Here is a 144,179-nt window from a genome sequence, read left to right as displayed (position 1 = left end):
GGACTCTGATGTGAAGGGGGCTTCTGGTGGGGACTCTGATGTGAAGGGGGCTTCTGGTGGGGACTCTGATGTGAAGGGGGCTTCTGGTGGGGACTCGGATGTGAAGGGGGCAGCTGGTGGGGACTCGGATGTGAAGGGGGCAGCTGGTGAGGACTCTCTGATGTGAAGGGGCAGCTGGTGGGGACTCTGATGTGAAGGGGGCTTCTGGTGGGGACTCTCTGATGTGAAGGGGGCAGCTATTGGGGCCTCTGATGTGAAGGGGGCTGCTGGTGGGGACTCTCAAGTTAAAGTGGGCCGGTCATGATGAAGTCCAAGGCCAAATTTTTGTCCCAGTCCAGCCCTGGCCGCGCAACATGTCCCCAGCATTACAGCGAGAGAGGGTGTTGTGTCAACATCAGAAGAAGAGAAGAAGAAGACAGCGGCGACGGCGAACGAGAAGACCGGGTCAACGCTAGTAAAAGAGCTGGAAGAAGATAGCGGGAGAAGAGGCCGTAAAGCACGGAGAAGTCGGAAGAAGACCCCTGAAGTCAGGAGAAGACCCCCCAGATGACAACAAAGATGAAGGAGAAAGCTGGGCTCCTCTGCTAGTAAAAGAGCAGAAGATAGCGGAGGAGCCCGGAGAGAAGACCCCCGAAGTAAGAAGAAGACCCCTGGAGCTGCCTAATAAACTACTTTTAAAACCTGTGTTGTGCGTTTTTTATTGACACTTTTTTCCCCCAGGTGAACGGGTAGGAGTACGATGTACCCCATATTCATTCACATAGGGTGGAGGGCCGGGATCTGGGGGCCCCCTTATTAAAGGGGATTCCGAGTTTGGTTTGTTGCTCAGTGCAGTGTTGGAACATTAGTACTAATAGATTTGTGTATTGTGTGGATTGCATAGTTGTGAAATGGAAATTGTGTATACATACAGTGGGGCAAAAAATTAATTATACAACTTATGTAATGCTTTTATTACTATGTTTGTACCTCATTTTCTTCAATAAACTTTATTGTGATAAAAAAAAAAAAAAGTATTTAGTCAGCCACCAATTGTGCAAGTTCTCCCACTTAAATAGATGAGAGACGCCTGTAATTGTCATCATAGGTATCACCTCAACTATGAGAGACAAAATGTGGAAACAAATCCAGACAATCACATTGTCTGATTTGGAAAGAATTTATTTGCAAATTATGGTGGAAAATAAGTATTTGGTCAATATCAAAAGTTCATCTCAATACTTTGTTATATATCCTTTGTTGGCAATGACAGAGGTCAAACATTTTCTGTAAGTCTTCACAAGGTTGTCACGCACTGTTGCTGGTATGTTGGCCCATTCCGCCATGCAGATCTCCTCTAGAGCAGTGATGTTTTGGGGCTGTCGCTGGGCAACACGGACTTTCAACTCCCTCCAAAGGTTTTCTATGGGGTTGAGATCTGGAGATTGGCTAGGTCACTCCAGGATATTGAAATGCTTCTTACGAAGCCACTCCTTCATTGCCCGGGCGGGGTGTTTGGGATCATTGTCATGCTGAAAGACCCAGCCACGTTTCAACTTCAATGCCCTTGCTGATGGGAGGAGGTTTGCACTCAAAATCTTAGGATACGTGGCACCATTCATTCTTTCATGTACACGGATCAGTCGTCCTGTTCCCTTTGCAGAGAAACAGCCCCAAAGCATGATGTTGCCACCCCCATGCTTCACAGTAGGTATGGTGTTTGGTCGCAACTCAGCATTCTCACTTCTCCAAACACGACGAGTTGTGTTTCTACCAAATAGTTCTACTTTGGTTTTATCTGACCATATGATATTCTCCCAATCCTCTTCTGGATCATCCAAATGCTCTCTAGCAAACCTCAGACAGGCCCAGACATGTACTTAAGCAGGGGGACACGTCTGATACTACAGGATCTGATTCCCTGGTGGCGTAGTGTGTTACTGATGGTAGCCTTTGTTACGTTGGTCCCAGCTCTCTGCAGGTCATTCACTAGGTCCCACCGTGTGGTTCTGGGATTTTTGCTCACCATTCTTGTGATAATTTTGACCCCACGGGGTGAGATCTTGCGTGGCGTCCCAGATCAAAGGAGATTATCAGTGGTCTTGTATGTCTTCCATTTTCCATTTTCTAATTATTGCTCCCACAGTTGATTTCTTCACACCAAGCTGCTTGCCTATTGCAGATTCAGTCTTCCCAGCCTGGTGCAGGTCTACAATTTTGTTTCTGGTGTCCTTTGACAGCTCTTTGGTCTTCACCATAGTGGAGTTTGGAGTGTGACTGTTTGAGGTTGTGGACAGGTGTCTTTTATACTGATAACAAGTTCAAACAGGTGCCATTAATACAGGTAATGAGTGGAGGAAAGAGGAGCCTCTTAAAGAAGAAGATACAGGTCTGTGAGAGCCAGAAATCTTGCTTGTTCGTTGGTGACCAAATACTTATTTTCCACCATAATTTGTAAATAAATTCTTTAAAAAAATCAGACAATGTGATTGTCTGTCTGGATTTGTTTCCATAACTTCTGCTTATGAACATGGATCACAGCTCTAGTTTGACTTCCACGGCTGAAGCAAGTTTCAACAGGACCCTCATGGCTCCGTCCAATAATCCTTTGACAGACCCATGGATTGCAAGATACTAGTAATTACAATGCGGACGGTGTCATGCTTATACGCCAGTTTAGAAAACTGGAATATTTAATGGCCAAAGAAATTAGGAACTTTGAGACATTTGTTTCCTAACGGAATATATCTCTTTGTCACACATACCGCGAGGTTTGAGAATAAAGAAATTTCCCACGTCAGATCTTTTTGAGGATGCTTCGAAAACAGAATGGATTGACACCCTCAATGCCTGCTCGTTTAAATGAATGAACATTTTGATTGCCTCAAAGAAAAGAATTATGTTTGGAAAAAGCCATTCTCATATCCTAATAGAGCACGGAGGAATAAAGGGAAACAGGTCAGTTTTTCTGATCAGGAATATGATACGATGGATGACACATTTGCCAATACAGCCTCTGACTCTTCACCAGACAGATCCACGGGCACCACAGGCTAGATCAAAGCAGCTAGTGGTCGCAGTCTGGGAAACTATCGAGATCCCGGCCAAAAGAAAAAGAAAGCCAGCACAAGAAAACCAGGAGAGGTGGCCGGCGACATCAAAACCTCAAAGGACAGTCGCTACACTCTACGGGGGAGGTCAAAGGAGTAGTACATAATGTCATTAACCTTTCTAAGAGGTCATTGAATACGGCAGAAACAAATTTGTTATCCAGAGGACTTAATTTTTGTCCTAATAAACATTTTGACCTTTTTAGAACCATTTTGGATGTGAATAGATTTTCCCGGAGTTTAACTCTTAAAAAACATTATTTTCAGGCTCCGTCGGATATTGGTGAAATCCCCGTCGGCGCCCCTGGGCCGGGTGAGTCTCCTCCCTCTTCTCCTATATTATTTAGAGAGATTTGTGCTTTACAGGATTTAACTGATCTAATGGAGGAATCTAGTCCTCCCCTGGTTGACCCGACTGATACATTTATTGATATTTCCTTTAGAGTCAAATCTGACTTTTATCTGGTGGGGTCACGGGGGAAGGACTTGGATCTTTTTCAGAAAATGGCGGAGAGGCATTTGACGCGATTGGCTCGGAGCAGTCAACAGGGATCAGTTGCTCAGAACTTATCCCCATTAGAGAGGACAGCTCTTAAAACACTGGCAGCAGATAAGGATATAGTTATTAAAAATGCGGACAAGGGGGCACGGTGTTTTTTTTTGGATTTGCATGTTTACAAACAGGAGGCTCTTCGCCAACTATCAGACTTATACACTTATCAACCTTTGCCCTCTAACCCTACTTCTGCTTTCAAAAAAGTATTAAACACCTTATTGGAGGGAGCAGTCCGGGCCGGCCTTCTCTCTGACAAGGAAAAGGATTTATTTGTTCCTACACACCCTGTCACTCCTGTTTTCCACCACTTACCCAAGGTTCACAAGGGTCTTTCTCCACTAACTGGCAGACCAATTGTCACCGATATAGGTTCCCTCAATGAACACTTGGGTGAGTGGGTGGATAGTCAGTTACAGCCTCTGGTCCTTGAACTTCCAGGATATTTGAGGGACACCAAACAACTCCTTAATAAGTTACAGAATGTTCCATGGTATGAGAATTATAAATGGATCAGTTGCAATGTCGCCAGTCTTTATTCTAGCATCCCGCACCATCTAGGACTCCAGGCTGTGGCTTTGTTCTTGAAAAGATCCGGTAAACACTCTACTTCTTCAAGAATTTATCTTAAAGGCATTGGAATACCTTTTAACACATAATTACTTTATGTTTGACGGGGGTATTATCTCCAGAGATGCGGGGCCTCTATGGGGGCCAAATTTTCACCCTCACTTGCCAAACTTTATATGAGCTGGTGGGAGAGGTCCCGCATCTTTGGACATGATAGTCCCCGTCGGTTGGATACGTTTTTTTTTCTGTCATTTCATAGACGACCTCTTGTTTATAACCTCTGATAGCAGTATGAGCCTTGAGACATGGCTTTCGTACTTGAATGACAATAATCTTAATCTAAAATTCACTGGGGTTATGAGTTCAAGCAGTATTGACTTTTTTGATGTTAAGTTGACAGGGATTAATGGAGTTTTTCATTCCACACTGTTCAGAAAGTCTACTGCTGGCAATGCCCTGTTAAGAGCTGATTCTGCCCATCCGGGACACACCCTAAAAGGTGTCCCTTATGGACAGTTTCTCAGGTTGATGCGCATCTGTAGCTCTCCTAAGAATTTCCATACAGAAGCAGCAGACATGTCTCAGCGTTTTAGGGATAGGGGGTATCCTGAAAAGGCTATTCGCCATGCATATACAGCAGCTGCGGCGGTCCCCAGGAGTTCCCTTTTGAAAGAGAGCAGGATTAGATCTCAAGGACGCAGGAATAAGCATTCCGTCTTTGATAATATTCTGTTTTTTCTACTCCGTACAGCCTGGAGTATACAAAAGTGAAAGGGATCATTACAAAATACCTTCCTATTTTGTATAATGATCCTAGCTACAGTAACATCCTCTCTAGCGGCATCAAAGTAGTGTCCCATAGAGCACCAACTTTGGGCAGCTTTCTACTCCCCAGCCTTTTTATTTCGGATAAGCCAAAGTTTAGTTAGTTGCACTTTAAGGGGAACTTTGGTTGTGGAATAAGGGGATGTATCTACTGCAAGCATGTCAAAAGAGGGAAACAGCCTTCAACATACCCTGTTTTATCAACTGTAACACCCATTTTCTTATATATGTCATCACGTGTGATGCATGTCAGATACAGTATGCGGGAGGCACCACACATCGGTTAAAAGACAGGCTGCATGACCATCTTTATGATATAGAAAAAGACAGGACCACCAATGCAAATCAAAAATACACTCACTAATGCCCTTTCACCTGTGTATTTACCACTGCGCTTCCAGAAAAAGAACCCTTCCCCACTAAGCAGCCACTTAAAATAATGTGTAATTTCTTTGTATTTGTTCCTATTATGAATAATTGAAACACGTGGCGCTAAACCTAAATAAAGACTATTACACCACTAAATATTATACTACAAAGTGCATCAAATATAGCTCAAAAAAATTGTATACATAAATAAAAAATAAAATTAATTAATAGTAAATAAACATTAAATAAAAATAAATAACCCAGTGAATAAGTGATAGTTCACACTATACATTTAAACACTCCTCAGGGAGTATTGCAGAGCATATGCAGTGTTCATACAATGTTGCAAAAGTCCGTGAGTCTCCAAAACATATTTCACTTTAACAAGCAATATTGATCAGTGCTTTTTTCTCTCTCAAACCGCCTTTCCTTCACCACACCGCAGTGAAATGTGATTCCTCTCCACCTTATGTGAATTAACTCACCGACTAAATCAGCCTCACACTCAACGTGCTTGGCAGAAAAGCACTTTCCAAACCCTTTTTACAGGGATGTGGATGACAGGCATACAATCCTTCACTTCAGCGGGAGAAAAGCTGACCCAATTGACACTTTCATAGACAGTGCTCTCGAAAAAAGGAAATGCTCCCATAGCATGATACTGTAAAAAAACTTTTACTCACACAAGCAGATCCACTAAAAGTTACACTCACATTTAAAAACTTGTAAACACGCCAAAAAAGTCAAGCCACAGCACACTTTAACACAGCTGATTGCCAAAGCATTGGTGATTTTTAGCGGACCCAGGGTATGTGAGACACACTCTTTAAATCTCTCACCACTCCTTGGCCTCGCCAGCACCTTGGTGAAGATAGTCAGCCTCAGTTACTTAGTAGCCACGCCCCGACATGTTTAGTCATTCACTTGACTTAATCATGGGGTTGGCTACTAGGCAGGGCGTTAGACTTTTGATTCCCATCACAGCCAGATCGCTTAGTGAGAAATGCCTGTGCGCTTGCGCACTAACTGTGTCTGCTATCACATCAATGCCTCAGCTTACACTGATTACTATTCACAGTTCTTCTAACAATAAAACAATTATATCCTATATTCAAGCAGCATACAATGAGCAGCAGAGGCAGCACCACCCCTTTATTATATTACTGCAAACCCCACTGTCAGATAATTTAAATTTTAAACTCTGTGAGCGGGAGAAACAACCCATACACCTGCTGATCTCCATCGGTTGTCATAGGAGTACAATATATCATTGTAGCTTCTCACACTCACAGATCAACATAATACTGCATCAAAGGATATGCAGATTTTATGCAAATGTGTTGCTAAACATTGGACCTATCACGCATAATAAGGACGTCACCAGTCTGTCCATCCAGGGCATTGAGAGGATCATCACCCCCATAAGAGGAGGGGAAAGATTCCAAATACTTTGCAGGTGCTAGAATTCCGTTGGGGCTCAACTTTGAATGGGATGTTTCCCACTTCTATGAATAATATACTATTGGCCGTCCAGTTATGATATACTAAAATATCTTCTCTCTAGGGACCCCTGGGGACCTTTTTATTGAGGGTTCTTCTGGATTAGAGTAGTTTATGGGTTCTATTGTGTACTTATTTTTTGCCCGCTTAGAATGAGACTAATATATATGATTAATTTGGTTCTCTTATATCTCTAACTTCGGGTCTTTATTGTTAGTTATTTATGCCGTTCTATTGATATATTAACACAATTCTACATGTTTATTTAAGGATTATATTGTATTTACTTATATTTATATAATTTTTTCTGTTTATTTTGGTGTTTTTTATCACACAGTGTCCCTTTACTGGGGCCCCTTACACAGCTTTAGGCCTGGACCTCCAACATTTTTATTTGTTGGGGTGTTGGTGCTGGAGAAGGTGATCTCTTATTTTTCCTCCTCCCCCTCAGCTGGGCTGTAAAATTTTCTGACAACATGATCTGATCGGACTTTGTCCGATCGTTTGTAGAAAATTCCGATCGGACAAAGTGCCACGCATGCTCAGATCAAATTTCTAGACCAAAGCTATTGGCTACTAGCCTGAACATAGTCCCGTCGTAACAAAATAACGTCATCACGTTCTGAACGATCGGATTTTCCGACAACTTTGTCAGACCGTTTATATGCAACACCAGTTTCGGACAAAATCCGATGGATTTGGTTGTCGGAATGTCCAACCGTGAGTACAAGGGCTTACACATATATTACATGCATATTTATCCATTTACATGATGGTCAGGTTAATATAACCCAGCCAGCACAGAGTTCCTCCATATATCAGAGTCTGCAGGATTCCCCCTTACAGTGCAAGGGAACTCTGATATAAAGGGGAATGCTGCAGACCTTGGTGTAAAGGGGAACTCTAATGTAAGGGGCGGGGGAGCTCTGGTGACCAAAGATTACCTTTATATCAGAGTCCACTGCATTCCCCTTTACATCACAGAGTTCCAACTTGCATTTAAAATGTAAACTCTAATGTGGAGGGGGCTCTGGAGCACCTTCCGCAGAGTGAGAGAGTCGCAGACATGATACAGGAGATGGTCAGAGATGGCAGACATGGTACAAGAGATGGGCAGAGACTGCAGACATGATACAAGAGATGGTCGGAGACAGCAGACATGATAAAAGAGATGGTCAGAGACTGTGCTGACATACTACAGGAGATGATCAGAGACTGCAGACATAGTACAGGAGATTATCAGAGACTGCAGACATAGAACAGGAAATAATCAGAGACTGCAGACATGATACAGGAGATGATCAGAGACTGCAGACACAGTACAGGAGATGATCAGAGACATAGATGTCCATAAAATGCAACCACTGTGCCCATGAAGTGCAGCCACTGTGCCCATCAAATGCAGCCACTGTGACCATAAAATGGATGCCATCCCCTTTGTGGCAGACAGCATCTGTTTGGTTGGGGGAGGATATGTGCTAGGGGGCTTTGGGAGGGGAGCAGACATTTGCTGGGGGGTGGATTTCATATTCAATCCCCCTTGTAGCACAAGTCCTAAAGTGCCCCCTAGCACACAGTTGTGTCACTAGTGTTGGTGTCACCTGGTGCGGTAGAACATGGTGACATGGGATTGAGGGGGGGATAGAGCTGGAATGGGATTGGGGAATGGATGAAGCCAGAATAGGATCAGGGGATAGATAGAGCTGGGATGGGATCTGGGTGGTAGATGGAGGGATTGGCATGGGGGATGGATGGAGCCAGGATTGGATTGGGGTGAGGTGGATGGAGATGGGATGGTATGGGGATGGATGGAGCTGGGATTGGATCAGGGGGATGGATGGAGCCAGGATGGGATTGGGGTGCGGTGGATGGAGCCGGGATGGTATGGGGGGATTGATGGAGCTGGTGTGGGATCGGGTGGATGGATAGAGCCGGGGTGGGGTGGATGGAGCTGGGATAGTATGGGGATGGATGGAGCTGGGATTGGATCAGGGGGATGGATGAGCCAAGATGGGATTGGGGTGGGATGGATGGAGCCGGGATGGTATGGGGATGGATGGAGCTGGGATTGGATCGGGGATGGATGGAGCTGGGATGGGATTGGGGGAGTGGATGGAGCCGGGATGGGATTGGGGTGGGGCGGATGGAGCTGGGATGGTGTGGGGGGATGGATGGAGCTGGTATTGGATTGGGGGGATGGATGGAGCCAGGATGGTATGGGGGTATGGATGGAGCCGGGATGGTATGGGGGAATGGGTGGAGCTATTATTGGATTGGGGAGATGGATGGATCCGGGATGGTATGGGGGATGGATGGAGCTATTATTGGATTGGGGGAGATGGATGGAGCCAGGATGGTATGGGGGATGGATGGAGCTGGGATTAAATCAGGGGGATGGATGGAGCTGGGATAGGATTGGGGTGGGGTGAATGGAGCCCGGATGGGATTGGAGTGGGGTGGATGGAGCCGGGATGGTATGGGAGATGGATGAAGCTGGGATTGGATCGGAGGGATGGATGGAGCCAGGATTGAGGTGGGGTATATGGAACCGGGATGGTATGGGGGATGGATGGATATCCTCTGCCCCAAATCACTCCAAGTAAACTCTTGCTTGTCACCCCTCCCTCGCCCTCTTCTTCATGCCCTCCTCCCTTCCAAGACTCACTTTTAGAGTACACAGACCAGCGCGCCTCTCGGTACAGTTGCAACTTGCGTGACTCGTTCCCTCCTCCTCCTCCGTGCACAGGAAAACATCACAGCAGAGGAGGAGGAGGGGCGGGTTCAGTTCGCTCTGCTCTGCTCGGCACTGTGTGTGTGTCAGGCAGCTGAGGAGAGATGCCGTTCAGCTGCCTACAATGCACAGTGGAGTGGAGCTCGCGGCATGCGGGAACAGAGGCACCCGCACAAGCTGCGAGCATTGCGGGTATCTGATTCTCCGGGACTCTGGGTCGAGAATGCATGGCAGTCCCTGCGAATCATGAGGTTGCGGTATGGGCAAATTAGGCGGCCGTGCCCGCGAGGCCTCTATGGGGGCGAGGCCTAATGCGACCGCCTAATTTGCCTAATTAGAGAGCCGTCTCTGCCTGTGTCTTCTGTCAGACCAGACTGAAGCCAGGCAATCACTTCCCTCTCTTCTGTGCAGCATTTTTTTTGCATTGATACATGTCCCTAGGGGCAGGACCCAGGTCCCCAAACACTTTTTTATGACCATACCATGCATATAAGCCTTTAAAATTAGCACTTTTGATTTCTCTCATAGATTTAAAAGGGTGTTCTGCGGCTTTCGAATTTGCCGCAAACACCCAAAATTGTTCGCTGTTCGGCAAACTGGTGAACAGCCAATGTTCGAGTCGAACAGGATTTCGACTCAAACATAAAGCTCATCCCTGGTTTACAACCACTTTAATCATGCCCCTGCAGTGTCACTTCTCAATTTTCTACCATTTAGCAGTTAAATCACTTTTTTTGCATTTTTTTCCAGCCTAGTCATAGCCCTGCCTTGTGACTCATGCAGCCTTCCTAAAATTTTGCTGTGAAGAAACATCTAATGTTTAGACTTCCTTTATTGCACATTAGGGTTGATTTACCACAACTGGAGAGTGCAAAATCTGGTGCAGTTGTGCACAGTAACCAATTAGCTTCCAGGTTCTATTGTCAAAGCTTAATTGAACAAGCTGAAGTTAGAAGCTGATTGGCTACCACCATGCACAGCTGCACCAGATTTTGCACTCTACCATTTTAGTAAATCACCTCCATTGCTTTTAAAATTTCTCATCTCCTGCACTGTAATTAACCTGCAGGAGCCTCCTGTATGTGATTAAGGTTCAATTTATAGAGAAGGAGATAAAAAACCTCAACAGTGATCAAAATCTGATGGAAAATTAAACCCTTTTTTTAATGATGGCTATGTCAGTCACATCAAAGGGGAGGTGCAATTAGGGCTGCATGGTCAAACAAGTGATTGAACTCCTAAATGGCAGAGAAACCAAAGGAGTATGGTCTATACACATGTAGCACTGACCCCCGAAGGAGCTGCTGGTTTTATTCTGGCTTACCGTTACCTCACCTGCTGCCTCTTCGTCATAGGGGGGTCCCATTGGAAAGTAGCCCAAATGATGATAAATCAGATACTTAGTCCTTTTTGAAGATTTATTTAGGGATAACACCAAAGAAAGACAAAAGACACAGTCCTTTAATAGAGGGTTAGAGGATAAGGGGAGTTCAGGCACCTAGTAATTGCGGGTTAGAGGTATTAGTCACCGCATAGGCCCCTCTCACTTGACCTAGCAGCCGATGAAATGCTCAACAAAGTCTCTGCCACAGACTTGTCAATTGAACTTAGTGGTTTTGAGAGTTTTAGGAAGAACTACCATACGAGACCAGATTCTTTTATTCGACCCAGCGATACTGTAAGGATATTGATCCGGGTTGCGTCCTTCAACTGAGTTTCCAGGCTCCTCCATAGACACCAGCCTTGCGCTCGGTCTTCCACCTGAAAGTCCTCCCCTGGATTCTCCAGTTCTCCTGGCTTCTCCCCGCAGGTGAGACAGCACAGGACCACCCCTTGATCAGTAGGCCCCAAGACATTCCTGGGCCTACACTCTCAGTTGCGAGGCCTCGGGCCAGCCGCCCCAAGGCGCAGATCCATGCGACACAGGCCCCAGGCCAGGAGGGCCATGGGGTCGGGATAGCGGACCCCAAAACAGGGACCCGGGAACAGACAGACAGAGCCCGAAAAATGGTGTCGGTACCTTAACCACTTGACCACTGGGCACTTAAACACCCTTAATAACCAGACCAATGTTCAGCTTTCGGTGCTCTCACATTTTGAATGACAATTACTCAGTCATACAACACTGTACCCATATGAAATTTTTGTCCTTTTTTTGACACAAATAGAGCTTTCTTTTGGTGGTATTTAATCACCGTTGGGGTTTTGATTTTTTGCGCTATAAAAGAAAAAAAGACTGAAAATTCTGTAAAAAAATGAATTTTTCTTCGTTTCTGTTATAAAATTTTGCAAATTTGTAATTTTTCTTGATAAATTTTGGCCATAATTTATACTACTATATCTTTGGTAAAAATAAGTACACATTGGTGTATATTATTTGGTCTTTGTGAAAGTTATAGAGTCCACAAGCTATGGTGCCAATATCTGAAAATTGATCACACCTGAAGTACTAACAGCCTATCTAATTTCTTGAGACCCTAACATGCCAGAAAAGTACAAATACCCCTCAAATTACCCCTTTTTGGAAAGAAGACATTCCAAGGTATTTAGTAAGAGGCATGGTGAGTTATTTTTCCCCACAATTCTTTGCAAAATCAAGATTTTTTGTTTTCTTTTTTTTTTTCTCAAAATTTTCATATGTATACCACAAATTACACCCCAAAACACATTCTTCTATTACTCTCGAGTACGGCGGTACCACATGTGTGAGACTTTTACACAGCGTGGCCACATACAGAGGCCCAACATGCAGGGAGCACCATCAAGCGTTCTGAGCACCCAGGCCAATTATGACATTTCCCTCCTACATGTAAAAATCACCATTTATTCGCTAGAAATTTACATAGAACCCCAAAACATTATATATATTTTTTTAGCAAAGACACTAGAGAATACAATGGCTGTCGTTGCAACTTTTTATCTTGCACGGTACTTGCGCAGCAATTTTTCGAACACGTTTTTTTAGGAAAAAAAACAGTTTTGTGTTTTACAAAAAACAACACAGTAAATGTAGCCGAATGTTTTTGCATAATGTGAAAGATGAAGTTACACCGAGTAAATAGATACCTAACATGTCACCCTTCAAAATTGCACACACTCTTGGAATGGCGCAAACTTCGCTACTTAAAAATCCCCATATGCGACGTTTTACATTTTTTTACTGGTTACATGTTTTGAGTTACAGAGGAGGTCTAGGGCCAAAATTATTGTTCTCGCTCTAACGGTCGCAGCTATACCTCACATGTATGGTTTGAACACCGGTTTCATATGTGGGCGGGACTTACATATGCGTTTGCTTCGGCATGTGAGCACACGGGGACAGGGGCGCTTTAAAAAAATATTTTTTTTTATTGTTCATGTTACTTTATTTATTTTATTTTATTACAGAGAATGTAAACATACCTTGTAATAGGAATATGGCATGACAGGTCCTCTTTACAGTGAGATATGGGGTCAATAAGACCCCACATATCACCTCTAGGCTGGAAAGCCTGAAATAAAAAAAATAAAAAAAACGATCCTGGCTTCGATCGTAGCGGTGAGTCGGTAGAAGCACCGGAGGGCCTGCGGGGGGGACATCCCCTCTCACCTTCCGTAAGAATGATCAAGCAGTGGAACAGCCGCTATGATCATTCTTATGGTGTAGGGAATCGCTGGCTGAAAAAGCTGATATCTGAATGATGCCTGCAGCTGAATTCTGGGAGGACATCATAGTACGTCCTCCCAGAGTTAAGCAACCGCCCTGTAGTCGTCATTCGGCTATGGGCCGATTGTTAAGCGGTTAAATACCCTCTCCCGGAATGCACAGCAGGGAAACCACACCCACTGAACTATTTCCGTGAAAGAGGTGGCATTCAATTCATCCAGCCTGCTGCTGTTCCATACCCACCGATGGTGACAGCGACACCTACGGTCAAGTGGGAATCAATGCAACCCAGCTGGACTGGTACAGAAACCAGAACGACAAATCCCAGACGAGCCCCCACATGTAGCACTAACCCCCGAAGGAGCTGCTGGTTTTATTCATGCTTCACCTGCTCGCCTCTTCATCTTAGAGGGGTCCCGTTGGAAAGTAGCTCAAATGATGATAAATCCGACACTTAGTCCTTTTTTTTTTTCTAAATTATTTATTTATAACAGGGACAGGGCCCAATCGACCCGGCAGGTTACATGGTATCACATGAGGCAGACAACGAGAGAAAGGAAGAACATACGAGAGAAAGGAAAAAAAACAAAACAATATAAAACACAAACCAGATATGACAAAGTAGAATAAGGGAGCAATATGTGATAAGTGGAAAGTCCAACAAATCGCCTTATGACAAAACATACATAATTGTAGTCGTAGCCTTCCATCTACTTGTTATAAGGCAGACTCAAATATTCCTTGATCCGCGCAACTCTTATCCTAGGTCTGGTGGTTGCATGTTCTGCTCGTTCTTCGTCCAATGTGTGTCTATACCCACGGGCGTACTCCCCTCACGGAGAGGGCGTCTGTACGCATGTGTGCTGCGTGGCATATCGTCGGGGGCGTGTGCCCGGTCCCAACTTTCCATTTTATCTGCCCTCCCTACCCCCATCGGAGGGAATCCTCCAGCATGAGGGGGAGAGCGTGGTTAGAAAGAACAGTAAGACAAAGCAAGAAAAAAGGTGGGGAAGGGGGGGATGGGTGGGGTCCCATGAACATGGGGTGTCGGAAAGTGTACATGCTACTCACATTTGTGTATGCGTGGGGGGGGTCAGCCCTGTGCGTTTGTGGTGGTCTCCCTCAGAGCTTGGCCCTCCACTGAGTATATAAAAGTGATCCACAACTGCCATGTGTTGGAAAATGTTTCCTGTCTCTGTTGCGCCGTGAGGACAAGGTCCTCCATGCGTCTTATGTCCTCTACCTTAGAAATCCATGAGGCTATAGTCGGTGGGGTAGTAGACTTCCATTGAAGTGGTATGCAGGCTTTGGCTGCGTCCAGCAAGTGTCTAATTACAGATTTTTTGTATACCTTCTGTGGGGTGTTGGATGTGTGCAGGAGGAAGTACGCAGGGTCCTCAGGTATCGGGCGGTCTGTGAATTCCTGGGTCACTTCGCGGACCTTTTTCCAGAAGTGGCTCAGAACCGGGCAGGACCAGAAAATGTGTAGCAATGTCCCCTCATCTGCTTGGCATCGCCAGCAGAGGTCGGACGTCGCTGGAAAGAATTTGTGTAGTAGTGCTGGGGTCCTGTACCATCTCGACAAAAGTTTATAGTTGGTCTCCTGTGTTTTCGCACACACCGAGGATTTGTGGGTAAATGTAAGTATACGTTGCTTTTGGGCTGTGGTGAAATGGCAATTTAGTGTTTGTTCCCATTTAAGCAAGCCGGGTGGCGTGTAATCTGGCTTGGGTGCGTTTAGTAGCATGTAGGCTTGTGAAAGCGTATGCGTTATGTGTCCTGAAGTGTTGCATAGTTCCTCTAATGTTGTGAGGGGGCGTTCCTCTGCGCCAGGGGGTCCCAGAGAGTGGAGGAAGTGGCCTAGTTGGCGGGCTCTCAAAAAGTCCAAACTGAATGGGCCTGCGGGGTCAGATAATTCTGCTATGGTGAACCAACGTCCTCCAGTACAGAAGTGGGAGGCTTGGTGTAGGCCCATGGCGCCCAGTCTACGGAAGACCGGGTCGCGTAAGCCCGGTGTGAAGCCGGGGTTCCCCAATATGGGGAGTAAAGGGGAGTTGGGGGAGGATATAAACGGCTTAGAAAGGAGGCGGGCACAAACTCTCGATGTAGTACCGAGCAATGGGTGCTGTTTGGTGTCCGCTGGGAGAGCAGAGTAACACCAGGGGGCCCTGCCAAGGGGAGCTTCACTGTGATTTTGCTCCAGTTGCGTCCATAGCTTGGTCTCTCGGTGGCGACACCAGTCTATCAATCTTCCTAGGTGTACCGCATGGTAATACGTACGGATGTCAGGCAGTGCAAGACCTCCATGGTGTTTAGGCAAAACTAGTAATTTATGTGAAAGTCGTGGGCTTTTCTTGGCCCACACAAATTCTGTGAACGCGGATTGTACTTGTTTAAAGTAGGACACGGGTATGTGAATGGGTAGCGCCTGCATGAGGTAGAGGAATTTCGGCACTTAGTCCTTTTTGAAGATTTATTTAGGGATAACACCAAAGAAAGACAAAAGACACAGTCCTTCAATAGAGGGTTAGAGGATAAAGGGGAGCTCAGGCACCTAGTAATTGCAGGTTAGAGGTATTAGTCAGATCCAGAGGACAAACAGCTCCACAGACTGGATCCAGCAGTCACTGGATAGGCCCCTCTCACTAGGAAGAACTACCATACAGTACCAGATTCTTTCATCCGACCCAGCGATACTGTAAGGATATTGATCCGGGTTGCGTCCTTCAACTGAGTTTCCAGGCTCCTCCAGAGACACCAGCCTTGCGCTCGGTCTTCCACCTGAAAGTCCTCCCCTGGATTCTCCAGTTCTCCTGGCTTCTCCCTGCAGGCGAGACAGCACAGGACCACCCCTGGATCAGTAGGCCCCAAGACATTCCTGGGCCTACACTCTCAGTTGCGAGGCCCCGGGCCAGGCCAGGAGGGCCATGGGGTCGGGATAGCAGACCCCAAGACAGGGACCCGGGAACATACAGACAGACCCTGAAAAATGGTGTCTGTACCTTAAATACCCTCTCCCAGAATGCACAGCAGGGAAACCACACCCACTGAACTATTTCCGAGCAAGAGGTGGCATTCAATGCATCCAGCCTGCTGCTGTTCCACACCCACCGACGGTGACAGCGACACCTATGGTCAAGTGGGAATCAGTGCAACCCAGCTGGACTGGTACAGAAAACTGAACTTTTAGAGAAATTAGTCTGAGCCAAACTGCAGCTTCAGACAATTAAATTTGAAGAAGAACAATAGTGTCTGCCCATCAGGAGCAGGGCCCTACACACAAACTGATTAAGCTATTTGTTTTGTTGCCTGTTACCTGTAGGATCCCTTTTAGTAGTGAATTGATGTGTGTAAGCTGCATTTTATGTGTTGTTTTGAAATTTAATATTTTAAACTGATGTGTATTTGGACTTTAAGTAGTGAATTGGTGTGTGTAAGCTGCTTCTGTTTGTATTGGCTGTTGATTACTTTGCGTTATTAAGTATAATAAACATACAACTGTTTAAAAATTTGTATACATACTTTTCTTACTAGAGTCTGACTTTTCTCTTCTGCCAATGTGTTTTGATTTGTGCACAAAGTGGTATGTGTGCATGCACATATTCTATTTTGCTCCCTGCATGAGATTACTACCATCTTAAATATAGGTTTATATAATACTCGGAGTCAATTTCCAATGAACAACCATTCCAAGATTTGATGTCATAATGGGATCATTTTAAGGTGGGGCATTCGGCAGGGGTGAGGGGGCATTGGGTGGAGCTTGGGTTGGACTTGCTTTAAAATATGGGAGGGGTTATCAAATTTACCCTCGGGCTGAAGCGCCTGGTCTTTTTCACACCTAGCAACACCTCTGACAAGAGCCCTGTAGTTCTTGCACCTCAATGACAGCAGAAGAACGGGGTCGGGTACGCCTGACCTTGGCGGGGACCACTACTCCATTGTCAGAGCTATCTGTCAGGGTGTCGCTGCTGTCTACCGGTTCGTATTCTGAGCCTGAATCTGAGTGACTTCCTCTTCACTATGTATCATGCTCAGAAACATGTAGGCCTCTTCACTAGTCTACCTTCAATTCGACATTTTGGTCTCTAAATGTACTGGTACACTAGTGAGACGGACAGGAAAAAGAGCTCCTGACTGTCAGCGACGGCTTCAACCGCTACAAATTTTTTTTTTTTTAGCATTCTCAGGGATCAGGTCTGACTCTGCGAATGCTGCAGTTATGTGTTTTTGTAAGTGACAGTGATCGATTGATACTGCACTTGGGTGGGCTGGGCGGAGGGGCTAAACGTAGGTGATAGCAGGTATCTGGGCTGATCCCACTAACGATGCATTTTTGGGAACCCTAAACTGATGGGGACAATAACTAACTAAGAACTAATATAGTTCTGATCAGATAAGATATTGATCTGTTTAAACACTATACTACTAAGCAAGGCGTATGGGGCGTGTGTGGGTGTTAGCACTACTGGCACTAATCTGATGCTGCCTGGGGTGACGCAGACCCTATTTGACACTAAAACCTAACTGATTTCACCCGTTGGGTAATCAAAGGGAGTTAAACCTTTATTTAGGTAATATGCCCTAATGCTATAAAAAAAAACGAATTAAGCAGCGTCACCTGTGACACTAATACAGTGATCACTAGTGACGGGGTGATCAAGGGGTTAAACCTTTATTAGGGGGGGTTTATCACTGTACTGGTGTCATTAGTGACAAAAATCTGTGTTATGCCGTGTACACAGGACCGGACTTTTCTAGGGACTAGGTCTGACAGTCTTTCCGACTGACTTTTGGCGGAGTTCCGACGGACTTTCCGAATGAACGGACTTGGCCACACACAATCACACCAAAGTCCAGAATAGACTAGAATAAGGAAGTTCATAGCCAGTAGCCAATGGCTGCCCTAGCGTCGGTTTTTGTCCGTCGGACTAGCATACACACAAACGGATTTCTCAGTCCGGCGGAGTTCCGGTGGAAAAATTTAAAACATGTTCTATTTCTAAAGTCCACCGGATTTTTTTGCAAGCTAAGGTCCGAGGGAGCCCACACACGTTCGAATTGTCTGACGGACTCGTTTCGTCGGACCTTTGCTGTCAAAAAGTCCGGTCGTGTGTACGCGGCATTAGGGTACTTAGTGGTAGGCCCAGATAGGGTACCCCTAGACTTATCTGGGCCTACCACTAAGTACCCTAATGCCGCGTACACACGATCGAAAAATGCGCCAGCAAAAATCCGATGTGAGCTTTTGATGGGAAAAATGCGACCATTTGTATGCTCCATTGGACTTTTGCTGGTGGCCTTTCCGACGTGATTGAGAGCAGGTTCTCTATTTTTCCAATTGAAAAAGTTCCTAACGGAAATTCCGATCGTCTGTGGCAATTCTAACGTGCAAAATTCTGAAGCATGCTCTGAAACAATTTGACGCATGCTTGGAAGCATTGAACCTCATTATCTCAGTTTGTTGTAATGTTGTACGTCACCGCGTTCTTGTTGGTCGGAATTTGGTTTGACCGTGTGTAGGCAAGACAGCTTGAGTGGAAAACCTTCAGAGTTTTTTTCTGACAGCAAAACCGGTCGTGTGTAGATAGCATTACATAGATTTTTGTCACTAATGACATCAGTACAGTGATAAAAAAAAATATGAACACTGCACTGGGTGACACAGTGACAGGGGGTGAGGGGGTTAACGGGGGGGGGGGGTGATCGGGAGGTAGCAAGTGTACCTACGTGAACTGGTGTCAGTGTCGTGTTGGTGCACTTACTCTGACATGTCTTCTCTCCTCTCTCTGGAGCGGAAAAGAGTTCCACGAGGAGAGTTGACCTCACTTCCCCCCTGTGTTTTCACTTACTCATGCAGGGGAAGGATCTCATTCACCAGGACCAATCACCAGGTCCAGGCCAGATACCATTGGTCTAGGCCTGGGGATTGATCGGTTCGTATAACTGTGGCGGCTGGTCCGAAACCCGTTAAAGGAATGCCTGGACTTGAGAGGCTATGTCTGTTTTACTTGGGAAGCAAGAGTGCACTTGAGATGCATTATCCAAAAGAGCTGAAAAGTACGCTTATTATAAGGTGACCAGATTTTTTAAATGAAATCTGGGGACATACTTATTTTTTACTAGTAATGGCAGCAATCAGCGACTCATAGCGGGGCTGCGATATTGCAGTGGACAAATCGGACACTAATGCCGCGTACAGAGTAAAGAGTTTTCCCGCCAGAATAAACTCCGAAGGTTTTTCCGACGGAGTTCCACTGATGCTGTCTTGTCTACACACGATCACACCAAAGTCCAACCGTCTAGAATGCGGTGACTTACAACACGTACGACGGGACTAGAAAAAGGAAGTTCAATAGCCAGTAGCCAATAGCTTCTGTCTCGTACTTGCTTCAGAGCATGCGTAATTTTTGGTCCGTTGGAACAGCATACAGATGAGCGGTTTTCCCGCTAGGAAATGGTTCTGTCAGAAATATTTAGAACATGTTCTATTTCTAGGTCCGTCAGAATGAGGCACACACACGACTGAAATATCCGATGAAAAGATTCCGTCTGACTTTTTCTGTTGGACATTCCCCTCGAGTGTACGCGGCATTAGTGACACCTTTGACACTTTGTGGGAACCAGTGACACTAATACAGTGATCAGTGCTAAAAATATGTACTGTCACTGTACTAATGACACTAGCTGGGAAGGGGATAACATCTAGGGCAATCAATGGGTTAAATGTGTGCCGAACAAGTGTTTTCTCACTGTGGGGGAGGGGCTTTTACTAAGGGAAGACATAGATCCCTTTACATGCTTTGCAGGAACACAGGATCAATGTCTCCCACACTGACAGAATGGTGAACTGCCTTGTTTACATAGGTAGACCACTAGGCGAGTCTGCCGGATCTGATGATTGGCTCTGATACTCAGAAATACAGGATCACGTATATAAGTGATCCTGCGCATCGCGACCGTCCTGTAGCAGTAAATCTGCTATCAGGGGATCGGAAACTGGTTAAGATCATCAGCATTATGACAACTCACAGGCAGGTGGCACTCTATCTTGGCTCTGGCTGGCTCTGTCACAGTGTGTCACATAACATGGCTGCTGGGTGCTGATTTTGTTAACTTTTGACCAATAAGTGCTGCTGCCTGTGAGTTCTGATACCATCCATTATGCCAGAGAGACAGACATAGTGCAATGTAGTCTATTCACAGACACCCCCAAAGCTCACCTGTGTTGAAGCCTTGAAGGCACTGGCAGCCCCCCGATTGGATCTGCTTCCCCTCTATTCCTGCTGCTGGACATCGTCAGCTGAGCTCAGTTGCCTCTCTCTGCCTGTCGCCTCCGCCGGCCTCACAGCCTCTCAGGTCTCACTCTCCGGGCCCTGGCTACTACTGGGTGGGGAGCGGAGAAAAATGACCGGGGAAAGCAAGGAGGTAAGCAGGCAGGCGGCTGAGCCAAGGCAGAAGAACATGTGAGCGGAGCTGAATGGGCATGTGCCGGAAACTGAAGAAATAGTCCATCCGCTCCGACCAGCACATCATCATCAGAAAGGGACACAGATAATGGAAAAAATACACCAGCCTAAGCTAGTAGGAGCGGGGGTGTGTAATTCAGATTTTTTTTTATTGTGCACGGACTGTCTTTGAAAATTGCCCCAGCTCCTGTTGAAATCAAATCCGGGGACAAAACCGGGGACAGAATTGGTCCGGGGACAGTGTCCTCCATCCGGGGACTGTCCTCTGAAACCAGGGACATCTGGTCACCCTAGCTTATTAGCACAAGAGAAATTGATTACGCATAGCGTATATTATTTTCTACAACACAACGTACATGAAAGAATAAAACCTGACAGCAGATGAGTCATGGTTGTAAAGTACGTGACGGGTGGCAGATCAACCAGCTATTTCCTGGTTATCAAGGAGGCTGGTGGACGCCAACGTTAAAATACTGCACATTTTCACTTCTAAAATACTGCATCACTTCAAGAAATAGAGAAGTAGAGATTTTTTAGTGCGTTGCATAAAAATGTAAAAAAATAAAAAAAAAAAAAATAAAAGCTGAGCTATTTTACTGCTGTTCTTTTAGATTATGTCAATAAAAGTGTGGTATAAAAGTTTAAATAAAGGTTCCTCACCAAATCTAACCTGATTGTGGGACATTTTAGACTACCTTAATTGGTTGTCTTGGTGAAGGAGTTTTTGACGCTTTGCACTTGGAAATTAATTTTACATTTTATATTTTACATTTCTCTGTAAGATCCGCTTTAAAATATTTCAGAAGCCCCATGTATGGCTTTAAAATAGGGTTGCCACCTGTCCAGGATTCACCCGGACAGTTCGGGTTTGGAATCATGTGATCGGGTTTCAAAACTACCTGAGACCCGGAAACATTATTCAGACTGGACTATGGCTTCCTAGCAGGGTTGCTGGCTGCAGTTGTCGAAGCCGAGAGTGTCTGTTACACTCTCTTTCACACTGCACAAAGCCAGCACAACGATTCCCCCCCCCCCCAAAAAAAAACACACACCAATGGGAGAGGAGAGAGGGCTCGATCTGCTCCTCTTCCTCCCACTCCTACCCCTCTGTGTCTGCCCACATTCCAATCCGTGACACTGTGCCTCAGAAAAGGAAAGTGGGGGCCGGAAATTTGAAGTCCAGCAGCCTCAGATACATCTGGATGAGAGATACTGACTGTTAAGGAGCGAGTGAGCTCACCATCCATCCCTGTCTGTGACTGATGTCTCCCCCCTCTCTCTCCTGCCTCTGAATGAGTACACTAAGGTAAGTCAGGGTTCTCAGAACACTCCTTACATCAGAGTTCCCCTTTACACCAGAGGCCACAGTGTTCCCCCTTACATCAGAGTCCTCTGCATGCATCAGAGTTCTCAGTGTTTCCCCTTAAATCAGGGTTTCCAGAGCATCCCTTATGTTAGAGTCCCCAGAGTTCTCCCTTACATCAGAGTCCGCCCTTACAATGTAAGATAACTCTGCAAGTGGATTCAGACGTAAAAGAGGAACTCTGTGGACTCTGATGTAAAGGGGGATTATTGTGATTAATTTCATATGATTACAAATGTTCCTTAATTGCAAAATATATGTATAGTTTATACTATAAAAGAAAAAAGGCTATGCACCGCTAAAGTGTTCGGGTTTGACTTGAAGAAAAAGTGGCAACCCTACTTTAACCACTTGACATCCGCGCTATGGCTGAATGACGGCCACAGCGCGGACCTGAATTCCCGGGAGGCTGTCATATGACAGCCTCCCCTGTGCACGCTGTATTCACCGAGTCAGTGAGACTCAGGTGATCACCAATCTGAGTAAGGGGCTGGGGCCGACCAATGACAGCTGATCACATGATCAAAACAAAAGCTTGGTGATCATTTTTTTTTTCACGCTGACAGCGGAGGAGAAAAAAAAAGTCGATCACCGGCTCATCTTAAAGGGACATCGGTCCCAAATTATGCCTCATTTATGCCATCTAACAGTGCCCACTAGTGCCACCTATCAATGCCCACAAGTGCCACCTATCAATGGCCACCAGTGGTGCCAATCAGTGCCACCTAGAAGTGCTGCCTATCAGTGTAACCGATCAGTGTCCATCACTGCCACCCATCAGTGCCCATCACTGCCACCCATCAGTGCCGCCTCATCAGCATACATCAATGACGGACAAAAATTACCCGTTTTAAAATTTCATAACAAAATTTTTTTTAAATTCTTTTTACAGTTTAAAAAAAAAATTGCATAGGTGATCAAATACCACCAAAAGAAAGCTCTATTTGGGGGGAAAAATAATAGAAATTTCATTTGGGTACAGTGTTGTATGACCGCGCAATTGTCATTCAAAATGCATCAGCGCTAAAGGCTGAAAATTGGTCTGGATAGGAGGGGGGGGGGGGGGGGGGGTGGTTAAAGTGCCCAGTAAGCAAGTGGTTAAAGTCAGGGAGTTTTTCACATTGAGTTTTTAGAAATCAAAAATTCCCTCTGTACAGATCTTCTCCTTTCACTTTCACTGCATGGCACTATAAAGGGAGGAAACATTGAAGAACATCCATTTACAAGATCCTCCATACAGGACATATCTGACCGAGGAACTCTGAATCGGTAAGACTGCTTTATCTTGCTAAAGTGGAATGATTTACATTTTAAATTTCAGCAAAACAGCCAATATCAAAACTATTGATGGAATTTTATTTATGCCATTGAACTTTGCTTTCTTATTTTATTTTTATTTTTATTTATGCCATTGAATTTTGCTTTCTTTTTTCCTTTTTTTTTTCTTTATGCTATTGAACGTTGCTTTCTTTTTTCCTCTTTTTTTTATTTATGCCATTGAACTTTGCTTTATTTTTTTTATTTTTATTTTTATTTATGCCATTGATCTTTGCTTTCTTTTTTCCTTTTCTTTATTTATGCCATTGAACTTTGCTTTTTTTTATTCTATTGTTTTATTTTATTTTTTTGTTTTCTTAACAGTGAAGAAGAAAGTCAGAGATTTACACATTTACAATTGGATACACATAGGAAATACACATCTGTCAGAAAGGCTTCTACACGGTAAAATTTTACTCTGTCACTATGTGAAATATATATTGTAGATGTATGGATTAGCGGAGGATGTGGGTTTATTATTTTGTGGGAGTCTATGGATGTCTTCACTGACTACATTTTTGATTCTTTACTTTTATGATCAAAAAAATAAAAAAAATCCTTTTTTCATTTCCTTTCCTTTTGTCTCTCTAACCCCCTCACTTCTTCCTTTTTTTTGTTTTTTACTTGTAGAATCAAACATTAAAATGTTCCCCTTTCTTTCCTTTTCTTCCCCCTTTTCTTTCTTTCCTTTTTTTTCTTTTCTTTTCTCTTCCACGTTTTTCTTTACCACCTCACTACTCAATTTTTTCCTTCTTTATTTGCAGGATCAAACATTAAAATGATCCTTCCATTCTCCCCCCCCCCCCCTCTTCTTTCTTCCTTCCCATATCTTCCTAACATCTTTCCTCCCTGAATTCTTTGCAGTCAATTTCAGCGTAGAAATAAGTGCTTCCCACCTTCCTTCCTACTTGCGCTTTTTTACTTGCAGGATTGAACAATAACCACTTAAGCCCTCGGACCATTTTGCTGGCCAAAGACCAGAGCACTTGCTATTCGGCACTGTATCGTTTTAACTGACAATTGCGCGGTCGTACGACGTGGCTCCCAAACAAAATTGACGTCCTTTTTTTCCCACAAATAGAGCTTTCTTTTGGTGGTATTTGATCACCCCTGCTGTTTTTATTTTTTGCGCTATAAACAAAAAAAAGAGCGACAATTTTGAAAAAAATGCATTATTTTTTACATTTTGCTATAATAAATATCCCCCAAAAATGTATAAAAAAAAACATTTTTTTTCCTTAGTTTAGGCCGATACGTATTCTTCTACATATTTTTTTTCCTTAGTTTAGGCCGATACATATTCTTCAACATATTTTTGTTAAAACAAAAAATCGCAATAAGCGTTTATTGATAGGTTTGCGCAAAAGTTATAGCGTTTACAAAATAGGAGATAGTTTTATGGCATTTTTAGTAATAATTTTTTTTTTTTTTTACTAGTAATGGCTTTATTTTACTCCCCTGACCCCATTCGTTCCCTCGGAGGAGACACGCTCTACCCCTCTGCCTGGGGTTCTCAGCTCTTGACTGGATAGATTGATAGCAGCCTAGCCCATGGCTCCCGCTGCTGTGAATCAAATCCAATGACGTGGGCACTGTTGCTGGACTCGGGAGCACACCCACAAGGTAACTTCCAAGGAGACTGCTTCTCCCAGGGGGGTAACGGATGGGAGGAGGAGCCGCCGGGAGACCCCGAAGACGAAGTTCAGGGCCACACTGTGCAAAACTAACTGCACAGTAGAGGTAAGTTTGATATCTTTGTTAGTTAACCAGTTCCCGACCGGCGCACGCCGATGTACGTCAGCAGAATGGCACAGGCAGGCATATTGGCGTACAGGTACGTCCAATCTTTAATGCCGCCCTGACATCCCGAGCGCGCCGCCAGGCATACCCGTGATCATCTCACGGGGCTGCTGAACAGAGAGATGCCGTTGTAAACAGCATCTCCCCGTTCTGCCTAGCAACAAGTGATGCTGATCTCTGCTCCATATGAGCAAAGATCAGTGTTCACTAAAAGAAAGCCCAGTCCCCCACAGTTAGTAATACCTAGGACACACTTAACCCCTACACTGCCACCCACTGGTTAACCCCTTCACTGCCAGTGTCATTTACACAGGAATCACTGCATTTGTATAGCAGTGATTGCTGTATAAATGACAATGGTCCCAAAAATGTGTCAAAAACATACAATGTTTCTGCCATAATGTCGTAGTCACAATAAAAATCGCTGATCGCCGCCATTACTAGTAAAAAAAAAATATTAATAAAAATGCCATAAAACTATCCCCTATTTTGTAAATGCTATAACTTTTGCGCAAACCAATGAATAATCACTTATTGCGATTTTTGTTACCAAAAATATGTAGAAGAATACGTATCAGCCTAAACTGAGGGAAAAAAATGTTTTTTTATATATATTTGTGGGATATTTAATATAACAAAAAGTAAAAAATAATGCGTTTTTTTCAAAATTGTCGCTCTATTTTTGTTTATAGCGCAAAAAATAAAAACCGCAGGGGTGATCAAATACCACCAAAAGAAAGCTCTATTTGTGGGAAAAAAAAGGACGTCAAATTTGTTTGGGAGCCACGTCGCACGACCACGCAATTGTCAGTTAAAGCGATGCAGTGCCGAATCGCAAAAAGTGGTCTGGTCTTAAGCCAGCAAAATGGTCCGGTCTGTAAGTGGTTAAAAAAAAAGGCCCTTTAAACTGAATCTGTTAATGTTTTTTCTTTTCCCGCCCCCACCTTTCCATATTCATTACTAGGGATGAGCTTCGTGTTCGAGTCGAACGTATGTTCGACTCAAACATCGGCTGTTCGCCCGTTCGGCGAATTCCGAACGTTATGGGCCGTTCGCGCCAAATTCGTGTGCTGCTCACGGCCCACAATGCACTGCGTCATCGCAGTGCATTGCTGGCTCATGATTGGCCAAGCATGCACTGTGACCCCGCATGCTTGGCCAATCACAGCGCCAGCAGTGAGAAGAGCCATGATTGGCCACAGGCAGGATGCCTGTGGCCAATCATAGCTCAGGCTGTGTAGTACACGCCCCACACTATATAAGGCCGCCAGCGTGTAGTGTGTTGGCGTCTGAAGCAGTTAATGGGTGTTCTGTGTACCTTCAACACAGTACACACCGATATCGGCCGATTTTCGATCTTGCTCTTCTGTAGTGGTTGTTGTCTGCGTGCCCTGACCGCAGTATACACCGCTATATTCACCTCACCTATATAGCTAGTGATCTATCTTTTATAATAGAGCTTGCAGTCAGTAGTGTTAGTAGCTTGTGCGTGCTGTCTGCGTGCTCTGTACCCAGTACACACCGCTATATCCACCTACATAGCTCTTCTCTATTTGAGCCCACTTGCCATCTGCAGGAGTTATTGGAAGTTGTGTGTGCCTCCAGCACAGCACAGTATACATCTGTATATACCCCTTTATCCCTGGTGTTCTATAATAAAGGCATCTGCAGGAGTTAGTGGGTGTTTTGTGCCTCCAGCACAATATATACCTGTATCTACCCTTTATTACTGTTCTCTAATAGAGCCATCTGCAGGGCTTAGTGGGTGTTGTGTGACTCCATTACAGTATACCCCTTTATCTCTGGTGTTCTATAATAAAGGCATCTGCAGGAGTTAGTGGGTGTTGTGGGCCTCCAGCACAATATACACTACCCAACTGCTGTTTTACCCAACTCCCTTCAGGCCATTACCATGTCTGGAAGGCCAGCAAGGAGAGGCAGACAGGCACGAGCCGATAAAAGAGGGCAAGCAGGCTCTGTGTCTAGAGACAACAGTGCTGGTCGTGGACGCGGTGCATTGTCATCAGCACGTGGCCATGGGACACGCTTGTCCTTCTTTTCGGCAGATGGACATGTTGAACCGCAACATGCCAACGACTTGGTAGAGTGGATGACCAAGCCCTCTTCATCCTCCTCATCCTCTCTCACCCAGTTTCAGGGTACTAGCAAAGCAGCTGCCAACGCATCGTCTTCCCTCGTCTCAATGTCATCATCAGTGACTCCTTCCCTAGACCCACCACGTCCTCCTGAGGAGTCTCCTGAACTCTTTGAGCACAGTGTTGGGTACATGCTCCAGGAGGATGCCCAGTGTTTTGTAGGCTCTGATGATGACACTCAGCTAGAGGAAGGCAGTAGCGTGAATGCAGAGAGAGGGGATGCTCAAGAAGGACAGCAATCTGGCAGTCATGTTCCACAAGCTGCAGCATACTGCCAGGTTTGCTACAGCGATGAAGAGGGAGGGGATGATGAGGGCACTGACTCCACGTGGGTGCCTGGTAGGAGGCACCCACGTGGGTTTCTAAAAGGATTCTAAAAGTTCTTTGGTGTGGGCCTTTTTTGAGACGAGTGCATCAGATCGCACCGCTGCTATTTGCAACATATGTCTCAAGCGTATCTCGCGTGGCCAAAACATCAGCCGCTTGGGCACCACATGCTTGACCAGACATATGTTGACCTGCCATGCAGCTCGTTGGCAAGCGTACCTCAAAGACCCACACCAAAGAACAAAGCGGACCTCTCCTTGCTCCTCATCAGCTGGCATCTCCAACCCCACTAGACCTTCAGTCCTCTCTGAAACCTGCTCTGAGAGGAATGAAGGTGTAGAATTAGGTGTGTCACAGCCAAGTGCTTCCGGGCACTCTGCTAGCAGTACACCCACGTCCGATTATAGCAGGCAAATGTCCCTGCCCCAGCTGCTGGACCGGCGAAAGAAGTTCACTCCCAGCCATCCACATGCCCAGCGGTTGAATCCAACTTGGCTAAATTGCTAGCACTTCAACTGCTGCCTTTTCAGTTGGTAGACTCGGCCCCCTTCCGTGAGTTTGTACAATGTGCGGTTCCTCAGTGGCAGGTCCCCAAACGCCACTTTTTCTCACGGAAGGCGATTCCGGCTCTCTACCGGCATGTGGAAGGCAATGTCCTTGCCTCGCTGGACAGGGCGGTCAGCGGTAAGGTGCATATTACCGCTGACTCATGGTCCAGCAGGCATGGACAGGGATGTTACCTGTCTTTCATGGCCCATTGGGTCACTCTTCTGGCAGCTGGGAAGGATGCAGGACAAGGTGCAGTAGTGTTGGAGGTTGTTCCACCACCACGCCTCCAAAATGCTACTATTGGTTGTGACACACCTCTCTCCTCCACCCCCTCCTCTTCTTCTTTCTCCATGGCCTCTTCCAGTGCTCTGTCCTCAGAACCAGCGGTGCTCCGTAGGCGTTCCAGGGGCTATGCAAGTATGCAGGCAAAACGATGCCATGCCGTGCTTGCGCTAGTTTGTTTGGGGGACAGGAGCCACACTGGGGCGGATGTTTTGTCAGCTCTGCAGGGACAGGCCAAGAGGTGGTTGACGCCACGCCAGCTTAAGCCAGGAATGGTGGTTTGCGACAATGGCACCAACCTCCTCTCCGCCCTCTGACAGGGACAACTGACCCATGTGCCCTGTGTAGCTCACGTCCTTAACCTGGTGGTGCAGCGGTTCTTGGGCAGGTACCCCGGCTTACAGGATGTCCTGAAGCAGGCCAGGAAAGTCTGTGTGCATTTCCGCCGATCATTTAATGCCTGTGCTCGGCTGGCTGAGCTCCAAAAGGAGTTGAACCTGCCCAAGAACCGCCTTATATGTGACATGCTCACCAGGTGGAACTCAACGTTGGCCATGCTGCAGCAGCTGCACACGCAGCAGAGGGCCATCAATGAGTACCTGTGCGACTACGGCACCAGGACAGGGTCAGGGGAGCTTGGTTTTTTCTCACCACGCCAGTGGGGCATGATCAGGGATGCATGCACTGTCCTGTCACCGTTTGAGGAGGCCACAAGGATGGTGAGCAGTGACAGTGCATGCATCAGTGACACTGTACCTCTTGTCCACCTCTTGGAGCATACGCTGCGTGGAATAATGGACAAGGCACTTGAGGCAGAACAGAGGCAGGAAGAGGAAGACTTCCTTGCCTCTCAAGGCCCCCTTTATCCAGACAGTGTTCCTGCTGTGCCACCCATCACACAGGAAGAGGAGGAGGAAGAGGAGGGGGAGGATGATTGTGTCAGCATGGAGGTGGAGGCTGGCACTCAGCATCAGCAGCAGCAGTCTTGTAGGGATGATTTACAGTCCCAAGAAACACGTGGACTTGTACGTGGCTGGGAGGAGGTAGCTGCGGATCATGTTGTCCTTAGTGACCCAGAGGACTCCGGACCGAATGCCTCAGCTAACCTACGCTGCATGGCCTCCCTGATCCTGCAAAGCCTGCGGAAGGATCCTCGTATTCTTCGGATCAAGGAGAGGGACCATTACTGGCTGGCCACTCTCCTTGATCCACGGTACAGGGGTAAGGTTGCCGACATTATCTTGCCATCGCAGAGGGAGCAGAGGATGAGAGATCTCCGGGAGGCCTTGCAGAAAGGTCTGTGCAACGCGTTCCCAGAGACTGGGAGGTTACAAACTCCTGGTCCTGGACAACGTGTTGCTGAGGCATCGGTCAGAAGGAGCGGTGGAGAAGGTGGCCGTCTGACTGATGCTTTCAGACAATTTTTTAGTCCGCAGCCCCAAGGTATGATCGGTTCCAGCAACCATCGCCAGCGTCTGATTTACATGGTGCAGGAATACCTAGGGGCAAGGTCAGACTTGGACACCTTTCCCACCGAAAATCCTCTGGATTACTGGGTCTTGAGGATGGATCACTGGCCAGAGCTTGCACAGTATGCAATTGAGCTACTGGCCTGTCCTGCATCCAGCGTTCTTTCGGAACGCACCTTCAGTGCTGCTGGTGGCTTTGTTACCGATCACAGGGTGCGCCTGTCCACCGAATCAGTTGATCGACTGACCTTCATCAAGATGAATGAGTCTTGGATCAACCACAGCTACCAAGCACCTGAAGCTGATGTTACCGAATAATTGTTTTTGAAATATCACATCCCTTCAAGACTGCCTATGCTGATGCTGAGTGACTGTCCTGTTATGTTGATTGTCTATCCTCTTCCTCCTCCGCTGATATGTTGGAAGAACATTTCTGGTTCTGGGTGATGCCATCAGCCCAATTTTTCTGCCCCTGTTTAACAGGGGCGTTTAATTACAATTTTTGATGCAATGCTTTGCAGCAGGGCTAATTCCTGCAATAAAAATAGAGTATATGGGAGAGGTTGCAGTGTCGTGGCACCAGCACCAGTGCCTAAGGCCCAATTTTTCTGCCCCTGTTTAACAGGGACATGTAATTACAATTCTTGATATAATATTTCACAGGAGGGCCCGTTCCTGTGCCCACCCAGAGTAACTGTGAGGCACCAGCACCACAACCACCGAAGGTCAATTTTTCTACCACTGCTCAACAATGGCATGTAATTACAATTCTTGATATAATCGTTCACAGCAGGGCGCTCCAGCGCCCACCAAGAGTCACTTTCAGGGCTTACAATGTTGTGGCAAAACCAACACCTTGTTCCACCATTTCTGCAGAGCATATAGGGCAGGCCCCTACTTTCAAACATCCAACTTACAAACATCTCCTACTTGCAAACGGAAGGAGACAACAGCAAGTGAGATGAAAAAAGACGGACGACAAAACAAATTATACAGGGGTGATAACCCTTCCCTATGTTTTCCAAAAAGCTTAAAAATAGTTTTTTTGACTGGAGCTACACTTTAAAAATGTACCAGTTGAAAATTACAAACAGATTCAACTTAACACAACAAACCTACACAGTCCCTGTCTTGTTTGCACCGCCTGTATACTGCTGTTCTGAGTATATAGGGCCTGGGGGCCACACGCATTTCCTTTTTTAAATATGGGTACAGGGTTCCCCTTAATATGCGTACAAGACCCAAATAGGCTGGTAATGGGCAGGGAGGGCTACCCATGCCATTTTTCTGAATGATTTTCAACCATATTGCAGGAACCAGATATAACATTAAAACCACAAGCAGTTTTCAATGATGTTATTTCCGTTTAATGTCATTTTGTGCAGGGACTGTTCTAAACACGGGAAACACGTGGCACTTCACAGGCATACTACAGACACCCCCCAGGCACCATATTTAAAGGAATATTTCACTTTTTTCACTTTAATCGTCATTAAAATCAGTGCTCCCGCCAAAACGGCCATTTTTTAAAACATTTTAGGCATTGACCCATGTCCCCTGGGGCAGGAGCCAGGTCCCCAAACCCTTTTTAGGACAGTATCTTGCATATTAGCCGTTAAAATTAGCACTTTTAATTTCGAACGTTCGAGTCCCATAGACTTCAATGGGGTTCTAAGGTTCGTACGAATTTGGGGTCCGTTTGAAAAGTTCTGGTGCGAACCGAACCGGGGGGTGTTCGGCTCATCCCTATTCATTACTTACCTTACTTTAGACCCAGTAACTTAATGTCTGGGTCTCTGTACTCCTCTATGCAATGCAGGCAGATCATGGTTGGTGGGAGGGACAGGCAGGGGGCTGTACATACATGGCTTCCTGAAAACATGACAGCACCCTGTCTCCTCTCAGAAGCCCCCCCAGCCCTGGAGCAAGCAGTGGACTGGCTCTTAGAAGGAGTTATTCAAATATTAAAATGTCTTGATGGGTGGATATCAGTATGGAGGAGGAGGTGGTCTTAGTCACACTATATTTGCATGCAGATCACCCTTCGTTTAAAAAAAAAATTCCTGCAAGGCATTCATAATATGCTAGTATGCATCGCATACTAGCACATTATGAGAAACTTACCTTAGAACGAAGCTCTCACCGATGAGATGGCTGACATCTTCCCTCGGTCTTCCGCCTGAGTTTTCAGCCTTCGACTACATGAGTCCCCATTTTCGGTACGGGCTCTAATGGTCCGGCACTGTAAGCCGCACCTTCAGAGTGCTTGCACCGATGATGTCACTGGCTGCAGTTCTTGTTTAGGAGATATTCACAGTACTTTTTATAGACTTACCTGTAGGTGCAAGTAGTAGTGCAGAGTTTAGTACCACTTTAAAGAGCAAGTAAACCCTGATGAGTTTACTTCCTCTTTCATTCCCTGCAAAGGTAAAGCATAATGGACTACTATGCATCGCATAGTAATCCATTATGTGTCACTTACCTGACACAGGAGCCAGCGAAGTCACCGCTGTCCCCTGTAGTCCGGCGCATCCATCTTCTCGGTGGGGTCTTGCAGCTCCGCTGCTGTCATTCGGCGAAGCCACGATCACGTCACTCCTGCGTATGCGCACAGGAGCCACCACTCGTGGCATATCGCCGTTGACCACGGCACGCTCAGTGCGCCTGCGCGCCGCTGTCTACGGCACATGCGCCGTAGACAGCGGTGCCTGTCTTTCAGCAAATATCTCCTAAACCACGTAGGATTAGGAGATATTTCTTGGACCTACAGGTAAGCCTTAATCTAGGTTTACCTGTAGGTCAAAGTTGGTTGTAAGGGTTTACAACCACTTTAAGTAATCCCCACATTTTTTACTCCCAATGGCCACAGTCCGCCTCCCCTAAAGTCTGAAGCAAAGTAAACTGACCCCTTGTTTAGAAGGTTTGGAGACCCCTGGTCTAGGTGACTGTCATGTGGCACTAGAGTAGAGTTCTTTTTTAATATTTTTGGTTAAATCTTTGTGGTATGACTCTTTGGGTAAATCTTGTTAGTTACTGGAAGTGCTTTCATTTATCTGCAGACAACTGCTGTCCATGTTGCTGAAACCAAATGTAAATATAATTTCAGCTCCAGGGATAGAAACTTCTGATAGAATGACAATTTTTGATTGTTTGTTTTATAAAAAGAAAATCACCCCCCCCCCCCCAGAGTTAACTGCCCAGCATGCCATGCACCAGGCGCGCAAGCTGGTATCACCATAGCAAGGTAGCTGCAAGTGCTCGCTTCCATACTATCCTGTTGGCAGTTAGAATGCACTTCAGCACTGGGTGGGTGCTTTGAGGGGGGGGGTGCCAAAAAAATAAATGGGGGACCCCCTATCTTGTTAACTATGCTTGCCAATGCAGGAGGGGGAAATGGGGGTCAGCAAGGATGGCTTTATGTACCACCCAACTCCATGGAGCAGGTTGGTAGTTGCACGCCCTCTCTAGTGAACATGTTTTAGGGAGTCACTCAGACCTCCAACCAGTTCACAAGTGTGTGAGGGTAAGAAATATAAAAGGGAAAAAAACACTGTACTCCAGGCTATGCTAGTGGCTAATTCATCTCAAGGTGGACAATTTGCTGCCCCTCACTTTGGTTGGATCGAATTCAGCATTGTTGGCAGCACAGGGAAATTGTAACATACTATTTATTCCTCTTTGCTGAAACTCAGGGGGTAAAATTTGGCCTTGCTCAGCATGGTTTTATGTACCCAGGGAACTCGGGGGATGGAGTTTACTATGTCATCATTGCCCATACTTGGACTAGGTGCTACATAAGCCACCTGCCCCTTGCTGACACTGCCTTCTGACCAACGGGGTCCCAAAGAGCCTGCGCCCAACTGTATTATGTATTGGTGCTTTGGTAGGAAGACCCACATTTTTAGGGGTGCTCCACATATCCCTAAGTGTTTGACCTCTCTCTTCTCCTTTCTTTTATTAGATTATTCTGTCTAAGTATAAATATGGATTCTTCTACCACGGAACAACTTGGAAAGGAGGTAAAAGAAGCCCTAGAAAGGGGAGATACAGCTGGAGCCTTTGAAAAAGTCAAGAAATGTTTGAGTGATGTGGAAAATACCCCCCTGAACGTCGCAATTACTGGAGAATCGGGGTCAGGAAAGTCCACATTTATCAACGCCCTCCGTGGTCTTGGTGATGAAGATGAAGAATCTGCTAAGACCAATGTGGTGGAGACCACTATGAAGCCAACTCCTTATCCTCATCCTAAGAATAAGAGCGTAACCTATTGGGATCTTCCTGGAATAGGAACTCCTAATTTTAAAGCCAATGCATATCTGGATAAAGTTCAGTTTCAGCGCTATGACTTTTTTATTATAATTGCATCGGAAAGATTCAAAGAGAATCACATATTGCTGGCTGAGGAGATCCAAAAAATGAAGAAGAAGTTTTACTTTGTGAGATCAAAAATTGACCAGGACTTACAGAACAGCCAAACACGTAGAGCTAAAACTTTCAATGAAAAAAAGATACTAGATACAATCAGGCAGGATTGTTTTAATTCTCTCAAATGTTATTTCAAATATATTACAGGTGATTCTGTCTTTCTTGTATCTTCTTTCCAGCCTGAGAAATTTGATTTCTCTCGTTTGCTGAAAACGTTTGAGGAAGAGCTTCAAGGTCACAAGCGTTATGTTTATTTACGAGCCCTGCCCAACATTTCCTCTCAGGCAATACAAATGAAAAAGCAAGCTCTAGAAAGTACAGTTGCTTTGGTCGCTCTGCAAGCCTCTGCAGTGTCAATTGTCCCTGGGCTATCAGATGTCAATGAGATTTTATCCTTATCTTACCATATTAAGGGATATGTAGAAAGTTTTGGTCTTGATGAGAAATCTTTGAGCAATTTAGCAGAAAGATCTGGTAGGAGTAATCTGAAACATTTAATGAAATCCCCATTTGTGATTAAGGAGATCACTTATAATCTTGTGAGTAGAGAGCTAGAGAAAAGGAATGGTGCTGCTTATATGATCGCTAAAAGATTTTTCAGCTGGTTTCCATTACTAAGCGCTGTTGTGTCTGGTCCCATGTCTGCAACCGCTTGTAGTGACCTTCTGTACTCTGCCCTGAATGAGATTGCAGATGATGCAAAAGTTGCTCTTGAAGCTGCTTTTGGCTGTTCAGAATAATGTAATCAATGTGTATGTTCATTATAAAAGATTCAATCAGGGTTGTCAGTCGTGGATATTTAAATAATTTGATTGTGAATATAGCGAGAACAAGAAAACTGTATTTGCTTATTTGGCAGTGTGTATTCTTTATTCTTCCTAATCTACATTTTATTCTAGAATTATATTAAAGCATATGATGGGAAATATAAACCCCATCACTACAATCTCATATCAGTATTTGATGTTAATGTAATTTTAAAATTTTATTTTCCAAATTTTTAAAACTGCAGCTTTCATTAACCACTTCAGCCCCGGAAGATTTGGCCCCTTATAGACCAGGCCATTTTTTGGAATACGGCACTGCGTCATTTTAACTGACAATTAGGCGGTCGTGTGTCACTGACAGGGAAGGGGTTAACACTAGGGGGCGATCAAGTGGTTAAATGTGTTCAAACTGTGGGGGGAATGTGGTTGACTAGAGGAGACAGATCATTGTTCCTACTTAGTAGGAACAATGATCTGTCTCCTCTTCCCAGACAGAACCGAGATTTGTGTGTTTACGAGCCCACCGGGCATGAGCATCGGCTCCGGGGACACGCTGCGGGTGGTAGGTAGTAGGTAGTAGGGGGAACAATGTCCTTTCACAAATGGCAGCCTCTAGATGGGACCTGAAGCAGATTTGCAACATAAGCTGAGAAGAAAGAATGAGATAGGTGGCTCTAAGTGTAGATTTATGTAAAACAGACAAATGGCAACTCACATAAGGCTGGTAAATAAGGCCGGCTGTGGATGTAACAGTTGCATTTCTTGTCAAGCTTCCCTTGTTACATCCACAGTGCGCATGTTCTGAAAAGCATTGCCTCACTTCCAGTGACGTCATCACGCCTCACACTGTGCTCCACAACCGCTTCAGTCCTCGCTCCCAGATCCCTTCTACCATCCGGTTAACTTCCTGGAACTGAGCGGAGCATTACAGCGTTTGGAGATGGCATCCTGCATGACTACATCTGATGACAGCTTATCCAACATATACTGTTGATGTGCCTTATTTACTGGCCCATTGTGAGTTGCCATTTGTCTGTTTTAAATAAATCTACACTAATGTCTACACTTAGAGGCAGTTCTCTCTGATATTATGGGAAAGGAAGGTGATAATACCCTGCTTGCCATGTACTATATATATTTCTACTATATCTGCTTGCTTTATATCAATGAAATACATTGTATTGTGTGTGTGCACAAAGTTTATGGGTTTGAAGATTTCATTTAATAAACTGCAAAAATTCTAAAAATACAACTGTGTCTTTTTTTTGTTCAATAGTTTTTTATTGATATTTTCCATTTGTAACAGAAATAAACATACAAGTAAACAGACAGGTATATAGACAAATATTATCTGTCGAGTAATGCTAGAATGTATTGCAGGTCATCTGGATATAACTACGTTTTGGGCAATATAATGGCATTAACATGGAAGAGTATTGCCGTTTTTCAATTTTTCTTTGGGCGTCCACTATGATGTGGAAGTAGGAGGATTGGCTACCATCCAGGACACCCTTATCTGTCCAGGGTGGTGACAATCCCACTCCTCTTAGAGATTACACCTTAATCTTGCGATTCTGTATCCATTAAGGTAATTCAAATAATAACCATTAATCAATGAACAAGAACAATAAAGTTCCCCGACCGTAACAGTGAGGTTAGGAACCAAGAGCATTGACAATTCCCGAAGAGCTAATCCAGTTCGACCATGGTTGTCACATTCCATAGGATTGATTTTTGGTTTGTACATGGGTCGTATTGACCACCTCACTCATTGTGGGCGGGTCCGTTTTTTTCCACTGTCTGGTGATGTTGAGTCTCGCTGACAATAATATGTGAGTTATGATATGTCTAATCTGCAATAGTGGGTCAGTTTGGGGCATTTCCAGAAGATATGGAGCATATCACCTCTTTGCCTGCACATCCTTCAGCATTTATCTTCTATTTTTGTATCAATTTTGGTCAATCTGTCAGTGGTAAGGTACCAACGTTGTGTCAGTTTAATTGAAAGCTCCCAGAGGGTGGCGCAGCAGGTGGCTTTGTATGTGGAGTTGTAGGCTTTAGCCCATTGATCCACAGTGTAATTACATCCCAGATCCAATTCCCACCTAGTGGTAGTGGGGTTGTTTTGGTAAAGACAGTTTTCTATTGAAGAAGATTATAGAACAATGATATCCCTTTGGCACAGTAAACAATAGGGATATAGACAAGTAATGTTTATTGAAACATAGAGACATACATAGTAAATAGTAAAAAAAGGACCATAAAAATTAGAATTAAAAAAAACATATACATAAAAATATATATATTATATAATGTGAGCCCTAGTGTGTCAACGAATTTCGCTGTTAAGTTTCTTGAGGACAGATTCTGAATTCATTGGTTGCAAGAAAAAGGAAAATGAGTCTCACTATCTAAAAATGATGATAAAACAGATATGTTTATAGTGGGATAACACAGTAAATTTCCGAAGCACAGTTATATCCAATCAGAGAATCAATATATATGTAGACATAGATACAAACAAAGTGTACCTTGCAGGAGAGTCAGTCTTCTTCATCATATAGTTAAAGAAGAATTATCTAATATAGGAAAAGAGTTGGCTCACATGAAGAGAACAATTCTTAAGGATTTATAGGAAGCAGCTGGAATTAATATAAATATAAAACTATGATTCAAACTATACATAGCTAATCAATGTAGTTGAGAAAGCAAACAAGACCTAGGCATATGTAAAAACAGATGTCGAACAGAAATATATACCTGTGGGCTCATAAATATCCTTATATTGTGTCCTGAAAAAACTTAACAGCGCATTGACGCACTAGGGCTTACATTATATACTATATATATTTTTATGTATATGTTTATATGTTTTTTTAATTCTCAATTTTATGGTCCTTTTTCTACTATTTACTATGCATGTCTCTATGTTTCAATAAACATTACTTGTCTATATCCCAATTGTTTACTGTGCCGCTGAAAGTCGGATTTTGGGTCACCTTCTGGGACCCTTCTTATAGGGAAATTGTTGTCTAAGGCTTTCGCTAGTAGTAGTATTCACCCCTAGATTCAAGATATAGGATTTTGTTTCATTCACTTTATTTATTTATTTATTGTTAACTTGTACTCTTTATTCATTTTTTCCACCTTACAAGATATCAAAATAAGATAATCATTACAACCGTCAATGAAAAAAAAATATATAAATCTTTTAACAAAGACATTTTCTTACACTGATGCTGCAATATATACCAGCATTCTTTACCCCTTACCCCCTCTTCTTCCCCCTACCCCCCAAGTACACACCAAGAGATACAGCACTTACAGTATAGTAACTGAGCTTATTAGTTATTTCAGTTTATACTTCATTACCATACTCCTACCTTCTCTTATCTAGAATTTAATGGGGATATATTAGAATGTATATAGAATAAAATGTCTAATATATAAATTCCTTGCTTAGCAACTGCTAAGAATAATTATCCAAACCTATTATATCCTTTCCCCTTTAAGGGGAGGATCCAGGGCCTCTACAACCTCTCAATTTTCACTATTTGTGTAAACTACATTTTCTTTCCATATTGTCTCATTTATTACCATGGTCCAATTCCTCAGTGTCGGCGGTTTCCCCGACTGCCATCTTATCGCAATAATTTTTCTAGCTTGGAATAGGCATCTTAGTATTGCCGTTGTAATGCTCTTCCTTTCCCCCACTTCCTACCTATAACCCAGTATGTAAAGCCTAGGCTCCCTCTCCAAAATTACCCCATAGGCCGCACCTACGACGTCGAGGACCACCTCCCAATATCGTAACAACTTTGGGCACCTCCACACCATATGGATGAGATCTCCAGTGCTATGGAATCTAGGGCATTTTTCATCTAAGCTTCTACCAAACTTAATTAACCTTTTCGGGGTATAGTAGGCTCTGTATATCACCATCAAATGGGATGCTTTCTGGGAAGGCGAGATCAAGATCATTGGTGCCATCTCCAAAATCCTCCTCCCCTGCTCCTGAGATATTTCCCCTATATCCTCTTCCCATCTCTCTCTATCCTTGCAGAGATCTCAATCACTAGTGGCTCCTTTTCATAGGTGTCCATATAGCTCAGAGATAAATCCTTTAGTTGTGCCCACCTGGAGTATATTTTGGAGGAGAAGGTTTTTATACCATTCTATTTCTTGAGTCCTAATTTGAACTTCTAAAGCATGCCCTGTAAATATCTAAAAAATGAATGCTGTGGTATATTATATTCCCTTTTCAGGTCCAAAAAGTTTTTAAGGTTGTTACCATCATACAGCTGTATCAACCTATTAATATCCAGTACCTCCCAATCCTTAATCTTTCCTTTCGAGATCACTTCCTGCAGATTCCTGTTGTTCCAGAGGGGAGTATGTTCGAGTAGCCCAGTGTACCTCAACTGTTTTTTTAACTGTTTTCCATATTTTTATTATCATTGTTATTGTCGTGTTCTTACAGCTAAAGGAATCTGCTTCCAGGGCGTCTCTAACTATTATGCAAAGCTTCTGATAATATTATTCTACCATTAGGGGTACCTCCGCCTGGGGTCTCACATCCCATTAAATGTTGCAACTGAGTTGCCAAGTAGTAACTCTCGGGATGAGGTACCGCCAAGCCCTCTTTCCCGATTGGGAGCTGCATAGTTCGAAGTCGTATCCTAGCTTGTCCCCCTTTCCAAATTGAACTCTCTAAAGAGAGTTTCAATCTTCTTAAACCATTTTTTACATATCCACACTGGAGAATTATTTAATAAATACAATAATTGTGGCATCCATATCATTTTAATCAAACTACATCGACCTGCTACCGGCAAGGGAAGCCGTCTCCAAATATAAATTTTTTGTTTAAATTTAGTCAATAATGGTATTATATTTTTACATATATACTGATTATGATCTTTCGTTAGAAATATCCCCAAGTATCTCAATGTGTCTACTACCACCAATTGAGGCATTCCTACTATAATTTGGCTATTCATGGGGTCCACTGGTAAAAGCTCTAATTTCCCCCCATTTATCCTTAATCTTGTGAATCTTCAAAATTCCTCCACAATACTCATTGCTCTTGCCAGAGATTGCCTTGTATTGCCCAAAATAAAGCAGAACATCATCCGCATATAGAGTGATTCTTTCCTCTCCTATCTTCCTCTGGCATCCTCTTATCTCAGGGCTAGATCTTATAGCTATAGCCAAAGGTTCCATCACAAGGGTGAAGTGCAGGGGCAATAATGGGCACCCCTGCCTTGTCCCCCTCTCCAACCGGATCTTATAAGTAAGTTCATTGTTAATTCTTATCTTAGTGCTGGGACCTCTATAAAGCTTTTTTATCCATCCTATAAAAGAAGGACCAAAACCAAATCTTTCCAGGACCCGTCAGATATATCTCCACTCGACCCTGTCAAACGCTTTGGTCACATCCAGTGACAACACAGCTCTTGATCCCTCTTTCTCCAACGGGGTCTGCAAGTTCAGGAATGTCCTTCTACTATTCATACTAGTAGATCTATTGGCAATAAATCCCATCTGGTCTGGGTGAATCAGTTTTGAAGATATTTTATCAAGCCTAGCTGGTAGCAGCTTAGCTAATATTTTAGCGTCAGAGCATAGCAGAGAGATTGGTCTATATGAAGCTGTATCTAGCAGATCTTTCCCCTCTTTATGTAACACTATAATATTTGCTTCTGGCATCAAAGGAGGCAGTCTTCCATCCATATCCACTCCCCTCAATGCCCTAAGAAACCCCGGGAGTAGTATTTCTCCATAATATTTATACATCTCCATCGGAAGCCCATCTGGTCCTGGAGATTTTTGATTTGCCATCTCAGCTATTTCCTGTTGAAGTTCTACCAGAGTTATTGGAGCTCCTAGTTTGTCTCTATCCCCTTGTGTAATAAGATGATATCTCCAATTTCCCCAGGAAATGATCCATTACCCCCTCTTCCTCCGCCCCCTGTGAACTATATCGTTTTTTGTAGTAGTCGCTAAATGCGTCCATTATCTCTGCGTTAAGAGAGGTAATCCCTCCTCCTGTTAGCCTAATTGTGGATATGGTGGAGGAGGGGAATTAGATTTCATCAACTGCGCCAGCATTTATCCCACAGTTTCGCATTCTGCATTACTTCTGGAAGAGTTGTCTGTCCTCAGCCTTCCTTGTGACTGCTACTTTATAGTTTGGTTTTTCTCTAACCAAATTTTTTTTTTCCAGGGACGGATCCGTTACATAGTTATTCTCTGCCACTATCGCATCCCCTCTGATATTTTCCTCCCATTCCCTGGATTCCTTATTAAATTTGGCCACCTGCTGGATCAATATTCCTCTAAGGAATGCCTTCAAGGCATCCCAGAGCATCCCAGCTGATACAGTACCTTCATTAAACTCTAAAAACTCTCTTAGTTTAGGCAGAACCTCATCCGATTTTTTAAATTCAAACCAAACTGGATTTATTTTCCAAACTCTCTGGATTCTTTTACCTCTAAGTTCAGTGTCAACAACATGGGTGAATGATCTGATATCCCTCTTGGTAAATATTCTATATTTTTTATAATTTACAACGCTCTACTATTTCCCAGGGCCATATCTATGCTGGAGAGCTTGGAATATGAACTTGAAAAACAGGAGTATTGCTGAGCACTTGGATTCTGCCCTCTCCACTAGGGATGAGCCAAACACCCTCCCCCCCCACCCCCGGTTCGGTTCACACCAGAACCTTCGAACGGACCAAAAATTCATGTGAACTTTAGAACCCCAATAAAGTCTATGGGACTCGAATGTTCGAACTCAAAACTGCTAATTTTAAAGGCTAATATGCAAGGTATTGTCCTGAAAAGGGTTTGGGGACCCACCTCCTGCCCCAGGGGACATGGATCAAACATTTTTTGTAAAAACGCCAGTTTTTTTCGGGAGAACTGATTTTAACCACTTCAATACCGGTGTATAATAATATGACGCCCGCAGATGGGATCTTCCATCCTCAGCGGGCGTCATATGACATCCTCCCCTTCCTGGCCGTCTAGGGGGTGCGCACCCACAGCGACACTCTGGATCCGGTGCACATGCCCAGCGGCCACGATGTCCGCTGGGCATTCTCACCCGGGAACACAGCAGGACTGTGGATCTGTGTATGTAAACCCACAGATCCACGTCCTGTCAGAGGAGAGGGGGCCAATGGTGTGTTCCCAGTACAGGGGAACACCGATTGGTCTGATTGGTCTCCTCCCCTTAAGAGTCCCCCCCCCCTCAGTTAGAACCACTCCCAGGGAACATAATTAATCCCTCCCTAACCCCTAGTGTTAACCCCTTCCCTGCCAGTCACATTTATACAGTAATCAGTGCAATTTTACAGCACGATCGCTGTATAAATGTGAATGGTCCCAAAAATGTGTCAAAAGTGTCTATGTCAGTCACAATGTCACAGTCATAAAAAAAAAACATAAATCTATCCCCTATTTTGTAGACGCTATAACTTTTGTGCAAACCATCAATATATACGCTTATTGCGATTGCGATACCTGCTGAGGCCAAAGACTCTGCTATCTTGTGCCCAGAGGCGAAGCTTGAAGCTTGTGGGCACAGATGCAAAAGTTGACCTGCCCCCCCCCACTACCACCCACCATTTCCACTGCATGTGCAGATACACCCACCTCATTCCAAGATACTCCAAGTGGCTTAAGAGTTTTGAGTTCCCAGAGTTGCTCCTTGCACAGCACAGAATCACAGACACTACCCAGTCCTTGGCTGTTCTTACCCTGTGCTCCTCTCCGTTCAGGAAATGGCTTACAGCTTCTCCCCAGCCAATGAGAACAGAGGGGTGTGGACTGTGGGAGCCCAGTACTGGCACTTGGCTGTGGGGCCCTAGGGCATATTGGAGCTGGACTTTATGGAGAATATGATAATATGACAGGGAGGCTGCAGGGGCCCCCTGGAACTAGGGGTGGGGTTGTAATTGTGTCCCCTGCAATCCCTTATGCTACGCCCGTGCTTGTGCCCCATTCCATGCTAAGACATTCTCAACATTCCACCTTTACATCCTAAAAGGAAAGACTGTCCACTCATAAAAGTAGTATTGCTGCCTTTACTGATGGGATTCTGGATATGGCATAACAGTCACATCACACTGATGTACAATTAAGAGTCAGTTGACATTACACAGTCAATCAAATTTAGTGGACAGTCTGCAGTAGTCACATGTGAAAGCATATGCAGCACCTTGGCAGCCATCTCTCTTTTACATCCTCTCCTTCACCCCAGGGTCATTAGTATTCACAGGATTCTCTGTAGTCACCTACTCCTTAGCTACACATCTCCTGATATCTTCCAGGGAAGCAACCTTACTCAGGGAGCTCTTGGCCTGGCCTAAAAGGCCTTTTGCAATCCGCCCTATCCCCCACCTCCATTAGGGACATAAAGACTTCAGCCGGTCCTTCCTGGGTACCGGTCTACTCCTTCCAGCCTCCTGCCCTATCCATGTTTGACAGATCTAGCTGGGACCGAGGCTCTTGGAGGGGACGGAATGCGAGCCTCTTGCCTTGTGATTATGGGCCCTCACATTTGGGGGAAGAGTGCTCTTTGTGAGCTGTATGCCTGGGGACCCCTGAGGTGGTGTTACTTGGATTCAGGTCCCTGCCCCCTCCAAGACACACAGACTCTGGATATGTAAATGGCATGTTAGTAATAGACTGAATCACACTATTGGGACACAAACTCTTAGCCCTTGTGCACACGGTCGGAGATTCCGTCAGAATGTGTCCGATCGGAGCGTTTTGTCGGATGGTCTGCATCGGACTGTTTCCGTCGGAATATCTGTCGGATCAACTTTTCCAACCTCCAGGAAATATTTTCCGACAAAATGCTCCGATCGGACATACTCCGATCATGTGTAGCCTACTCCGAAGGACAAAGTGCCATGCATGCTCACATTCAAATTCTGACACTGCTCCTACTGCTCCTAATCGATAAAGCACATTCGTCACGCTGCAATGTTAAAATTTTTTTCATGAATCGCATTCTCTTGTTCTTTACAATGCTGCAAGAAGGAACTTCTTTTGATGCTCATAGTCACACACACTTCTCCCGAACGTATTTCCTGACTCTTTTTTACTCATTTCGGCAATACAATTTTTGAATTCGTCACATCTATACAATTTTATATTTAGTTTTTTCTTTTTTGGCTGCATTTTCTTTCCTAAACATCTCCTTTTTTGACAGTTTGCTAATTTTTCCATTTTTTGGGGTGTGTTTTGTGTGTAAACTTACCACAACAACATTATTATATTTTTGATATTTTGTTTTTCTTTTTTAATCTACAGGAGGTTGTTTAGTGTTGGTACCCCTTGTTATTCATTTCACTTTGTTTTTTTTAAATGTACCTGCCTGCTCACAAATAAACTGTCCTTTTGGAAGTAAAACACATACGCAAGTATTTTTTCAAACAAAAAAAACTTTATTTAGGTGTCAGTAACAGATAAAGAGGGAGGCAGCGATGGAGAAACTGGGGAGATTAGCGAAGCCTTTGGCCCCCAGGGTACACATCAACTATTTAAACGCAAAACTTGGTGGCCTGAGGAGTACATGTCAGCTGAGCTAGCAGTTGGGAGGAGGGGGGTTTGGCACAACCAAAAAAAAAAATTTCACTCTGCATGAATTGAAGCACACACATAACATTTGTATACATTATAGGGGGTGTTTAGGGGAAAGCAATACTATGGAGCTGACAAAAGACATTGGTAAGTGACTAGACTATAGTTTTATGGGCCAAGAAGAGCATGGTGGGGAAGTTAGTGAGGCAAATATGCCTGAGGACAATGGGGCAGAGTATATGAATTAGAGCATATTGCAATGATGGTAATTAGGGAATGAGGAAAGAAATGCAAGACATTAGCAATCATGAAATACATAGAATGTGATGTTTAAGGATAAAACTTAGCTTTATATAGTCCTTCTGCAGGACCTGAATAATGGCAGAACAGGTCTCTGGAATAATGATCCCCAGAGCCTGGGGGGAGATGCCTGTAGAGAACTTGAGGTCCTGAAGGCTTCTCCCAGTCGCCAAGTAGCGCAACGTGGTGATGAGCCCCTGCTCCGGAGTGATGGCTTGCCGCATGCAGGTATCCTGCCTGGTGATATAAGGGGTCAGCAAAGTCAGCAGATGTTGAAAAACTGGGTCCGTCATCCGGAGATAATTCCTGAAATCATCAGGATTATTCTCCCGGATCTCACGGAGCAAAGGCATGTGCGAGAACTGGTCACGCTGGCGCAACCAATTCTTGGTCCACAAACGCCTCCCCTCCCTGTTCATGGACTGGGCTTGTATCAAAGTAAGAACCCCAACACAAAGCCCCTGCACAGCACAAACTCTACGATGAGTACTTAGACGAAACATGTTTGGAAAACGGTCGGCTGGTCAGAACGGACAACAGAAAGCACCGATAAACAGCAAAGCCTGAAAGAACGAACTTAATAACAGAAGCAAGCAGACAATAAGAAATGCAAATCAAAGCGTACTATACCATGATATAGTCCACAATGAGCAACAAATACTTACTGACTGAACGCACTGATTATCAGATACGCAAAGACAAGCAGAAACTGAAGAGCAGTAGCAATCTGAATCACTAATCTGAAAAGCGCGAATCGTCTCTCACCAAACTTCTACTAACATGCGATATACACGAGATCATCAGAAAGAGCCCAAAGGGTGTTGGACGTGGTGCTGAACTTCCCTTTTGTAGGCCCGCCGTACGCGGCTTACGTCACTGCGTTCTTGGCAACCGGAAATTCTGACAACTTGGTCCAAACGTGCAACATCACTTCTGGACCTGGTCCGGAATAACTCAGATGGATTTGGTCGTCGGAATCTCCGACCGTGTGTACAAGGGCTTAGATGCTAATATCATCACCTCCAGCCACCTGTCTGTCTTGTATAATGTAAATGAGTTTAGAATCTGTGTCAAGCCAGATTAAAGAGTATTTCACCTATTGTTGTTTTGTTGTTTGTGCTAATTAACCTGCAATTGAATTGTTAGTGAGCTAGGAGCCAAAAAGTCTTATCCCTCAGTCAACTAGTCTGAGTGTTGATTTAGATAATTAGCTCATGCTAATTAGGTTAGGTTTTAGTCACCCCGTTGTATATATTTTGCGTGAGATCTCAAATAAAGGTCATTCCTGATGTCCTCCAAGACTGGTGTCGTCTAGTTCTTATAGCCAGATCCAATGGACTTGTGTTCCAGGACTTAGGAAGCGGTAAATAGACGGAAACACGGAGTGTGGGATTGGTTCCGTCACACCATGGCCTTCACACACTTGTTACATCCACATAGATGTGGGGTGTTTAGCTCCCATGCCTCAAGTGTGTTTCGGGTCCTCCCAACCTGGCTTCTAACTGGGTACTGACTCACCCATGACATCACTGCGGCTCTACCTAAAAGTGGCCTAGCACCTGATGACCATATTTACTGCAAGCAGGCACTGTTCTGGTACAGAGCCATCTATTAGCAAAGTAGATAACTGTACCTACCTACACCCTTAGTTCTCAAGAACTGCTACATTGTATCGCTTATAACATTTTATGCATTTCCTTTGCTCCTCAGCTCCATCTAATGGCCATATTGCTGCATTTTACTACTGCAAATAAAGGACATACTGTACCCTAAAAAGTGATAATAGCCCAAAGAACCTTTGTGTTTGATCAATTTGCACCGAAGGAATGTACATGCAGACAGGGCTGGACTGGGACAAAAATTTGGCCCTGGACTTCATCATGACCGGCCCACTTTAATTTTGAGTGTCTCCATCAGCACTTCCCCTTATGTCAGAGTGTCCTCCCCCCCCCCCCTCCCCACGTGTACTCAATTTTGAAGGCAGCTTCTCGTTCCTCTCTCCAGTCATGTGATAAGTGATAAGGGGAGAGAGGATGGAACGTTTGCCAGCTGTCTATCTCCCCCTGCAGGCTGGAGGGAGCAGAAGGCCTAATGCTCTCTCCAGCAAGTTACGGCAGCTGCTCCAGCCAACAGGAGTGAAATCGCGATCACTCACTGTCAGAGAGGAGCGGCTCCAGGACTGCACCTGACTGGCCCACTGAGCCATCAGCCCACCGGGAAACTCCCTGTAGTCCCGATGGCCAGTACATGCCTGCATGCAGATTTGCTAAATGATTGGCTGTGATTTTTTTTTTTTTTTTTTATAAATGGGTCCTTTTGTGTGTGAAGATAAATGTAACAATTTAGATTTCACATTTTTCTGCAAAATCAGTTTTTAACCACATCAAAACTGGGCACTTTTACACCTTCTTGCCCAGGCCAATTTTCAGCTGTCACTTTTAAATGACAATTTCACGGTCATGCTACACTGTACCCAAACTAAGTTTTTATCATTTTGTTCCCACAAATAGAGCTTTCTTTTGGTGGTATTTAGTCACCTCTGCGGTTTTTATTTTTTGCTAAACGAATTAAAAAAGACTGAAAATTTTGAAAAGAAAAAAGTTTTTCTTTGTTTTTGTTATAAAATTTTGTAAATAAGTACGTTTTCTCCATCACTGATGGGCATTGATAAGATACACTGATGGGCACTGATAAGGCGGCACAGATGATGTAGCACTGATGGGCACTGAGAGGCAGCACTGATAGGTTCCACTAATATGCAGCACTGATGGGTACTCATAGGTGGCACTGGTGGGCACTGATTAGCACTTATAGGTGACACTGATGGGCACTGAAAGGCTGCACTGATGGGTACTTATGGGTGGCACTGATAGATGGCACTGATAAGGGGCACTGATGGGCATTGATGGATGGAACTGATAGATTTAACTGTAAGACATTACTGGTGGCACTGGCAGACATTTTACTTTGGCACTGATTGGCAGCTGCCTGGGCACTGATTGGCAGCTGCCTGGGCACAGATTGGCATTTCTCTGGTGATCTAGGGGGGCATACCTGGTGGTCCAGTGTGGTGGCCATCCCTGGTGGTAGTGGTGGCCTCCTGGTGGTCCTGGGCGGGCATCCAAGGGGGGGCTGCGCTGATAAACAATCAGCACAGACCCTTCCTGTCAGGAGAGCAGCTGATTGGATCTCCTCTAATCGCATCTGTCAGACGAGAGTGAGGAAAAGCCGATCAACGGCTGTTCCTGTTTACATCGTGATCAGCCATGATTGAACGTGGCTGATCACGTGGTAAAGTGTCTCTCTTAGAGACTCTACGTAGATTGGAGTTGCAGTGTGTCAGACTGACACAACCCAACAACGATTGGCGCGATGAGCGTCTGATATCCTGGCGATGTCATATGACGTCCGGTCAGGATGTCTCAACCACTTTGCCGACGTCATATTGCTATATGGCGGGTGGGAAGGGGTTAAAGAAAAGGTTTCAGAAGCTCTGTCTATTACTTTAGAGCCTCTGGTGGGTGACAGCAGGTTTGCGGAATGAAATTCCTGGAAATCAGATGATTTTTCCTCCATAAAGATGCTTTCAGTTTCACTTTCTGATGCTTTCAGTTTCTGAACATATAAAAGGAAGGAAATCTGCAGATTCACACATTCACAATCTTCTACCTACAGGAACAGGACATACACATCTGAAAGAGGAACTCAGAAAGGTAAGATTGCTTCATCTTTCTACAGAGAGCAGAATTGGATTACAGACCATCAAATATCAATAGGAGGACCACAGAGGAGGGACCCGAGAAGAGGAGGATCCGGGCCACTCTGTGCAAAACCACTTCACAGAGCAGGTAAGTATAACATGTTTGTTATTAAAAACAAAAAACAAACAAAACAAAAAACAAGACTTTGAAACATTTTTTTCTTTATTTGTTTTCTTAAAAGGGAAAGTCGGTGATTCACACATTGATAACCGAATACATACAGGAAATACACATTTGTCAGAAGAGCTTCTAAAAGGTAACATCACTTTATTCTGCCGTTATGTGACCTACCTGTATATATCATAGGTTTATAAAATAGAAGACGGTGCGGGTTTATAACCTTATGGGACAGCCTGCAGTCTGTGTGTTACAGCAGCTCATTCTATATGGGAGATATGCATGGAATTCTGGCTGCACTTATGATTCTTTATTTCTATAAGTAGACATAGAAAATGATTCTCATCTCTCTCTTCTTCCCTTCTTCTTCTCTACCTCTTTCTTTTCTTTCTCTCTCTCTCTCTTCTTCCCCCCTTATCCCCCCCCTTACCTTCTTCTTTCTTCTCCCCCCTCTTCTTCTCTTTCTCTTTCCTTCCTCTATCTCTCTCCTCCCCCTCCCCTTCATACTCAACTTCCCCTTTTCTTCTTCCTCTCTCCTTCTTCACTCTCTTTTCTTCCTCCTCTCCCCTCCTTTCCCTCTCTCTTCTCTCTGCTTTACTGTCATCTCTCTCTCCTCTCTTCTTCTCCCATTCTATTCCTCTCTTCTTTATTTTCCTCTTCTTCCTCCCTCTACTCTTCCTATCTCTCGCTCTTCTTCTTTCCCCTCTTCTTCCTCTCTCTCTCTTTCTCTTCTCTTCTTCACCTCTCTTTCTCTCCCTTCACCTCCTTCTTCCTCCTTTTCCCCTCTCCCCGCCCCCATCCCTCTCTTCTTCTCCCTCTGTTTTTCTTTCTTCTTCCCTCATCCTCTTCCTCTCTTTCTCTCCTCTTCCCCTCCACTTTTCTTCCTCTATTTCTCTCCTCCCCTTCTTACTCAACTTCCCCCTTTCTTCTTCCACTCCCTCTTTTCTCCCCCATTCATCTTCCTCTATCTCTTTCTCTCCCTCACTCCACTACAATCTTCTCTCTCTCTCTCTACAACCCCTTTCTTTCTCCTTCTCTTCTCCCCCTCCTCACTTTCTTCTTCCCCCTCTTTTCTTTCTCTCTCTCTTCTACCCCACCCCCCTTTCTCCCCCTCTTCTTTCCTCTCTCCGTCCATCCTCTCTCTCTTTCCTCTCTTTCTCCTTTCACCTCTCTCTCTCTTGCTCTTTTCTTCCTCTTTCTCTCTTTTCTTTCTCTTTCTTTATCCATCCTTCCTTCCTTCCTTCCTTCTATCTCCTTTGTCTCTTTTTTTCCTCTCATTTCTCTCTCTCTCCTTTTAATCTCTGTTTTTCCTATCCCTCTCTCGTGCTTTTGTTTCCTCCACCCATCCATCCTCATTGTGGAGATAGGAGTTTCCACCCTGCATACCCCCTCCACCCTCTTCTAGTGCTGCTCATCAATGCATCCCCTGCCTCCCTTATCCAGCGCTGCTCACCTCTGAATCCTCTGCCTGGATGGGTACATTTTATATTCCATGGGTTTACAATAGTGAAGCAACCAAGGATCCTTATCCAGACCTAGTTACGATCAAATTGGTTTACAAATCCATCCTGTGGGGAGAGAAGTGCTTCTCCTAGTAACCTCATTGTCCTGTTCTTCATCCAGCTGTATGTTGGGTGTATATTCAGACAGCCCAGGCCACACGCATCCCAAGCAAGCTTAGTCACAGCAGAGTCATTCATTGCTTACTGATGCACACGATCAGCATTTTTTTGGCTGCTAGAATCCCCATTCAGAGGGCAGGTGCAGTGGCAGAATACACAGAATACACAAAGTGAACAAACCCCCCCCCATCGCTCATCCGCCCATCAGCAACGCTCTTACCCCATCCAGGTTGTGGGCAGCTTCAGCAGCTTCCCCCAAGGTCCTGGCCAATAGGGTTGCTTCTCCTCTCGGCCAATTGGGTCTTAAGATCTGCTTCCTGATTGGCTGGGAGAAGAAGAAGGAAGACAAGAGCGAATATGAATTCGCTATTGTCACACAATTGGGTAAGCTCAGGTAGCAGTGCTCTGTGCCCCAAGCCCACACTTTTTAAGGCAATTAGCCTCAGGTTCTAATCATGTGCTTAAAAAAAAATAAAAAAACATTGAAATCCATGCGTCCGGCACCCTGTATGTAGATTAGGGGACGGACACATGGATTAGGGGGGCGGCAATCCTACACCCCTAATGGAGCAGCTGCCATTGCAGAGCTGCACCAAATGTTGCACTCTCCAGTTTTAGTAAATCATCCCTATAGTGTTCCACAGTGAATGTGGATGTAGTGTGGTAATGGTGGGTGTGGTAAAAATGTCTTAATGTTGGTGTCAGTAAGAGGTAAAAAAAGGGGGGGGGGGTGCTGATGAAGGGGAAAGGCAGTGCAGAGAAGGGTGGTTGAGCAGTGGATGGTAAGGATGGGTAGTACAGAATGGGCACCAATGTAGTTGAGAGGGCAGTTGATGGTGGGGACAAGCAGCACAGAGGAGGGTGGTTGTTGGTGGGGGCCAGACAACACAGAGGGGACACTTGATGGTGTGGACAGGCAGTACAAAGCGAGGGCAGCTGATGGTGAAGACAAGAATTACAATGGGGAGCAGTTGATTGTAAGGACAGAGGGGGCATTTGAAAGTGGGGACAGGCAGCACACAGGGAGGAATTTTATGGTGGGCACCAGACAGCACAGACAGCAAAGAGTGGGCAATTGTTGGTGGGGACGGGCAGTACAAAGGTGGGTGAGGAGCAGCTGATGGTAGGGACAAAAGGTACAAAGGGCTTGGAGCAGGTGATGGGGGGATCAGGGACTATAATGTCTATGGTAGGGACAGAGGGGACACTTTAAAGTGAGGAGGAGGACAGTTAATGGTGAGGACTTGCAGCACAGAGTGGGATGTCAATGGCATATCTCCCAATTTTTTGAGATGGGAACGAGGGACACCTATTGCAAAAGTATGTAGGCATAGGACACACACCCTGCCACACCCCCTTAAAAGAGAATTATATAAAAAAAAATTAGCTAAACACACAAATTCTTTTTTTTACCACTACTATTTCTTCATACTGGCTTTGAAAATTTACAAATGCAGCCATTTAGAAATGAGGGACAAACGAGGAGGAAGGAGGGACAGAAGAACTTTGTACCAAATCAGGGACAGTTGGGAGCTATGCGATGGTGGGAACTGGACAGCACAGAAGGGGCAATTGATGGTGTGGACAGGCAGTACAAGGAAGGGGGAGCAGCTGATGGTAGGGGCGGGGAGTACAAGGGGGAGGGCAATTGATGGTGGGGACTAGGGATGAGCTTCGAGTTCGAGTCGAACTCATGTTCGACTCGAACATTGCCTGTTCGCCTGTTCAGCGAACAGTGAACAATTTGGGCTGTTCGCAGCAAATTCGAAAAGCCGGAACACCCTATACAAGTCTATGGGAGAAATCTAAAGTGCTCATTTTAAAGGGTAATATGCAGGTTACTGTCCTAAAAAGTGTTTGGGGACCTGGGTCCTGCCCCAGGGGACATGGATCAATGCAAAAAAAAGTTTTAAAAACTGCAGTTTTTTCAGGAGCAGTGATTTTAATAATGATTAAAGTGAAACAATAAAAGTGTAATATTCCTTTAAATTTCGTAGCTGGGGGGTATCTATAGTATGCCTGTGAAGGGGCGCATGTTTCTGGTGCTTAGAACTGTCCCTGCACAAAGTGTCATTTGTGCAGGAAAAAAAGTCTTTTAAAATCACTTGTGGCTAAATTGTCGGGTCCCCCGTAATACAGAGATCTGTATTAGCCGACAATTCATTCATTCATTGATAAAAAAAAAAAAAAAAAAGCGTGGGGGTTCCCCTAAATTCAATTACCAGGCCCTTCAGGTCTGACATGGATATTAAGGGGAACCCCGTGTCAAATTTAAAAAAAAATTGACGTGGGGGTCCCCCTAAATATCCATACCAGACCCTTCAGGTCTGATATGGATATTAAGGGGAACCCCGCATCAAATTAAAAAAAAAAATTGACGTGGGGGTCCCCCTAAAAATCCATATCAGACCCTTTATCCGAGCACGCAACCTGGCAGGCCGCAGGAAAAGAGGGGGGGACGAGAGAGCGGCCCCCCCTCCCTCCTGAACCATACCAGGCCACATACCCTCAACATTGGGAGGATGCTTTGGGGGTCTGTGACCCCTCAAAGCACCTTGTCCCCATGTTGATGAGGACAAGGGCCTCATCCTCACAACCCTGGCCGTTGGTTGTGAGGGTCTGCGGGCGGGGGGCTTATCAGAATCTGGAAGCCCCCTTTAACAAGGGGACCCCCAGATCCCGCCCCCCCCCGTTTGAAATGGTAAGGGGGTACAAAAGTACCCCTACCAATTCACAAAGAAAGTGTCAAAATGGTTAAATAAGACAAACACACTTTTGAAAAATTCCTTTATTAAAAATGCTAATCAATTCTTGCTATCCAGTGACGGATCTCCGGGGTCCAGCGATGGATGATCATATCCAGCGACGGGGGATCTCTCCTGACCCCGCCCCCTCTGACGCTGGTGAAGGGAGACAGGGGTTCCCCAGTGACGTATGGGTGACCCCGCCCCCTCTGATGTAACGGAAACCTGCGTTACATCAGAGGGGGCGGGGTCACCCACACGTCACTGGGGAACCCCTGGCTTCCCTCTCCAGCGTCAGAGGGGCTGGGTCAGGTGACGGGTGGCCCCGCCCTCCTAATATAAGAAACGTCAGCGCTGGGCTCTCTGCAGTGTCTCCGGAGTGGAGACAGAAGAAGGATGTATGGACAGCGCTGGACTGAGAGATCCCCCGTCGCTGGATATGATCATCCATCGCTGGACCCCCGGAGATCCGTCACTGGATAGCAAGAATTGATTAGCACCGCTGGAATCTTTTTTTTATTTTTTTCATTTTTAATAAAATAATTTTTCAAAAGTGTGTTTGTCTTATTTAACCATTTTGACACTTTCTTTGTGAAATGGTAGGGGTACTTTTGGGGGGCTGGGATCTGGGGGTCCCCTTGTTAAAGGGGGCTTCTAGATTCTGATAAGCCCCCCGCCCACAGACCCACACAACCAACGGCCAGGGTTGTGAGGATGAGGCCCATGTCCTCATCAACATGGGGACAAGGTGCTTTGAGCGGTCACAGACCCCCAAAGCATCCTCCCAATGTTGAGGGTATGTGGCCTGGTACAGTTCAGGAGGGAGGGGGGGCCGCTCTCTCGCCCCCCCCCTCTTTTCCTGCGGCCTGCCAGGTTGCGTGCTCGGATAAAGGGTCTGATATGGATATTTAGGGGGACCCCCACGTCAATTTTTTTTAAAATTTGACACGGGGTTCCCCTTAATATCCATGTCAGACCTGAAGGGCCTGGTAATTGAATTTAGGGGAACCCCCACGCTTTTTTTTATCAATGAATGAATGAATTGTCGGCTAATACAGAGAACACTCATTGAGTGTTCTCTGTATTACGGGGGAGCCGACAATTTAGCCGCAAGTGATTTTAAAAGACTTTTTTTCCTGCACAAATGACACTTTGTGCAGGGACAGTTCTAAGCACCAGAAACATGTGCCCCTTCACAGGCATACTATAGATACCCCCCAGCTACGAAATTTAAAGGAATATTACACTTTTATTGTTTCACTTTAATCATTAATAAAATCACTGTTCCTGAAAAAACGGCCGTTTTTAAAACTTCTTTTTGCATTGATCCATGTCCCCTGGGGCAGGACCCGGGTCCCCAAACACTTTTTAGGACAGTAACCTGCATATTACCCTTTAAAATGAGCACTTTAGATTGTGAACGTTCGAGTCCCATAGACTTTAATAGGGTTCTAAAGTTCACACGAAGTTTAGGTCTGTTCGCAGGTTCTGGTGCGAACCGAACAGGGGGGTGTTCGGCTCATCCCTAGTGGGGACATGCAGTACAGAGAGAGTAGTAGATGGTGGGGAACAGGCAGTGCAGAGGAGGCAGCAGTAAACACAGGTTCCAGGCTCCATGATCAATCTGCTTCCCCATGCCGTGGCCCCTGCACTGACCTTGGCTTTGAGCTCCATTTCCAAGCTCAGAGGGCTCCCCACAGCTGATATTGCAACTTTATTCCCTCTCTCCTCTCCTGGCCATGCTGTCCAATCAAGTGTCAGGAAAGAGAGGGGAGGAGGAAGAGTGATCTAGCATCATAGGCACTGTCATAGGGCTGAAATGATACTGAACCTTAACCACTTAAAGTGGAAGTAAACCCTCCTATCGTTTTCAGTCAAGGAAGCTGCCATCTTGGCCTCTAATAATTCTTCAACTGCCATAATGCTGCACATGTGATCAGTTATGAAACCAGCCATTGGATGGTTTGAAAGTTTGGTTGAGAGCACAACCAATGTGACAGTTAGCATTTCTGGCATGCCGGGAATGTAAGTGTTTTTTGCAACTGGGTTTACTCCCCCTTTAAGCCCCGGACCAATTTGCAGCCAAAGGACCAAGCCCCTTTTTGCGATTCAAATAGAGATTTCTTTTGTTGGTATTTGATCACCTCTGAAGTTTTTATTTTTTACGTTATAAACAAAAATAGAGCGACAATTTTGAAAAAAAATGCAATATTTTTTACTTTTTGCTATAATAAATATCCCCCAAAAATATCTAAAAAAATTATTTTCCTCAGTTTAGGCCGATACCTATTCTTCTACATATTTTTGGTAAAAAAAATCGCAATTAGCGATTATTGATTGGTTTGCGCAAAAGTTATACTGTTTACAAAATAGGGGATAGTTTTATAGAATTTTTATTAATATTTTTGTTTTACTAGTAATGGCGGCGATCAGTGATTTTTATTGTGACTGCGACATTATGGCGGACACATCGGACATTTATGACACATTTTTGGGACCATTGTCATTTATACAGCAATCTGTACTATTTAAATGCACTGATTCCGGTGTAAATGACACTGGCAGTGAAGGAGTTAATCACTAGGGGGCAGTGTAGGTGTTATGTATGACATTATGTGTTTTTTTTATTGTAGGGGGCGTGGCATGGTATGTGACATCACTGATCGTCTTTCCCTATAAAAGGGAAGAGACGATCGGTGACAGCCACAGTAGGAAGCACGGGGAGAGGTTTGTTTACACAGACCTCTCCTCGTTCTTCAGCTCTGTGACCCGATCACGGGACACCAGTGGCGATTGGGTCCGATGGTCCCGCGGCCACGGTCATGGAGCTCAGGACCGTGTCGGCGGTGCTTAAGCGGTTAAAGGTGCCAAAAGGAAACAGTTACAGTTGAGGACATGGGTTACAACTGGGGACCCATGTAGACACAATTTCCACCCAGGTCTGAAATCGAAAACACCACGTCAATATTTTAGAGTCCTAAACAAGACACATTTTGCCCCCTTTCTTGACGATGTGTGGACCCTCAAAAAAGTTGACTGAAGTATACATTTTCTAAAATCTTTTTTACAGATTACTTGAATATAGATTCATGTAGGTTATATGTGGTTACTTGAAACTCTGACCTAATAATGTCCATTCATAATCTAGTTTACTAGTAGGGATGAGCCGAACACCCCCCCATTTCGGTTCGCACCAAAACTTTCGAATGGACCGAAAATTCGTACGAACTTTAGAACCCCATTGAAGTCCATGGGACTTGAACGTTCAAAATAAAAAGTGCTCATTTTAATGGCTAATATACAAGATATTGTCCTAAAAAGGGTTTTGGGGACCTTGCTCCTGCCCCAGGGGACAAGGAGCAATGCCAATTTTTTTTTCTTTAAATAGCCGTTTTTTCGGGAGCACTGATTAAAGTGAAAAAAAGTGAAATATTCCTTTAAATATCATGCCTGGGGGGTGTCTATAGCATGCCTGTGAAGTGGCACGTGTTTCCCGTGTTTAAAACAATCCCTGCACAAAATGACATTTAACGGAAAAAAAGTCATTCAAAACTGCATGCGGTTTTAAAGTAATGTCTGGTTCCAGCAATACGGATGAAAATCATTGAGAAAAATGGCATGGGTAGCTCCCCCTGCCCATTACCAGCCCCTTTGGGTCTTGTACAGATATTTAGTGTAACCCTGTACCCAAATTAAACAAAGGAAAGGCATGGGGCCCCTAGGCCCTATATACTCATAACAGCAGTATACAGGCGGTGCAAACAAGACAGGGACTGTGTAGGTTTGAAAAGGAAATTTTGGCGAGAAGGTTTAATGGGTGGGGCACCTCATCTCTAGCAGATAGAGAGTGTGGATGTAGGGAGAGTGGGATTATTACGGTGCCAATTTAAACATAGAGTTGTGTCATAGGATTACCAATGTATCAAAGGTTTAAATATTATGCATAGAAATTATTATTTTTTTTTTTAAATACAACAAAGCTTTATTGAAAAAACATAATTTTTTAGAATAAAAATCTTCTGTGTAATACCAGACGTTTTTACAAAAGATACCACAATACATAAAAATTCAATCCACTCAGTCTAGATTGTTGGTCAAAAGAATCCCAACATGTTTCGCCATAACCATGGCTTCTTCAGGGGAATTAATTATTTGACCCGAGGGGGAATGAATAGCAGCCCTGGCTCATCCACAGGCCCACAGTTGGTGGAGCCCTCCCACAAACGGGGGAGGAGAATGGAACAGCCAAACCTTAGGTCCCACCCATAGGGGCAATCAAAGGTTGGTGTAAAAGATTCGTATTGGGAACGCTGGATGTATTAGAGCAAATTTATAGTAGAAAGGGCATGATGTCAAAGTAGCCTAGAGCATAGCCTAAAGATGTTTGAAAGTCTTCATCAATCAAAGACAATGGTTGGTATCCAGCAACTGAGCCCAACCAGAGCAGGGCTGGCTTTCTGGGGATGCTGATGCTCACTGCATAGGTGAAGAAGGGGCCATATTAAGCAAAACTGCTTATTATTCAGCCCTGCTCTGGTAATACACAGAAGATTTTTAATTTTTTTGGTCGTCCATCTTTTTTCATCTCACTTCTTGTTTTCTCCTTCCGTTTGCAAGTAGGAGACATTTGTAAGTTGGATGTTTGAAAGTTGGGGCCTGCCCTATATGCTCTGCAGAAATGTGGGCCTAAGGTGTTGGTGTTGCTACAACACTGTAACCCCACAAAGTGACTCTTGGTGGGGGCTGGAGCACCCTGCTGTGAACGATTATATCAAGAATTGTAATTACATGTCATTGTTGAACAGTGGTAGAAAAATTGGGCCTTTGGTGGTTGTGGTGGTGGTGCTGGTGCCACAACACTATAAGTCCTCACAGTTACTCTCGATGGGCGCAGGAATGGGCCCTGCTGTGAAATATTATATCAAGAATGGTAATTACATGCCCCTGTTAAACAGGGGCTGAAAAATTGGGCCTTAGGCACTGGTGCTGGTGCCACGACACTGCAACCTCTCCCAGATACTCTAGTTGGAGTGCGGGAATGAGCCCTGCTGCAAAGCATTGCATCAAAAATTGTGTTACATGCCCTTTTAAAACAGGGGCTGAAAAATTGGGCCTTAGGCACTGGTGCTGGTGCCACGACACTACAACCTCTCCCATATACTCTAGTTGGAGTGCAGGAATGAGCCCTGCTCCAAAGCATTTCATCTAAAATTGTAATTACACGCCCCTGTTAAACAGGGGCTAAAAAATTGGACCTTAGCCACTGGTGGCATCACCCAGAACCAAAAATGTTCTTCCTAGCTATCAGCAGGAACTTTGAGGAGGAAGAGGATAGTCAGTCAACATAACAGGACAGTCACTCAGCATCAGCATAGGCAGTCTTGAAGGGATGTGACATTTCAAAAAAATTATTCGGTTACATCAGCTTCAGCTGCTTGGTAGCTGGTGGTGATCCAAGACGGATTCATCTTTATGAAGGTCAGTCGATCAACTGAGTTGGTGGACAGGCACACCCTGTGATCGGTTACAAAGCCTCCAGCAGCACTGAAGGTGCGTTCCGAAAGAACGCTGGATGCAGGACAGGCCAGTAGCTCAATTGCATACTGTGCAAGCTCTGGCCAGTGATCCATCCTCAAGACGCAGTAAGCCAGAGGATTTTCGGTGGGAACAGTGTCCAAGTCTGACCTTGCCCCTAGGTATTCCTGCACCATGTAAATCAGACGCTGGAGATGGTTGCTGGAACCGATCATACCTTGGGGCTGCGGACTAAAAAATTGTCTGAAAGCATTGGTCAGATGGCCACCTTCTCCACCGCTCCTTCTGTGACTGACCGAAGCCTCAGCAACATGTTGTCCAGGACCAGGAGTTTGTAATCTCCCAGTCTCTGGGAACACGTTGCACAGACCTTTCTGCAAGGCCTCCCGGAGATGTCTCATCCTCTGTTCCCTCTTCGATGGCAAGATAAGGTCCGCAACCTTACCCTTGTACCGTGAATCAAGGAGAGTGGCCAGCCAGTAATGGTCCCTCTCCTTGATCCGAAGAATACGAGGATCCTTCTGCAGGCTTTGTAGGATCAGGGAGGCCATGCAGCGTAGGTTATCTGAGGCATTGGGTCCGGAGTCCTCTGGGTCACTAAGGACAACATGATCCGCAGCCACCTCCTCCCAGCCATGTACAAGTCCACGGTTTTCTTGGGACTGTAAATCATCCCTAAAAGACTGCTGCTGCTGATGCTGAGTGCCAGGCTCCACCTCCATGCTGACACAATCCTCCTTCTCTTCCTACGTGATGGGCGGGATAGCAGGAACACTGCCTGGATAAAAGGGGCCTTGAGAGGCAAGGAAGTCCTCCTCTTCCTGCCTCTGTTCTGCCTCAAGTGCCCTGACCATTATTCCATGCAGCGTATGCTCCAACAGGTGGACAAGAGGTACAGTGTCACTGATGCATGCGCTGTCACTGCTCACCATCCTCGTGGCCTCCTCAAATGGTGAAACTACAGTGCATGCATCCTTGATCATGCCCCACTGGCATGGTGAAAAAACCGAGCTCCCCTGACCCTGTCCTGGTGCCGTATTCGCACTCTGCTGCATGTACAGCCATTGCAGCATGGCCAACGTTGAGTTCCACCTGGTGGGCATGTCACATATAAGGCGGTTCTTGGGCAGGTTCAACTCCTTTTGGAGCTCATCCAGCCAACCACTGGCTTTAAAAGATTGGCAGAAATGCTCACAGACTTTCCTGGCCTGCCTCAGGACATCCTGTGAGCCCGGGTACCTGCCCAAGTACCGCTGCACCACCAGGTTAAGGATGTGAGCCACACAGGGCACATGGGTCAGTTGTCCCTGTCAGAGGGTGGAGAGGAGGTTGGTGCCATTGTTGCAAATCACCATTCCTGGCTTAATCTGGTGTGGCGTCAACCACTTCTCGGCCTGCCCCTGCAGAGCTGACAAAATATCTGCCCCAGTGTGGCTCCTGTCCCCCAAACACACCAGCGCAAGCACGGCATGGCATATTTTTGCCTGCGTACTTGCGTAGCCCCTTAAACGCCTACAGAGCACCGCTGGTTCCGAGGACAAAGCACTGGAAGAGGCCATGGAGGAAGAAGAAGAGGAAAGGGTGGAGGAGAGAGGTGTGTCACAACCAGTAGTAGCATTTTGGAGTGCGTGGTGGCGGAACAACCTTCAACACTACTGCACCTTGTCCTGCATTCTTCTCAGCTGCCAGAAAGTGACCCAATGGGCCGTGAAAGATAGATAACGTCCCTGTCCATGCCTGCTGGACCATGAATCAGAGGTAATATGCACCTTACCGCTGACCGTCCTATCCAGCGAGGCATGGACATGCCTTCCACATGCCAGTAGAGAGACGGAATCGCCTTCTGTCAGAAAAAGTGGCATTTGGGGACCTGCCACTGAGGAACCACACATTGTACAAACTCATGGAAGGGGGCCGAGTCTACCAACTGAAAAGGCAGCAGTTGAAGTGCTAGCAATTTAGCCAAGCTAGCATTCAACCGCTGGGCATGTGGATGGCTGGGAGTGAACTTCTTACGATGGTCCAGCAACTGGGGCAGGGAAATTTGCCTAGTACAATCGGACGTCGGTGTACTGCTAGCAGAGTGCCCGCAAGTACTTGGCTGTGACACACCTAATTCTACAATTTCATTCCTCTCAGTGCAGGTTTCAGAGAGGACTGAAGGTATAGTGGGGTTGGAGATCCCAGCTGATGAGGAGCAAGGAGAGGTCCACTTTGTTCTTTGGTGTGGGTCTTTAAGGTACGCTTGCCAACGAGCTGCATGGCAGGTCAACATATGTCTGGTCAAGCATGTGGTGCCAAAGCAGCTGATGTTTTGGCCACACGAGATACGCTTGAGACATATGTTGCACATAGCAGCGGTGCAATCTGATGCACTCATCTCAAAAAAAGAACTTTTTGGAATAACGCGCAGAGGCAGCACCCTGCATAGGTGGAGCTCTGCGGTGTGATTCAGTCTGTGTGCTGCCCCTAAGCTGGCATCCTGCCTTGTTGGAGATGTGCCTACTCCTCCTCCTCCTCCTCCCCTCTCCTATCAGGCACCCACGTCGAGTCAGTGACCTTATCGTCCCCTCCCTCTTCATCACTGGAGCCAACCTGGCATTATGCTGCAGCTAATGAAACATGACTGCCAGATTGCTGTCCTTCTTGAGCATCCCCTCTCTCTGCACTCACATTACTGCCTTCCTCTAGCTGGGTATCATCATCAGAGCCTTCAAAACGCTGGGCATCCTCCTGGAGCATGTACCCAACACTGTGGTGAAACAGTTCGGGGGACTCCTCAGGAGGACGTGGCGTGTCTAGGGAAGGAGTGACTGATGACATTGAGATGTGGGAAGAGGACACATTGGCAGCTGCTTTGCTAGTACCCTGAGCCTGGGTGAGAGACGATGAGGAGGGCTTGATCATCCACTCTACCAAGTCTTCGGCATGATGCGGCTCAACACGTCTAGCTGCTTAAAATAAGGACAAGCATGTCCCATGGCCACATGCTGATGACGATGCACCACGTTCACATCCAGCACTGTTGTCTCTAGACACAGAGCCTGCTTGCCCTCTTTTATTGGTTCGTGACTGTCTGCCTCTCCTTGTTGGCCTTCCAGACATAGTAATGGCCTGCAATGAGATTGGAAAACCAGCAATTGGGTAGCTTTAGGTGCACACTGAGCAGATGACACAGTACACTGACTGTAATTACTGCAGCTGCCTGTGTTACAGAAACAGAACAACACCAGCAATAAGGGGTAGCTTCAGGTGTATACTGTGCTGGAGGCACACAACACCCACTTTAACTGGTGCAGATGCTTGTATTACAGAAATAGAACACCAGCAATAAGGGGTATCTTCAGGTGTATACTGTGCTGGAGGCACACAACACCCACTTTAACTGCTGCAGATGCCTGTATTACAGAACACCAGTAATAAAGGGTAGCTTTGGGTGTATACTATGCTGGAAGCACACAACACCCGCTTTAACTTCTGCAGATGCCTGTATTACAGAAACAACACCAGCAATAAGGGGTATCTTCAGGTGTATTCTGGGCAGGAGGCACACAACACCCACTTTAACTGCTGCAGATGCCTGTATTACAGGACACCAGTAATAAAGGGTAGCTTCAGGTGTATACTGTGCTGGTGGCATACAACACCCACTTTTACTGCTGCAGATGCCTGTATTACAGAACACCAGCAATAAAGGGTAGCTTCAGGTGTATACTGTGCTGGAGGCACACAACACCCACTGCAACAGCGCTAGGTTTCCAAGCAACAAAAGCACTGTCCCTATCTATCTTGCTCTTTCCCTGACCACCACAACACACTACACAAGGCCGCCGTTCTGGTGGCCTTATATAGTGTGGGGCGTGTACTAAACCCCCCTGAGCTATAATTACGGCTCTCCTCGCTGCCAGCGCTGTGATTGGCCATGCATGTGGGGTCACAGTGCATGCTTGGCTAATCATGAGCCAGCAATGCACTGCGATGGCGCAGTGCATTGTGGGTCATGAGTGCCACACAAATATGGCACAAATGGCCCACAGAGTTCTGGCTTCGCTGAACAGGCGAACAGCCGGTGTTCGAGTCGAACATGCGTTCAACTCGAACACCGAGCTCATCCCTATTTACTAGACATGCTTTTTTATTGTGACAGCCAGTACGTCAAGATAATTCTCTTCCCACTGCATACCTGGATCACTTTGTGCTATTAATTGTAAGTTGCTTCAGAGCTAATCATTATACATTGATACAAAAAAGTTCCTAAAAATAGTAATCCTATGGGTGTCAACCATAGGATTACTATTTTTAGGAACTTTTTTTTGTATGAAAAAATAATATTCTTATATAATTTTTTCTTGTTTCATATTGCCATTAAAATCCCAATATTGGAGGTATTCAGTTATTGTTAAAGAATAATTGTAATTAACAAACATTCTTATTTTGTCCGATTCTAAGTCTCCCACTCCCATATTAAAAAATGTCTTTTTCCCAACCCTTACTCAGCAGCAGAAGAAAACCTCTGATTGGTCAACAAAACACCAGTCACGTTTCCATTGTAACGGAATTTGGATCCGAAATTCATAAATAAAATTTCATATTTTGTACAAAATTCAGAAGCATAGAAATTCGTATTTTGGATCCTCCCGAATGTATGAATTTACGGAAATTTGTACGAATTTTAGATTTGTACGAAACAAATCGCACATGACTACTGTGTAGTTCTGGAACCTAGAGGTTGGAGGAACAGAGACCAAAGGCTACATATTTATGGATTCTCCACCAATCCCTAGGTCAGGCCTAGAAGGTGAGGAGATAGGTCATAAGTGCTAAGGCTGTGACCTGGAAAATGTATGTGTACCGCTCAGGCTCAATAGGGAGGGGGTATATAGGTAGTGCATCCGCAGCTGCTGCTAGAGTACTGACCGGGGATGGAGCCTGTCCTGGCTCCTGCAAGAGATCAATGAAGATAGAGAAACCCCTGTAAGTCACACATCCACATTGTTCTAATATGAATAGAGTGGCAACCTCAGCCTGGACTCCGACCGGGCCACGTCTCCAACGCATTTCACTCTGCCCCCGATACTTAGTCATGGGGATCCACATGTCACATGTCAACAAAATCCGTTGTCATAAATTCCGAGTGTGTGTAGACAATTCTGAAACACAAAATTCCACACATGCTCAGAATCAAGCAGAAGAGCCGCACTGGCTATTGAACTTCAATTTTCTCGGCTCATCGTACGTGTTGTACGTCAGTACGTTCTTGATGTTCGGAATTTCCGACAACATTTGTGTGACAGTGTATATGCAAGACAAGTTTGAGCCAACATCCGTCAGAAATAAATCCAGGATTTTGTTGTCGGAATGTCCGATCATCTGTATGTGGCATAAGGGGTCTATTTATCAAAGAATTACTGTGCACATATTCACCCAAAAGATTCCCCCAAACATTGGAAGGGACTCATCTGTTTCTGCCAACATTCACTCTATTTATTATTCAGGCAGTTGATAAGTAAAATGTTAAAGGGGTTGTAAACCTTTGTGATTTTTTCACCTTAATGTATTCTATGCATTAAGGTGAAAAAACTTCTGACAGTGACCGGGCCCCCACCCCCCCTGTTTTATTCACCTGAGCCCGTTTGTTCCCTCGGTGGAGATGCACTCTACCCCTCTGCCTGGGTTCTCCGCTCTTGATTGGATAGATAGATGAATCCAATGATGCAGGCGCCAGGGAGCGGGGCCGTGTCTGGCATTCTGTGTCTATACTCTATAGCATAAGGAGCTGTGCTAAAAAATATTAATTAAGTGTAAAAATTTAAATTACATACTTCATTAATTAAAAATAAAAATGATATGTAAATGTAAAGGTGCTCTACCACAAAAGAAACTAAACGTGAATTTAAATAAAAATGAATGAAAAATGAATTCATAGTTATACAAAGTGAATATAAATACAAATTATTAAAATTATGTAGTGAATAAATAATATCTAATAAATAAATAAATTCATACAAAATAATGACAATAATTAATAATGTTATAGGTAAAAATCCATAAAAAGGTCCCAACAAATTTCAAGTGCAAAATAAATTCATAAGATGTCCAGTGCAAAGCAGAAATAAACACCAATGGAAGAAAGTGCTGTGAAGACCAAAGGGTTGCCGCCACCAATAGCTACTCTGGCCGGAACATTAGATCCCTGTTCAATGGGACCAAAAAGCGCATTGGATATAATATCGGGATGAACCCTCTAGGCAGGAAACCTCTCTCTCCCAATGTGCAGGAAATTCAAACCGCAATAGATCAATCCATATAAAAAGATAAAGAGATACTCGCATAGCATAAAACCCCTTATAATTTATTCCGTTAAAAGCAATACATATGAACTCACATGTTCCGACAGTAAACAAGGGAATAAAAATGAACGAGCCTGCCGGCTCTCGACTACCGCCCATAGTTCCGTGACTGGCGTAGAACGTGGTGACGTGAGCACGCCGTTCCTCCCTACGCGTTTCGTCACTCCAAGGACGTGGTCACGGGATACGGGACGGCATCCTGATGCACCGCTTAAATAACAATACAAACAATCACGCCTCAGTCTGAGTTCCGCCCAGCGCATAAATACGCCATATTGGTTGTGGGAAAAAGGACTTCTGAATATCACAATAAATATAAAAAACAGTATATAAATTATAAAAATTAAAACTTATACAATAATATCAAAAATGAATTAATGATACAATCTAATAGCCAAATCAGTCCCATATAGAGGGGAAGAAAGGCAGATTGGTCTTCACCCTTCCCTGTTGTTAACACCCCACTCATATAGGGGATTAGGGAAAAAATCTTCTCTAACCAAAAGCACCAAATATAACACCGGTGCACTGCAGGATGGTGATAAAAAGAAAGAAAAAGGAAAATAGATCACCTCCCCAAAAATACCTGCAACCAACTTGCAGAACTCAGATCAAGTCTTACAAAAGTTGACACTAATAAACAAATATCATAAAATTATCCTAAGTACAAATATGCATAAATATATGTCATATATTTATTTTTCAAAAAAACATATGTCATTAAATGCTGGCAAAGGAAATATGATATCAATAGCTAAGAATTATAAATAAAAGCGTTAACGTCCACATCAATATTTAGGCCAAAAGGGGTGTACCACTTTAATTTGTATACCCACACATCATTTCAAGTCTGGAGATACTCCTAAATAGATGAGCGCCCCTCCAATTTGGCCTAAATTTATCAATGCCTAAAAATATTGTATTAGAGGGGTCCCTGTTGTGTACTGTAAGGTAATGCTTGGATATTGAATGTTTTGTAAAACCCCTGCGGATATTGCCAATATGCTTGTTAAGGCGCACATGTAGTGGGCTTTTGGTCTGGCCCACATACTGGAGGCCACAAGGGCACTCCAACAAATATACCACACCCTCTGTTGAGCAGGTAATGGAACGGTTCTATGTTATAGGACTTGGAGGTACAGCTAGACCTGAATGTCGTGCTTCTCCTAACTCTACACCCATTGATAACGCAAACATGGCACTTCCTACATTGGTAATAACCCGTAAGGTCTGTAAAAAAAAGAGGGTCTCATTATAGGGGGATTCAATATATTAGTAGCTATCCTATCTCTTAAGGATGGCACTCCCCTATACACCACCTGTGGCCTATTGGGCAAAATGGTCTTAAGCACCGAATCATTTTTAAGCATATGCCAATGCTTATTGATAATATGTTTGACTTGAGAGTATTGGCATGAATAATTAGTGATCAATGGATTACGAAAAGGCTCATTTCTATGATCTTCTCTATTTTATCTCAGCAAGTCAGCTCTGTTAAGACTACCCACTTGATTCAAAGCAAGGGCCAGAGATTCGGATGAATATCCCTTGTCAATAAATCTCTGAGTTAGAACTTGGGCTTGTTCCAAGAACGCATCATGTTCAGTACAATTGCCCCTAAGTCTGAAATACTGACTCTTATTCACTGATTTTAACCAGGCCGAATGGTGATAACTAGAAGTAGGGATGAAGGAGTTCCTATCAGTTGCTTTGTAATAAGTGGAGGTAACAAATTTTTCTCCCCTTATAGATATAGTAAGGTCTAAAAAGTTGATTTTATCATGGCTAGCTTCATATGAAAGATGGATACCTCTATAATTGCGATTATAAAGTGAGAGAGACCCAATTCGCTACCATCCGATAGGAGGAGGTTGTCGTCTATATATTGGGCCCACAAGGTCACCTGCGACCTTGGCTGGGCATAGACAACATCCTCCTCCCATTTGGCCATAAAAAGGTTCTCTAAGCTGGGGGCATATTTAGCCCCCATAGCTACACCTCTATCTTGATGGAAAAAATGACCGTCAAACCAAAACAATTATGAGTAGCTGCATACTCTAATGCCGCGTACACACGGGCGGACTTTTCGAGGGAATAAGTCTGACAGACTTCCGACGGAGTTTTGACGGAGTTCCGACAGAGTTCTGACGGACTTTTCGACCGAGCGGACTTGGCCACACACAATCATCCCAAACTCCGACGGAGTCGAACGTGATGACGTACGACTGGATTCGACTAAGCCAGTAGCCAATAGCTGCCCTAGCGTCGGTTTTAGTCCGTCGGAATAGCACACACACGAGCGAATTATTCGAAGGGACCGAGTCCGGCGGAGTTCCGTCGGGAAAATTTGAAGCATGCTTCATTTCTAAAGTCCGTCAGACTTTTGCGAATCTAAAGTCCGTTGCAGCCCCACACACGATCGAATAGTCTGACGGAGTCAGTCCCTCGGACTTTGGATGTTGAAAAGTCCGCTCGTGTGTACGGGGCTTAACATTCTCATAACAAAATCAATTTGCTCAGGGGGTAAATTTGAAAAAATGTGTTGGTGTATAGGAGAGTGCCATCCTTGAGAGATAGGATAGCCCCTAATATATTGAATCCCCCTCTTTTTTTACAGACCTTACGGGTTATTACCAATGTAGGAAGTGCCATGCTTGCTCTATCAACGGATGTAGAGTTAGGAGAAGCGTGACATTCAGGTCTAGCTGTACCTCCAAGTCCTATAACATAGAACCGTTCATTACCTGCTCAAGAGAGGGGGTGGTATATTTGTTGGAGTGCCCTTGTGGCCTCCAGTATGTGGGCCGGACCAAACACCCGCTACATGTGCGCCTTAACGAGCATATTGGCAATATCTGCAGGGGTTTTACAAAACATTCAGTATTCAAGCATTACCTTACAGTACACAACAGGGACCCCTCTAATACAATATTTTTAGGGATTGATAAATTTAGGCCAAATTGGAGGGGCACTCATTTAGTTAGGAGTATCTCCAGACTTGAAATGACGTGTGGGTATACAAATTAAAGTGTTACACCCCTTTTGGCCTAAATATTGATGTGGACGTTAACGCTTTTATTTATAATTCTAAGCTATTGATATCATATTTTGTTTACCAGCATTTAATGACATATGTTTTTTAGAAAAATAAATATATGACTATATTTATGCATAATTGTACCTTAGGATAATTTTATATTTGTTTATGAGTGTCAACTTTTGTAAGACTTGATCTGAGTTCTTTAAGTTGGTTGCAGGTATTTTTTTTGGAGGTGATCTATTTTCCTTTTTCTTTCTTTTTACCACCATTCTGTAGTGCACCGGTGTTATATTTGGTGCTTTTAGTTAGAGAAGATTTTTTCCCTAATCCCCTATATGAGTGGGGTGTTAACAACAGGGAAGGGTGAAGACCAATCTGCCTTTCTTCCCCTCTATATGGGACTGATTTGGCTATTAGATTGTATCATTAATTCATTTTTGATATTATTGTATAAGTTTTAATTTTTATAATTTATATACTGTTTTTTATTTTTATTGTGATATTCAGAAGTCCTTTTTCCCACAACCAATATGGCGGATTTTTGAGCTGGGCGGAACTCAGACTGAGGCGTGATTGTTTGTATTGTTATTTAAGCGGTGCGTCAGGACGCCGTCCCGTATCCCGTTACCATGTCCTTGGCGTGACAAAACACGTAGGGAGGAACGGCGTTCTGACGTCAGCGCGTTCTACGCCAGTCACGGAACTATGGGCGGTAGTCGAGAGCCGGCAGGCTCGTTCATTTTTATTTGCTTGTTTACTGTCGGAACATGTGAGTTCATATGTATTGCTTTTAACGGAATAAATTACAAGGGGTTTTATGCTATGCGAGTATCTCTTTATCTTTTTATATGGATTGATCTATTGCGGTTTGAATTTCCTGCACATTGGGAGAGAGAGGTTTCCTGCCTAGAGGGTTCATCCCGATATTATATCAATGCGCTTTTTGGTCCCATTGAACAGGGATCTAATGTTCCGGTAAGCGGCCAGAGCAGCTATTGGTGGCGGCAACCCTTTGGTCTTCACAGCACTTTCTTCCATTGGTGTTTATTTCTGCTTTGCACTGGACTTCTTATGAATTTATTTTGCACTTGAAATTTGTTGGGACCTTTTTATGGATTTTTACCTATAACATTATTAATTATTGTCATTATTTTGTATGAATTTATTTATTTATTAGATATTATTTATTCACTACATAATTTTAATAATTTGTATTTATATTCACTTTGTATAACAATGAATTCATTTTTCATTCATTTTTATTTAAATGAACTTTTAGTTTCTTTTGTGGTAGAGCACCTTTACATTTACATATCATTTTTATTTTGAATTTATTAATGAAGCATGTAATTTAAATTTTTACACTTAATTAATATTTTTTAGCGCAGCTCCTTATGGTATAGAGTTTGATGTGTCGTAGTATAACGATTTGAGCTGTTGCTCACTGGGGTTTTTTTTTTGAATAGCGAAGTTTTGTTGTTACTTTCTGTGTCTATAGAGCTCGCCCGCAAGGTAAGCCCCAAGGAGAGCGTTTCTCCCAGGGGTGTAACTGATGCGAGAGCCGCCGGGGGACCCCAGAAGACAAGGTTCGGGGCCACACTGTGCAAAACAAACTGCACAGTGGAGGTAAGTAGGATATCTTTGTTAGTTAAAAAAAAACCTTTAAGGCTGAATCTGTTAATGTTTTTTCTTTTCCCGCCCCCACCTTTCCATATTCATTACTTTAGACCCAGTAACTTCATGTCTGGGTCTCTGTACTTCTCTATGCAATGCAGGCAGATCACGGTTGGTGGGAGGGACAGGCAGGGGGCTATACATACATGGCTTCCTGAAAACATCACAGCCCTCTATCTCAGGGCTCCTCTCAGAAGCCCCCAGCCCTGGAGCAAGCAGTGGACTGGCTCTTAGAAGGAGTTATGCAAATATTAAAAATGTCTTGTTGGGTGGATGTCAGTATGGAGGAGGAGGTGGTCTTAGTCACACTATATTTGCATGCAGATCACCCTTCGTTTAAAAAAAAAAAATTCCTGCAAGGCATTGTCATAATAAGCTAGTATGCATCGCATACTAGCGCATTATAAGTAACTTACCTTAGAACGAAGCCCTCACCGATGAGATGGCTGACATCTTCCCTCGGTCTTCCGTCTGAGTTTGCAGCCTTCGACTACATGAGTCCCTGTTTTCGGCACGGGCTCTAATGGTCTGGACCTGTAAGCCGCACCTTCAGAGCGCGTGCACCGATGATGTCACCGGCTGCAGTTCTTGTTCAGGAGATATTCACAGTACCTACAGGTAAGTCTATAAATAGGCTTTAGTACCACTTTAAGTAATCCCCACATGTGATACTGAGCCTGCACGATTGAAAGACTAGACATACAATGAATAAAAGTGGGGGGCAGAGACACTCAAGCTGAAGAGGAAAGGGCTAGATGATGCTGGGAGTCCTCCAGCCAGGGAATGAGGGGGGCTCTATCTAACTTTCTGTAGCGTCTAATTGTACACATTGTAGCACATTGTAAGAAGCTCACAGTAAACAATAGTAAACAATTTTCAGTAAAGGAGAGGAGCCTGTACAACTACAAGACTGAAGGGGAGCTGGGAGTTCAGCCTTAAATCAGCATTACCAAGGTCAGTGGGCAGGGGCCATATGCAGAGCTTTGCTTGCTTTTGTCCAGCCCTTAGGATGCTCTTTCATCCACTGAAACCAGCAAAATGGCACCCCCCCCCCCCCCCCCCCCTTGGTGATTATCTGCTTTTTGTTTTTTGTTTTTTGTACTATAAAGGGCTAATTTTGTTTTTTTAACCCCATTATGTTACTAAATGTCTTAGACCTGGTTCACATCTATGTGTTTTTTTGTGCTTTTTGCAGAAACGCACTACAGTTCATTTACATGGTTTCCTATGGGACACTTCACATCTGTACTTTTTTCAGCCGCTGGGTATTTAGAAAAGATTTGATCTCTGAGTCTGATATTCACCCTTTAATAGTATATACAGTATATATCCTCTAATAGTATATACAGTATATCTCCTCTGATAGTGGAATATACAGTATATCTCCTCTAATAGTATATACAGTATACTTACCATATAGTTGGTTAATGTTTTACCACTGTATACAGAGATATTTAAGAACAAATTGCCTTTTTTTTTAAACTTTACATATTAACTAAATTATACACCACACTTTTTCTTATTAAGATTATTAAACCGAATAATCGAAATAATAATCGGCCAACTATCGATTATGAAAATTGTAACATACTATTTATTCCTCTTTGCTGAAACTCAGGGGGTAAAATTTGGCCTTTCTCAGCATGGTTTTATGTACCCAGTAACCCAGGGAACTCGGGGGATGGAGTTTACTATGTCATCATTGCTCATACTTGGACTAGGTGCTACATAAGCCACCTGCCCCTTGCTGACACTGCCTTCTGGACAACAGGCTATGCTAGGGGCTAATGCATCCAGGGGTGGACTGACCATTAAGCCACTCGGGCACTGCCCGAGGGCCCCGGGCCACTAGGGGGCCCCATCAGGGTTGCCAGCCTCAGTAAAACCAGGGACAATATGTAAAAATCTGTGTTTTTTGTTACATCTGTCTCTGAAATGTCCCTTACTGACATCCTTTTGGTCTAAAAATCCAGAGATTATAGCTGCCCCACCTCTCCAGTACCTTCTCAGCCAATAGAAACATGTGTGTGTGTATACTGTGTGATTGTATACTGTGTGTGTGTGTGTGTTTGTGTATACTGTGTGGTCCCATAATCTCTGATTGCCTGGGGGCCCAAAACTCTCTTATTGCCCGGGGGCCCCATGAGTTGTCAGTCCGCCCCTGAATGCATCTCAAGGTTGACAATTTGCTGCCCCTCCCTTTGGTTGGATCAGATCGAGCATTGTTGGCAGCAGAGGGAAATTGTAACATACTATTTATTCCTCTTTGCTGAAACTCAGGGGGTAAAATTTGGCCTTGTGTGGCATGGTTTTATGTACCCAGTAACCCAGGGAACTTGGGGGATGGAGTTTATTGTCATCATTGCTCATACTTGGACTAGGTGCTACATAAGCTACCTGCCCCTTGCTCACATTGCCTTCTGGACAACGGGGTCCCACAGAGCCTGCGTCCAACTGCATTGTGTATTGGTGCTTTGGGAGGAAGACCCACATTTTTAGGGGTGCTCCACATATCCCTAAGTGTTTGACCTCTCTCTTGTCCTTTCTTTTATTAGGTTTTTCTGTCTAAGTAAAAATATGGATTCTGCTACCACAGAACAACTTGGAAAGGAGGTAAAAGAAGCCATAAAAAGGGGAGATATAACTAGAGCCTTGGAAAAAGTCAAGAAATGTTTGAGTGACGTGGAAAATACCCCCCTGAACGTCGCAATTACTGGAGAATCGGGGTCAGGAAAGTCCACATTTATCAACTCCCTACGTGATCTTGGTGATGAAGATGAAGAATCTGCTAAGACCAATGTGGTGGAGACCACTATGGAGCCAACTGCTTATCCCCATCCTAAGAATAAGAGTGTAACCTATTGGGATCTTCCTGGAATAGGAACTCCTAATTTTAAAGCCAATGCATATCTGAATAAAGTTCAGTTTCAGCGCTATGACTTTTTTATTATAATTGCATCTGATAGATTCAAAGAGAATCACATATTGCTGGCTGAGGAGATCCAAAAAATGAAGAAGAAGTTTTACTTTGTGAGATCAAAAATTGACCAGGACTTACAGAACAGCCAAACACGTAGAGCTAAAACTTTCAATGAAAAAAAGATACTAGATACAATCAGGCAGGATTGTTTTAATTCTCTCAAATGTTATTTCAAATGCATTAAAGATGATTCTGTCTTTCTTGTATCTTCTTTCCAGCCTGAGAAATTTGATTTCTCTCGGTTGCTGAAAACGTTTGAGGAAGAGCTTCCAAGTCACAAGCGTTATGTTTATTTACGAGCCCTGCCCAACATTTCCTCTCAGGCAATAGAAATGAAAAAGGAAGCTCTACAAAGTGCAATCCCATGGGTCGGTCTGCAAGCCGCTGCAGCGTCAATTGTCCCTGGGTTATCATTTTTCAATGAGGTTTTTTCCTTATCTTACCGTATTCAGGGATATGTAGAGTGTTTTGGTCTTGATAAGAAATCTTTGAGCAACTTAGCGGAAAGGTCTGGTAGAAGTGATCTGAAAGATTTAATGAAATCCCCATTTGTGATTAATGAGATCACTAAAGATCTTGTGGTTAGAGAGCTAGAGAAAAGGAAGGGTACCGCTTATTTGATCACTAAATCTATTTTCAGCGGGATTCCATTTCTAGGCGCTGCTGTGGCTGGTCCCATGTCTGCAAACTCTTGTTGTGACCTTCTGCACTATTCCCTGAATGAGATTTCAGAAGATGCAAATGTTGCTCTTAAAGCTGCTTTTGGCTGTTCAGAATAATGTAATGAATGTGTACGTTCATTATAAAACATTCAATCAGGGTTGTCAGTCATGAATATTTAAATATATGTATTATATTTAAATAATTTAATATATGTGAATATAGTGAGAACAAGAAAACTGTATTTGCTTATTTGGCAGTGTGCATTCTTTATTCTTCCTAATCTGCACTTTATTCTAGAATTATATTAAAGCATATGTTGGGAAATATAATCACCCATCACTATAATCTCATATCAGTTTTTTATGTTAATGTAATTTGAAAATGTTATTTTCAAAATGTTTAAAACTGCAGCTTTCATTAACTACTTCAGCCCCAGAAGATTTGGCCCCTTATTGAACAGGCCATTTTTTGCGATATGGCACTGCGTCATTTTAACTGACAATTGCTAGGTCGTATTGACCATGTCACTCAATGTGGGCGGATCCGGTTTTTTTTCCTCTGTCTGTTGATGTTGAGTCTCGCTCACAATAATATATGAGTTATGATATGTCTATTCTGTGTCGGGATTTTTTCAATGTCAAGCGACAATGGGGCCAGTGTAGGTCTCATGGGGATTGTCAATAGCATGTCAGTTTGGGGCATTTCCAGAAGATATGGAGCATATCACCTCTTTGCTTGCACATCCTTCAGCATTTATCTTCTATTTTTGTATCAAATTTGGTCAATCTGTCAGGGGTAAGGTACCAACGTTGTGTCAGTTTGATTGACAGCTTCTAGAGGGTGGTGCAGCAGGTGGCTTTGTATGTGGAGTTGCAGGCTTTAGCCCATTGATCTACAGTGTAATTACATCGCAGACCTAAAGTAGTGGGGTTGTTTTGGTAAATACAGTTTTATATTGAAGAAGATTATATAACAATTATATCCCTTTTTAATGAGGTTTAGGGGCTCTAAGAAATATCCATACCATTTGGGGGATTTTGCGGGTCCATGTTGGGAATGTGGTGATGCAGTGTTGGGTGCGGAGGTATAGGAAAAGTTCTGAGATTGGTAAGTGAAATTCTTTTTGTAAGTTGGGGAATGATTTGAGGTTTTCTTTACTGATCAGATCATTTATGTGCATTCAATTTTGCAATGCCTCTAAGGGTATTTGGAGAGTAGATGTAAGGGGGCATGATGAGCAACTTTTTAGAAATCGGCCCCAGGCCTTGAGTGTTGCCAAGATGGTTGGGAAGAGATGTGGTGGGATTTTAACTCCGATTGTGACAGAGAATAACCATGTGGATAAATTGCCTTCTAGTATGATAGTTCTATTTTCCCCATCATGTAGAGTAGGAAGATAGAAACCATTCCATTTTGTTTGTGTAAGCACTGAGGCCAAGTAATAGTCCTGAACATTTACATAACCAGTTTCTCCTGCTTGGTGTTGTTTAATTAGTTTTGCATGGGCACCCCCTTTTTTTTTTTTGCCTTGCCAAATATATTTTGATAGTATAGTTTGAAGTGATTTAAAGTAGCTAGCTGGAATCGGTATTGGAAGGGTCCTGATGAGGATTTTATGGAAGATGGAACATTTTAAAAGCCCCAGTCATCCCATCCATGAAAGCCAGCCTGGTGAGATCCTCTTGGAGTTTGGTATGGAGTGGTAAATAGTTGTGTTGAAGCAATGATTTAGTTGAGTTAGGTAATTGTATTACTAGATAGGTTATACTGTTTTTCGCCCAGACATAAGGACATTGTTATAATCAAAAAAGAGAGCACTCACATTGCCTCATCCGTGAATAATTATGGGAATACAAAAAAGAAGGATCCCAGAAGGGGACCCAAAATTGGACATTCTGCAGCACAGAAAACAATAGGGATATAGACAAGTAATGTTTATTGAAACATAGAGACATACAGTACATAGTAAATAGTAGAAAAAGGACCATAAAAATGAGAATTAAAAAAACATATACATAAAAATATATATAGTATATAATGTGAGCCCTAGTGTGTCAACGAGTTTTGCTGTTAAGTTTCTTCAGGACACATTCGGAATTTGTTGGTTTCAAGAAAAAGGAAAATGAGTCTCACTATCTAAAACTGATGATAAAACAGATATGTACTGGGTTATCCCAATATAAACATTTCTGAAGCACAGTTATATCCAATCAGAGAATCAAGACATATGTAGGCATAGAGACAAATAAAGTGTACCTTGCACCAAACTGTCTTGTTCAACATATAGTTAAAGAATGATTATCCAATATAGGAAAAGAGTTGGCTCACAGGAATAGAACAACTCTTAAGGATTCATAGGAACCAGCTGGAATTAAAAACGTACCGTATTCATCGGCGTATAACACGCACCCCAAATTTAGGAGGGAATTTAAGGAAAAAAACATTTAGGAGGGAAGTTTAAGTAAAAAAACTTACATTAAAATGCCCATCAATGCAGCCTTATCAGTGTCCATCTGCAGCCTTGTCCATCATTGTAGCCTTGCCCAGTGTCCATCTACAGCCTTGCCAGTGCCTTTGCAGCCTTGCCAGTCTCTTTGCAGTATTTCCCTCTTTTAAATTTGGCGCCAATGGAGAGGAGCGAGCGGAGCCAGGATAAAGAAAGCCAAGCGTACTTCGGCTTTACATGGCTCCTCTCGCAGTCCCGCTCACTTCCACTGATTGCGAGAGGAGCGAGCTCCGCTGACATACAGAAAGCCAAATGTACTTCGGCTAGTCTCGGCTCTGCTCACAGTCAGGGCTGAGACTAGCCGAAGTACATTCGGCTTTCTGTATGTCAGCGGCGCTTGCTCCTCTAGCAATCAGTGGAGGTGGGTGGGACTGCAAGAGGAGCCGAGTAAAGCCGAGTGTACTTCGGCTTTGTGTATCTCGGCTCCGCTCACTCCCTTCCCTAAAATCAGCGGGGGATTGGCGTATAACACGCACCCACGATTTTTCCCTTGATTTTAAGGGGAAAAAGGTGCGTGTTATACGCCGATAAATACGGTATGTCAAATAGAAATATATACCTGTTGGCTCATGAATATCCTTATATTGTGTCCAGAAGAAGCTGAACAGTGCAACGCGTTGATGCACTAGGGCTCACATTATATACTACCGTATATACTCGAGTATAAGCCGAGATTTTCAGCCTCTTTTTTGAGGCTGAAAGTGCCCCCCTCGGCTTATACTCGAGTCATCGCTGTCTGCCCGCTCGATCAGCGTGTCGAGCAGACAGACAGCGGCCATTCTATGATTCAAAAGCCGCGCCTCCGGCTCCGCCTTCGCCTGTGATAGGCGGAACACTGAATTTCCCAGCAGCCTGTGTTCCGCCTATCACGGGCATCGTCTCATCCTCGTACTACGGACGAGGATGATACGACGTCCGTGATAGGCGGAACACAGGCTGCTGGGAAATTCAGTGTTCCGCCTATCACAGGCGAAGGAGGAGGCGCGGCTTTTGAATTTTACAATGGCCGCCGACGAAGAGGGCACGGGACGGAGGCAAGGCAAGGCACGGCACGGGACGGGACGGGACGGGACGGGACGGGACGAAGGCAAGGCACGACACGGGACGGAGGCTCGGGACAAAGGCTCGGGACACAGGTAGGCTGGACACACACACACACACACACACACACACACACACACACACACACACACACCTGTACTGCCCACTAAACATGATGGGATTTTTGTCGTGGCTATGACGCAAAGTGGCTGCTGGATGGTCTTCTCTGTGTGGGTGGCCAGCGGGAATAAATCTGCGACTCAACTATTCCCTTTTCCCTGCCAAAGTGAATGGGTCCTCAGCCCTGGTTCACACTATATTGCCATGCAGCTAACACTGCAAACCCTATTCATTTCCGCACTGCGTTTTGCGATCTGCTGCGGGTGTAGGTGCAGGTAGGCTGGACACACACACACACACACACACACACACACACACACGGATGGAGACACACACACACGGATGGATGGATGGATGGAGACACACACACACACAGGGATGGATGGATACACACACACACAGGGATGGATGGATGGATGGAGACACACACACACAGGGATGGATGGATGGATGGATGGAGACACACACACACAGGGATGGATGGATGGATGGAGACACACACACACAGGGATGGATGGATGGATGGACACACACACACACAGGGATGGATGGACGGACACACAGGGATGGACGGACACACAGGGATGGACGGACACACAGGGATGGACGGACACACACACAGGGATGGACAGGCATGTCTCACCCTCGGCTTATACACGAGTCAATAAGTTTGCCAGTTTTTTTGGGGGTAAATTGGGGGCCTCGGCTTATATTCGGGTCGGCCTATACTCGAGTATATACGGTATATATATTTTTATGTATATGTTTTTTTAATTATCATTTTCATGGTCCTTTTTCTACTATTTACTATGTATGTCTCTATGTTTCAATAAACATTACTTGTCTATATCCCAACTGTTTACTGTGCCGCTGAAAGTCCGATTTTAGGTCACCTTCTGGGACCCTTCTTATAAGGAAATTGTTGTCTAAGGCTTTCACTAGTAGTAGTATTCACCCCTAGATTCAAGATACATGATTTTGTTTCATTCACTTTATTTATTTTTAACTTGTACTCTTTATTCATTTTTTTCACCTTAAAAGATATCAAAATAAGATAATCATTACAATCAATCAAATAGAGATAAAAATATAAATATTTTAACAAAGACATTTTCTTACACTGATGCTGCAATATATACCAGCATTCTTTACCCCTTACCCCCTCTTCTTCCCCCTATCCCTCCAAGTACACACCAAGAGATACAGCACTTACAGTATAGTAACTGAGCTTATTAGTTATTTCAGTCTATACTTAATTACCATACTCCTACCTTCTCTTATCTAGAATTTAATGGGGATATATTAGAATGCATATAGAATACATTGTCTAATATATAAATTCCTTGTTTAGCAACTGCTAAGAATATTTATCCAAAATTATATCCTTTACCCATTAAGGGGAGGATCCCCATTTATCCAACCAGGGCCTCTACAACCTCTTAATTTCCCTGAGATTACCTCTTTTTGTGTAATTCTTTCCATATTGTCTCATTTATTACCATGGTCCAATCCCTCAGTGTCGGCAGTGTCCTCGACTGCCATCGCATCGCAATAATTTTTCTAGCTTGGAATAGGCATCTTAGTATTGCCACTGTAATGCTCTTCCCTTCCCCCACTTCCTTCCTATAACCCAGTATGCAAAGCCTAGGCTCCCTATTCAAAATGATCCCATAGGCCTCACCTATGGTGTCGAGGACCCCCTCCCAATATCGGAACAACTTTGGGCACCTCCACACCATATGGATGAGATCTCCAGTGCTATGGAATATAGGGCATTTTTCATCTTATCTTCTACTAAACTTAAACAACCTTTTCGGGGTATAGTAGGCTCTGTATATCAGCATCAATTGGGATACTTTCTGGGAAGGTGAGACCAAGATCATTGATGCCATCTCCAAAATCCTCCTCCACTGCTCCTGTGATATTTCCTCTATATCCTTTTCCCATGTCTCTCTATCCTTGTGGAGGTCTCAATGCTAGAATATTAAAATGTATAAATGGTTTGGGTTTTTTGAGAATGATTGACTTGTTTATGTATATCATTATATATTCTAGATATGGATAAAGTGAAATAAATATATATATATATATATATATATTTATGTAAAAGTCTCTTTGAAGCTTCATATGCATTTCATGGGAAGCAGTTCTATGTACATTTCACATATGGCTGTAATTTAGAGTGAGTTGACCATTCACCTCCTCCGTTGTAAGAGATAAGGTTACATTATTGTCCAAAGACACTGAGTTTCAGTATGATACAAGTTATTTATTTGTATTACAGTATTTTCTGATTAGGATTATCATTACGTACATTGCATTTTAAACGTATATAATTTATTTACTGATATATGTAGTATTTGGTTTAGAAGATAGGAAACTTGTATTGTATAAGTTAAATGGTTTAATACATGGCAGTTTTGCCATCCCAATAGAATGTTTTGATTAGAGACGGTTTTGTATTTCAACATCCTGTTGGATGAGGTGGGAGGGAATTTGCTCATTCAGAATTTGCGGGCTTTTCTTGTGGTACAACAGAGCTCAGAGAAACTGTTAAACCATTCTTAATTGGCAAAAGGGTGGGGGTTTAGTTGTAGGAGTAGTAAAATACAGACAGGCTGTTTCTAGAGGGCAGAGTTGCACTCCGGCAGAGAGACACTGGCAGACTTTGGAGGAGGCTGACTAACATTCACACACACACACACAATACATTTATACAATCTTCATTTTAAGAATAAGAAACTTATTGATGCTATTTTATATTCTACATTTTGACAAAAAATTTTGACGTTTTTTGTAATATTTTGCTATTTTTATTATTAAATACATTTTGGTGTTTTTACACGAGAACTGAACAGATTTTCTTGGAACTTTCCTCATCAATATGAATTATTGAAATATAGTTATTAATACAGTAATAACTCAATTTCTACACTCAACCACTAGTGGCTCCTTTTCATAGGTGTCCATATAGCTCAGAGACCTAAAGAAAGTCCTTTAGTTGTGCCCACCTGGAGTATAATTTGGAGGAGAGTGTTTTTATACCATTCTATTTCTTGAGTCCTAAATTGGACTTCTAAAGGATGCCCGATCTGTAAATATCTAAAAAATGAATGCTGTAGTATATTATATTCCCTTTTAAGGTCCAAAAAGTTTTTAAGGTTGTTACCATCATACAGCTGTATCAACCTATTAATACCCGGTACCTCTCAATCCTTAATCTTTCCCATCGAGATCACTTCCTGCAGATTCCTGTTGTTCCAGAGGGGAGTATCTTTGGGTAGCCCAGTGTACCTCAACTCTTTTTTAACTGTTTTTCATATTTTTATTATCTTTGTTATTGTCGGGTTCTTACAGCTACAGGAATCCGCTTCCAGGGCATCTCTAACTGTATTATGCAATGCTTCTGATAACATTATTCTACCATTAGGGGTACCTCCGTCTGGGTTCTCACATCCCATTAAATATTGCAACTGAGCTAGCAAGTAGTAACTCTCGGGATGAGGTACCACCAAGCCCCCTTCCCCGATTGGGAGCTGCATAGTTTGAAGTCATATCCTAGCTTGTCCTCCTTTCCAAATTAACTCTCTAAAGAGAGTTTCAATCTTCTTAAACCATTTTTTACATATCTACACTGGAGAATTATGTAATAATTACAATAATTGTGGCATCCATATAATTTTAATCAAACTGCATCGACCTGCTACCGACAAGGGAAGCCGTCTCCAAATATAAATTTTTTGTTTAAATTGAGTTAATAATGGTATTATATTGTTACATATATACTGATTATTAGGGATGGCCAAACAGTTCGCCCGGCGGTCAGTTTGCGGCGAATTTCGGCTGTTTGCGATTTGCCCAATCGGCGGACTATTACCGCTGTTTGCCCAGTGGACTTACGTGTTTACTGTGTAAAAGAACTTTGACCTATGATGACACATCCATCATGGGGTACAGGACAGCCAATTGAGACATTACAGCACATGGACAATTGGATATTCCCCCTAACTTATAAATAGACCCGATCCGGCGGCCATTTTACATTCTTTCTATTGTCACTATAGGGAAGAGGTTGCTGTGTGGAGCAGGGAGAGACTGCAGTGACCCAAATCGCTAGCTATTAGGTCCACAAAAGTCCTTTTAAGGATTGGTATGGTATAGGTGTAGTTCAGGATATAGGTTTGAGGCACTGCTATTCAAGTCATTGTTGCAGCAGATTGTCTTTTGTCAGTGCAGAGAGGGACAGTCAGTTTAATCATTAGCTGTCACTATTAGGGCCACAAAAGTCCTTTTCAGGACTGGTATGGTGTAGTACAGGATATATCTTTGAGTGCACTGCTATTCAAGTGATTGTTGCAGCAGCCTGCGTTTTGTCAGTGTACAGAGGGACAGACAGGACGCTGTGGGTAGCAGTGAGGGACAGTCAGTTTAATCATTAGCTGTTACTATTAGGTCCACAAAGGTCCTTTTCATGACTGGTATGGTAATAGGGTTGTACATGTATAATATTCTTTCTTCCAAATATAGAAAGAATATTATACTTGACTGCTGCCCTTATGCTGCAGCAGTCCTTTATCAGTATAGGGACTGAGGTACAGTCTGCTAATCACAACCTACTAGTTCCACAAAGGTCCTTATAAGGACTGGTAAGGTATAGCGTAGTACAGTAAATAGGGTTGAGTGAGGGACAGTCTGCTAATCCTTAAGGACTGGTATAGGTCCACAATATATAGGGTTGAGGTGCACTACTGCTGACTGCTGCCCTATTCTGCAGCAGTCCTTTATCTGTATAGGGACTGAGGTACAGTCTGCTAATCACAACCTACTAGTTCCACAAAGGTCCTTATAAGGACTGGTCAGGTATAGCGTACTACAGTATATAGGGTTGAGTGAGGTACAGTCTGCTAATCCTTAAGGACTGGTATAGGTCCACAATATATACGGTTGAGGTGCACTACTGCTGACTGCTGCCCTATTCTACAGCAGTCCTTTATCAGTATAGGGACTGAGGTACAGTCTGCTAATCACAACCTACTAGTTCCACAAAGGTCCTTAAGGACTGGTATAGGTGTACTATTTGGTGTGCAGTATATAGTTGTGTAATACACGTATAAAATACTTGCACATATAGAAAGCATAGTATAGTGCGTTTTCACTGTGCAGCATTGTGACTGCTGAGTGGTTCTGCAGCGATACTACAAAGAGTGACAAACGCAATCCAAAAAAAAGTATTGTAACTGGTGTGATAGACCAGTGGCCCCCAAAAACAACAGACTGAAGCGGGGTTTTATATACCTTCTTCCACATACATACTGCACTTCTGTAGAGAGTTTTGTCACAGGGTCATTTAAAAAATGACAGGCAGAGGAAGAGGCAGGCCCTTCCGCAGGGGTGGTAGGGGTAGGGCAGGAGCAACAGGCTTGAGCCAAAGTGGGAAATTGCAGAAGGTGTGTGCAATTACGTCAAAGTAAGTGGCTCACTCAGCCTTACTCTTCTGCAACCTCCTCATTCTCTCGATCTGCACCCTCTTCTTCACTCTCTGCTATGTGCACCCCCAAAGACACTACCACCAACACCACCATCACCACATACCTTCCGCTTGAGTCACAGAAATTATTTTCCGATCCATATCAAGACATTTCAGATGCGCATCCACTCTTGGCATTGGATCAGGAAGAGGAGGTAGCAACAACTGCAACTCAGCAGTCTGACGACAGTACCCAGATCAGCCCAAGGAGGAGGTTGGTCCCCGGTGTTGCTGCCTACTCAGAGATCTCTACTTATAGCGGTGGGGAAGGTGACGTTGATGATGATGTGTCTAGTGATGTCACGTGGGTGCCCACAAGAGAGGAAGAGGAGGGGAGTTCAGAGGGAGATATGGACCATCAGATAGGGAGGAGAAGCAGGAATAACTTACATTGCACAGGAGGGACAAAGCAGACTGCTAATGTATCAGGAGCGAGTCATCGACCATGTACAGTCACATCTGGTGCTCCCAGGACGCCGGCACATGGCTCCACAGTGTGGGCTTTTTTTAACGTGTCCGCTGCTGACAATAGTGTTGCCATCTGCAATCTTTGCAGTCAACGCATTAGTCACGGTAAGCCCAACACTCACCTAGGGACGACCGCCTTGAGAAGGCACATGAGCTGCCATCACTGAGCCCAATGGGAGCAATGGAACACACAAAGCCACACTCCAGGCTCTCACCGTCCAGCCTCGTCTTCTACTTCTTCTCCTCTCTCCTCACAATTGTCCTCCACGTGCAGTTAACGTCTACCTGTATGAACTCTGCGGCAGAACAGGTTCTGGGGAGCTGGGGTTTTTTTCACCGCGCCAGTGGCTGCTCAAGCGTGACGCATGCAGACTTCAGCGGCCATTTGAGGAGATCACCAAACTGGTCAGTCGCAGCCATCGCGCCATCAGTGACATGGTACCTAATGCCTTCTTTAGGGAGCGTGCATTGCGTTCCATCATTGATCAAGCTGTGGAGGAGCAGGAGCTGGAAGATGAGGAAGTTGCAATGCTGGATGAATTCCCAGGGGGGGCTACTCTATCTGAGACAAATCAACAACAGGAGTCTGAAGAGGAGTCAGAGGAGGATGGTGCCGGGGCGGATGAGGAGGAGCAAGAAGAGCATGCTTTAAACCTTTCTGGGATCCCTGTTGTGCGTGGATGGGGAGAGGAGAATGAAGCGGACGACATTATCCTGGATGATGAGCAGGAGCCAGGCCACCACACCGCTTCCAGTTTAGTGCAAATGGGGGCCTTCATGCTCCAGTGTTTTAACAGGGACCCCCGTATAAAAAGCATAAGGGTCAAGGACCAGTACTGGGTGGCAACGTACTTAGACCCCCGGTACAAACACAAAATGGCGGAAATGTTACCGCCGTCACAGAGGGCTGTCAGAATGGAGCACTTCCAGGCCTTGCTTTGAGAAATGCTGCATTCTGCTTTTGCGTGCGCTGGCAGAGGAGCAATTCCCACTCCCAGAGAAGGAGTTGCGGGTAACAAAACAACAGCGCCTGCAAGAAGAGGCCGGTTTGAAGATGTGTTGGTGACTTCGGATATGAGGTCATTCTTTCAGCCGACCCATCAACAGGTGTCATCTGGATCCAGCATCAGGGAATGCCTAGACCGTCAGGTGTCCGACTACATCGGGTTAACGGCCGATGTGGACGCTCTGAGAAGTGATAAACCCCTGGACTACTGGGTGGGCAGGCTTGACCTCTGGTCAGAGCTTGCCCAATTTGCAATCGAACTGTTGGCTTGCCCCTCGTCCAGTGTCCTGTCCGAAAGGACGTTCAGCGCAGCAGGGGGGATTGTGACCGATAAGCGTACTCGCCTAGCTCACGACAGTGTTAACTACCTCACATTGCTAAAAATGAATGAGGCATGGATCTCGGAGGAATTCAACACATGTGACCAGTAGACCATGTATATGTCTATAAAGATTTTTTTAATCGAGTACGCAGACCTTCTTTCTTCATTTGGCTCACTTTCTTGTACAAAAAAAAACTCCCTACTATATGCCCATACCCTCCTGTTTGAAGAGGTTGAGCGGTGTCATATTTTTGGGGCCCAGCAGCAAGTTGCTGGTATCAGTGCTGCTGTTAGTGCTCTCTATCTCGGTGCTGTTGCTGACTTCCTCCTGGGGCTGTACCTCTGCTGTGCATATTATGAGGGGCTCCCACCATCCCTGTGCTATGCTGACATCCTCCTGGGGCTGCTTATTATGAGGGGCTCCCACCATCCCTGTGCTGTGCTGACTTCCTCCTGGGGCTGCTTATTATGAGGGGCTCCCACCATCCCTGTGCTGTGCTGACTTCCTCCTGGGGCTGTACCTCTGCTGTGCATATTATGAGGGGCTCCCACCATCCCTGTGCTATGCTCATTATAAGGGGCTCCCACCATCCCTGTGCTATGCTGACTTCCTCCTGGGGCTGCTTATTATGAGGGGCTCCCACCATCCCTGTGCGATGCTGACTTCCTCCTGGGGCTGCACCTCTGCTGTGCATATTATGAGGGGCTCCCACCATCACTGTGCTATGCTGACTTCCTCCTGGGGCTGCTTATGGTGCAGGTGTCAGTGCTGTATATCACGGTGCAGGTGTCAGTGCTTTATGTCACGCTGCTGATGTCAGTGCTCTCTATCACGGTGCTGGTGTCAGATCACTCTATCACGGTGCAGATGTCAGTGCTGTATATCAAGGTGCTGGTGTCAGTGCTTTATGTCACACTGCTGATGTCAGTGCTCTCTATCACGGTGCTGGTGTCAGATCACTATCACGGTGCAGGTGTCAGTGCTCTATATCATGGTGCTGGTGATCATCTCCTGCACTCTCTTCTTTGCCTACCCTGACCTTCCCTCTCCTCCATTGCCTTCATGCGCTCCTGAGTCCTGAATTGTCAGAATTTAACATATAAAAAAAGAATGCTTGTAGTTGACGATCCCAGATTCACCTCATACATGTGTTATGTCATTGGCCATGTGGTGGGACTATGTGTTCACAGCTAGTAATTATTTTGTGGCTGCAAATATGACCTGTAGGTTTGTAAAGTTCGCCTCCCATTGAAGTCAATGGGGCCCGCCGCAAACGTTACGGTTCGCGAACTGTCCTGTCGGAAGTTCGTCCATCACTACTGATTATGATCTTTCGTTAGAAATATCCCCAAGTATCTCAATGTGTCTACTACCACCAATTGAGGCATTCCTACTATAATTGGGCTATTCATGGAGTCCACCCGGAAAAAGCTCTGATTTCCCCCAATTTATCCATAATCTTGTGAATCTTCCAAATTCCTCCACTATACTCATTGCTCTTGCAAGAGATTGCCCTGTATTATCAGAAAGTTCATTGTTAATTCTTATCTTAGCGCTGGAATCTCTTTAAAGCGTTTTTATCCATGCTATAAAAGAAGGACAAAAACCAAATCTTTCCAGGACTCGCCAAATATATCTCCACTCAAGGCTGTCAAAGGCTTTGGTCACATCCAGTGAGAACACAGCTCTTGATCCCCTTTTCTCCAATGGGGTCTGCAAGTTCAGGAATGTCTTTCTAATATTCATACTAGTAGATCTATTGACAATAAATCCCTTCTGGTCTGGGTGAATCAGTTTTGTTGCTATTTTATCGAGCCTAGCTGCTAGCACCTTAGCTAATATTTTAGCATCAGAGCATAGCTAGAGATTGGTCTATATGAAGCTGTGTCTAGAAGATCTTTCCCCTCTTTATGTAATACTATAATAGTTTTTTTCTGGCATCAAAAGAGGCAGTCTTCCCTCCATATCCGCTCCCCTCAATGCCCTAAGAAACCCCCGGAGTAGTATTTCTCCATAAAATTTATACATCTCCATCGGAAGCCCATCTGGCCCCTGAGATTTTTGATTTGCCATCCCCGCTATTTCCTGTTGAAGTTCTACCAGAGTTATTGGAGCTTCTAGTTTGTCTCTGTCATCTTGTGTAAGATGATATCTCCAATTTCCCCAGGAATGACCCCCTCTTCCTCCGCCCCCTGTGAACTATATAGTTTTTTGTAGTAGTCGCTAAATGCGTCCATGAGTGCCACGTGACCTGCCACGAGTGCCATGTGGCCGACCATTAGTGCCACGTTGCCGGCCACGAGTGCCACGTGATCTGACACGAGTGCCATGTAACCGGCCACGAGTGCCATGTGACCAAGTTGTGGATTGTCCACTTTCCACATCATCTGCCACCAAGTGACCCCAGATATGGGCAATATGCCAAGTACTTTTCTGCAGCAGAGAATGACATTTTGCGACCCGATTTTGGGGCCACGTATCTCTGGACCACTTATAGTTAGAAACCCCAAATTAGGTATGCAAACACAGTAGACCTAGCATTACAATATGTCCAAATTTGGGGTTTCTAGCACCCCGAGATACGTGGCCCCAAAGTCGGGTCACAAAATGTCAAGCACTTTTCTGCAGCAGAGAATGACATTTTGCGACCCGACTTTGGGGCCACATATCTCGGGGTCACTTATAGCTAGAAATGCCAAATTTGGTATGCAAACACAATCTAACTTTTTTCTAGTCTATTTTCTATTTTATCATCATCTTTTCTATCCAAATTTAAAATGAATTAATTAAAAATTGTGAATTCAAACTATTCAAAATTCAAATTTATTGTATTTGAATTAGAAATTTTGGTAGATGGTTAGTTACTTACTTATATACATCTGTCACATCAACTTCTCATACTTGCAGCGTACTAGTGCAAAAAAACACACACATCTTATTTTATTTATATTTATCACATCAATGAAGTTGTCAGCATGCCTGATTGAAGAAGTCATGGATGTCGATCGCAAGGCAAGTACATATGCTGTATGTCATTGTCCACTTGCCACGTCACCTGCCACAAGTTGTGTATTGTCCACTTGCCACGACACCTGCCACGAGTGCCACATGACTGGCCACAAGTGCCACGTGACCTGCCACAAGTGCCACATGACTAAGTTGTGGATTGTCCACTTGCCACGTCACCTGCCACAAGTTGTGGGGTTCCTAGCACCAAGTGACCCAGAGATATGGACAATATGTCAAGTACTTTTCTGCAGAAGAGAATGACATTTTGCAATCCGAATTTGGGGGCACGTATCTCGAGGCCACTTGTAGCTAGGAACCCCAAATTTGGTATACAAATACGGTAGATCTAGCACTACAAAATCACTAAATTTGGGGTTTCTAGCACCAAGTGACCCTAAGATACGTGGCCCCAAAGCCGGGTCACAAAATGTCATTCACTGCTGCAGAAAAGTGCTTGACATTTTGTGACTCAACTTTGGGGCCCCATAACTCGGGGTCACTTGGAGCTGGAGATGTTGTAGTGCTAGTTTTACTTTGTTTGCATAACAAATTTGGGGTTTCTAGCTACAAGTGGCTCCGAGATACGTGGCCCAAAACTCGGGTCATTTTTCGAATTTGATTCGAATTTCGTCTGAATTTTGTTGAATTTGTTAGCATTGTAATTCGGCAATTCGAATGCATCCGAATGTCCGAATAATGAAAATTTGTCCGAATTTCGATTCAGAACGAAACGTAATGCACATGTGCGCACCCACAGCGACACTCGGGATCCGGTGCACGATATCCGCCGGGCACCCGCACCCGGGAACACAGCAGGACCGTGGATCTGTGTATGTAAACACACAGATCCACGTCCTGTCAGAGGAGAGGGGGCCAATGGTGTGTTCCCAGTACAGAGGAACACTGATTGGTCTGATTGGTCTCCTCCCCTTGAGAGTCCCCTCCCCCTACAGTTAGAATCACTCCCAGGGAACATAATTAACCCCTCCCTAACCCCCTAGTGTTAACCCCTTCCCTGCCAGTCACATTTATACAGTAATCAGTGCAATTTTACAGCACCGATCGCTGTATAAATGTGAATGGTCCCAAAAATGTGTCAAAAGTGTCTGATATGTCAGTCACAATGTCACAGTCATAAAAAAAAAAAAACGCAGATCGGCGTCATTACTAGTAAAAAATAAAAAATTTAAAATTCAATAAATCTATCCCCTATTTTGTAGACGCTATAACTTTTGTGCAAACCAATCAATATACGCTTATTGCGATTTTTTTTTTTTTTTAGCAAAAATATTTAGAAGAATACATATCGGCCTAAACTGTGGAAAAAAATTAGTTATTTTTTAAAAAAATTGGATATTTATTACAGCAAAAATTTAAAAATATTATGTTTTTTTCAAAATTGTCACTCTTCTTTTGTTCTATTTGTGGGGAAAAAAGGACATCAATTTTGTTTGGGTACAACGTCGCACGAAAGCGTAATTGTCAGTTAAACTGCGACAGCGCTGAAAACTAAAAATTGGTCTGGGCAGGAAGTAGGTGAAAATGTCCTGTATTGAAGTGGTTAATGACGATTAAAGTGAAAAAAAAGTGAAATATTCCTTTAAATATTGTGCGTGGGGGGTGTCTGTAGTATGCCTATGAAGTGACACGTGTTTGCCATGTTTAGAACAGTCCCTGAACAAAATTACATTTAACGGAAAAAAAGTCATTTAAAACTGCTTGCGGTTTTAATGTAATATCTGATTCCGTCAATATGAATGAATATCATTGAGAAAAATGGCATAGGTAGCAGCCCCCCCCCCCCCCCCCCCCCGCTTAAAAACATAAAAAAAAAAAAACATAAAAACCGCAGAGATGATCAAATACCTCCAAAATAAAGCTCTATTTATGGGGGGGAAGAAAGCTTACATTTTTTTGTGTACAACGTCGCACAACTACGCAATTGTCAGTTAAAGCGATGCAGTGCTGTATCACAAAAAATGGCCTGGTCATTAATGGGCTAAAGTGGTTAATGAGTGAAATAAGTATTTGACCCCTTATCAATCAGCAAGATTTCTGGCTCCCAGGTGTCTTCTATACAGGTACTGAGCTGAGATTAGGAGCACTCTCCTAAGGGGAGTGCTCCTAATCTCAGCTTGTTACCTGTATAAAGGACAACTGTCCACAGAAGCAATCAATCAGATTCCAATCTCTCCGCCATGGCCAACACCAAACAGCCATCCAAGGAAGTCAGGTACAAGAATGTAGACCTACACAGGGCTGGAATGAGCTACAAAACATCACCATTTTACTTCAGGGAATTGCATACAGAGAGGTTTTTTTTCAGTCTATTGAAATGTGAGAAGACGATACTTTCCTCAGCCCTGTTTCTGCAAAAATTACCACAGGGAGAGATTTACTAAAATTGGAGAGTGCAAAATCTGGTGCAGCTTTGCATGGAAACCAATCAGCTCCCAGGTTTTTTACCAACCCTAATTGAACATGCAAAAGTTGGAAGCGGATTGGCTATCATGCACAGAACCAGATTCTGAGTGTTTCAGTGTTAGTAAAAGAGGGTTTAGCTTGAACTGAATGAACTAGCTCCAAACAGGAGGAGAGGACAGAGGGAGATACCAAATTGTATAAATAAAATAAATTGTAATGAGCTTAAACAGCTACTAGATGTCACACATAAATCAAAACAATTATAACTTGATACAGTTTAACACAACTACAGAAAAAATGCATTTAGTTAGGGCAGAACTCCAACTGTTCATTCTTCCTTCTCCTAACCTCTATGTCTCCTGGTGATGGAACATGTGTGAATGTAGACTGCAGTGGGGACTTACTACTGTGAAACCTGTAGCTGGAATGAGGAAGCACAGCTGAAGAATGTGGCATAGGTCAGGCCGGGTGTCTGAGGGGATGAGCTCATATGAACTGATGACTAATGGAGCTTCTAAGTCCCTGGATATCCCCAGAAACTGGAGAAAGTTTCTGGAGGAGGAGCTTTGCTATTGGCTAGAACTGGCGCCAAGAGCTCAAGTCCCTTTCTCGGTCCTGTCCTCTTTGTTAGAACACTATCCGACCTGCTGAGGCCGAAGACTCTGCTATCTTGTGCCCAGAGGCGAAGCTAGAAGCCTGCGGGCCCCAATGCAAAAGTTGACCTGCCCCAACCCCCCCCCCCCCCCCCCCACTACCACCCACCATTTCCACTGCGTGTGCAGACACCCCCACCGCATGCCAAGATACTCAAAGCGGCTTAGGAGTTTTGAGTTCCCAGAGTTCCTCCTTACACAGCACAGAATCACAGACACTTCCCAACCCTGGGCTGTTCTCACCTCGTGCTCCTTTCTGTTCAGGAAATGTCTCACAGCTTCTCCCCAGCCAATAAGAACAGAGGGGCATGGACTGTGGAAGGCAAAGTGGAAGCCCAGTCCTGGAGCGTGGCTGTGGAGCCCTAGGGCATATAGGAGATGGACTTTGTGGAGGATATGATAATAAGACAGGGAGGCTGCAGGGGCCCCGTGGAGCTAGGGGCGGGGTTGAGATTGTGACCCTGGCAACCCCTTATGCTACGCCCATGCTTGTACCCCATTCCATACCAAGACATTCTCGACATTCCACCTTTACATCCTCAAAAGAAAGACTGTCCACTCATAAAAGTAGTATTGCTGCCTTTACTGATGGGATTCTGGATATGGCATAACAGTCACATTACACCGATGTGCAATCCAAAGTTACTTGACATTACACAGTCAATCAAAATTTAGTGGACGGTCTGCAGTAGTCACATGTGAAAGCATATGCAGCACCTTGGCAGCCATCTCTCTTACATCCTCTCCTTCACTCCAGGGTCATTAGTACTCACAGGACTCTGTAGTCACCTACTCCTTAGCTACACATCTTCTGATATCTTCCAGGGAAGCAGCCTTACTCAGGGAGCTCTTGGCCTGGCCTAAAAGGCCTTTTGCAATCCTCCCTATCTCCCACCTCCATTAGGGACATAAAGGCTTCAGCCAGTCATTCCTGGGTGCAGGTCTACTCCTTCCTGCCTCCTGCCCTATCCATGGCCTTCACACGCTAGTTACATCCACATAGGTGTGGGGTGTTTAGCTCCCGTGCCTCAAGTGTTTCGGGTCCTCCCAACCTGGCTTCTAACTGGGTAGTGACTCACCCATGACATCACTGCAGGAGGGACTCTACCTAAAAGTGGCCTAGCACCCGATGACCATATTTACTGCAACCAGACACCGTTCTGGTACAGAGCCATCTATTAGCAAAGTAGATAACTGCACCTACCTACACCCTTATGTCTCTACAACTGCTACATTGTATCGCTTATAATGTTTTATGCATTTCCTTTGCTCCTCAGCTCCCTCTAATGGCCATATTGCTGCATTTTACTACTGCAAATAAAGGTCCTACTGTACCCTCAAAAGAGATAATCGACCAAAGAACCTTTGTGTTTGATCAATTCGCACAGAAGGAATGTACATGCGGATTTGCTAAATGATTGGCTGTGAATTTTTTTTTTTTATTATAAATGGGTCCTTTTGCGTGTGAAGATAAATGTAACAATTTCGATTTCCCATTTTTCTGCAAAATCAGTTTTTAACCACTTCAATACCGAGCACTTTTACACCTTCCTGCCCAGGCCAATTGTCAGCTTTCAGCGCTGTCACTTTTTAAATGACAATTGCGCGGTCATGCTACACTGTACCCAAACTAAGTTTTTATCATTTTGTTCCCACAAATTGAGCTTTCTTTTGGTGGTTTTTGATCACCTCTGCAGTTTTTATTTTTTGGTAAACAAATTTTGAAAAAGAAAAAAGTTTTTCTTTGTTTTTGTCATAAAATTTTGTAAATAAGTAAGTTTTCTCCTTCACTGATGGGCATTGATAAGATGCACTGATGGGCACTGATAGGCGGCACTGATGGGCACTCATAGGTGGCACTGGTGGGCACTCATAGGTGACACTGATGAGCACTGAAAGGCTGCACTGATGGGTACTTATGGGTGGCACTGATAGATGGCACTGATGGGCATGGATAGGCAGCACTGATGGGCATTGATGGCTGGCACTGATAGATTTAACTGTAAGGCATTGCTGGTGGCACTGGCAGGCATTTTACTTTGGCACTGATTGGCAGCTGCCTGGGCACAGATTGGCGTTTCTCCGGTGATCTAGGGTGGCATACCTGGTGGTCCAGTGTGGTGGCCATCGCTGGTGGTAGTGGCGGCATCCTGGTGGTCCTGGGCGGGCATCTAAAGGGGGGGCTGCGTGAAAAACAATCAGCACAGACCCTTCCTGTCAGGAGAGCAGCTGATCGAATCTCCTCTACTCGCATCTGTCAGACGAGAGTGAGGAAAAGCCGATCAACTGCTCTTCCTGTTTACATTGTGATCAGCCATGATTGAACGCGGCTGATCACATGGTAAAGTGTCTCTATTAGAGACTCTTTACCTAGATTGGAGTTGCAGTGTGTCAGACTGACACAACGCAACAACGATCGGCGCGATGGACATCTGATATCCTGGCGATGTCATATGATGTCCGGTCAGGATATCGCAACCACTTTGCCGACGTCATATTGCTATATGGCGGGTGGGAAATGGTTAAAGAAAAGTTTTCAGAAGCTCTGTCTATTACTTTAGAGCCTCTGGTGGGTGACATCAGGTTTGCGGAATGAAATTCCTGGAAATCAGATGATTTTTCCTCCATAAAGATCCTTTCAGTTTCACTTTCTGAACATATAAAAGGAAGGAAATCTGCAGATTCACACATTCACAATCTTCTACCTACAGGAACAGGACATACACATCTGAAAGAGGAACTCAGAAACGGTAAGATTGCTTCATCTTTCTACAGAGAGCAGAATTGGATTACAGATCATCAAATATCAATAGGAGGACCACCAAGGAGGGACCCAAGAAGAGGAGGATCCGGGCCACTCTGTGCAAAACAACTTCACAGAGCAGGTAAGTATAACATGTTTGTTATTAAAAAAACAAAAAAACAAAAAAACAAGACTTTGAAACATTTTTTTCTTTGTTTTCTTAAAAGGGAAAGTCAGAGATTCACACATTGATAACCGAATACATACAGGAAATACACATTTGTCAGAAGAGCTTCTAAAAGGTAACATCACTTTATTCTACTGTTATGTGACCTACCTGTATATATTGTAGGATTATAAAATAGAAGAGGGTGCGGGTTTATAACCTTATGGGACAGCCTGCAGTCTGTGTGTTACAGCAGCTCATTCTATATGGGAGATATGCATGGAATTCTGGCTGCACTTATGATTCTTTATTTCTATAAGCAGACAGAGAAAATGATTCTCAGTCTCTCTCTCTTCTTCCTCTCTACTCCCCCCCCCCCTTACCCTCTTCTCCCCCTTCTCCCTCTCTTCTTTCCCCTCTCTTTCCCCTTCTCTCGCTTCCCTCATCTTCCTCTCTTTCTCTTTTCTCCCCCCTCTCTTCTTCCTCTATCTCTCTCCTCCCCCTCCTCTTCTTACTCAACTTCCCCTTTTCTTCTTCCTCTCTCTCTTCTTCATTCCTCTCTTCTTCCTAGCTCTCCCTCTTACTCTCTCTCTCTCTCCACTGCTCTCTTCTCTCTCTTTTCACCCCCCTCTCTTCTTCCTCTCTCTCTGCTTTACTGTCACTCTCTCTCTCCCTCCTCTCTTCTTCAACTCCTTTCTCTTTCCCCCCTCTCTTCTTTGTTTTCCTCTTCTTCTCTTTTTCCTCCCTCTCCTCTTCCTATCTCTTGCTCTCTTCTTTCCCCTCTTCTTCCTCCTTCTCTCTTTCTCTCCCCCTTTCTCTCTCTCTTCTTCACTGCTCTCTTCTCTCTCTCTTCACCCCCTTCTTCCTTCCTTTCCCCTATTCTCCCCTCCCCCCCACCCCTCTCTTCTTCTCCCTCTGTTTTTCTCTTTCTTCTTCCCTCGTCATCTTCTTCTCTTTCTCTCCTCTCCCCCCCCCCCCTCTTTTCTTCCTCTATTTCTCTCCTCCCCTTCTTACTCAACTCCCCCCTTTCTTCTTCCCCTCCCTCTCTTCTCCCCCTTTCATCTTCCTCTCTCTCTCCACTACCCTCTTCCTTCTCTCTCTACACCTCCCTTTCTTTCTACCTCTCTTCTACCCCTCCTCTCTTTCTTCTTCCCCCCTCTTTTTTTCCTCTCTCTCTCTTCTACCCCCCTTTCTTCTTCCTCTACCCCCACTTTCTTCTTACCCCCTCTTTTCTACATCTACCTCTCCGTGCTCTCACTCTCTCTACTCCCCCTCTTCTTTCCTCTCTCCCTCCATCCTCTCTATCTCTTTCCTCTCTTTCTCCGTTCACCTCTCTCTCTTTTTTCCTTCTCTTCTTCCTCTTTCTCTGTTTTCTTTCTCTTGCTTTATCCATCCTTCCTTCCTTCCTTCCTTCTTTCCTTCCCTCTATCGCCTTTGTCTCTTTTTCTCTCTCTCTCCTTTTAATCTCTGTTTTTCCTATCCCTCTATCGTGCCTTTGTTTCCTCCACTCAATCTGTCCATCCATCCTCATTGTGGAGATAGGAGTTTCCTCCCTGCATACCCCCCCACCCTCTTCTAGTGCTGCTCATCAATGCATCCCCTGCCTCCCTTATCCAGCGCTGCTCACCTCTGCATCCTCTGCCTGGATGGGTAAATTTTATTTTCCCTGGGTTTACAATAGTGAGGCAACCAAGGATCCTTATCCAGACCTAGTTAGGATCAAATTGGTTTCCAAATCCATCCTGTGGGGAGAGGAGTGCTTCTCCTAGTAACCTCATTGTCCTGTTCCTCATCCAGCTGTATGTTGGGTGTATATTCAGACAGCCCAGGCCACACGCATCCAAAGCAAGCTTAGTCACAGCAGAGTCATTCATTGCTTACTGATGCACATGATCAGCATTTTTGTGGCTGCTAGAATCCCCATTTAGAGGGCAAGTGCAGTGGCAGAATACACAGAATACACAATGGATGTCCTGTGTGCTGCAGCCACCAGTGACGGGCACAGACGGGGGAGGAACTGGCAGGATGACGTTACATAATCCCCATCAGGTTATACATTGTGAATAATTTGCCTGGCTTCACAGTTAAAAAGTCAAAGCAGTGTGATAATGACTAGAATAACGAGAGACCCTGCTCACCCTGGGAAAGAAGATAGAAACAAGTTCTGTGGCACACATAGGGGTTGCTGTACTGAAATTGGAGAGTACAAAATCTTGTGCAGTTGTGCATGGTAGACTATTAGGTCAGACAAAAAAAAACTGGATGCTGATTGGATTCCTTGCAGAGCTGCAATGGCAGCTGGTGCTTTATTTTTAATTTTTTCAGGGGGGGGGGGAGCAAACAAACCCCTCGCCCCCGTTCGTTCAGTTAAACCCTACCATCGCTAAGTCAATCAGCGAACAAACCCCCTGACGCTCATCCGCCCATCAGCAACGCACTTACCCTATCCAGGTCATGGGTAGCTTCGGCAGCTTCCCCCAAGGTCCTGGCCAATAGGTTTGCTTCTCCTCTCGGCCATCAGGTCTTAAGATCTGCTTCCTAATTGGCTGGGAGGAGAAGAAAGAAGACAACAGAGAATATTAATTCGCTATTGTCACACAATCGGGTGAGCTCAGGTAGCAGTGCTCTGCACCCCAAGCCCACACTTTTGAAGCCAATTAGAGCTTCAGGCTCTAATAATGTGCTTAAAAAAGAAAAAAAAAGTAAAATCCATGCGTCCGGCGCCCTGTATGTAGATTAGGAGATGGCACCCCTGCACCCCTAATGGAGCGGCTGCCACTGCACAGCTGCACCAAATGTTGCACTCTCCAGTTTTAGTAAATCATCCCTATAGTGTTCCACAGTGAATGTGGATGTAGTGTGGTAATGGTGGGTGTGGTAAAAATGTCTTAATGTTGGTGTCAGTAGGAGGTAAAAAAAAGGGGGGCTGATGAAGGTGAAAGGCAGTGCAGAGAAGGGTAGTTGAGCAGTGGATGGTAGGGATGGGTAATACAAAAAGGGCAGTTGATGTTTGGGGGAACCAATGTATTTGAGAGGGCAGTTGATGGTGGGGACAAGCAGCATAGAGGGGCGTGGTTGATGGTGGGGGCCAGAAAACACAGAGGGGGTATTTTATGGTGTGAACAGGCAGTAGAAAGGGAGGGCAGCTGATGGTGAAGACAGGAATTACAGGGGGAGCAGATGATTGTAGGGAGAGAGGGCAGAGGGGGCATTTGAAAGTGGGGACAGGCAGCACACAGAGAGGAAGTTGATGGTGGGCACCAGACAGCACAGACAGCAGATTGGGCAATTGATGGTAGGGACGGGCAATACAAAGGTGGATGGGGAGCAGCTGATGGTAGGGACAGGAAGTACAAAAGGCTGGGAGCAGGTGATGGTGGGATCAGGGACTATAATGGGGGTAGTATAAGGAGGGGACAGAGGGGACACTTGAAAGTGGGGAGGAGAGCAGTTGATGGTGGGGACATGCAGCACAGAGTGGGATGTCAATGGCATACCTCTCAACTTTTTGAGATGGGAACGAGGGACACCTATTGCAAAAGTATGTAGGCATAGGAACTCACACCCTGCCACACCCCCTTAAAGGAGAATTATACAAAAAAAGATTAAACACACAAATTATTTTTTTACCACTACTATTCCTTCATACTGGCTTTAAAAATGTACAAATGCAGCCATTTAGAAATGAGGGACAAACGAGGAGGAAGGAGGGACAGAAGGACTTTGTACCAAATCAGGGACAGTTGGGAGCTATGCGATGGTGGGGACCGGACAGCACAGAAGGGGCAATTGATGGTGTGGACAGGCAGTACAAGGAAGGGGGAGCAGCTGATGGTAGATGCGAGGAGTACAAGGGGGAGGGCAATTGATGGTGGGGACATGCAGTACAGAGAGAGTAGTAGATGGTGGGGACATGCAGTACAGAGAGAGTAGTAGATGGTGGGGAACAGGCAGTACAGAGGAGGCAGCAGTAAACACAGGTTCCAGGCTCCATGATCAATCTGCTTCCCCATGCCAGGGCCCCTGCACTGACCTTGGCTTTAAGCTCTATTTCCAAGCTCAGGGGGCTGCTCTCTCTTTTGCCTCGATTCACATTGGTCTGGGGTGGGACTGGGGTCCCCACAGCATACAATGCAGCTTTATCCCCTCTCTCCTCTCCCGGCCATGCTGTCCAATCGAGTGTCAGGAAAGAGAGGGGAGGAGGAAGAGGGATCTAGCATCTTAGCAACTGTGATAGGGCTGATTGGATACTGAACCTTAAAGGTGCCAAAAAGCACAGCTACAGTTGGGGACATGGGTTACAACTGGGGATCCATGTAGGCACAATTTCCATCCGGGTCTGAAAATCGAAACACCATATCAACATTTTGGAGTCCTAAACAAGACACATTTTGCCCCCTTTCTTGACGATGTGTGGACCTTGAAAAAGTTGACTGAAGTATATTTTACCGGCCTCAAAATGTGAATTAAGAAAGCCGATGATTGTAGACGCGATGAGATAAGGTGATCGGCTTGACGTGGACTGCAAAGAATCACACAAACAGCATGAGATATGACCACTGACTTTATGGCTGGAAGTAGTTTCATTTTTATATAACAATACATCTTTTACATTTTTATAGTCACATGTTTATAACCATTAACAATATATAATACAGATTTTAACTAAAGTATTTTAAAACGTTACAACAATGAACATTACTATGTTTTAATAACATATATATTCCTGTTATTTAATGTTACAGATAATTATCTTTATCTCCCTGGCACACTTTAACTGTGCAATAATCATACTGGCAATGCATTGCTTTAATACAGACATTATTTCAGTAGTACTCTTTTTTAACCACTAGATGGCGCACATTGCCTGTCTGTATGAAGCAATGCATAAGCTTTACATACAATAGTTTTTTTTTACCCATTTTAATGCCAGTTTTCAACATGCGCTTCCTAAATCTATGTCATTTTTCATAAATCAGGTTTAAATATACCAATTTAGAATGGTTTAGTGCTTATAATAGATATTTGTTCTGACTAAGGCAGTATTTTCATGTTTTTATGCCCTTTTCACTTGTTTCTCACACATGCTGTTCTAAACTTCTAATTACAGCAAAACTATAGCATAAAATCTGCTGAGATTTTTCCTGCATCTGCTTAAGATGTTTAGGAATCTTTCTATCACAGGTTAATACAGATTAGGAACGATTTAGAGTACATACCTGCAGAGGCGTAACTAGAAACCTCAGGGCCCGGTGCAAGAAATCAGGAAGGCCCCCCCCACCGAAAAGCATGATTTTGATACTATATTTTTTTCCACTGTACAACAAAGTAAAACATTTCTGTGCAGCCTATGTCCCCAGTGCAGCCTGTGTCCCCAGTGAAACCTGTGTCCCCAGTGAAACCTGTGTCACCAGTGCAGCCTGTGTCACCAGTGCAGCCTGTGTCCCCAGTGAAACCTGTGTCACCAGTGCAGCCTGTGTCACCAGTGCAGTGGTGGTACTGGAGGGGGGTGGCGGTGGTACTGGAGGGGGATGGTGGTCCTGGAGAGGGGTGGTGGTGCTACTGAAGGTGGGTGGCGGTGGTAATACTGGAGGGGGTGGCGTTCCTGGAGGTGGGTGGCGGTGGTACTGGAGGTGGGTGGCGGTACTGGAGGTGGGTAGTGGTGGTATTGGAGAGGGATGGTGGTCCTGGAGAGGGGTGGCGGCGGTGGTACTGGAGGTGGGTGGCGGTGGTGGTACTGGAGGGGGATAGTGGTCCTGAAGAGGGGTGGCGGTGGTACTGGAGGTGGGTGATGGTGGTATTGGAGGTGGGTGGCAGTGGTGGTACTGGAGAGGGGTGGCGGTGGTACTGGAGGGGGATGGTGGTCCTGGAGAGGGGTGGCAGTGGTACTGAAGGGGTATGGTGGTACTGGAGGTGGGTGGCGAGGGGAACTGGAGGTGGGTGGTGGTGGTGGTACTGGAGGGTGGGTGGTGGTACTGGAGGAGGGTGGCGGTGGTACTGGAGGGAGATGGTGGTCCTGGAGAGGATTGGCGGTGGTACTGGAGGTGGGTGGCATGGTGGTAGTACTGGAGAGGGGGTGGCGGTGGTATTGGAGGTGGGTGGTGGCAGTGGTACTGGAGGGGGGTGGTGGTGGTACTGGAGGGGGGTGGTGGTGGTACTGAAGGTGGGTGGCACGGTGGTGGTGGTGGTACTGGAGGAGGGGTGGCGGTGGTACTGGAGGGGAGTGGTGGTGGTACTGGACAGGGTTCACAGAGGGCCCCCTTGCTTCAGGATCCCTAGAGAGCCCCCCTTTATTTCAGGGTCACCAGATACCCCCCTTACTTTAGCGTCCCCAGAGAGCCCCCCTTACATCAGGGTCCCCAGAGAGCCCCCCTTACTTTAGGGTCCCTAGACAGTCACCCCCCCTTCCAGAGGTTTCTCTGTACCTTGCTGGACTCCGCTGTGCACCTTGGCCCCCAGAAAATCTCTGTACCCCCCCCCCCCCCGCACCTGGGGGAGGCAGCGATCAGCAGGTCTATGATGTTCATGGGCGGCGGGATCTTCCTGGGTCTATACACACACTGGAGAGGGGTCAGCACGGCTGTGAGTGGAGAGCGTGTCTCTCATGTAACAACAGCACAGAGACACCGGGATTGAAGTTTTATTTCCCTCTCGTCCTCTCTCGCATGGGACACAAGACACACAGCTGATCTGCTCCCCCTTCGCCCCCCCTCCCCTCCTCTCCTGTGTTCTCCGCGGGCATTCAGGTGTGAAGCTAACAAGCTCACATTTCCCGTGGAGAACACAGGAGAGGAGGGGAGGGGGGGCCGAGGGGGGAGCAGATCAGCTGTATGTTTTGTGTCCCGTGCGAGAGAGGACGAGGGGGAAATAAATCTTCAATCCCGGTGTCTCTGTGCTGCTGGTACATGAGAGACACGCTCTCCACGTTTGTGGATAGCAAACTTGCCGGGGCCCCCCCACAATGATGGAATTCCAGGGCCCAGTCGCAACTGCGACTGTTGCGACCCTGGTAATTCCGCCACTGCATACCTGCAAAGAATCACACAAACAGCATGAGATATGACCACTGACTTTATGGCTGGAAGTAGTTTCATTTCCAGTCACATGGTGTGTGGCCTTATATAGACTCTGTTTGTGTACCTTCGCTGCCATATACTGATTGTTGATAGAATAGCAGGAAGGTATTTCTTTGCTTAGAAATAATAAAAAAAAAATGAATATGTGCTTTGCTTTGGGGTGTCTGTTTTGTGACCATATAAACCCCAGTCCGTCACATATACATTTTCTAAAATCTTACAGATTACTTGAATATAGATTCATGTAGGTTATATGTGGTTACTTGAAACTCTGACCTAATAATTTCCATTCATAATCTAGTTTGCTAGACATGCTTTTTTATTGTGACAGCCCGTACTTCAAGATAATTCTCTTCCCGCTGCATACCTGGATAACTTTGTGCTATTACTTGAAAGTTGTTTCAGAGCTAATCATTATTTATTGAAGTGGTGTTATCTGCACTATCCAGTGGACTCTGTTTCTGTTATCTTTACATGTACATTTGGTGCTTAGAGATATATTCAGAGCTAGCAAAGATTTACAGCACCTGCTTGGAACCAGTGTATCACAATGCATTTGAAGATTTTAAAGTTAAACATTGCCCTACCCTAAACAAGGGAATCATTTGAATATTGTGCAAAGTGTAAAATGGGCAATTTTTGGGCATATTTCAGATCAACATTCACTATATGATATGTAGCACCCTCAGTGTACAGAGTACATAAATATACCATAGTTTGGTTTCTGTGTAGGCAGAAGAGCTGGGGTTATTTGTTTAATTTAGCTGTGCAGAGTTCCAAGGGCTGGGACTTTGTTAGCTCCCCTTAGATTCTAGAACTTGCCGGATAGTTCTGGAACTTAGAGGGTGGAGGAACAGAGACCAAAGCCTTCATATTTATGGAGTCTCCACCAATCCCTAGGTGAGGTCTAGAGGTGAGGAGATAGGCCTTACGTGTTAAGCTGTGAGCTGGAAAATGTATGTGTGGCGCTCAGGCTCGAAAGGGAGGAGATATATAGGTAGTGTATACACAGCTGCTGCTAGAGTGTTGACAGGGGTTGGAGCCCATCCTGGCTCCTGCTAGAGATCAATGAATAAAGAGAAACCCCTGAAAGGCACACATCCACGTTGTCCTACAGAGATGAATAGAGTGGCAACCTCAGCCTGGACTCGTCACGTCCCCAGCATATTTGACTCTGCCCCCCGGGGATCCCTATGACTAAGCTCCGGGGGGTGGAGTGAAACACGGTGGGGGCGTGACCTGGTCAGAGTCCAGGCTGAGGTTGTCACTCTATTCATCACTGTAGGAAAATGTGAATGTGTGACTTCAAGGGATTTCTCTTTCTTCCTTGAACATAAGTGTTCAGGAGCCTTGCAGTGAGTGAGCATAGTCCAGAGTCCAGTTGCTTGGAGGGTGCCCCTGTTCTGAGGGGCTCTGCCCCTAGTCAGAAGGAAGGACAGGAATGAGCCAGAGGGAGAGGGAGAGAGAGAGAGAGAGAAGAACCAGCTCATCCCTCACACCCTTTTAAACCTCAGGCTTAGCTGAAGCCACCCTGACATGATATGGCCTGTTTAGCAGGAAGCCTGTGCACCAGCCTCTTGGACTTCAGGATTTATCAAAAAGGGAGTGAGCAACTTCCTTTCATTATACCCCAAGCCTGGATAGAGGGAGACAGCAAGGTGCATTATTTTTCATGCATATACCCAAGGAACTGGTTAATGCTAGCTCATAGTCATCAAAGCCATCCTACATTTCTAGTTTGGGTTCAAAGCAGCCAGGTGTATCAGCAGTCTCTAAGGAGTAGGACCTGAACATTTTGATATCAGTTTAACTGTCCCACCAATCCTACTGGAGGACAGCATTTTTTATGTTAATACCTAGCAGCCAGACAGATTAGCAAGTCCTCAAGGTTCCATTCAAGTTCTAAAGTTCTGGGCATCCCATGCTTTCCCATTCCCTATCCAAATCTATCTCCTAAATTAACAAACACAAACAAAATACTTTGGAATGATTATTGTGCCTGTGAGAGAGTCGCAAAATCCCAGTTGCTTGGCTATGTGTGTAAGGGGAAGGGACGAAAATCCAGCTGTAATGCTACAGATAAATAGGAGATGTAGCGACTAGACTTGTGCACAACGGAAAATTTTGTTTAGTTTTGGTTCGTTGTCAGTCGTAAAATACATAGTATCCATTCTGTTATATTTGTTATGTTACATTAATATGTTTTTGGATAATTCATTATTTGGTAGAGTGTTGATATTTGTTATACTGAATCTCAAATCATGTCGAATTCATTTGTTATATACGCTATAATTTCGTTTTGTTTTAGTTGAAATTCGATATTTATGTATGTATATATATTCGTGATAATGATTCGTAGTATGGAAAGTCGTTTGTTTATTGACTCTTTTAACACACACAATGACAATATCTCTTCTCCTCTGCTCAAATACAATACAACATCCTTCTCACTCAGTTCTCAGGAATGCACTTTGCCAGTAATCCAACCTCCAGCACAAAATTAATCAGCTGATTGAACTGTAATCCCTTGTACACATGGTTGGAAATTCCAACAGAAAAGGTCAGATCGGATTATATTGTCATAAAATCCAACCGTGTGTGAGCTCTATCGGACTTTTTCCTTCGAAAATTCAGACGGAAAAAATTTGAGAGCAGGATCTAAAATTTTCCGACAAAAAAATCTGATCTGACTTTTTCTGATAGTTTGTAGAGAATTTTGACGGACAAACTGCCATGTTCAGATCAAATTAGGAGACCAAAGCTATTGGCTACTAGCCTCTACATAGTCCCATAGTACGCAATGAACGTCACCACGTTCCGAACGATCGGATTTTCCGTCAACTTTGTCCGACCGTGTGTATGCAACACCAGTTTCGGACAAAATCTGTCAGAAAAAATCTGGCGGATTTTGTGGGCAGAATGTCCGACCGTGTGTACAAGGCATAAGATTTACTTTGAGTTGACCTTTTGTTTCATTAGATCATTTTTAATGAATTACCAAATCATGTCGAATTAGTTGAAATTCGTTATTTTTTTTATTCGGACATTCGGATGCATCCAAATGTCTGAAAGATGCAAAATTCGACTGAATTTCGATTTGTTACAAAATGGATTGCACAAGCCTAGTAGCAACCGCCTAGATAGGTTCCTAAAAAGGTTAGGTAAATGTAGTTATTTTTGGCTCCCCTGTAATCAGTGGAGCAGTGTGTGATTGCTTTGGACTGTTCTAGGTTTAACTGACTGCAGGTTTGACTGTTTCTCCCTACCTACTGGAGGATTCTGGAATGTAGTGGGTAGGAAAAAGCAAATCAACAGCCTGAATGTTTGTTGTCTCGGCCAATCCCTGGGGGAGGGTGCCCAGTAGGTGGCTGAGTAGTGCATAAATAGCCTGGGGCTTAAGGCAGTTCCGGTCTTGAACAGGCTAAAATGGGTGAAAACCACTGTGGCAAATAGGGTGAATGTACAAATTCAATCTTGACCCAAAACTGGGCAACTGTTGGTTTAATTAACCATCAAGTCATTGATAAATAGACCCTTAAATGTTTGACCTCTCTTTCTCTTTATTTTATTAGATTCTACAGACTAAATAAAAATATGGATTCTATCACAACTGAACAGCTCAAAGAGGAGGTCATGGATGCCTTAAAAAGAGGAAATCCAGCTGAAGCCTTTGATAAAGTCCAGAAATGTTTGGATGACTTGGATAACACCACCCTGAACATCGCAATTACTGGAGAGTCGGGGTCAGGAAAGTCTACTTTTATCAATGCCATTCGTGGTATTGGTGATGAAGTTCCGACATCTGCTAAAACCGGTGTGGTGGAGACCACTATGATGCCAACTCCTTACTCCCATCCTAGGTATAAGAGCGTAATCTTTTGGGATCTTCCTGGACTGGGAAGTCCTAATTTTAAAGCCAAAGAATATTTGGATAAAGTTGATTTTCAACATTATGACTTTTTTGTTATAATGGCCTCTGAAAGATTTAAAGAGAATCACATTATGCTGGCTGAGAGTATCCAATGCATGAATAAACAGTTCTACTTTGTGAGATCAAAAGTTGACAGGGACGTAAACGAGAGTCGAATACGTAGACCTAAATATTTCAATGAAAAAACCCTATTGGATACCATCAGCCAGGATTGTGTTAATTCTCTCAAGACAGCAGGAACTATTGACCCATATGTCTTTCTTGTATCTTAATTCCAACCTCAAGACTTTGATTTCTCTCTTTTGCTGAAAACGTTTGAGGAGCAGCTTCCGACTCACAAACGTTACGTTTATCTACGTGCCTTGCCTAACATTTCCTCTGAGGCAATTGCCATGAAAGTCCAAGCTCTGACAACTGCAGTTCCTTTGATCGCTTTGAAAGTTGCTATAGATTCCATTGTCCCTGGGTATGTGCAATACAGTGAGTGTTCAACCCTAACAAGCTGTATTAGAGAATATGTAGAAAGTTTTGGTCTTGATGATAACTCTTTAGATGATTTGGCGCAAAAGTCTGATAAAAGTTTAATTTATCTGAAAAGTTTAGTGAAATCTCCATTTGTCAAATATGAGATCACTCGTGATCTTGTGTGGAAGGAGCTGAGGAAAAGGAATAACACTGATTTTATGACCGCTAAAACTATTATCAGTTGGGTTCCAGTGCTAAGTGTTTTTGCTGGTGCCATGTCTGCTATGACATGTGCTGCTCTTCTGTTTTCTGCAATGAATGAGCTGGCAGAAGATGCTAAAACTGTTCTTGAGGTGGCTTTTGGTTGTTCAGATCATACATGGTTAGAATGAACTCCGGGTATGGTTTGTATTATATGTAGTTACATAGTTACAAAGTTACAAACTTACATAGTAAGCGAGGTTGAAAAAAGACACAAGTCCATAAAGTCCAACCTATGTGTGTGATTTTATGTCAGTATTACATTGTATATCCCTGTATGTTGTGGTCATTCAGGTGCTTATCTAATAAGGTCCAGCTTTGGCCAATGTAAAGTATACATATTCTATACCTGTGGGATTGATGCGCAAGCAAAGAATCTTTGTAGTAGTCAACATTACAGCAGTGACCACTAGGTCCTATGCCAAGCAGCTGCCCTGCTGCATATTCTTGTAGCACTGCCCCCTTGAGGGTTGCTTAGAATTGCATGTTCTTCTGTGAAGCCTTGACCCTGTGAACTTTCCAACCCTCCTGACACTCTTGGTTCAGACACGTTGTGTATACCTATAAATGACACAATGCAGATTTGATTAGCTCTTTCTGGTGTTGCTTATTCAAAATAAGAGCCTTGTTACAGGGTATTAGTCAGCTAAGTTTTGGAGAAATATCAATGTACACAGAATAGGTTGAACTGGATGGACTGGTGTCTTTATTCAAACTTACTAACCATGTAACTAAGTAACAGACAATAAGTGAATGGATCTCTAAGAAAGGTGACTGTTTTTTGTCTATAATACCATTGCTAAAGGGGAACCTCAGGCCAGCTTATTATACCTTTAATCCTAATATAGGTATTAGTGGTGTGTCCCTTTAAATAGCAATAGAATAGCAGTGTCTGGGATGCAAGGCCTTGCAATGATCTTCACCGGCAAGTTGGAGTTTAAAGAACAAGAATTCTGAGTGTGGCACAGTGATACGTAGACAAGGCAAAGCAGCTGAGCCTGGCCAGCAGTAATCCTTAAAGCAATTCCAGGTGTATGTGTCTGTATACACTGCCCTGCGAAATATGATAAGGCAGGGATTTAATTAGTGGGCAGATGCCCTCTCACCAAACTGGAGAACAGTGTAGGAACCTCCTGAAGAGCGATCCAAGCCGATTCGTCCTTCTGGACCATAAGTTCTCTGATCCTGCTATTTACAGTCACACTGAAGTGGTGCCCCTCATGTAGCAAGCGGGTTTGCCACGTAGTAGGCCGCAGACCTCTTGTACAGCAGTGGATGGGTTTCTACTTGATGGGACCTGGGAAGCAAGAGACTTTGGGCCTGGTCTGCTGTCCTCTTTATAGCCTCTCTTTCCCTGGAGCACATGGCTTGCTGGGAGATGTAGTCCAGGGATTGTTCTGCAAATCAAGGATATCTGTTTAAGAGACTACAGTTCCCACAATGCTCTCTGCTTGGCTCAGGAAGATGATGCATGTAATCTGAGCCCAGCACTATACGAACACAGTCCAGTCTAAGAAAAGAAAGGGTAATCCCGCAATGCCAGATAACTGTAGCCTGCTGTCGGCTACATCACACTGACACAATGCAAATAGTTTTAGCTCTCAGATTTATTTAATCAAGGGAAGAGTCTCAAAGAGGGTATTGCTCAACCAAACCCTGGATTGACAGCCAAGGCCAGGTTGAAATAGTCCCAAATGCAATTAAAGCGGTAGAAAACCCATCCGTAAAACAGTTTCATTTCCGGCATGTACCAGAAATGTAATACTCCCATTGGTTGTGCTCTCAACCAAACTGTCAAATCATCCAATGGTTGGTGTCAAAACTGATCACATGTGCAGCATCATGGCAGTTGTAGATTAAATAGAGGCAAAGATGGCAGCTTCCTTGTCTGAAATCGATAGGGGGGTTTACTTACACTTTATATGACAGTTAGAAATAGCAGAAAAATTATATCAATGTACACAGTAACAGACAGTCAGTGAATGGATTTCTCAAGAAGGCTATTAGGTGCTGAAAATATTACTACTGCTAAAGGGGGACCCCAGCCTGGCCTATAATGTCCTTAATCCTAATGAGAGATGAAATAATATAGGTTCTAGTGTAGTGTCCCCTTTAAGAGTACTAAAATATCAATGTTCCGAATGCAAGGCCTTGCAATATCTCCAATATCTTGGAGCTCAAACAAACAAGGATTCCTAAGTGGGGCACAGTGATAAGCAATCAAGGCAAAGCAGCTGGGTCTGACCAGTACCAATCCTTAAGCCAATCCAGGTGTAAGGTGTCTGTATACAGTGTCCAGCAGGATGTGTTAGTAACTGGGAACTGGATTTTGGGTCAAGGGCCCTCTCACCAATCTTGGGAACTTTGTAGTAACTTCCTGAGGAGCGATCCAAGTTGATTCTTCCTACTGCAGTTGGGTTGATATGGCTATTTGTCTGCTGGACAGCGAGTTGTCTGACTCTGTGGCTTTCAGCGATGCTCCGGTGGCATCCCTCATGTAGCAGGAGACATCTGACCAGCTTAGGTTGGAACTACAGGAGCTGTATACCGTGTGGTAGGCCACAGTCCCCTTACACAGCGGCGAACGGGTGCTCACTTGATGGGATCCAGGAAGCAAAGAAAGCATGGGCCTGGTCCGCAGGTACTTTTAAAGCTTCTCCCATAATTCTCCCCCTGGAGCAGAAGGCTTGCTGGGAGGTGTCGTTCATAGGTTGTTCTTCAGTTCTGTGATGTCTGTCCAGGAGACTACAGTTACCACAATGCTATCTTCACGGCTCAGGAGTATGATGCATTTAATCCAAGCCCAGTACTAGGGAAATATAGAAACAGTCTGGAAGGGTAAAGGGCAGGTCTGCAATTTCAGGTAACTATAGCTACTATAGCTACATCAGCCACAGGAGTCTTTTGCTTGGTACGGGCAGCATTCAGTGAACGTGCATTTTTCTCAATGGATGCAAAGCGTTTTCTATTTGGATGAGGTGAAAAGTGGAGAACATCCAATTATATTACACTTTGTACTTGTTGATAAAAATGCAACCAGTCTCTAAAAAGTGGCCGTGTCAAACAAGCAATCTCCTGTGCATCGGAGTGGATAAGCATTGGGGAGGGGGTTTGGCATCACGATTGTACAATCAGAGAAAGCTTTACATCCATTGAGGAAAATGTGAGTTGTTCTTTGCATGACGGCGTGAGACCCAGAAGATCGCAGCAATCACTGTAGTTGCAGAGACTATTACAGCGATTCTCCACTTCCACAGTGATTCCACAAATATGTCATGTGCATCCTTACATTGGTCCAAGCTGGACCAATGTAACTATGCAATATAAACCGTACCAGCTTTAATGTTTGAGTGTCTGGGGAAAAAATATTCAAATAGGCTTTCAGTTATGAAGAATTGGTTAAATAATTTAATTGGGAATTTAATTGTGAATCTAACAATTAAAACAATCCACCCTTGCAGTGAAGAAGGTGTCCCTATGCAGAGGTAATATATCATTATTTATTCACATATTTATTTAATGTATATTATTATTTATTTAGAGTTGGGCTTTGAAGCATATGTAAACCCCATCCCTAAACATGTAAATGGAATTTTAATTGTTATATAATGTGTATATATATATATATATATATATATATATATATATATATATATATATATATATATATATATATATATGTGTGTGTGTGTATATATATATATATATATATATATATATATATATATATATATATATATATATAATGTATGTATGTGTGTGTATATATATATATTAATATATAAATATATAAAAAAATTAAAAAATATATTTATTTATTATTTACTTATTTATTTAAATTTGGTAAATCCCGCTATTAAGGCCCTTGTTCAAGAGCTTCTTATAGGGTAGATCAATAAAGGAAAAAAGAGGTGAATATTTACTTTATTTAAAAAAAAAAAACTAACAATTGTTTATGATACACAGGGTGGTAAGCCAAATGTCAATCATTTTAAGTTTCCATGGGCTTTAATCCAGCTGGATGTATCTGCACTATATTATCAAAGCAGGGGAAATGACTCTGCTTGACATACATCTTATATATTTGCTTACTCATAACTGTGAAATAAAGTGTGCAATTAATTGTAAAGAATGTTTGTTTAGAAACTTGAGAATACCATTTAATAAAATGTGATTATAATAAAAAATTAAATGGTGTCTTTTGTGATGTGATTTGTATGTTTTTTTTTGTTTTTGTTTTTTAAATTGAAATTATAAAATGGATGAAGACTGAAAGGAATATTTAAGTCCCACCTGGATGAATAGTTTAGGAAATACAGCACTTTCAATTTGAAGCCCGCTCCTTTACAAGTGCTAAAAGTGATTGTACAGTTGAGTGACATTCAGTTCCATGGCCAGGCATGGACATTGGACACTATTCCTCATTACTTCAATAGGAATGAAAGGCTAACTCCACCTTATACGCCATGTTACATATCACGCCCATATTCTTCAACCGACACCGGATCAGCCCAATAAGCATCTTCTTGCCGACAACATCAGCGGTGAGACACTGGATCTCTGCTTCTCAGTCCTTAATCATTTCTAATCTGCCATGCAAATGGACTTCTAGCTACATATGGGACTCCAGATGCCTAGCTCTACCCTATGCTGTTTAATGAGCCCTGAACTAAAGCTAGCTAGAGAATCCCAGATCAATTAGGGACAGTGGTTAACTACTAAAATTTTACCCATTTACTGACAACAAAATCCGTTGTCGGAAATTCTGATTGTGTGTACACAATTCCGACACACAAAATCCCACGCATGCTCGGAATCAAGCAGAAGAGCCGCACTGGCTATTGAACTTCCTTTTTCTCGGCTCGTTGTACGTCACCACGTTCTTGATTTTTTCAGAATTTCCGACAACATTTGTGTGACCGTGTGTATGCAAGACGCGTTTGAGCCAACATCCGTCGCAAATAAATCCACAGTTTTGTTGTCGGAATGTCCGATCGTGTGTAAGCAGCATAAGAATGACAATTGCGCGGTCATGCGACACTGTACCCATATGACATTTTTATAATTTTCTTCACACAAATAGAGCTTTCTTTGGGTAGAATTTAATCACCAATGGGTTTTTTTTTTTTACTTTTTTGCTAAATAAACGAAAAGAAAATTTTGAAAACAAAAACTTGTTTTTTTCTTCATTTTTATTCTAAAAATTTGCAAATAAATAATCCTTCTGCATACATTTAGGTCAAACAATATTCTGCTATATTTCCTTGTTAAAATAACCCAAATTAGTGTTACAGAGTCCACAAACTTTGCTACATATATCTGTAAATCCTGATGTACTGACCCCTTTTTGGAAGTAGGCAGTCCAAGCTATTTATTAAGAGGCATGGCAAGTTTTTTGAAGTTGTAATTTTTTTGTCACAACTTTTTGGAAAAATGACGAAATAAAAAAAAAACATTTTCACGATTTTTTTTTAAATACTGTCACCAGCATTATCATTTAATTGGTGCGCTAGTAATTATGGACACTGACTAACACACGGTGACCAGGGCAATACAGGGTTACCATAGTAACACTGTACAACTCTGGGAAAGTATCCTCCAGACCCTTTATTAGCTTTGTTGCCCTTCTTTTGTAGTCGCTCCTTTTCCAGTACATCCTTCCTGAGGACTGGTGCCCAGAACTGGACAGCATACTCCAGGTGCGGCCGGACCAGAGTCTTGTAGAGAATTATCGTTTTATCTCTGGAGTTGATCCCCTTTTTAATGCCAATATTCTGTTTGCTTTGTTAGCAGCAGCTTGGCATTGCATGCCATCGCTGAGGCCGCGTACACACGCGGGGACTGTTCGCTGAAACTGTCCGCTGAACAGTGTTTCAGCGGACAGTCCGCTCGTGTGTGGGGCTTCAGCGGACAGTTTCAGCGAACAGTCCGCTGAACAAAGTTTTTCGGAATTTCCGAAAAACTGTCCGCTGAAACTTGGTTTCAGCGGACAGTCCCCTCGTGTGTAGGCTTGTTCGTCAAACAAAGTTGCGCGCATGCTCAGAAAGGATTTTCACGGCGAAGGTTGCATTGCAGTGTATAGGACGTCGTATTTTTCGTCCCGTCGTACGTGCCGTTCACGTCATCGCGCAAGTTTCAGCGGACTGTTCGTTCGTTGTGTGTGGGCAAGTCCGTCCATGCTAATTTTGAGCGGACTGTCCGCTGAAACTGTTTGACGGACAAAGTTGAGCGAACAGTCCCCGCGTGTGTACACGGCCTGAGCCTATCATCTACTAGGACCCCCAGGTGCTTTTCAGCTACATAAAGGATGTCAGCTACATAAACACTTAAGGCTAGTTTCCACTAGTTTTGCACTCTGAAAGGATCCATGGTTTTGCGTCCTCATCACATATTTTAATCCCTTAACCCGGCACTACTGCTCCACAACCGCATTCAGTTGGAGATCATTGTTGCTGTGCTGCATTACAAATCCTCATGACCTAAATGATGCCTTTGAGTTTGAAAGACCTGACCCCCCCCCCCAGTAAAGAAAATTATCTATGGCCCTGCTCCAAAGGTGCAAATTAATGCAGCTCTGTACTCATTATCATTCATCCATATGCACTATATTACAAAAAGTATTGGGACACCTGCCTTTACACGCACATGTACTTTAATTGCATCCCAATCTTAGTCCATAGGGTTCAATATTGAGTTGGCCCACCCATTGAAGCTATAACAGCTTCAACTCTTCTGGGAAGGATGTCCACAAGGAAGTGCATTTGTGAGGTCAGGCACTGATGTTGGAAGTGAAAGCCTGGCCCACAGTCTCTGCTCTAACTCATCCCAAAGGTGTTCTAATGGGTTGAGGTCAGGACTCTGTGCAGTCTGTGAACCATATGGACTAAGACTGGGACGCCATTAAAGTTCATTTGTGTGTAAAGGCAGGCGTCCCAATTCTTTTGGTAATATAGTGTATCATTGAATGTATTTTTAATTGCAATCTAATTATCTGAATTGCCCTCTTATTGGTCAGTATGACCATGTGACTGTGCTGACCAATGAGAAGCACATTCTTCTTCTAGTAGGGTGTCCCAAAAGAAAGATGCACTTCTTTATGGTCAGTGCGGTTACATTGTTATGGTGACCATGGTTGTGGTGACCAATGAACACTTTCCACTGCAAACATTATGATGAGTTCTCATTCCTGGGCTGTGTATTGTGGTGTGTGGATTGCTACACATGTATCATGGGGTATCATGGATTCTACGGGATATTTGGAGTTTGTTATTCACTTTTCATGAAAAGGTGAACTTACCCTTTAAATTACATGACACACCTGGTGATCCTGCCCCCCCTCCCTTTATTAAACACCCCCTATTAGTTTCCTTCTGACCACTCCAGGCACAGGAGCTACAGGACACCATGCCTATACACCCATAGTCAGACAGTTGCTGACACACCCGACCCTCTCTTCAGCTCAAGTGGCAGTGACTGGTTTATCTAATGTTTGAAGAAGCTTCCAGTTGTCATCCCCCACCCCTCGGAGCCCGGGATGAAACTTCTGCATAGAGATCACGTGACCACTTATGAAAAAATAGAAAGAAAAAGACCTTTACAGTGTTTGTTTGGCTGGTACTAGAAAGGCTTGTCTTAGATTAGTATTATACATTGTTTAAATGTTTCAATGAAAGGTGAGGTTCCCATACACTTTAATGGTGGACATACACGGTGCGGTAAAACCAACTGATCCAATTCGACAAAACTGTACACACCTGTGTTATCGCGTGGCTCATGGGTGTAAATCCAGCCTAAAGCTGCCCACACACCTGCAGAATTTTTTTAGAATGTTTGTAAGGAAATTCTGAAAAAATGATTCATCATTATGGACTCAACAAATTTTGGAAGGGAAAAATTCCCATGCTGATGTTTCAAATTTCCATCCTGCTCTCCCAAATTTTCTTATCGCTATGGTCAAAAGCAAATGTTGATTTGACGTCACTAAAGGGGACCTTCATCCAAATCTAACTCTCATATTGCTCCCCCCCCCTCCCCTACACAATTGAATATATACTGTATATACTTTAAATAATTTTTTTGCAGCACTTCTACATTTTGAGAATGAGGTTTGTGCCCCAGTTGCCTCCCCTCTCAGATTCTGCTCGTGCAAAGATGCTTCAGGTCCTGAATGAGCCCTGCGGCAAACGTGTATATGTACAGCTACCCCCTCCCTCACCCACTCTGCGCATGCTCAGAGATGGTTATTATGGAAGCCCCAGAGCCCTTTGGCACATCTGCCAAAAAAAAAAAATCACAGCTCTCGGGTGCTGACAGGAACAGAAGACAGGGAGAGATCGAGCTTCTCCTTTCTGGACATTCGTCTGCAATGCTCACAAGCCGCTCCTCCTTATCCATGGACCCAAGGAGACGAGATGTCTTATCTGAACAGTGGCATGTCCAGGCTTCTAGGGTGACACTCTCCTCCAGTCCGCACCAGTTGTCAGTGCTGTGCTGACATTTCACATACTCCCTCCAGTTCCTCTTCTCTCCAGAACTTCTACAGAGCCAATGAGAGAGGAGGGGTGTGGATTGAAGGCAGAGGAACCAACCAGGATCGGAACAGACAGCCGGACACGGCCCCCCACCCTGTATCGGCCCTTCCGGGATATTGAAAGGCACGCGCAGGTGTCACGGAGCGGCTCCTGAAATGCGGGAGTCTCCTGCACCTCGCAGGAGACTTGAGATGTCTGGTATAGTGTAGTGTCATTGTAGTGTGTTAGTGTAGTGCAGTGTTTAACACAGCACGGAGGTGACGTTACCCCGCAGCCACCGCTATCTTGGTTTTTCATGCTGTTTAAAGAGGAGCTGCACCTAAAAAAAAAAATATTAAAAGCCAGCAGCTACTAATATTGCAGCTGCTGACTTTTAATAATATCACACTTACCTGTCCCAGGTTCCAGCGATGTCGGCGGCAGATGACGAGCGATCGCTCGTCTCGCTGCAGCCACCGCCGCCATCCTCTGTCAGGGAATCGGGAAGTGAAGCGAGAGGGCTTCACTGCCCGGTTCCCTACTGCGCATGCGCGAGTCGCGCTGCGCTGGTTCCCCGCTGTGTCTCTGGGAACTGTGTTTCCCAGAACACAACGGGGGGGGGGGGGGGGGGGGAGCCATGTGGGGGTGGGCGGAGCCATGCGGCGGTCTGGCCGGAAGTGGGTGCAGTTACCTGGATTATCCAGGTAACTGCACCCCCCTCCCCCCCGAAAGGTGCCGATTGTGGCACCGGAGGGGGGGAGGGATAATACTAGCGGAACTTCCCCTTTAGGGTGAAGAACCGCTTTAACCAGGCACTAGGTTTATAGTGCCATACATGTGAGTTTTATTTTATTACTTTTATAAATAAATACTTTGAGATGGAGAGCACTATATATTGCTTTTTTATTTCATGTGGCATATGACATTGAATTGGAGCTGGTATATCTGTCTGGTGCATATTGGGGCATTGCAATTGATCCCAGAGGTGACCCCGTTGATGAGGGGGGGAAGGCGCTGTAGACCCTCTGTAATTAAAGGGTCCACCAAGTGAGGTGAGCGACTAATCAGACCAGTGGTGGAGGTGTGCTCAACCCACAAAGTCATATGCATGCGATTCGTTTTTCACTCAAGACACCTGGGATCACTTTCTCTTTGCTTGAACCAGAGACTGTTTACATTCATTTTTATGTATATTATTATTTTTAAGCGCTGCATTTATCAATTTTTTTGTTTTAACACAGCATTACATAACATTTAGTGCTGTATACCATTTTTTTTTGGCTGCCTCGTGGGTTGTTGTTTTTTAGTCCCCTGCTTGCTTCTTTTTTTTTTAAGTTGTCAGCTGCAGTTTTTCTGACTATGTGTGTTCCCCCCCCCCTTTTTTTTTAAAGTTTTTCTTCACAGTTTTTACATTTCTGTCAGCATCAATCCCCAATTTAAAATGCACCAAGCACCACTTTTTATTCAATAAAGTTCATCCAATCACACATTTCCCAGTTTATATTAAATTTGGGTAAGTCCCCCCCCCCCCGCCCCCATCATGTCTGGGAGGCCAACAAGGAGAGACAGACATTGCCATGTCACTACCAGGGAGCCAGCAGCGTCTGTGTCCACAGGCAAAGGTGAATGTGGGCACCTTTTTCTTTGTTTAGTGATGTTGCCCGTGCTATCCAGCCACAGCATGTAGAAGAGGTGGTGGACTGGCTTACTAAACCATCATCATCCTCCTCATCCTCTGTCACCCAAACAGAGACTAGTGCGCAGTCCACCTCAGCTGCCAGAGTGGCTTATTCTGCCTTTAGAGGGTTACAGGGTGAAGGCACCACCAACACCCAAGCACCTGTTAATTCTATCCAAAGTCTGAGAAAGAGACTCCAGACTTTATCTTAAAAATATGTTAATTTTGGCCTGAGTGTACTATAATTTGCCTTCTTCACATAAGGCTTGCTCTAAATGTGGCCCCAAGCCGTTGTTTACTAACTAAAGAAAGCTTCCAGGGAAAATCTATTTAAATGTCATGTTTTTTGCTTTATACTGTAAAGCCCCGTACACACGAGCGGACTTTTCAACATCCAAAGTCCGACAGACTGAGTCCGTCAGGCCGCGTACACACGCGGGGACTGTTCGCTCAACTTTGTCCGCTGAACAGTGTTTCGGAGGACAGTCCGCTCGTGTGTGGGCTTTCAGCGACAGTTTCAGCGGAACAAAGTTTTTCGGAAATTCCGAAAAACTGTCCGCTGAAACTTTGTTTCAGTGAACAGTCCCCTCGTGTGTAGGCTTGTTCGTCAAACTAAGTTCCGCGCATGCTCAGAAAGGATTTACACGCCGAAGTTTGCATTGCAGTGTATAGGACGTCGTTTTCTAGTCCCGTCGTACGTGCCGTTCACATCATCGCGCATGGTTTCAGCGGACTGTTCGTTTGTCGTGTGTGGGCAAGTCCGTCCATGCTAATTTTCAGCGGACTGTCCGCTGAAACTGTTTGATGGACAAAGCGAACAGTCCCCGCGTGTGTACGCGGCCTCAGACTACTCGATCGTGTGTGGGCTGCAACGGACTTTAGATTCGCAAAAGTCTGATGGACTTTAGAAATGAAGCATGCTTCAAATTTTCCCGAAGGAACTCCGCTGGACCTGGTCCCTTCGAAAAATTCGCTCGTGTGTATCCTACTCCGACGGACTAAAACCGACACTAGGGCAGCTATTGGCTACTGGCTATGAACTTCCTTATTCGAATCCAGTCGTACGTCATCACGTTCGACTCCGTCGGAATTTGGTGTGATTGTGTGTGGCCAAGTCCGCTCGGTCGAAAAGTCCGTCAGAACTCTGTCAGAACTCCGACAGAACTCCGTCGGAAGTCTGTCAGACTTTTTCCCTCGAAAAGTCCGCCCGTGTGTACGCGGCATTACTGTCAGTTTTGCTGCAGCATGTTCTATACATGGTGCCACTTTACAGGCAGACTAATGAGACCCCCCAGACATGATATTTAAAGGATTTTTTCATTTTTATTGTTTCACTTTAAACATCATTAAAATCACTGCTCCTTTAAAAATGACCTTTTTTTTAAATTTTATTTGCATTGACACATGTCCCCCTGGGCAGTACCTGGACCCCCATACCCTTTTTATGGCCAGTAACTTGCATATAAACCTTCAAAATGGGGACTTTTGATTCTTCGAGTTCGGGTCCCATAGACTTTAATAGGGTTTATGGTTCGGGTCCGAACTTTTGCAATATTCAAGAGTTCTGGCATGAACTGAACTGGGGTGGTGTTCAGCCCATCCCTAGTGATGTGATAGTTACATAGTTACATAGTTAGTCAGGTTGAAAAAAGACACAAGTCCATCCAGTTCAACCTTAAAAACAAATTAATAAAATAAAAAATAATCGTGCAATCCAAATACCCAATTTTATGCCCACAATTGATCCAGAGGAAGGCAAAAAAACCCCCAGCAGAGCATGCTCCAATTTGCTACAGCAGGGGGAAAAAATTCCTTCCTGATCCCCTGAGAGGCGATCGGATTTTCCCCGGATCAACTTTACCTATGTTAGTACCTAGTTATATTATGTACCATTAGGAAAGTATCCAGGCCTTTCTTAAAGCAATCTACTGAGCTGGCCAGAACCACCTCTGGTGGGAGTTTATTCCACACTTTCACAGCTCTAACTGTTAAGAAACCTTTCCGTACTTGAAGATGAAATCTCTTTTCCTCTAGACGTAAAGAGTGCCCCCGTGTCCTCTGGGTTGACCGTACAGAGAACAACTCAACACCAAGTTCACTATATGGACCCCTAATATATTTGAACATGTTGATCCTATCCCCCCTTAATCTCCTCTTCTCAAGAGTGAATAGATTTAGTTCCTCTAATCTCTCCTCATAGCTGAGCTCCTCCATGCCTCTTATCAGTTTGGTTGCCCTTCTCTGCACTTTCTCCAGTTCCCCGATATCCTTTTTGAGAACTGGTGCTCAAAACTGAACGGCATATTCCAGATGAGGTCTTACTAATGATTTGAACAGGGGCAAAATGATATCTCTCTCTCTGGAGTCCATACCTCTCCTAATACAAGAAAGGACTTTGCTCGCTTTGGAAACAGCAGCTTGGCATTGCATGTTGTTATTGAGCTTATGGTCTACCAAAACCCCCAGATTCTTCTCCACTATGGATCCCCCCAGTTGTACTCCCCCTAGCATGTATGATGCATGCATATTCTTAGCCCCCAAGTGCATAACTTTACATTTATCAGCATTAAATTTATCAGCATTTATCAGCATAGTCGCCCAATTAGACAGTGTATTGAGGTCGGCTTGTAAATTGGAGACATCCTGTAAGGACATTATTCCACTGCATAGCTTGGTGTCATCTGCAAAGACAGAAATGTTACTTTTGATCCCAGACCCTATATCATTTATAAAGATGTTAAAAAGTAAGGGTCCCAACACTGAACCTTGGGGTACACCACTGATAACCTTATACCATTCAGAGTAAGAATCATTAACCACTACTCTCTGAATTCTGTCTTTTAGTCAATTTTCTATCCATTTACAAACTGATATTTCCAAACCTGTAGACTTTACCTTACACATGAGCCGTGTGTGGGGAACTGCATCGAATGCTTTTGCAAAATCCAAGTATACCACGTCCACCGCCACCCCTCTGTCCAAGGTTTTACTTACCTCCTCATAAAAAGAAATCAGATTTGTCTGACAACTTCTGTCTTTCATGAATCCATGTTGTCTGTTGCTTAAAGTGTTTTTGTTCAGCAAGAACTTGTCGATGTGGTCTTTTATTAAACGCTCCAGTATCTTTCCAGCTATAGAAGTTAAGCTAACAGGTCTATAGTTACTTGGTAAACACTTTGATCCCTTTTTAAATATAGGCACCACGTTCGCCCTGCGCCAATCCAGTGGGACTATTCCCGTCATTAGTGAGTCCCTAAAAATTAGATACAATGGCTCTGAAATTACAGAGCTCAATTCTTTTAGGATCCGTGGGTGGATGCCATCAGGGCCAGGTGCTTTATCCACCTTTATTCTGTCTAAATATTTCTGGACCATATCACTTTTGAGCCATTGTGGATCATTTGGGGCTGTGTCACTATCACCCCCATTATGGACATGAGCTCCCCCATGCTCCTTTGTATACACAGAGCTGAAGAAAGTGTTTAATAAATTAGCCTTCTGTCCCCAGTCACCAACTCTAGATTAATTTGTAAAGGGCCTACATGCTCAGACTTGACCTTTTTACTATTAATATATTTGAAGAATTTTTTGGGGTTTGTCCTACTATCTTTTGCAATCTGTCGTTCATTTTTAATTTTTGCATCCTTGATTTCCTTTTTACATATTATGTTAATTTCTTTGTAACATTTAAATGACACTAGTGATCCTTCATTTTTATATTTTTAAAAGCTCTTCTCTTACAGTTTATAGCTTTTTTAACTTTGGCCGTGAGCCACATAGGTTTTGTTTTTAGCCTTTTAAACTTATTGCCCATGATAGAAAGAGTGTATCCTATCAATAAGTCCATAAATAAATATACTGTACGCAGTGGCTAAGTAGTTAGCACTTCCACCTAGGAGCGCTAGGGTCATCAGTTCGAATTCCAACTATGGCACTACCTGCGTCGAGTTTACATGTTCTCCCTGTGCCTGCAGGAGTTTCCTCCCACACTCCAAAGACATGCTGGTAGGTCAATTGGCTCCTGTCTAAATTGGCCCTAGTATATGTATGTATGTATGTATGTATGTATTTATGAATGTGAGTTAGGGACCTTAGATTGTAAGCTCCTGGGGGTAGGGACTGAATGCACAATATACTGAATGAATGAATGAATGAAATACTTGTATAGCGCACAATGCGAACTGAATCGCCTCTAGGCGCTACATACTGTATATGTAAAGTGCTATGTAAATCAACAGTGCTATATAAGTACCTGTAATAAATAAATATATAACATTTTCAAAATACAAATGATAATGGAATTGTAATAGTTGGCTTTATTAAAATATGAGTAGTGAAGAAAGAGTCTTGGGTGTGAATAACACAGCTTTTATTTTACTTGCCGGAATTTCAAAAGCAAGCAATTTAATTAATAAAAATGGATACTATTATCAATTGTAACAAAAGGTTAGTAAATATGAGCTTGTTTCGTTTAGAAAGAAGATTAGATGAATTTGCCCTCTAAAAGATTAAAGAGAAAAGTATTGTGCAATTTGATGTCCTATGAATCTTAACCGGTTCCCGATAGCCGCAAGTACTTATACGTTGACAGAATGGCACGGCTGCGCAAATGGACGTCCCTTTGAATTTGCCGCTTGCCATCGCGTGCGTGCCGGCGGTGGCATGCACGCACCCGCCGCAAGCTCTTGATGTCCACGGGGATTCCCGAGATCGTCTCACGGAGAGGAAGAACGGGGAAATGCTACTGTAAACAAGCATTTCCCCATTCTGCCTAGTGACACTGTCACTGATCACTGTCACTGTCACATGTAGCCCCCCCCCCACAGTTAGAATCAGTCCCTAGGACACACTTAACCCCTACAGAGCCACCTAGTATTAACCTCTTCACTTCAAATTTGCACTATAATCAATGCATTTTTAATCGCATTGATCGCTGTATAAATGTGAATGGTCCCAAAATTGTCAAATGTGTCCGCCATAATGTCGCAGTCACGATAAAAATTCTGTTGTTTGCCGCCATTACTAGTAAAAAAAAAAATCATTAATAAAAATGCCGTAAAACTATCCCCTATTTTGTAGACGCTATAACTTTTGCACAAACCAATCAATCAATAACCGCTTATTGCAATTTTTTTTTTACCAAAAATATGTGGAAGAATACATATTGGCCAAAACTAAGGAACATTTTTATATATATATATATATATATATTGTATTATAATATATAAAAAGTAAAAAATAATGAGTTTTTTTCAAAATTGGCACTTTTTTTTGTTCATAGCGCAAAAAATAAAAACCACAGAGGTCATCAAATACCACCAAAAGAAAGCTCTATTTGTGGGAAAAAAAGGACGTCAGTTTTGTTTGGGAGCCACGTTGTATGACCGTGCAATTGTCAGTTAAAGCGACACAGCGCTGAATCGCATCAAGTGCTCTGGTCTATGGCCAGCCAAATGGTCCTGGGCTGAAGTGGTTATACAATAAATTAAATTTTACTGCTTACTGTGCTACAGTATGTGATCATTCTTTAAACAGTCACTCAAGGAATTGTCTTGTGGATTTTTTAATTTTATATCCTTTACTGTTCTGAGAATTGCTGATCCATTTTGGTAGTCTCCTATCAGGTATTTGTCGTTCTAATATGGAAACCTACTTTTCACAGGAAACAGTTACAAAAATGGAAGCATTCTTATACAAATCTCTGAACCCCATTCCCCTGCTCTGGTTTATGAGTAGTACAATTCCATAGCAAAGTTTTGCCTACTAAGTTACCTAAAGAAAAAATCCTGATATGACATTTTTTATACAAAGTTACATTGTTCCAGCTTAGGTGAAAGAAGGGACTCTGCTTTGTACTCCTGGATGTAAGGGGGGGACTTACTTTTTATGCATTCATATATAAAACTGATTATTTTTCAGCCTACAAATTACAAATATTCCTAAAATATAAGATGTTGCTCTTGTGCTGAAAAGCGTGATGACCCCTGGTCTATATGATGGCACCTCATGGGTTTTGGTTGATTTGCAAGGATTGGTGGTCTGAACAGTTTGTCAACTGTGTCACTAGCCTCTCAAATGAGGTAGTTAGACTCCCTATCAAGAGGGAAAAATAGGGACTACTATGTTTTAATGCTTTCCGAGTCTCTGAATTACAACAAATATGCAGCTCAGGAGAGTCAAGCTAAATTCAAAATTTCTTAGCAGTATACTTGTTCTAAATCGGAGACCCAAAATAATAAAGTGGCAGGTCAGCATGGCAGCTAACAAGCAGAATTTTAGAAGATGAGGCCATCAATAGTGGCCCCATTGCTTATCCAATAACTAATTTCCTGTAAAGAAGAGCAAGAGGGGAAAGGTTCTTTCAAGTGCACTATAATAGGCCGATAGGGAAGACTTGGACTTATTTATTGGATGAAAGAGACACTATACAGTTGAATGTTTCTGGATGCCCATCCGTCACACCAATGTGAGCTTGCTGGACACCTCATTCCATAATCATGGTACTTCTTTGTGACTATAACAACCTTCACTCTTTTAGGAAGGCTTTCCCTGAGATGTTGGTGTATTTCTGTGGGGATTTGGGCTCATTCAGCCAAAAGAACATCTGTGAAGCCAGTTCATGATGTTGGGTGAGAAGACCTGGTTAGAAATCAGTATTCTTAAAATAATAAAGTGGAGGGTCTGCATGATTTCCTTTAAAGGAGAAGAGGGAGAAGTTTTTATCAGGTTGTAAAGGAAAGACTTGGACTTGTTTGTCAACTGTTGAATGCAAGATGTTCTAAACAGTAAAACATTTGTGGACTCCTGACCACCACACCAATATGAGCTTTCTGGACACCCCATTCCATAATCATAGTACTAATATGGAGTTGGTCCCCTCTTTGCTGCTATTTTTTAGGTTTTGGAGTATTTTTGTAGGGATTTTGGCCCATTCAACCAAAAGAATATTTGTGAAATCAGTTACTAATGTTGGATGAGACGACCTGGCTGGAATTTGACATTCTAATTTATCCAAAAGGTGATCATTGGTGTTGAAGTCAAGGCTTTATGTAGGCCACTCCATACCAAACTCTACAACCCATGTCTTTATGGAGCTGACTGTTCACAGGGCACAGTCACGCTGGACAGAAAAAAAGACCTTTCCCAAACTGTAGCTTAAGGTTAGAAATGCGCAATTGATTACTGTATCATTTATGCCCCATACACATGGTCGGACATTCTGACCACAAAATCCGTCTGATTTTTTTCCGACGGATTTTGGCCCAAACTTGTGTTGCATACACACGGTCACAAGTTGTCGGAATTTCCGATCATTCTGAACGAGGTGACATCAAACATGTACGTTGGGACTATAAATGGGCCAGTAGCCAATAGCTTTCATCTCTTAGTTTATTCTGAGCATGCTTGGCACTTTGTCCTTTAGAATGGTCTACACACGATCGTAATTTAAACAATCGGATTTTGTTGTTCCAGCTCTCAAACTTTGTGAGTCGGAAATTCAGACGGAAAAAGTCTGATGGAGCCCACACACGATCGGATTTTCCTACGACACAATCCGATCGCACATTTTCTGTTGGAAAATCCGACCGTGTGTACAGGGCATAACAGTACTCTTCACTGGAAACACGAGAAGCCAATAATTAGGAAGGGTGTCCACACACTTTGAGCCTTATGGGTAATGCCGCATACACGCAATCGAATTGTCCAGCGTACTTAGTCCGCCGAAACGCATTTCACCGGACAATTCGATCGTGTGTGGGCTTCAGCGGACTTTCTCAGCGTAAGGTCCGGCGGACTTAGAAAGTATTTTTGCAGTTCAATCTTTCCGCCAGACTTGGGTTTCAGCGGACAATACATTCGTCAGTATGCTAGTCCAACGGACTAAGAATGGCGCATGCTCAGAAGCAAGTACGAAAAGGAAGCTATTGGCTACTGGCTATTGAACTTCCGTTTTCTAGTCCCGTTGTACATGCTGTACGTCATCGCGCTAGCAAACGCCGGACTTTCTGTGTGTCCGTGTGTGGCCAAGTCCTTTCGGTAGAAAGTCTGCCGGAATATCCGCCGGATTGTTTGCCGGACTAAGTACGCCGGACAATTCGATCGTGTGTACGCGGCATAAGTGTGATGGTTAGGAGTCTACACAGATTTAGTCATAGTGTGCACGTTTGCAATGTGTAATTAATAGGTCATTGTGTGTGTAGCATTCATATGAGCATCAAACCTACGATAACATTTTCTACACAGAAGTCTCTAAAGCTTTTTCGAGAACTCTTACTGCATCTTCAGCAATATCTTTCAAGAAGTAATAAAGCATTAAATATGTTGTACCGAACGAGATGCCACCTGCTGCAGCTGTGCCAATCACAGGTATATTACTAGCTAAATATTCAATGAACATGAGTGACCCAGTTGCTCCTCTGGTTAATAAGGTGGTGACAAGCTCTTTGTTGATCTCTTTTACCACTATAGGTGACTTAATCACAGACTTCAACTCATTGACATCTTTACCAAATCTGTCAGCCAACTTTTCAAGAGATCCTTGATCCAAGCCAAATGCATCCCGATATTTTCTCATTTCTCTCACCAAGATGCCAACATCGCAAGCCACTGACAGTCCTGGAATAGGGACTGTTGCCACAGCACAGGAGACACTTGACCACTTCCAGATCTGCTTCTTTAGGGCTTCTCTTTTCTTCTCTAGAATTGGGAGGGAAATATTGGGCAAACATAACATGAACGCATGTCGCTTTTGACTTGGAAGTTCCTGTTCTAGAGTCTCTTGCATTTGATTGAAGTCATATTTGTTCAACTCTAGAGAGGAGAGGAGAAACACCTTTGGATCTTGGATCCCTCCATCATTTAGGCATTTAATGCAGTCATCCCGAATCTCATTCATTATATTCTCTTCATTATAAGACTTTTTCCGACGCATTTGAGAAGCATACATGTCAGAATCTACTTTCGACCGCACAAAGTAAAATTTCTTTCCCATGGACTTGATCTCTTTAGCCAGCTCCATATCATTGTGTCGGAAGCGTTCTGATGACATGATTATAAAAAAGTCATATCGATGGAACTCAACAGCTTTGAGGTAAACGCTTGGATTAAAATTTGGGGTACCAATTCCAGGTAGATCCCAAAATGTCACATTCTTGAACTGTGGATGTGGATAGGCTTTTGGTTCCTTAGTGGTTTCTGTGACTCCTGTTTTAGCAGCACCTTCTTCTTCATCATTATCCAGGCCGCGGATGGCATTGACAAAAGTAGACTTTCCCGATCCTGACTCTCCTGTTACTGCAATGTTTAATGGAGCATTTTCAATATCTTTTAGAGACTGGTGGAGCGTTTCGCCTGCTGCACATAGGTCACCTTCTGCTAAAGCTGCCTTAATTTCCTTCACTTCTTCCTCTGAGATAATATCAAACGATTCCAAAGAATCCATTTCAGAAAATGTCCTAAAGAAAAATGAAAATAATAAAAATAATGTTGCATAAGTTCTGTAGCATGACATTTTAAAGAGACCCTGTCATTCTTTAAAAAGGTCATTATGGCACTCCGCTGAAATGCCTTGAAAAAGTACTCCTACCCCTTGAAATGTTCCACGTTTTGTAATGTTACAACCAAAAATGTAAATGTATTTTATTGGGATTTTATGTGATAGACCAACACAAAGTAGCACATAATTGTGAAGTGGAAGGAAAATGATAAATGATTTTCAATATTTTTACAAATAAATATGTGAAAAGTGTGGCGTGCATTTGTATTGAGCCCCCTTTACTCTCATACCCCAAACTAAAATCTAGTGGAACCAATTGCATTCAGAAGTCACCTAATTAGTAAATAGATGTGTGTAATTTAATCTCAGTATAAATGCAGCTGTTCTGTGAAGCCTTCAGAGGTTTGTTGGAGAACCTTAGTGAACAAACAGCCTCATGAAGGCCATGAAACAAACCCGAAAGGTCAGGGTTAGTTGTGGAGAAGTTTAAAGCAGGGTTAGGTTATAGAAAAATATTCCAAGCTTTGAACATTTAACGGAGCACTGTTCAATCCAACATCCGATAATAGAAAGAGTATGGCATACCTGCAAACCTACCAAGACACGGTTGTCCACTTAAACCAAGATGCTGGACAAGGAGAGCATTCATTAGAGAAGCAGCCAAGAGGCCCATGGTAACTCTGGAAGAGCTGCAGAGGTCTGTCCACAGGACAACTATTAGTCGTGCAGTCCACAAATATTACTTTTGGATAGCCTGGCTTTTAAAGCATTTTTTTTTTTTGCAGTTTTGGATAGAACAATACACAACCAGAAAACTATACAGATCTTTATTGTATTTTTTTTTATCGCTGCTGGGGAGAGTCACCCTCGCTGTCAGTCCTGGTTTCTTATTGTTACCAAAAACAGAAAGTGATGTCAAAACCAAAATATCACGGCTGTCATCAGAACAGGAATAGAGTTTACTGCTTCCAATGAGGGTCACCTGTTCTAATGACATCTATTCTAAAAGGGTAATTTCCCCTCACTTCCTGCTGTGTCTCCAGGACAGGAAATAAGAGTAAGCCCTTGTACACACAGTCGGACATTCCGACGGAAAATGTCCGATCGGACCGTGTTGTCGGATAATCCGACCGTGTGTGGGCTCCATCGGACTGTTTCCGTCAGAATATCCGACGGACCAAGTTTTCCAGCTTGGCTATAATACTTTCCGACAACATGATCCGATCGGACCTTGTCGGATCATGTGTACAGAATTCCGATCGGACAAAGTGCCACGCATGCTCAGATCAAATTCCTAGACCAAAGCTATTGGCTACTAGCCTGAACGTAGTCCCGTCGTAACAAAATAACGTCATCATGTTCTGAATGATTGGATTTTCCGACAACTTTGTCCGACCGTGTGTATGCAAGTTTCAGAGAAAATACGACGGATTTGGTTGTCGGAACGTCCGACCGTGTGTACAAGGGCTAAATCTTCTAATGAAATGAACAGCAAAAAAATAAAATAAAAATATATTTAATCTCCCATTAATTATACACTTGTGAACACTCAATAGTACTTTTTTTTTTAAATAAGGCAAAGTAGGGAGCACATGGCAAGAAATAAAAGACCAAATCTTTGTCATATACGCACTAAGAAAGAGAAAAGGATGATAGAACATTTCAGCTTCTACTGGAAAGTATAAAATGCATCCAACCAAATGTTTGGATAAAAAAAAAATTTATTATCACAAAATTCTCATTTAATAAGCATATTTTTTAAATGCAGGCGTGTTAGGTACACATTTGGCCCCTGCTAAGAAGGTTTACAATTAATTTTACAAGATTTGTGTACCTTTTCTTTGAAACCCAACTTTAAAATACCCCAGAGTTCAGCCAAATAAATTCTTTATAGGATGACGATCCTTAAAGATGAAGTAAACCACAGGGTTAATTGAATTTATTTTTTGTGACCTGAAACATAAAGCCATCGCATACTAGCACATTATGTGAAACCTGCAAACAAAGCCCTCCACCGATGCATTGTCACTGCTGGAGGCCGCATTCATCTTCACCCATCTTCCTTCCAGGTCTGTGTGACAAGCATGCACGCGGGAGCTCCCAGTTACGGCACAAGACTCTGAAGGAACGCCATGGTGGCATTCCTTCAGAGCGCATGCACCAATGAACAGTGCACGTTTAGGAGATATTTACAGTGTCTATAGGTAGAATTCATGTATGGAAGTTTACAACTAATTTAAAGCAGCTGCCAATTCTGATCCTGGGGTGGAGGTGTATTAGCCTTCAATGCATTTCATAGGCTATCTTGCCTTCTTCATTAGGAAGCTGTGGAACCCATCCATACATCTTAAAAAACAGACACATGTTCCAAAAGGAACTCATGAACCCAACTCCTGGAAATCAGGATGTGAAAACAGCAAGGGATGAAATACTCCAATGCAAAGGGAGTAACAAGGGCCACAAAGGGGCCCAAACCACTGCTATCATAAGCTGAAAATCTGAATTATTGATATTATCAAAGACCTTCTCGACAATCCAGTTGCTGCCATATTCAAGAAACATTGCCCATTACCTTTCTTATGGAATCCTTCCTAGTAGAGCATGTATGGTCAGTGTGGATTGGTTAAAAGGGTACTATGGCCATATCCTGAAATTCATTCCAAATCCTGTTCTCTTATATCTCACCCAGTGAATTCCTGAGATTTCAATTAGAGTGCCTGAAAGGAAACAGCTTCAACTGCACTCTACTTATAAACCCCATAGTGCCCTGGAAATCCTGTGTCAAGGGTACATCCTGTATCAAAATGTTTATTTGTGAAATAAAGTTTGTATATACTGTATAATTTTAGTTTAAAACATAAAACAAATACCCCGAAAAATATAGTTTCCATTTCAGAATGTTTATTGTAGGATTTAGATAAAATCTTGAAAATGTTTTGGCATGCAAAATACATTGACAAGATATAGACTTTTATTACAAATACTGTATACATGAATGCACGACCCTTTCCTATAATAAAGTGAATACAGTATCTAAAAAAGCTGGCAACCCATCAACTGTGCATTTTTGTGCTTTACCTCTTTCCTCTATGAGCAACAAAACATGACAAACCCTCATCACCACATTATCCTAAACCAAATAACATTTTGGCTGGAGGTGGCTTTAGGGAAAATCAGTACTTAAAACTGAACTTTGTCCTTATTGTGAAGTTCACTCCTCCCCACCCTTCCTCCCCATGTGAAGAGCACTTTTTTTTAAAGAGTAAAAGTTATGCCCCACCCACTAATGCTCGTCATTCACCTAGGCATTATGCCGGCTATGGCCCCTAGGATTTGCACATCACATATCCCAGGGGGTATAGTGCTTTATAGAGAAAGTAGGAGGGGTGGTTGGCCTAGTAGCGAGCCATTACGAGGCCCGGAAGCTATACCGAGAAGAGCCGGGAGGCCTCAGGATGACGTCATCAAAAAAAAAAAAAAATGACAGCATAGGACCAAGGGAGGGCATAATTCAGACAGGATTCTGCAGGACACTGCTGGATCGCTGAGCGGATGAGCATCTGAAATATTCAAGACTCACAACAAGGTATGCAAGGATTTAAATTCTTTTTTTTTAAATGGGGGGAGGGGTGGTAGGCTGTATAAGATTTAAGACAGCCATTGTTGAGTTCTCTTCTTTTAAAAATAATGATTATCTGGCTGCCATATTGGTTTTCAGTGCTTTCTGAGTGACTAACCCAGAACAAAAATGCAGGCTAAGGACTTCTAACCTAACTCAGATTTTCCTGACCTTCATGCTTGTTATGGGTCAGCATGGATTAGCATTTTCAGAAAGAAGTCAGCAATGGTAGCAACAGCATTTCTTTCAGAGGGGGTTTCCATTACAGCAACCCTGCCCCAACCTGGTCTCTTTTAAAGAACATCCATCCCGTAAAAGAAAATGCTATAAACCCACCTTCCTAGGAGACCTGTGCCTTCAAACACTGCTGCGGTGCTGCTCCTAGGCCACTCCATGTAGAACACACTTATTGGTGTGTCAAATATTTGCTCTGCATTCCGTGGTTCCTCAAACTGGCTCATGCATCCTGTAGTGATGTAGAGCCTGCAAGAGGACAACCAGTGTGTGGTGGGAAGAGCCAATATTCACACGTCTGGAAGTGTGGAATACCTGCAGTGTATGGGGAGCAGAAAAGGGCCTGAGTTGGAAGACACAGGCCACTGGAAAGGTAATTATATAGCCTCTTCAATTATAGCATAGGCTTCCTTAACAAATGATCCTGTGGTGACATGGTCATTTTTATCAGTTGAGGAGCCGCAGCAGAATTGGGGTCTACATAGAAGGGCCCAAATGATCAATGGTGAGGTGACAACTTTTTTTGAACTTGATGACTTGCCACTCTAGTTGAATGCTCATGTAACAAGGAGCCACCTTCTCCATTTGTGAACCGTGTAGAGGCAAAGGTTACATAAGCAATGTACTTGGCTCCTGCTCATCAATTTTTTTTTTGTTAATGAACACACATTATTGTAAAGGATTTATTTTTACACATATTTGCAGCCTACATCACAAATATAAATGTGTTGGATATGCAGGCATGTTATCATTTTTGTCTTGTAAGTTCTTTTTCTAGTGTCTCCTTAAAAAGAGAGAAGTCATACTTTTCTAGCTCTAAGCATGACAGAAGAAATACACTTTGTAGTCTTATCCCACAGGCCATAAGGTTTTCCATACAGTTATCTCGAATATCTGTCAAAATTCTTTCTTCATTGTAGGTCTTCCTTCTACGAAGTTTGCTGGCCTTCAAGTCACAGTCAATTTTGTTTCTTGCAAAGAAGAATTTCTTCTCCATTGACCAAAGTTTTTCGGCCAATTCCATCTCATTCTGCCTAACTCTTTCTGATGCTATGATGATAAAAAAGTTGTACTGATGGACATTAATAGTTTTTAGATAGCTATCTGAGTCAAAACTAGGGGTCCCTGAGCCAGGATGGTCCCAAAACAAGACATTGTTATACTGGGGATGTGGGTAAGCTGTTGGATATTTTGTGGTTTCCACCACTCCAGTTTTAGCAGCACCTTCAGTTTCATCATCATCAAGACCCCGAACGACGTTAACAAAAGTGGACTTTCCAGATCCAGATCCTCCTATTACAGCAATGTTCACTAGAGGATTTTCAGTGCTCTTCTCTTGTTGAGTGGTCCTCTCATCTGTGTCACATAATGTAGTTTCCTGCAATGCATTTATGATTTCTCGCAGCTCAGTTTCAGACAAAGTACCCCCTCTTGATGTAGCATCACTTTCTTGTAGAGCTTGTGAAATCTCCCGTATTTCCTCATCAGAAAATGTATTAAATCCATAACCGGCCTGCATTCTTACGATTAAGCCAGACTCCTGGGGAAAAGGAACATCAACCAGTTCAACCATAGACAGTATGGGCACATTAAAAGATATCACCACAGAAAGATGAACTTTGGTTGGTATTTTTGTTTGATATTTGTACATAATTCTCCGTCTTTTATAAATCTTTTAGAGTCAGTTATAAAAGGAAATTGTGGATGAGTAGTTCCATCTCTGCTAAGACCTATATCAGTGATGGCGAACCTTGGCACCCCAGATGTTTTGGAACTACATTTCCCATGATGCTCATGCACTCTGCAGTGTAGCTGAGCATCATGGGAAATGTAGTTCCAAAACATCTGGGGTGCCAAGGTTCGCCATCACTGACCTATATCCTATGAATGTTTATCAGTTTGGAAAGGCTACATTTTTTTTATTCCCTCACTGGCCTAATATTTGTTGATCAGATTGGTGGGAATGCATAGGTCAAGTGTTGGGTTTTGGGAAACCCAGAATAGGTCTTTAAAAAGGGAGATATGCATGGAACTGGGATTTGGAACTTGTTGGGTTCCACAGGTTATATGTCACCAGATAAGAAAAGACACCTAGAACAGCTGCTATCAACAGTTTAAACCAACCTAAATTTCACTTTTAGGACAACACTATTTTATAAAAACAGGCAGTGTTGGTTGTATTAAGTGTTAGATTTAATTTTACATGGTGTAAATTCAGTAGAACATGTTGACGTGTATGACTAGAGGTGTGGCAAGGGCTCGTATTTTACTTAAGAATGTGGCTATAAAATGTGCCTTTCCCATCTCAGAAAGGTCTGAGGTATAAAGTGGTTCGTTTTATATTCTAAATATATCACTTGTTGATGTGTCATTCAGGAACCACATAACTATGTGAAGGGGAATTTAATAATTATGTTTTAACTGGCATTAACAGATTATTGGTTTATGAGCTTCTTCGCATACTTATATCTCACAGGCGGCTGTGGATTTAACCATAAACCATGCCCCAGGCCTACAGATAAAGAACAATCAGACTATCATGACAGCTGTGAGTCTCTTCCAGATGCCTCCAAAGTCCTACGCCCAGGTACTCCTTTCAACCCAATGTTCTTAAGCTCCTTCTCAGGTTCATATGGGCTCACATACCCATTTACCCAGTTACCACATGTAGCGCTGACCCCCGAAGGAGCAGCTGGTTTAATTGGGCTTACCGTTACCTTCTTGACCTTGTGTACATCTAGGGGTTTCCCGAGGTAGATGGCCCAAAGAACTGCAGAAACTGACACTGGATCCACTTTTGGGATATTTATTTGACAACAAGTAGACAGAACAGTCTCTCAATGAAGGATAGAGGGTTGGGTAGGAAGTTGAGGTACTCTTGGAACTGCAATAGACAGGAAGTCTCTCACTATAGAAAGCCAGAGAATTACCGCTCACAACTTAATTCTCACAGCTACCGGATAGATCTCCTCTCACTAGGCCTAGCAGCCAATAGAGTGTTTAAGTAAAGTAAAGTCTCTGCCACAGACTTAAATGTAGAACACTTGTGAATAAAGTCTCTGCCACAGACTTGAATGTAACTGAAGGAAGTAGATAAATTTAAAGAGCCATCATACAGTACCAGTATCTTGCAGCCGGTCCGGCGATACCATATGAGTGTAGATTCACTTGGTGTTTTTCAACTGAGCCTCCAGGCTCTTTCTGAGAAGCCATCCTTCAGCATGGCCTTCTCCCGAAGAGCCCTCCCCTGGTTGCTTCTCCAGTTGCTGGGCCTCTCCACAGATGTGACGGCACCGGAACAACCTTTGAATCCTCCTCCCAGTTACTTTGCCTCAGGCTAGCCAGCCCAGAGACTTGGAATTGGATGGATCCGCACCCCAGGCCATGAACAGTCTGATGTCAGTACCTTAAGTACCCTCCCAGAATGCACAGCAAGATGACACTCCCACTGGTCTGGCTCCGAGAAAGAATGGCACTCAATAGACCTAGCTAAACTGCGTTCTCACACTTGCCCGTGGTGACAGCGACACCTGTGGCCAAGCAGAACTAAATGCAATCCAGCTAGACTTGTACCGAAACCATAATTTGGTATAATTGACCCTAAAACCCAACTGTGGCTTTAGGAATTTTAAATAGAAAAAAAAACATATAGCACGTGCGCGTCAGGAGCTACACACACTTTGCTGTTGATAGGTCTCTGAAACCATGACAGCCATATCAGTTTGTCCTGTCAATGGGTGCTTTGCTCTTTAACCAACAAGCAAAATATATCCTTCTAACTGCTCTCCAATTGGTGATATATCCCTAAGAGGTCACTGTTCACTTGCCAAAATTATCAAATGTGGGGCCAGTCATTTTTGATGAGTGCGGTAAGGGTTCTGACCTGGAAAAGGGTTCTAATGCTCATATGGCAGTGAACTCTAGCAGTCTCTTGTAATATGTTTCCAGTTGCTGACAGTCCCTTGCAGTGGGTCCAAAGTCTCCATGTCTGCAGTCTTTGACCACCTCTTGTCATATGCCTAAAGTCTCTGACCATCTACTGTAGTATAATCACAGTTTTTCTGTACCATAAACATTATGTGTAATTCTTTGGTAATGTCAGGGAATGCACCTGAGGCCCTCTATATCAAGTAAAAAAAAAAAATCTTCAGTGTTGGCCACTCCAGCAAATCGAGGCCTCATTAACTTGAATGGAGTCATGTAATGAGGATCTCCAGTTCCATCACATTTAGTCCTCTCTAATGACAGTTTTGTCCACTACATTGGTGTTGGGTGAGGTCTTAGAGTGGTTTAGAGGATTTGATTGCATAGCGTCTCATTACTGGAACACTTGGCCTGCACATGAAGGCCACTTTGATTATTCCAGCTAACCTGAACAGGCAACCCTTCACCCTGTATGGTTTTCCAGCATTAATGGCACATGATGTTCCTGATTTTGCTGATATCCTAGGTTACCAGAAGGGATGAGCTGGACTCCCACCCCCCATTCGGTTTGCACCAGAACTTGCGAACAGGTAAAAAATTTGTGCAAAAACCTTTAAAGTCTATGGGACCTGAACATGAGAAATCAAAAGTGCTAATTTTAAAGGCTTATATGCATGTTATGGCCATAAAAAGTGTTTGGGAACCCAGGTCCTGCCCAGGGGACATGTATCAATGCAAAAAAAAAAGCTTTAAAAATGTCATTTTTTTCTGGAGCAGTGATTTTAATAATGCTTAAAGTGAAACAATAAAAAATGAAATATTCCTTTAAATATTGTGCCTGTGGGGTCTCCTTAGTGTAGCACCCTCTACCTTAGGTAGGTAGGTGCTAGAGTAGGGGTTTGTTTTGTACTGTCAGCGCATGTAAATTTAGACAGGCCTATGCTGTGAGCTAGGCCTGTTTATTTTTGATCTGGGGCAGGGGAGTGGTTTAGTGTAGCAGCAAGTGACTGACATGTGCTTCAGCTCTTGGGCGCCTCTACTGGTTTTCAGAAGGTTCTGGAAAAGAGGCAGGGCACAGAGCTGGCGTGACATGGGGTGTATGTGGGAGCCTTGACCAATCCCCAACTAGGATTAGCAGGGGGCAGGCCTCCTACATATACCCATGGTCTGCTGTGGGAGGAGTTGTTGGGTGGAAAAACTGAATGGTGAAGTGTTAGACTCTCGTGGTCTGAGGAAACCTCCTTTCTGGGGGGGGGGGGTGAACTCAGGCCTGGAACTCGGGAGCGAGCCTTTCTCTACAGGGACATTGAGAGGTGTCCTGGAACAGGAGCAGGAAGAGGACAGTTGGGGCACTGCCAGGAAAGTCATGCCAGGGTCGATGAGTGAGAAGCACAGTGTGAAGATTTGGGAGAGACATGCCATGATTTGGATATGGAGCCAGAGGGAGAGACTGTGGTGTCGTTTTGGAGTCATGTCGTTGCAGCCACGAGGGCTGGCAGGATTTGCATTGGATGTGCTGGGATTAGTAGTCCACCAAGTGTCAGTTAGCACTTCTATCTTCTCAACTAAAACAGTTGCTACCACAAAGCAGTCTGCAGACCCCTGCCTGTAAAGGGGTACTAGGAAAACATTAGGACCTATTCAGAGTGAGGCCTAGCGTGACGGTGACCAGAACTTAGGCTTGGACAGTGAAGTGAAGCAAGTGATCGCAAGTAGTGTGCTGGAGGAGATGTGCCAATGAAGAGACTGCCAAATTTTGATTAAAACTACATTTATTTCCATTGCTAAAGATTCATTATTTGGGCATCCCATGTCTCTTTCCCCATCCAAGTTTATTATTTCCCTGCAAAAACAAAACAAACAAAAAAAACATAATACACACAAGGAAGAGACTGTTCATTTTCTGGGAAAGCGTGCAAAAATGGATGTCTGACTAGCAGGGTGATGTGTGGATGTTGAAACACACAGCAACCCCGCGGGGATACCGCTACATTTTGGAGGCCCCACCAAGATCCACCTTCACGGTTACCCTGCTGGCAGTCGCCCCTAGCAATGTAGAAGAGGGGAGACTTTGCTAGTCCTGTTGAATAGAGGATTCAAACAGGGAAAAAGACTGTGTTTGCCTACAATTCAGATTTTACAAGTGCCGTTGTCAATAGCAACCGTCCAGGATTGTCAGTAGTGCTGTTTCTGCTACCCAGTCACCCCAACTCATGCTGGGGCGGATACTTGTATCCAATTCTGAAATTCAATGACTGCAAAAAATGTGCCGTCACCTGTAGCAACCATACTGGGCGATCGCGCCCAAGGATTACAAATATGTCCAGCGCTCTGTATGACGTGGACATTTCCCACTGCGTTACAAAAAACATGAACTTTACTCCAAACTCCTGCTTGACAACAGTAAAGTGTGGGTAAGAATGTCTACTGTTACCCCGGGTGATAGGAAGCAGCTTGGGGATGCCTGCAGGCGGGACCATTTTAAGTCATTCCTTTACAGGGAGGCATTGGTGGTTGACTTTATTGTTGCCATAGGCAAGCAGTGGACAGTACATCTGCTATCATACTCTAGTTACTTTGGCGCAGTTCATGCTGAGCAACACGTTTGGGACAAACCTGCTAGTATCAGCACTAGCTAGCACTCCAGCTTGTCGCACAAGGGGTTAACGCAGCACATGCAGAATGGAGCCTGCTTATTGGTTCCTCAGGCACCGCATAGACGGAGAGTTGGAGGGCAGAGCCATGCCCTGGAGGAAGCTAACAAATTCCAGCTAACAGCAGACACCACGAGGCAGCTGAATATGGCAGAGGGTAATTGGTTGATGCCCATGTTGCAGTGGTTACCTGACATGAAGGAGTGGGCGCTGGTAGACACTGGCGCTCGGCTGGAGATACGGAGGGCTTGCCTTGGGGGTGATTGAAGGAGTGGAGCGGATGTGTCTACTCTGTACCAAGTGCGGGAGTGACTGCTTGGGCCCTGTGCGGCCATTGTGGGGAGCCACTAACCAGGCTGAGACCTGTTCAGCAGGAGTCAAGGTATTACAATGTCAACCTGCTTTCAGGGCATTGTACGCCGCAGCCAAGAGAGACTCGGAAGGCCCTTCAAGTCTGGTATGAATATTAAGGGAAACCCCGCACCAACATTTTTTTTTAAATGGCGCGAGGCCCCTTAGGCCCCCAGGCATTCTATACAGCAGTATACTGTATATACTATACGGCCTGCCTTATATACTCTGCAGAAAAATTGGGCCTTAGGTGTTGGTGGTGGTGGTTCCAGAACACTGTAAGCTGTTACAGTTGGGTGCAGGAATGGGCCCTACTGTGAAATATTATATCATAAACTGTAATTGCATGCCCCTGTTAAACAGGGGCAGAAAAATTTGGCCTTGGGTGGTGGTGGTGCCCGAAACCAAAAATATTGTTGGAAGCTAGCATCATTAAGATTGAGGAGGAATAGGAAAGTTAGCACAGGCAGTCTTCAAGGGATCCCAGATCCATAGCAAATTCAATCAGTTACATAAGCATCAGGTGCTTGATAGCTGTTGATCCAAGACTGATTCATTTTTATTAATGTTAGCCTATCAATGGAGTCTGTGGACAGGTACACTCTTTGATCCATTATAAACCCTGAAATAAACACTGAACCATAAACACTGAATGGTCATTTCAAAAGCCCGCTGGATGCAGGACAGGCCAGTAGCTCGATTGCATATTGAGCAAGTTCTGGCCAGTGGTCCATCCTTCAGACACAGTAACCCAGTGGATGCTCTATTAGAAAGGTCTCCAAGTCTGCTCTTGCCCCTAGATATTCCTGCACCATATAATGCAGACACTGGCGATGGTTGCTTGAACTGATCAGACCTTGGCGCTGAAGACTGAATGATTGTTTAAAGGCATCAGTTAGCCGGCCACCTTCTCCACCGCTCTTCCTCTGACTGAACGAAGCCTCAGCATCACGTCCAGCACCAGGAAATGGTAAGCTCCCAGGGTCTGGAAATGCTTTGCACAAACCTTTCTTCAAGCCCACCTAAAGGTGTTTGATCCTCTTCTCCCTCTGCGAAGGGCTACTTTACCCTTGTAACATGGATCAAGAAGGGTTGCCAGCCAGTAATGATCCCTCTCCTTGATACCACGGGTCCTTTCGCAGGCTTTGCAGAATTAGGGAGGCCATGCAGCATACATTTGCAGAGGCATTCAATTCTGAGTCCTCTGGGTCACCAAGGATCACATTACCCGTAACTACCTTCTCCCAGCCACGTACTCCTTGGATTTCCATTTTTCGAAGGACAGAACGTTCAGTTTTCAGCTCATCTATGGCCTGCCTAAAGCTGAGCATGCAACAGTAGAATTTTGTTTAAACATTTGTATGGAAATTCTGAAAATCTGTTCATTGGAGCATTATGGACTTGGCAAATTTTGAATGGAACCCTGAAAAATCCCATTTGTTTCGCATATCAATGCTCAATTTCAGGATGCACATTACAATAAGTCAATTTTTTCCTGAATGAAAACCACATCACACCACATTTCAGACCGGACCATTTTGCTGGCTTTTTGGGATTCGGCACTGCGTCACTTTAACTGACAATTGTGCGGTTGCGCAGCGTTGCTCCCAAACAAAATTTACGTCCTTTTTCCCCCACAAATAGAGCTTTCTTTTGGTGGTATTTAATCACCTCTGTGGTTTTTATTTTTTGCTCTAAAAACCAAATTTTGAAAATAAACGCATTATTTTCTACTTTTTGTTATAATAAATATCCCCCAAAAATATATAAAAAAAAACATTTTTTTCCCTCAGTTTTGGCCGATACATATTCTTCTACATATTTTTGGTAAACAAAAAAAATCTCAATAAGCGATTATTGATTGGTTTGCACGAAATTTATAGCGTTTATAAAATAGGGGATAGTTTTATGGCATTTTTATTAATATTTTATTTATTTTTTACTAGTAATGGATCAGCGATTTTTATTGTGACTGCAACATTATGGCGGACACATTGGACATTTTTTACACATTTTTGGGACCATTGTCATTTATACAGCAATCAGTGCTATACAAATGCACTGATTCCTGTGTAAATGACACTGGCAGTGAAGGGGTTAACCAGGGGATGGCAGTGTAGGGGTTAAATGTGTCCTAGGGGCGTTTTACTAACTGTGGGGGGCGTGGCTGTGTGTTAGTGAACACTGATCTCTGCTACAATCACAGGGAGCAGAGATCAGTGTCACTTGTTGCTAGGCAGAATGGGGAGATGCTGTTTACTTCCGCAACTCCACGTTCAGCCTCCCCGTGAGACGATCACGGGTATCCCCACAGCGATCGAGTCCGCGGGACCCGCGACCAGATTCACAGGGATCCCAACTGGCAGCACGCATGCGATGGCATGGCAGCATTCTTAAAGGGACATACCTGTATGCGCATATGCCTTTCCGTGCCATTCTGCCGGTGTACATCGTCGTGCGCCGGTCGGGAAGTGGTTAAAGGGGTTGTAAAGGTAGAAGTTTTTTTTTATACCTAATGCATTCTATACGTTAAGATAAAAAAGCCTTCTGTGTGTAGCAGCCCCCCTCAGCACCCCCTAATACTTACCTGAGCCTATCCAGTGATGTGCACGAGTGTCTCGGCCGTCGGAGACTCTCCCCTCTGATTGGCTGAGACACAGCAGTGGCACCATTGGCTCCCGCGGCTGTCAACATCAGCTAGCCAATCAGGAGAGAAAGGGGGCGGGGCTGGGTTGGGGCTCCATGTCTGAGTGGACACAGAGAGCTGTGACTCAGCTTGGGTGCCCCCAAAGCAAGCTGATTGCTGTGGGGGACACTGAACAGGAGGGAGGGGCCAGGATCGCAGAAGAGGGACCCAAGAAGAGGAGGATCAGGGCTGTTTTGTGCAAATTTCACTGAAACAGAGCAGGTAAGTGTAACATGTTTGTTATTTTTTTATATGAAATCACTTTAAGCAGCGTACCAGTGATCAATCAGTGCAATCCAATACAGTAAATACAAAATTACAAAAACAACCAGTGCTAAAGGAGTTACTAGCCAACACCTATAAGCAATTCAGAACATATTTAACCACATTTATACCCAAAAATGTTGTAACTCAACTCTCATAAAAAATGAATACCTCTTATCAGTATGAATACTTCTCATCTTGCCTACTGAGGAAGTCCTGACTTTTGGACGTAAGGTGTGTATAGGACAAGGAACGCCGTACATGATGTCATCCCACGGCCATCTCTGCACCAAGCTGTCTCATCAATGATTGCCAAAGATGAGCAATATATATGGTTAGCACTGCCAATAGTGCTGTTTCCTGTAAGTGCAATATTTATTATTTATCCTTTTAATAAATTCAGTGTTTTAAATGGAGAACACTAGGGTTGTGTGCTTTCTCTCTGGAGCTCTATTCAGCCATCCATACACTCATAGATGAGGACTTGAAAGGAGTAGCTGTTTTTGCTTCAACCCCAGAGAGGGAAAACTGCGCGGTGTGACCTACTTGTAAAGTGGGGGTCATGTCAGTGAGGTGAGAGGCCATTCTGTACGGGTGGTGGATTCACTTTGCTTTATGCATGCCACAGTGGTGATTTCAGTGGATTGAAGCTGGATAATACTTACAGTTTTTTCAATATTTTGCACGTTTGGACATTTATTGGACTTTATTTCTATATTTTTGGAGACATTGTATATGGTATATGGAGAAGAACTATCACAAAATAATTTTTTGTATGCGCATATTTTTTATTTTTTTTGTATGCATATTGGTTTTTGTTCACACACTATGGAAGCTTTTGTATATTACTGATATGAGGTATCCATTTCTTTAAGTAGCCCATAGGCAACTCGAATTTCTGTCCCAACAGGGAACCTGAGTATGCAGCTGGTGGTTCTGCCAGCTGGCCATAGAGCTGATCAGAGACCAGAATGGCTCCAATCATCTCTATGGCCTAAGAAACCAGAATCTACGAGCATTTCAAGAATTAGGTTTTGCCGGATATAAACTCGCGCTATTGGGAAATTGGGAAAGCATTTTATCACACCGATCGTGGTGTGGTCAGATGTTTTGAGGGCAGAGGAGAGATCAAGGGTCTAATAGATCCAAATAAAAATAAAAAAGAGTACTTGTCACCAGTGATGTAAGTAACTCAGTTAAAATAAACGGAGTTACGTAACGCAGTTACTTTAGAGGGTAACGAGTAATCTAACTGATTACTCTTCCCCTCATGGTAACTCAGTTCCCATTACTTGGGCGGCGTTACCACAATTACATCTACCGGCTGAGAGGCCCTCCGTGGCCGTGCTGCCTGGCCGTTCGTTCGCGGGGAGGGGGGCTTTTGATAGCTGAGCTGAGAAGAGGCTGAGACTCAGAAAGACTGTCTGGACCGCCCCATCCCGTCCTGCCTATCCAGAGAGAGAGAATGTAGGGAGGCGGGGCAGACACTGAAAAATGAAGTCAGCTGACCAGCTGACACCAATCAAGTGAAGGGGAGGGTCTCTCTCTCTCCCCATGAGGAAAGACATCCCTGGAGGCATTCAAGTAAGTGACTGTCTGATGATTCAAATTGCAATGCAAACTATCCACCCCAAGTCCTCCACCACCTCTGCTTCTTACTGATGCCATCCCTACCCACCCACCATCACTTCTACAACAGAGATGATGGGGGGATACAGTAGGGATGAGATCAGTGGTGGTGGGGGATGGGATCAGTAAGAGTCAGAGGTGGTGGTGGGAGAGGACACCACCACCGCTGCCACCCCCCCAGTACCACCACTGACACCCCCCCAAGTTCTGTACATCACCACCTTCCCCCCCAAGTACTGTACACCACCACCACTGCCACCCCCCCCCCCCAAGTACACAACCACCACTGCCACCCCCCAGTACCACTGCTGCCACCCCCAGTACCACTGCTGCCACCCCCCAAGTACCACTGCTGCCACCCCTCAAGTACCACCGCTGCCACACCCTCAAGTACCACCGCTGCCAGCCCCTCAATTACCACCGCTGCCACCCCTGTCACAGTTACTTTGCTGAGTAACTAATTACTTTTCCAATGTAGTAACCGAGTTACTAACGCAATTACTTTTTGGGAGAAGTAATTTGTAACTTAACTAATTACTTTTTTAAAGTAAGATGACCAACACTGCTTGTCACTACCTATTGCTATCTTAGGGGATATTTACATTCCCTGAAATAACAATAAAAATAAATAAATAAAATGAAAGGAACAAAAAAAAAAAGCAAAATATAATAATTAAAAAAAATAAATAAATAAAAATAAATAAATAAAGCACCCCTGTCCCCACTTTCTCACATGCAAAGGCGAACGCATGCGTCGGTCTGGTGTCATATGTAAACAGCAATTGCACCATGCATGTGAGGTATCACTGCGAAGGTCAGATTGAGGGCAGTAATTCTAGCAGTATACCTCCACTTTAAATCTAAAGTGGTAACCTGTAAAGAATTTTAAAAGCTGTTAAAAATGTATGTAGTTTGTCGCCACTGCGCGTTGCGTGTTTTGGTGTTCAAAGTAATTTTCTAGCAAAAAAATCATATTTTTTCATGTAAACAAAAAGTGTCAGAAAGGGCTTTGTCTTCAAGTGATTAGAAGAGCGGGTGATCTGTGACATAAGCTTCTAAAGTTCAAAACCACCCCAAATGACCCCTTTTTTGGAAAGTAGACACCCCAAGCTATTTGCTGATAGGCATGTTGAGTCCATGGAATATTTTATATTTTGATTCAAATTTCGGGAAAAGATACACTTTTTTTGGGGGGGGGGGGGGGTTGTCACTAAATGATATATTGCTCAAACATGCCATAGACATATGTGGAATTACACCCCAAAATACATTCTGCTGCTTCTCCTGAGTACGGGGATACCACACACGTGTGAGACTTTTAGGGAGCCTAGCCGTGTACAGGACCCCGAAAACCAATCACCGTCTTCAGGCTTTCAAAAGCCCCATACACACTATCAGATTTTCTGCAGATTTTTTCCTTCAGATTTACCAAAACCATATAATATGAGGTCAAACCTTAGGAGTTTCAATTTGTATGCAATCAGGCAGGCCCTTGCACTACATGGTTTTGGTAAATCTGAAGACAAAAATCAGCAGACAATCTGATAGTGTGTATGGGGGCTTAAGGGCGTAAAATAGTGATTTCACTTCTCACTACCTATCACAGTTACGGAGGGGGTAAAAACAGCCGGTGAGCAGGTGTCACAACGTGGACGTTTAAATGCAAGCCTAAAGCCCCATACACACGATCGGACTTTGTACAAACTTTCCCGTGGATTTTTGTACAAAGGGCGTTGGCCGCAAGTTTGTATTGCATACACACGATCTGACTTTTTAGGCAACAAACGTGAACATAGTGACGTTTCAACGTAGTGAAGACACTTTAAAAGAGGACGTTCAATTACTCCAGCGCCACCTTTGGTCAACTTCTGTATTGTTGTCTGATCTTTTGCATTGGTTCTGAGCATGCCTGTTTGTACTTTGTCCGATGGTTTTCTGTACACACGATCAGACTTTGCTCCATCTGACTTTTTTTGCCGGAAGGTTTGTCCGTTCGCACAACCAACAAAAGAAAACCGAAAAAAAGTTTGTCCGATGGAGCGTACACACGGTCAGATGTTGCCATAAAACAGCTAATTTGCATGTTTGTTGTCAAAAAGTCCGATCGTGTGTATGGGCCTTTAGATTTTCCCTTATTCTCCTTTGATTTTCCTCTTCCTCTTTCTTCTTCCTTTCCTTTCGTCAAATACGATCGCTGTAGGGCCAGCTTAAAATAGAAAAATGCATGTGTCTAAATAGAGGGAGGGAAGTCTATTCAGCCACCTACTGAGAAAACTGCTTCTATATCGATACATTCCTATATAAAATTGTTACCTTTCGGATGTCAAGTCTTCTTCTCAATGTTCTGTGACGTCTGTCCCGCTCCGATCGTTCTTTTCTGGTATATATACCTATATAGATACGTTTCTATTCTTATGAAAGGAAACTGAAAGTAAAACTGGAATGGATTAGTGAATTATTTCCGTACGATCAGCCCAGGAAATTCTTCTGTGAACTGGGCGTGCTCCATCGCTATTAACTCTTTCAGTGTTTCCTGTCTGCTTTAACGAAAACAGCTCTCCATTGTGTTCAACGGCAGGAGTGACACTAAAGCAGGGGGTCTCAAACTGGGGGCCCTCCAGCTGTTGCAAAACTACAAGTCCCATCATGAGGGTAGGTTGGTGTCACGCTGTTCTGGTTTAAGGTATTACATGGGAGGGGATCGTTCCCTATATTTCTCACTCAACAAATATGAGTGGGAGAGGTATTTCTCACTCAAAGATATGGGGGAGGGGTATTATCCCTTAAAGCAGAGGTCCACCCTAAAGTGGACCTTCCGCTCATTGGAATCCTCCCCCCCTCCGGCGCCACATTTGGCACCTTTCAGGGGGGAGGGGGGTGCAGGTACCTGTACAGTACAGGTATCTGCACCCACTTCCGGCATAGCTATCTGCGGAAATGGGCATAGATTATGCCCCTTTCCGAAAGTCCCCCGCTGCCTGCTGGGAAACACAGGGATCCCAGAGACAGCGGGGACCATCCTTATTGCGCAGCGCGACTCGCGCATGCGCGGTAGGGAACCGGGAAATGAAGCCGAAAGGCTCCACTTCCTGATTCCCATACCCAAGATGGCGGCGGCAGCACCCGAGAGACGATTGAGAGATCGGCTTCGGGTGCCGACATCGCGGGCGCGCTGGGCGGGTAAGTGTCCTTATTTTTAAAGTCAGCAGCTGCAGTATTTGTAGCTGCTGGCTTTTTAAAAAAAAAAACGGCGAAACTCCCGGCGGACTCCCGCTTTAACATAATATGAAACTCTTCCCCTCTAGCTAGAAGTGCATATAATATAGTTATATTTATATAAATTATCAGACACTGAAATAAACCCAGGCTATTAAAAAAATTTAACGATTTTTTTTTTTTAATTAGTAAACGCACTACAGGGGTGCCTGCACCTGGACCCCACACAAGAAATATAATACTTGTTTGACCAGAAAGGTAAGTTCAGTGTAAATCGTGGTACACCAATACGAACAATATAGTCAGAAGAATTATCAGAAAAGTAAACGCACTGCAGAGCCAGCTATGGTCAGCTGACTAAACATGCACCAGAATGGAAATATAAGCTTAGCTCCGTCACCTTCAGCAGACCCAGCAAGCAAAAAAGTGCTATGTGCTAATAAAACCAGGGTAAATAAATAACAACTACATGTCTCTTGGTGCAATGTATATTTATTTATTTTAGTTACTTATATAGCGCCATCAATTTATGCAGCGCTTTACATATACATTGTACATTCACATCAGTCCCTACCCTCAAGGAGTTTACAATCTAAGGTCCCTAACTCA

At 44.0% G+C, this 144,179-nt stretch overlaps 3 protein-coding genes, 1 long non-coding RNA gene and 1 pseudogene across 6 annotated transcripts; 4 read left to right on the top strand and 1 right to left on the bottom strand.

The window, feature by feature from the left end:
• The first annotated feature begins 23,287 nt into the window (after positions 1–23,287).
• Positions 23,288–36,459, top strand: LOC143933734 (interferon-gamma-inducible GTPase 10-like). The gene is made up of 3 exons (XM_077456731.1): positions 23,288–23,384; positions 23,757–23,837; positions 33,977–36,459. Exon 3 carries the CDS (start codon positions 33,999–34,001, stop codon positions 35,178–35,180), a length of 1,182 nt encoding a protein of 393 aa, XP_077312857.1. The 5' UTR covers positions 23,288–23,384; positions 23,757–23,837; positions 33,977–33,998; the 3' UTR covers positions 35,181–36,459.
• A 12,288-nt stretch (positions 36,460–48,747) lies between these two features.
• Positions 48,748–75,572, top strand: LOC143933733 (interferon-gamma-inducible GTPase 10-like). 2 transcript variants are annotated; one of them, XM_077456730.1, is made up of 3 exons: positions 48,748–48,952; positions 49,047–49,121; positions 72,503–75,572. In XM_077456730.1, exon 3 carries the CDS (start codon positions 72,525–72,527, stop codon positions 73,704–73,706), a length of 1,182 nt encoding a protein of 393 aa, XP_077312856.1. In that variant the 5' UTR covers positions 48,748–48,952; positions 49,047–49,121; positions 72,503–72,524; the 3' UTR covers positions 73,707–75,572. The 2 variants fall into 2 exon arrangements, with proteins under 2 accessions (XP_077312856.1, XP_077312855.1); XM_077456729.1 differs by lacking the exon at positions 48,748–48,952 and having other exon boundaries at positions 49,002–49,121; positions 72,503–75,571.
• Positions 75,573–77,049: 1,477 nt separating this feature from the next.
• On the top strand, positions 77,050–80,112 carry LOC143933731 (uncharacterized). Its single transcript, XR_013263142.1, has 2 exons — positions 77,050–77,232; positions 77,533–80,112. It is a non-coding gene; the product is annotated as an uncharacterized LOC143933731 (long non-coding RNA).
• A 12,838-nt stretch (positions 80,113–92,950) lies between these two features.
• On the top strand, positions 92,951–108,937 carry LOC143933732 (interferon-inducible GTPase 5-like; annotated as a pseudogene). Its single transcript, XR_013263143.1, has 3 exons — positions 92,951–93,417; positions 93,638–93,712; positions 104,225–108,937. The product of XR_013263143.1 is annotated as an interferon-inducible GTPase 5-like (transcript).
• A 10,907-nt stretch (positions 108,938–119,844) lies between these two features.
• LOC143933730 (interferon-inducible GTPase 5-like) lies at positions 119,845–142,835 on the bottom strand. Its single transcript, XM_077456727.1, has 2 exons — positions 142,668–142,835; positions 119,845–124,952 (listed from the first exon to the last, which is right to left on the bottom strand). Exon 2 carries the CDS (start codon positions 124,937–124,939, stop codon positions 123,734–123,736), a length of 1,206 nt encoding a protein of 401 aa, XP_077312853.1. The 5' UTR covers positions 124,940–124,952; positions 142,668–142,835; the 3' UTR covers positions 119,845–123,733.
• Between the last annotated feature and the right edge of the window lie 1,344 nt (positions 142,836–144,179).

Source organism: Lithobates pipiens, unplaced genomic scaffold (assembly GCF_037356315.1).
Source record: "Lithobates pipiens isolate NorthernLeopardFrog02 unplaced genomic scaffold, aLitPip1_a1.2 Scaffold_27, whole genome shotgun sequence".
Classification (NCBI taxonomy): Eukaryota; Metazoa; Chordata; class Amphibia; order Anura; family Ranidae; genus Lithobates; species Lithobates pipiens.
The sequence above is the reverse complement of the archived record's forward strand: the minus strand, read 5'-3'. Positions and strand labels throughout refer to the sequence as shown.

Excerpts from the sequence above, each read along its gene's own strand:
- LOC143933734 (XM_077456731.1), top strand. The coding sequence starts at position 33,999 with ATGGATTCTTCTACCACGGAACAACTTGGAAAGGAGGTAAAAGAAGCC.
- LOC143933733 (XM_077456730.1), top strand. The coding sequence starts at position 72,525 with ATGGATTCTGCTACCACAGAACAACTTGGAAAGGAGGTAAAAGAAGCC.
- LOC143933730 (XM_077456727.1), bottom strand. The coding sequence starts at position 124,939 with ATGGATTCTTTGGAATCGTTTGATATTATCTCAGAGGAAGAAGTGAAG.